The sequence below is a fragment of the Salmo salar genome, chromosome ssa23 (assembly GCF_905237065.1).
Source record: "Salmo salar chromosome ssa23, Ssal_v3.1, whole genome shotgun sequence".
Lineage (NCBI taxonomy): Eukaryota > Metazoa > Chordata > Actinopteri > Salmoniformes > Salmonidae > Salmo > Salmo salar.
The window spans coordinates 42,260,872-42,380,848 of NC_059464.1; the positions used below are offsets into that span (position 1 = coordinate 42,260,872).

Below are 119,977 nucleotides of genomic sequence, written 5' to 3' on the forward strand. Positions count from 1 at the left end.
CGTCATTTAGCAGACGCTCTTATCCAGAGCGACTTACAGTAGTGAATGCATACATTTCATAAAAAAAATTTCTCCATACTGGTCCCCCATGGGAATCGAACCCACAACCCTGGTGTTGCAAACACCATGCTCTACCAACTGAGCCACACGGGACCGTGTGTGTGTGTGTGTGTGTGTGTGTGTGTGTGTGTGTGTGTGTGTGTGTGTGTGTGTGTGTGTGTTGCATAATGTTGCATACCTTAATGTGTACCTTTGCGTGTAACCATGCATATGTACACTGCAAGCACAGCTGACTAGCTATATGGTCCCCCCCCCCCAACCATTTGGATTATCTAACCCATACACATCTAGGATCCCTCTAAATCTTTTTGTTTGTTTCAGTCTTTCCCTTTACATTCGTTCCCTCTCTCCACCCTTCCCCATCTCTACCAGACGCCCTTCTCTCCCTTGCTCCTCTCTCACTACGTTTCTGTTTATTTAGGGAGACTGACTCTGGGCGACTGATATGGAAGCCGGAACCGTGACTAAGAGAGGGGGGGGGGGTTGATGGCTCAGAGAGAGAACGAGGGAGGGGCAGTGAAGTTGACTGGGTAGCGAGACAGAGCTATAAAAGCCATTGCCGGAGCTGTCTGTGTCAGTAGCAGAGCTATAGAGAACCAAGAAGGAAGAACAGAGTGGACAGATATATTGGATCTCCACTCACACGGGCTCTACTAGGATTCAAATACTGGAGAATTGGAAACAGAAGCCAAGGCTTGACACAGCAGCTCTTTGGTACAGACACTGAGTTTCATCATCCACGACTTCGGAAGATTCTATGAGAGTTTGGTGTGTTTGTGAGAGAACTTTGCTTCACTATCAGCGAAAGAGCCTCTGACAGAAGAGGAGGCACCAAATAGAGAGAGAGGAGAACTTTGGGAAGGGAAAAAAACAACTGCTTTTCACACGTGCTTTCACACTCAGTGCTCCACACATGGCTGTTGTTCGTCCGATGCCCATGGAGACCCAGGGCTTCCACCACATGGCTGTTGTTCGTCCGATGCCCATGGAGACCCAGGGCTTCCATCACATGGCTGTTGTCCGTCAGACGCCCTTGGAGAACCAGGGCTTCCACCACGTGCTGCCTGCCCACCTGCTCTCCTCGACCATGGAGGAGTTCCCCCAGCAGCTCCCCGTCCCCAAGGGGCCCGCCCGTGGCAAGAGCCGCCCCCGTCGGCCCCGTGAGGCCCGCTTCAAGACCCAGCCCGTCACCTTCGCCGAGATCGCTGAGGTGGAGGAGGAGGGCGCCTCGCCCCTGGAGGAGGAGAGGGCGCGCCGGTCTTTCCTGCAGTCCCTGGAGAACCTTCGCTGGAGCACGCAGGCGCTCTACTGCCCGACGACCGGCCGCCGCACGGCCACACCCCCACAGCGAAGCCTGGACTCCAGTGACTCTGACACGGCCCAGTGAGGGGCGGAGCCTGAGGAGAAATAGAACGTGTACGCCGCCTTCCTGGCACTGACACATGCCCCCTTTTCCCTCCAATGAACTGAACTCGACTGATCTCCAAGCTGCTCCTGTGTATATAGAGGCCATTCTCCTTGAAAATATATGTTTCTACATACAAATATACTGTATATTAGCATATCGATATACACTGAGTATACAAAACATTAAGATCACCTGCTCTTTCCATGACAGACTGACCAGGTGAATCCAGGTGAAAACTATGATCCCTTATTGATGTCACTTGTTAAATCCACTTCGATCAGTGTAGATGAAGGGGAGGAGACAGGTTAAAGAAGGATTTTTAAGCATTGAGACAATTGAGACATGGATTGTGTATGTGTGCCATTCAGAGGGTAAGACAAAACATTGAAGGGCCATTGAACGGGGTATGGTAGTAGGTGCCAGGCGCACCGGTTTGTGTCAAGAACTGAAACACTGCTGGGATTTTCACGCTCAACAGTTTCCCGTGTGTATCAAGAATGGTCTACCACCCAAAGGACATCCAGCCAACTTGACACAACTGTAGGAAGCATTGGAGTCAACATGGGCCATCCTTTATTTACTAGGCAAGTCAGTAGAGACCATGCCCTGACTAATTGAGGCTGTTCTGAGAGCAAGGAAGGGGGAGGGGGTTCTTAATGTTTTGTACACTCAGTGTATGTGGCTATGGTATGCATTTGAATAATTTTTTGTAAAGAACTCTACCTAGTAATATATATCACTGGCTGGATTATATTGCTAATGCTTCTCAGAGAAGCTAGGGTTAGCACATTAGCTTTGACGCAGTGTTGAATACACCTCTTCAGATAGATTCCTTTTCTACTGCCGAGGACTTCAGGACAGGAGCCTTGTTTTTTTGTTTGTACCTATTATATTCTGCTTCAAGGAGATTGAAGTGTAGTCATGACCACAACAAAAATGCTCATTCAAGATTTGACTGACTAAACTCTGAAAGCATCGACCGACCACTGAAAGTGATTCAATGGTAACTAAAGTTAGGAGATACTTTGCAACGCTTTTGGCACAGCTCGTACTTCTGTGTGAAGCTCCACAGCTAGCAAACGCCTCTCATCCTTCATCTTGAAGATAGGAACAAAAAAAGCTTTTCCAGACGTGAAAATATGTATTCTCTTATTTTGTTTATAACACGCCAAAACTATACATTTTATTTTGTCGTTGCCTCTTTTGACTTCTTAAGTCACTCTTGATTTCTAAGATAAATATCATTTATACATTTGTTTTACATCTATATTTGTTATGTTGTACTTTAATAAATATTTGCAAATATATCCAGTTGTTTTCTCTTTTGGTCACATGCAAACACTATAGAACTTTAGTTGCTAATACTTTACATAACATTTTGGCCTGAACGTTAGCTGAATGGTTCATATTATGATATGATATTAATCAATCTATTATATCATTATAGGATAGGATATGCAATGAGTTCTGGGACAATATTTCTGTCACTTAGGCCTCCCTTCCAGCATTGGGGAACATCCCTCTCTTTTTTTTTTAGGGGAGGGGGCACCTCCTCAGCTGTCCCTTGGAGACCTCCAGAAGTCTCTCAGTTGCTGAATGACAAGTGACAAATGATAGGCCAAGCAGGTTCATCAGTGGCCATTTCACCAGTACATTACTGAGCACACAATGCTAAACTGTATTAGTCATGCACCTGCTTGATGGTTGGCGCATATATACAAAAAGTAGGCCTCCTGTTTCAAATGTAACTACAGAAAGAGAAATAGTTAGATGACTTTGTTGATGTGTGTAGTACAGGTGCAGCGACGAAAGGAAATGACAATAGAGCAACATTTTGGGATAATACTGTGTTTGTGTGTGTGTGTGTGTGTGTGTGTGTGTGTGTGTGTGTGTGTGTGTGTGTGTGTGTGTGTGTGTGTGTGTGTGTGTGTGTGTGTGTGTGTGTGTGTGTGTGTGTGTTTGTGCACTTGATTCATGTGTGTGTGTGATTATGTGTGCAGACACGTCTATACACATGCATGTTATTTTCCAATCCATACCAACGTTGTGTGAATTGGTTGTGACGCTGCTTGGTGACCCTGCTAGTGTCACGACGTCAACAGATCCAGCAGTCCAAACACAAACCACTTCCTGTCCTCCAGCCATCTCTGAGTGATGACAGCTGCATGCACATAAAATGGCCAATGTCATTCACTAAAAAAAAAAAAAAAAAAAAAAACACACACTAGTCACTGTGTTTACCATGCACTTCACTAGTTGTCATATCTCAAATAGGTTATTATTATTTTACAAGCTGATTCAAGTCTACAAACATTTGCGTCACAGATCAGAGGACAGGACTGGAGGGAGGGAGCAGGGGAGAGAGAGGAGAGAAGGAAAGAGAGATGTGTTTCTCATTTCTCGTGTCGTGGTGACAGATTGGCCACTCTAGTTCATCTCTCCATTTCTCGCCCTCCGTCTCTCACAACCTATTTTTTATACTGTTGCCGTGGAGATGGGAGAGAGAGTGATGAAAATGTGATGTACGAAAAAACGTCAGCAATATGAACTGCATCTTTCATTTTCATTCCCCCACACTTGGCTGTTGGCAACACCTCCCTCCCAGTCTGGGTACACAACACCTCCCTCCCAGTCTGGGTACACAACACCTCCCTCCCAGTCTGGGTACACAACACAGCTTCAATGACCCTGATGCTAACTGCCTCTGACATTTTGGCCAGGAGGAACCATTCCGGCACAACAACATGTTCACTTCCCTCTTTGTTAATGTTTCACAGATGGTGGCCCTCACTGTGCTGATGCATTTTGGCCGCTCGGATATTGAAATACACGAGTATAATTAACATTTTCTCTCACCCCAGGTCGTCTCCATGAACAGTTAGGTCTACTGTTTATTTGATGTGTTTGTGTTCCAATTAATAAAAAAAAAAAATAAACATTTTTGTTCCGTGCAGCATTGTGGAATCATCGGTTGTTCTGATATTTGCTTATGTAACAGTCTGTTCTCTTACATAAAGAGGTCAGTTCCAGATCGAGATCAGATGGAGTCTCAGGGAGAGAGGGTGGTGGGGACAGGAGTCGTGCCAAGAAGGCAGTAAACGACAAGGCTCTCGCAGAACTCCTGCTTGTGTCATGATTATTTTGGATGGTCCGAAGGTGAGTCTCATTGAGATAGGAATCTCTAGCCCCGTTTATACCTTGTGCTAGCATGTGTCCTTTGTCCTGATGGTGCCCACATCCTGATTGTGCCCATGTTTGTAGATGTGTAGACGATCGAAATACACATTGTGAACTGATTGCGATCTGATGTTCCTGTTCAGATTTTCAATTCTTGAATTGATTTTTCTTTCTCTGAATTGACTGAATTAAAATGGAATTAACCTGAACATTGCTGTTAGAAAAACAGTTGGTAGCCTAAATACTGTAATAATTTATATTTTTGCCTAAATACTAAAATATCAATGTACATGCAAAAACACAGACGTTAAATGGCAACCCGTCATTCAGGGCAGGTGGGGAGCCCCACATGTTTAGCTGTTGCCTGTTTTGCATGTTATTTGGGCATTAAACTGTGAACTCTCCTTCCAGACTCATATTAAACATCTCCAATCCAAAATTAAATCTAGAATCGGCTTTCTATTTCGCAACAAAGCCTCCTTCACTCATGCCGCCAAACATACCCTTGTAAAACTGACTATCCTACCGATCCTCGACTTCGGCGATGTCATTTACAAAATAGCCTCCAACACTCTACTCAGCAAACTGGATGTAGTCTATCACAGTGCCATCCGTTTTGTCACCAAAGCCCCATATACCACCGACCACTGCGACCTGTATGCTCTAATCGGCTGGCCCTCGCTACATATTCGTCGCCAGACCCACTGGCTCCAAGTCATCTATAAGTCTATGCTAGGTAAAGCTCCGCCTTATCTCAGCTCACTGGTCACGATAACAACACCCACCCGTAGCACGCGCTCCAGCAGGTATCTCACAGGTCATCCCCAGAGCCAACACCTCCTTTGGCCGCCTCTCCTTCCAGTTCTCTGCTGCCAGTGACTGGAACGAATTGCAAAAATCGCTGAAGCTGGAGACTTATATTTACCTCACTAACTTTAAACATCAAGCTATCCGAGCAGCTAACCGATCGCTGCAGCTGTACATAGCCCATCGGTAAATAGCCCATCCAATCTACCTACCTCATCCCCATATTGCTCTTTTGCACACCAGTGTTTCTACTTGCACATCATCATCTACACATCTATCACTCCAGTGTTAATTTGCTAAATTGTAATTTCTTGCTACCATGGCCTATTTATTGCCTTACCTCCTCATTCCATTTGCACACACAGTATATAGACTTTCTTTTTTCTATTGTGTTATTGACTGTAGGCTTGTTTATTTCATGTGTAACTCTGTGCTGTTGTTTGTGTCGCACTGCTTTGCGTTATCTTGGCCAGGTCAGAGTTGTAAATGAGAACTTGTTCTCAACTGGCCTACCTGGTTAAATAAAGGTGAAATTAAATAAAATAAAAATCAACTAGCCAACCTGGTTAAATGAAGGTGAAATAAAATAAATAAATAAATAAAAAATGAATACGTGCCACATACTGTACTGTTTGCAAACAATGTTAAAAAAAATAATTGAGCTAATAAAGTTAATACAAACATGGTCTCTTTTGTGTTTTTTTTAGTAAGGGAGCTCCAAAATGCAGGTGTTTCAGCCCAGCTCAGTGCTTTCTGTGGTGGTGGGGCAGCCAGCGGAAGATACAGGTGTTTCAGCCCAGCTCAGTGCTTTCTGTGGTGGTGGGGCAGCCAGCGGAAGATACAGGTGTTTCAGCCCAGCTCAGTGCTTTCTGTGGTGGTGGGGCAGCCAGCGGAAGATACAGGTGTTTCAGATCAGCTCAGTGCTTTCTGTGGTGGTGGGGCAGCCAGCGGAAGATACGGAGCGTAGGGGTTGGTAATATTCTCTAGTTGCACCATGATTGGCTCAGTGTTCTGTCACTCATGGGGACACTATGTCACTGCAAAATCTACGAGGAGAGATCGAAAGTTCAAGCCCCTTGGGTGCTGCCATAGAGTTGCATTAGAAATGCCCATCCGAGAAGGCTCAATGTCATTGGCGACAGATAAAATGACGTCAAATCACGTTATATCTACCGTAGCTTTGATTGGACTGATAATGTCCACATCATACTTTCAAAATCGTAGCGAGCAAGCTAGACAAGCAGTCATCATCATGAATCAAGTCAACAATCTACTTTTCAATCCGTGTCATATGAAAAGACAATGTAGATAAATCGTATCGGCCATTGGACATAAACATTACACAACAAGTTGAAATCGCAAATTCAACAATGAGTGATTTGGAAGGAATGAGTGGCTAACTGCAAGCGTTGCATAACAATCACTAGCCTGCTATTCAGTGGAGTGGGTGTGTGGTCCAAGTCTGGGTTTAAGGGTCTCTTTTTTAAGAGGGAACTCAGGCCTCTTTCTAGAGCTCCGACCTGAAGATCACTGACGTCCTGATTCAACTTTGTTTTTTTCAGAGTTCCCAGTAGTCTTAAAAGCACCATAAATCCAGAGAATGCCAGACTTTGATGACAAAGTTTGATGACAAAATTTGCCCACAAGGACCACCACGCCACCTTCCTGTTCAAGTAAGCACATCACAATAAGGTGAGTCCAAACATGTATTGTATGATGCTGCATAAATGATGTAAAATGCCAGGGAGATATGTATACTGTAGCTAAGAAAGTAATACTAAGTGTATGTTGTGTAGTAAGCTATTAGTAGCCCATGTGCCTGACCCTAATAAGTCAGTCCCTTTCCCCCTCATCACTTAGCCTACTGTTCTGACTTGGTGGTGCACATGTAGCCTATAGCCTGTTTTAGAGAAATGTAATCATCTAATATTGTAAAAGCTTTCACTGTCTGCTTATATGCCCCCTTAATTTATCCTACGGTTCTGATTTGGTGTACAGGGAGAATACTGTAAGAACAGCCCATGTTCTGAATTCTGTCGCTGTACATTTCAAACGGGCTGAACAAATAGTTATATTAACTACGTCCGTCTTAGCTCGCACATTAATGTATTCATCGTCCCATTATGCCATAGTTTGTAAATCTCAATTGTAATTAGAAACCACATTTGTTTAAGCAAGTCAGCCATATCAGCTATGTTTTTTTTTAAAGGTAGTAAATGAGGCTGAATTAACTGTTTCGCTGCCAGACAAGGCTCTGCTGATAGCCAGGTGTAGCGGTGGTAAGGATTCACGCCACGGTGCTGTCCGGACAGCTTTATGTAGGCCCTAACAATTTGTGGGCATCGATTGTTACCTATATAGTGCAATTAATGTGTTGTTTAGTGTTGTGTTGTGTAGTGGCTTTGCTGGCATGCATAAATATATATATATATATATATATATATGACTTACCCCACCAAGATTTACATGCTAAAATCACCACTGAAAATCAAACTGCAGTAGAGCATGCTGGTAAATATGATAATGCTAATGGTATAAATCTGCCTGTATAGTGTATCACCACAGTGACAAAGCCATTAGTTCATTTTAAGTGCCAAAATAATTCATAATTGTAACTTAGGGTGACAATGTTAAAGAAAATACATTTGTACCGTGGAAAACAGAAATGTACCTTCACCGTAGTGTGATGACTGCACCTTTCATATTGAAAAATATCAGGCATAAAATCTACCATTATAGAAGATTATCCGCACATGTACCCCTAAAAAGGTACAGAACATACTGACTCAAATCTCCAGCCACTTTAACATCTGCTAACCATGTGTATGTGACTCCCCAAAAAAATATTTGATTTGAACAGTACCGTGTGATATCATTTGTGTACCTCTGAAGGCATGGTGCCTTTTTTCACGCTCAACAGTTTCCCTGTGCGTATCAAGAATGGTCCACCAGCCAAAGGACATCCAGGGAACAATTTGTACCCAGTTGTATGCAAGGCTCTGTCTCGGGCATCACACATTTGGGTCAGTGAGATGTTTGATGATGGCACATGACGCATATCTGGTCCAATTACCTGAACAAACTCTGTCTGCATCCCAAATGGCCTTTTTAGTGCACTGCTTTTGACTACAATCCCCTCTGTATGTACACGGACAGCAAAGCTACCATTTTAAATTTGGCTCTATGCTCGACCATTTTGGATTTGAGATCAAATGTTTCATTTGAATTTCACCTTTTTCTTTTAGGGTATTTTCATACATTTCTCTTTGATCTTTTAGAAATTAAAGTACTTTATATGTCTAGTCCCCCCCAAATGAACTAATAGTGTATTAAAGCAGTCAAAAATCTAGTGTTTGGTCCCACATTCCTTGCACGCAATGACAACATCCAACTTGCTATACACTCGTTGGATGCATTTGCAGCTTGTTTTGGTTGTGTTTGGGATTATATTTTGCCTAATAGGAAGAGAATGGTAAATAATAATTGGAGTCATGTTTTATTTCTAAGTGAGTAGATAAAATGTTTCTGAAGACTTCTAAATTAAACCTGATGATGCCATGATTAAGGAAAATCGAATCATGAATAATGATTACAGAGGCTACAACAAAACATGCAAACTATGACCAATAACAGGGGCGAATAGTTTTTTTTGGGGGGGGGGGGAGGGGTGATATGATCTTTATCCGTCTAACTTTCTCCCTTTTTATCATTCAGAATTAATACATGATTATCCATAATATGGTAGCTTCTGTTCATACTTACAATAAAAGTGACTCCAAAATGGCATTAAAACAAATCTGCGTTTTAAACCATTTCACCGGTGTTTTATATTGGAAGTCAAGTGTGATCAGGGGCGTGCAAATAAAGTTTATCTTCACAGAAAATACATTAGCGCAACGTATTCGGGAGAAAATCACCAGACAACTGGAAAAGTAGGTACACGTCAGTCAGAGCTGTCAGCATGCCGGTTTGTAAATCCTTAGGGGCTTGCCGAGTAGTCGAACAAAACGAGTATCTAACGGATATGTGCTATTTTCAGGATACGATTATGATCCAAGTATTTATTTGTAATTATCTGTGATCAGAATAAAAATAAAATGTTCAGGAGCCATCAAGTATCTTTCTCACGTCAGTCAGTCATGTGCAAGGTTCTACGTGGTCTAAATAACTCAACTGGCTAGTTTGCCTGTCTGTAAAGAGAAGGGCGGGCTGTACGTAGATCCTGCTGCTCTGATTGGATAGAGCGAAACAGTATTTCTGTCCACTCGCTTCATAATTTCACCCGATAACTTTTCCTCGCATGTTTTAGGTCTGATCACTTAGATCACAGCTGCCTGTCCATACGATAAATCACATGGCGATGACGTTTGCTGTCAATGTGCATAGTATCTAACAAGCGGGGCAAGGGTAGGGGAAAAATATAAAACGGACGGGCATTCTGACTGAGTGACAGTAACGTGGCTCGTGGCTGCCCGCTGCAAATTGAGGACGCACGGGCACAGAGATGGCACACGCACAACCCTCCGCTTGCTGGTCTAAATCTGCTGATTTTTTTGCAATGAGAAAGTGCAGGGAGGTATTTTGCCAACATCTATATTAAAACACTTCAGTTTTTTTCCCGATCATGAGTAGCCTGAAGCCTATCATCCGATCCTACTATCAACTGTCAATTGACATAAATTATTACAAATTCCAGTAGCGCTAAATGAGTCTGATGCTGAAAAAATTACAATAACAACCATTTCAGATCTGCGTTTACAACATGCAGCAAGATATTTCATATGCGTTGTATCCTTTTTTCTCTGTGAAAAACGTTAAAACGACCTCTGAATTCATTCAAAGTAATCTGAAACGCAACCAAAACAAGCTGTTATATATATATCCCAAAAGGCTTGTAAAGTCACAAGCTTGATCTTCAAATGGGGGGACTAGATAAATGAAGGGCTTTCATTTCTAAACAGTAAAACAGAAATGTATGAAAATACACTCAAATAAAAGGTGACATTCTGTACTGTCACCTCATTTGTTTATTTAACTAGGCAAGTCAATTAAGAACAAATTCGTATTTACAATGACAGCCTACCCCAGCTAAACCCTTACGGGACTCCCAATCACAGCCAGATGTGATGGAGCCTTCATTTGAACCAGGTACTGAAGTCACACCTCTTGCAACTGAGACATCATGTCTTAGACCGCTGCGCCACTTGGGAACCCGAAGGAAAGCTGAGATCTCAGTTGTCTATAAGGAACAGCGTCAGGGGCGAAAATCTGATATCAACTTTGGAGGGGACAATTACATGAAATGTTCTCAAGAGCAATTCCTGAGGGGGACACCAAAAGTAGTGCTGTAACACATAGTCTACATTGTAATATGGTAAATGTATATTGAGGAACCAAAGAAATAAGGTGTTTGCCGTACTCCTAACTACCGGTACCCAAAACGACACAAATAATCACAACAGCAATACCATTGCCTTTAACAAATCTTAGTTCAGTCACCAGTTTAAGTTGAGAGTGGGGGTATCCATGACATTTTCCAATTATGTTCCTATTTTACAAGTCCAAAAAATTGAGAACCTTTCATAATGTTGCCAAACAAAGACTCAACAAACTTACCTGAGACTCCCTGTCTCTGCCAGTCTGTCGCTGCATATCTGTCCCCAACTCTGCTGTCTGTGTGCCATCTGTTGCCTGCTCTGCCTAATGACATCATTGTGAAACATTTCCATTAGAATTTCATTTCTTTCTTATGAACATTTTATCAACTAGTCTTTGAGATATTAGGCTACTAGGGTTCTTACTTTGCGTTTTGGTGTACTGAAAAATACTCTGATGTCCGTCTTTTATTTTTCTGCCATTTTTCTACCTGGCTGGCTGGCTACACACACACACACACACAGTGTGTAGGTTATTTACAGTAGGAGATGGGCTTCTATCATCTTATCTTTTATCATTCTATTTGGGCTTTGATCTAAAAGGTAGCTAGCAAATGTGAAACGGATTAAAATGACAAGAGTTGACAGCTGTATGAGTTCACCATTTACACAACATATGCTGCAACCTTTTGTAATTTTAATAGTTTGTTTCATATTGGCTGGCTTCCAACAATAGCTGAATTTGCAAAGCTAGCGAGCACCAATTCCGTTTCAGTGGTGTTTGCTATAATCTTTGCTACCCGGGTTAAATAAAGGTGAAATAAAATAAATAAATAAAAGTTCCCTTGCGACAATTTAGCTTTTGTACCGAGACCAGTTTGGACTTCAGTTTATCGCTAACCTTATCACAGGGACTTTGAAGCACTAATTTACATCATCTGCATGCTGATCTTGGAATAAATTGACGATAGCAAAGATTCCATCTTTGACGAGGCCACATAAATGGAATAGGTACTAGCTAGCTTAATAGTTAATATTTGCGCGCTAGCTCTGCATATTCAGCTAGTGTGTGTGCGCGATTGACTGGATTAACCTCACATCAGTTACGTTCATTGAGTGCCTTTCAGACAGTGGATACCACCCCTCTGTTACCTTGCCAACTAAGGAACTGGCAGTGGATCAAACCATTGTGAGGCAAAGGGTGGGGGGGTCGCAATCTTTTGAAACTTAACGCGCTATTAAGTGTCTATAATCAGCACAATTGCTTTCTTTGCGTATTATTTAAATTATTTAAATTACATAGTTATGTTTCAGTGATATATTGGGGGGGACAAATCATATTTTTCTCATGATGGGGGGTTGTGTCCCCCCCGTCCCCCCCGGGATTTCCGCCCCTGAACAGCGTACCATTTGGGACATATTCTACAACTAGCACTGATGCCAATCAGATGTTTTGATGAGCCCCTCATGTAGACTAGGTCATTACATTGATGGATATTTTCCATCTCATTATTTGCTTTGGGGTCGTTCCATTTTATTTTAATTGATTTTTTATATGTTTTTTTCCCATAACAATTATAAAGACAAAAAAATTGTACAAATTAAATAATATAACATTTACATACATTATATAGAATTTTAAACAAATTAAAATACCAAATAGCAGCAGGTACAATTATCAGTAGCAAATGCACTTAATGTACAGTTAGCATCATAATGTACAGTTAGCGTCATAATGTACAGTTAGCATCATAATGTACAGTTAGCGTCATAATGCGCACTTAGCATTATACTATACAGTTAGCATCATAATGTACAGTTAGCATCATAATGTACAGTTGGCATTATACTGTACAGTTAGCATCCTAATGTACAGTTAGCATTATACTGTACAGTTAGCGTCATAATGTACAGTTAGCATTATACTGTACAGTTAGCATCATAATGTACAGTTAACATAGAAGAGAAGAGGAGACAGAGGACAGCCTTGCCGGGTTCCTCTACTCAGGGGAAATTATTGTGAACTTAAACCATTGGTGGAGACCATAGCTCTGGGACTGGTAATAAATTGCTTTGACCCGTTTGTTGAAATTAGCACCCATATTACATTTTTGCAAAACAGAGAATAGGAAACTCCATTCCACTCTGTCGAACGCCTTCTCAGCATCAGCATCAACAGTATAAAAGCAGTCTTGTGCTCCTTTAAATGGTTGATAACATCAAATGGTCGTCTGACATTTTCCGATGAGAACCTGTTTTTTAGAAATCCCGTTTGATCGGGTTTAATCAGTGGTGTAAAGTACTTAAGTTGTTTTTGGGGGTATCTGTTCTTCAATTTACTATTTATATTTTTGACAACTTTTACTTTACTGCATTCCTAAAAACAAATATTGCACTTTTTACTCCAAACATTTTCCCTGCCAACCAAAAGTACTTGTTACATTTTGAATGTTTAGCAGGACAGGAAAATGATCAAATTCACACACTTATCAAGAGAACTCTGGACTGGCGGACTCACTAAACACAAATGCATCTTTTGTAAATAATGTCTGAATGTTGGAGTGTACCCCTGGCTATCCTTACATTCTAAAAACAATAAAATGGTGCTGTCTTTTAAATGATTTATACTTTTACTTTTAATACTTATGTATATTTCAGCAATTACATTAGGTTTCCTATTGAAGATTGATAGTATAATTTAAAACAACTGATATTCCCATTCAAGTCAACATTCTCTGATGTGTGGACCTCCAACCATCTTTGTGCTACCATTTGAAATGTGAAATGTCCATTTTATTCCCATTTTAATACATTTATCAGCCAAAACATGACACCCACCCTGTATTCAAGAGCACGCTGTGTCTCAACCAATGGAGGGCACAACATTAACACCTCAGATTATGTAAAATAGGATCAAAGCTACAACATATGCAAAATGGAGAAAAAAAATCTGATTCCACACGTTTTTAGATAATATACCTTAAATTAAAGGTTCAAAAACGACATACTTTTTATGAAAACTGTTGGGCTTTTTTCAAGAAATTATCAAATAGTTTGACAACCCTTTTTGTAAACTTTTTTTAATTATATCAAACTCAACCGTTTTAATTTTTCCAGTGATGAAGACATGGATGTTTCATGATAGGGTGGAGTATGCAAAATGAGTAAACTTTGAGCACCTCTATCTCCTAAATATTTGGACATTCAGGTCCAAAAAGTTACTTTCTGACCACTTCTAACATGGGCAAATTTGTAAAGAAAGTTTTGTTCAACAACACCTTTGGAGCAATTGTCTTTTACTGTAAAAATACAACTTTGTAACGTATCACACTTGGGGCTCCTTCTGCGCCCCCTGCTGGCGGCAACAGGCATAAACAATTCCCAATGGAAATCCTTCGAGGACTCCCAAACATGTTCTATACATAAAATCTGATACCATAAATTTATCGGCGTCACACAAACCTAAACAGACATTGGAACATCAGTTTGCATTCAAATATTTGAAAATAAGACATTTCCCAGCTAGCACATAATGTTCTGAGAATATATGTTTCTTGGAGCTTGGTGAGAGCGTGGTTGTCATATGGTTATTTTGCATACAACCTTTCCACAACTTCCTGAGAATGGTGCAGGATAGTTGCTTGGCGCTGGAACATTCTCAGCGTATTTAAGAAACTTTAATTACTTTAACAGAACGTTTTCCTAAAAGTTCAAACATGGTTACATTTCATTTCAATTTAGTTAATTTTCCAGGAACATTGCCCTACTGGTTTGATATTGGGAATGTTCTCAAGTAGTTCAGAGAACATTAAGAAACAACGTTCTGTGTAATTTTAGTGCTTCAGCATAACGTTTCCTACAGGTTTCTACTTAAAGGCTTCTACTTAAAGTCATGTTCTCAAATTGTTCCAAGAATGTTAAGAAACAACATTGTTCTGAGGGAATTCCCATACTTCAGCATAACATTTCCTCGTGGTTCTATTTAAAGTTATGTTTTCATTTTCCCCCGATAACGTTAAGATAACTTTAGTTTTAAGAATATTATTTAAAAACACACATCAATTACGTGGTCAGTATCAACAAAACTTTCTCTATCCTCTGTCTTGTTACGTGTTTTCAGGTGTTGGTCACGCTCACTAATTGGCCATATCTGATCTTAATGAGTGGTTGTTTCCTCTGAAATGGGGTATGTTTGAATAGACAAAAATAAACAGCTTTATATGCGTAAAAAAAAACATGAAACACTAACTCCATCCTGGTGGCACAGTGGACTAATTCCATGGATAGAGAACAAAATATTATACACTATACATAGACAAGTATGTGGGCAGCCCTTCAAATTAGTGTTGTTTCGGTTATTTCAGCCACACTCGTTGCTGACAGGTGTATAGAATCAAGCACACAGCCATGCAATCAGCGACAGGTAGCCTAGTGGACAAGAGCGTTGAGCCAGTAACCGAAAGGTGCAAGGCTGGAGAGATGAGAGTTGCAGGCTCATGGCTATCAGAGCAGAGAGAGGGCGAGAGATCATTGAAAGTGAATCTCATTCTGGTTCTGTGTGAAAGCAGGCGCGCCGGGCCGACTCAACCCGAATCAACTTTTAGAATATCAGGCCCGGGGGGACAATTAACGAAGAGGCCACTATAATTAAATTTAATCGCTTTAATTATAATCTTTACGTTGCAAAAAGTGCAAATTATTTTTCATGCCACGAGAGGTATCGGATCCGGCCAAATAGGTTCCGGAACGAAGCATTCCAATACGGCTCAAATGAAGCACTGGTGATGGGTGTATGGTAGAGATAACTGTTGAACATGTTTATTATAATGTGAACTGTATGATTTAGGGAGGGAGGGTTTGTTTGATAAGGTCAGACAGGTTGGATGGGGTTTGGGGTAAGGGGATGAGGTTACTGAGGTTTGTAGGGATTTATACAGGTTTAGGTAACAGAATATAGTTGTGTAGGTAGACCGTGAGCGGCCTCACACTCCAGTACAGTAAGCGGCGGTATGTGCAACTTTCCACTTTGTTGCGATCCGCCAAACAAATGCAAAGAAGAACAACGTAATTTCCTGTTTCTCAAACCCGTAGTTATAGTGACACTTGAATAGCAAATAACTATACTTTCTCCCACTTATCCCTTTCCTCCCTAAAATGTCTAAACTTCAGCAGCTCAATGTGTTTCTTAACGAACAATTAAAAGCAGTTCCTTTGGAGATATCTGTTGTAGTTAAAAAAACGATCGCAGAGTACCAGGAAGAAATATCCCGTTTGGAACAGGCGAATGCACGTCTACGAAGACTGCTGGATTTGGTTTTCAAACCAGAGATAAAGTTGCATAGATTAGCAGGTTTGTGACTACGTCTCTCTTATTTGACAATCATTTTACATTGTAGCCTAATTTGTGTCATTTGATTTGAGAGGCTTTGAGTAATACGTAATTTAGTCACATAGTTATCTAGCTACTGACTAAAAGTAATCCGAGATCCTTGGGACGTCCAACTGACATCACCCTATTGAGTTGACGTTTAAAATGGTTAAAGGTCCAGTGCAATCAAAAACGTGATTCAACTGTATTTTCAGGGGTGAAAGTAAGTTTTATTTATTCCCGGTATGGGAACTCCTGTGTGTTTTTCTCAGCTAATAGTCGGCAGAACAGAACATATTATTAGCCCAATTCATAGGCCTATGCTACAAATTAAACACAATGTTTAACACATCTGCCTAGTAGGCTATATAATCTGTTCAATGTCAGTAACATATCCTAATGTATTCAATCTGACTACACTCATACAATCACCAAGGTCTCTATTAAATATTTTTTTTATATATATATATTTCTTTGTTTTTCTTAAACAGTTTTTGCTTTGACTTTATGGGGTATTGTGTGTAGATTGAAGGGGATTTTTATTTATTTTTTAATCCATTTTAGAATAATGTTGTAATTTTAACAAAATGTGGGAAAAAGGGAAGGGGTCTGAATACTTTACGAATGTACTGTAAGTAGTTGAAAAGTAGCTAAAATCTTATGTTGTCTGTGATGAGATTCAAACTCACAATCTTTGAGTTGCGAGACGTTCGCGTTATACGCCCACAGATCCACCCCGACCAAACACCTTTTTTGTTTTTGTCTTAAGTAACCATACCTCATGTTGCGTTTGTAGCCTAGTGGTTAGAGTGTAGAGATGGCAGGTAGCCTAGTGGTTAGAGTGTAGAGGTGGCAGGTAGGTTAGTGGTTAGAGCGTTGGACTAGCAACCGAAGGGTTGCAAGTTCAAATCCCCGAGCTGACAAGGTACAAATCTGTCGTTCTGCCCCTGAACAGGCAGTTAACCCACTGTTCCTAGGCCGTCATCAAAAATAAGAATTTGTACACTTGCTTAGTTAAATAAAGGTAAAATAAATACAGAATAATATGAAATGTTTTTAGACCAGGTTGGTCAATTTTGTTAGTATTGTGAAGTAACTACAATGTTGATCCATCCTCTGTTTTCTCTTATCACAGCCAATAAACTCTGTAACTGTTTTAAAGTCACAATTGGTCTCATGGAGAAATCCCTGAGCGGTTTCCTTTCTCTCTGGCAACTGAGTTAGGAAGGACGCCTGTATCTTTTCCAGTGAAGAAGACATGGATGTCTCATGGTATGGTGGGGTATGCAAAATGGGTGAACTTTGAGCACCTTGATCTTCTGAATGTTTTGACAATGTTTTGCCACTTTTTCCGTGGACAAACATGAATGGGAGGTTTTTGTTGTTTAAATCAAAAGGTACACTGTCAAAAAGCGATTGAATTCATATGGATTTACCCAGTCATTAGTTTCAGACTGTATATCAAGAATTTGTTTAAAAGTCTGATATATTGGGTAAGGTAGGCGATGTGAAGTTGATAATACCTGGGCTATTTACTGGGACGCATCATGCGTGTTCAGTCCAATAATGAATAAAAAATTCACAAACAAAAGCTAACTGTTGGATTACCACCGTACTCAGTTAGCCTCAGTACTCAGCCTTTGTTAGCCTTAGCCTATAGCTGGTTTTCAAATACATTTGTTTATGTAACTTCACTTACATCTGACACAACAAGACAGGAAATAGAGGTAGAGCCCTATTTCTTGTCTCTTTTCAGCATTTTAAGTTTTCATCAAATTTCATCCTTTCTCCTTTCCTCCAGACCTCCAGCGGCTCACTGTCTCTGAAGAGAAGGTTAATTCGGGGCAGCAGGAGTGGAGCTCCGATCTGGGGCCAGTGGAGTCTGATACCGAAGAGTCTACATGGAACTCTTTCAACATCGTAACGGTAGAGAACCAAAGAGAATCTGATGGCGACGGCAACAGAGAATCTGATGGCAACAGAGAGTCACTGGTTGATTCTGATTATCAGCCCCCCTCTGAAGTAAAACCAGAAAGTGACAATGATGAAAGTAATAGCGGAAAAGCGGATGGAGTGGAGAAGAGAATACCTCTGTCGGGGTCAAAGAGACGAAGAGGACGGCCAAGAAAAGAAGCCAGTGAGTTGACGGATCTGAAGTGTGATGTGTGCGTAAAATACTTTGCGACAGCAAGTGGTCTGAAAAGGCACCTGCAGTTGCGGCACAGTGAAGACAGACCGTACATGTGCGATACATGTGGCCAGTGTTTCGCCTTAAACCGATACCTGACCCGACACATGAAGATTCACACAGTGGAGAGACCACATCGCTGCACCGTATGTGGCAAACGTTTCTTTCACAAGGAAAGCCTGAAAAATCATATGGTTAATCTTCATACAGGGCTGATTTTTAAATGTGATTTGTGTGGGAAATGCTTGTCGACAAAAGGTCGTCTGAAACTGCATAGGCAAAATCACACTGGGGAAAAATCGCATCCGTGCAAAGAATGTGACAAGGCTTTCTACTGCGAGTCAGACCTGACGAAGCATACGAGGACTCACACTGGGGAGAAACCGTTTCAGTGCAAAGAATGTGGCAAGTGCTTCGGCGAGAAGGGAAGCCTGACGAAGCATATGATGACTCACACACAGGAGAAACCACATCGCTGCAACGAATGTGGCAGACGCTTCAATCTCAAGGGAAACCTGACAGTGCATATGAGGACTCATACGGGGGAAGGAGTTCAATGTCATTTGTGTGGAATTTACTTGAAGTTAGCAGCAAGTCTGAAGAGACACCTGCGAACTCACAGAATAAATATTCCCAATGACTGAGAACACATAACAATGCACGTTGTGTAAAATGTATTGTTGGATGGTAGAGACTATATCAAGAGGACACCCCTCAGGTCACGGCTCTTGGTACAGTCTGAAATCTGGGAATCTGTTCAATGGCCATTTTTACAGCACGTTATCAAATTCAAATCAACTGTATTTATTACGCCCTTTTTACAAACGTTACTCTCTCAAGTCCAAGTTAGTTAGACATTTTCAGAACTGAAGAAGTCTGTGAAGATAAATCACATCCCACAACATTTGTTGTGTAGATTTAGTTATATGCCTTCACCCCCAAATGAATGGAAAAGATAAGAAACCAAATCGAACCAGGAAATTTGATGGTTCTCAGCAGGTAGCCTAGTGGTTAGGGTGTTGGGCCAGTAACCAAACGGTTGCTGGATCAAATCCCTGAGCTGACAAGGTAAAAATCTGTCGTTCTGCCCCTGAACAAGGCAGTTAACCCACTGTTCCCCGCTAGGCCATCATTGTAAGTAAGAATTTGTTCTTAAAACTGACTTGCCTAGTTAAATAAAGGTTACATTTAAACATTTCCATTCATTTGGGATTCAAATCTAATTTCATTTGTCACATGCTTCGTAAACAACAGGTGTAGACTAACAGTGAAATTCTTACTTACAGGACCTTCCCAACAATATAGAGAAATAATAATACACAAACAATAACAATAACATGGCTATATACACGGGTTACCAGTACCGAGTCGATGTGCAGGGGTTGGATTTACACAACAGATTGCCTGAGATGTTGTCATAGCTCAACATCATTCTTCTTTTAAAGTCTGAAAACCTATGACAAACTTTAATTTTCAGTGAAATCTCCTCTTTTTAATTTCTAAGAAATTGAATTTGTTATGATTTTTTTCTGACACATGACAGCTACTGTCATATGTCTGTTAACAAAGTTCTAATGGTGTGTGATGTGGTGAAACTTTATAGCAGGTTTGAAACATGTTGTAGTTTGTTGTACATGGTTACTTTATGGGAATAAAATGGACAGAGCACAGACGAAGGACGTTTTTTCAAAAGATATTGTTTGTACCAGGGAGAGATCTTTTTATTTATTTTTTATTTTATTTTTATATTTAACCTTTATTTAACTAGGCAAGTCGGTTAAGAACACATTCTTATTTACAATGACGGTCTACCCTGGCCAAACCCGGACGACGCTGTGCCAATTGTGCACCGCCGATCTAGGCCTACATAATCAGTAATTATAGTTTATTTAATTTTTTTATTTTTCAACAGAAAACATTTTCAAGGTCTCTATTTTAACAAACTAAACACAATTGTGAATCTTGAGCTGCCATTGTTGATAAAAGTTGTTCTTTATAATTTTGAAATAAACGTGTACAATTAACTGGTTGAAGAGAGAACCAATTCGCACCGACTGCATAAAAACTGATCCACTGGAACAAGCCCACGCCTTCTAATGCCTCAACTGCACAGGACAGACAACAAGGTATGAGGTAAGAGTGTAACAGTGGACATTGTTTTTAAAGTATTGCGTGATAGTGGACTTCTTAAGTTGCCCGCTCTATGAGATTTTTGTGGTATGTGTACAACTAAGAGATGCAAAGAATTCGGATTGAAAAACGTCTTTTAGTTATAAGCTTTAAGGCTGAAAGTATAGGCTTCAGGTATAGGATGATCAGGGACAATCAATTATTCATCAGGAGCAGATTACTCCATACAAAATTAAGCAAGATCATGAATGAGCGGCTTTAGGAGAAAATGTATGAGTAATGCTCTTAAGTAATAGAAAAATATATTTTCTGGAAAGTATACATTTGATTCAATGTGTCAATAACAGCAGTCTGGCCACTAACTCATCACCCTGAGATGCATTTCAAAACAGATTACCAGAAATTGTTTCTAATAAAGTCATCTTTGTGAAGACTTCCACAGACTTTAACAGTAGACCTGTGACCGCAGCCTGGTCTCAGACAAGACATAACATAGTAAATGTAATATTACACTGAACAAAAATATAAACGCAACATGTAAAGTGTTGGTCTCATGTTTCATGAGCTGAAATAAAAGATCCCAGAAATGTACCATATGCACAAAAAGCTTATTTCTCTCAATTTTGTTCACAAATGTGTTTACATCCCTGTTAGTGAGCATTTCTTCTTTGCCAAGATAATCCATCCACCTGACAGGTGTGGCATATCAAGAAGCTGACTAATCAGCATGATCATTACACAGGTGCACCTTGTGCTGGGGACAATAAAAGGCAACTCTAAAATGTGCAGTTTTGTCACACAACACAATGCCACAGATGTCTCAAGTTTTGATGGAGTGTGCAATTGGCATGCTGACTGCAGGAATGCCCACAAGAGCTGTTGCCAGATAATTTAATGTTAATTTTTCTACCATAGAAAAGTATGTCCAACAGGCTTCACAACTGCAGACCATGTGCAACCACGCCAGCTCAGGACCTCCACATCTGGCTTCTTCACCTGTGGGATTGTCTGAGACCAGCCACTCAGACAGCTGATGGAAATGTGTGTTTGCAGAGCCGAAGAATTTCTGCACAAACTGTCAGAAACCGTCTTTGGGAAGCTCATCTGTCTGCCCCTCGTTCTCAACAGGGTCTTGCCTGACTGCAGTTCAGCGTCGTAACTGACTTTAGTGGGCAAATGCTCTCCTTCGATGACCACTGGCATGCTGGAGAACTCTGGGTTTCACGGATGAATCCCGGGTTCAACTGTACTGGGCAGATTGCAGACAGCGTGTATGGCGTCATGTGGGCGGACAGTTTGCTGATGTCAACATTGTGAACAGAGTGCCCCATGGTGGCGGTGGGTTTATGGTATGGGCAGGCATAAGCTTTGTACAACGAAAACAATTGCATTTTATTGATGGGAATTCAATGCACAGAGATACCATGACGAGATCTTTAGGCCCATTGTCGTGCCATTCATCCGCCACCATCACCTCATGTTTCAGCATGATAATGCACAGCCCCATGTCGCAAGGATCTGTACACAATTCCTGGAAGCTAAAAATGTCCAAGTTCTTCCATGGCCTGCATCCTTACCAGACATGCCACCCATTGAGCATGTTTGGGATGCTCTGGATCGATGTGTACGACAGCGTGTTCCAATTCCCGCCAATATCCAGCAACTTCACACAGCCATTGAAGAGGAATAGGACAACATTCCATAGGCCACAATCAACAGCTCCCCTAAGCGAAGGAGATGTCGCTTTGCATGAGGCAAATGGTGGTCACACCAGATACTGACTGGTTTTCTGATCCACGCCCCCCCCCTTTTTTTTCAAGGTATCTAAATCCATAGATTAGGGCCTAATGAATTTATTTCAATTGACGGATTTCCTTAAAATCTTTGAAATTGTTGCATGTTGCGTTTTTTAATTTTTGTTCAGTGTAGTAACTAGTAGCACGTGTTTGTATCCATTCTCTCATTGTCTGTTCCTACTGTTGTTTTGGGGTCTGTTCAAGAGGGTACAACGTTATAGCTTCCGATAGAAATGCATTGTAGATCAAGTTTAGCGTAATGTCACGTAGAGCTGTGAGCCGTGTCGGCTCCAAACATTTCTACCTGCAACGTTGCGAATATCTTCACTCACCATATACTTACTGGTTTTCTGATCCACGTCCTTCCCTTCAGTGGCGATTTTAGCATGTAAATCTTGTTTTGGCAAACTTAACTTTTTCATTTTTTTATGCATGCCTGCAAAGCCACAGCACAACACTAAACAATGCATTAATTGCCCTATAACGATGACAAACGGTGCCCACAAACTGTTATGGCCTACATAAAGCTGTCCCAACTGCAGAGCTTTCCTTTCAGCACCATGGAGTGAATCCTTACCACCGCTACACATGCCACACATCAATGGAGCCTTGTCTGGCAGCAAAACAGTTCCTTCAGCCTCATTTAATGCCTTTTTAAAAACCATAGCTGATTATAGCTAATAGCTAATCTTTTCTTCGCATATCTTTTATATATTTTTTCTAAAAACTCTACTTTAAAACACTCTCCTGCAACCCGCCTCACCAATTTGTGGTGCGAATCTGTTTAAAAAAAAAAGTATTATTCACCTCAAATCTGAAATCCACAATCCACAACAGAAGCTAGCCAGAAGTATTCAGCTAACCACGGTTGGCGGACATCAGCTATCCTTTAGCTCGAAAAGCTATCGCCAGTTTTGTACAACGCGACTCAGACCAGAGCATACCAGACCTATTTTCTCTCCATATCCCTGGATTTCTACCGCAAGCTCCGGACATTTACACCTGGATCTTGCAGCTAGCTAGCTGCTATCCGATTGACTATTGGCTAACGTCGGTCCCGGAGCAAACACCAATTATTCCGGAGCTAGCCAGCTGAAGAGTTCCATCAGCCACTCCTGGGCTACAATCACCTATCCGGACCCGTTTTACTGCCGATCCGGAGCCCCGCCGGGCGTTCACGACTGGACTACCGACGTTATCTGCCCGTGGGAGTTATTCAACCAGCCCCTCCGTCGCGACGTAACCTGAACGCCCATCTGCTAACTGCGGCCTGCTAATCGTTAGCTGTCTTGAGCATATCGGCTGCTATCTGAATAGGTCTATCGGACAATTTTCTTGGGCCACTATAACTATTTTGCCAATTGGATTGGTCCCCTCTACCACATGGAACCCCACTAATCTACCGACAGAAATGTACGAGGTGGCTAATAACAGACCTCCATCTTCTGCCAGCTTGCTACCCATGGCCCGGCTAGCTGTCTGAATCGCTGTGACCCCAACCAACCTCACTACTCACTGGACCCTTATGATCACTCGGCTAAGCATGCCTCTCCTTAATGTCAATATGCCTTGTCCATTGCTGTTCTGGTTAGTGTTTATTGGCTTATTTCACTGTAGAGCCTCAAGCCCTGCTCATTATACCTTATCCAACCTTTCAGTTCCACCACCCACACATGCGATGACATCACCTGGTTTCAATGTTTCTAGAGACAATATCTCTTTCATCATCACTCAATGCCTAGGTTTACCTCCACTCTATTCACATCCTACCATACCTTTGTCTGTACATTATACCTTGAAGCTATTTTATCGCCCCCAGAAACCTGCTCCTTTTACTCTCTGTTCCGGACGTCCTAGACAACCAATTCTCATAGCTTTTAGTCGTACCCTTATCCTACTCCTCCTCTGTTCCTCTGGCGATGTTGAGGTGAATCCAGGCCCTGCAGTGCCTAGCTCCACTCCTATTCCCCAGGCGCTCTCTTTTGATGACTTCTGTAACCGTAATAGCCTTGGTTTCATGCATGTTAACATTAGAAGCCTCCTCCCTAAGTTTGTTTTATTCACTGCTTTAGCACACTCTGCCAACCTGGATGTCCTAGCCGTGTCTGAATCCTGGCTTAGGAAGACCACCAAAAACTGAATTCTCCATCCCTAACTACAACATTTTCAGACAAGATAGAACGGCCAAAGGGGGTGGTGTTGCAATCTACTGCAGAGATTGCCTCCAGAGTTCTGTCCTACTATCCAGGTCTGTACCCAAACAATTTGAACTTCTACTTTTAAAAATCCACATCTCTAAAAACAAGTCTCTCACCGTTGCCGCTTGCTATAGACCACCCTCTGCCCCCAGCTGTGCTCTGGACACCATATGTGAACTGATTGCCCCCCATCTATCTTCAGAGCTCGTGCTACTAGGTGACCTAAACTGGGACATGCTTAACACCCCGGCGATCACTGCCTCATTGCCTGCATCCGTAATGGGTCAGCGGTCAAACGACCTCCACTCATCACTGTCAAATGCTCCCTGAAACACTTCAGCGGGCAGGCCTTTCTAATCGACCTGGCCCGGGTATCCTGGAAGGATATTGACCTCATCCCGTCAGTAGAGGATGCCTGGTTATTTTTTTTAAATGCCTTCCTCACCATCTTAAATAAGCATGCCCCATTCAAGAAATTTCGAACCAGGAACAGATATAGCCCTTGGTTCTCTCCAGACCTGACTGCCCTTAACCAACACAAACACATCCTGTGGCATTCTGCATTAGCATCGAACAGCCCCCGTGATATGCAACTTTTCAGGGAAGTTAGAAACCAAATATACACAGGCAGTTAGAAAAGCCAAGGCTAGCTTTTTCAAGCAGAAATTTGCTTCCTGCAACACAAACTCAAAAAGGTTCTGGGACACTGTAAAGTCCATGGAGAATAAGAGCACCTCCTCCCAGCTGCCCATTGCACTGAGGATAGGAAACTCTGTCACCACCGATAAATCCACTATAATTGAGAATTTCAATAAGCATTTTTCTTCGGCTGGCCATGCTTTCCACCTGGCTACCCCAACCCCGGTCAACAGCTCTGCACCCCCCACAGCAACTCACCCAAGCCTTCCCCATTTCTCCTTTTCCCAAATCCAGTCAGCTGATGTTCTGAAAGGGCTGCAAAATCTGGACCCCTACAAATCAGCCGGGCTAGACAATCTAGACCCTTTATTTCTAAAATGATCTGCCGAAATTGTTGCAACCCCGATTACTAGCCTGTTCAACCTCTCTTTCGTGTCGTCTGAGATTCCCAAAGATTGGAAAGCAGCTGCGGTCATCCCCCTCTTCAAAGGGGGGGACACTCTTGACCCAAACTGCTACAGACCTATATCTATCCTACCCTGCCTTTCTAAGGTCTTCGAAAGCCAAGTTAACAAATAGATTACCGACCATATCGAATCCCACTGTACCTTCTCCGCTATGCAATCTGGTTTCAGAGCTGGTCATGGGTGCACCTCAGCCACGCTCAAGATCCTAAACGATATCTTAACCGCCATCGATAAGAAACAATACTGTGCAGTGTATTCCTTGACCTGGCCAAGGCTTTCGACTCTGTCAATCACCACGTCCTCATCGGCAGACTCAACAGTCTTGGTTTCTCAAATGATTGCCTCGCCTGGTTCACCAACTACTTCTCTGATAGAGTTCAGTGTGTCAAATCGGAGGGCCTGTTGTCCGGACCTCTGGCAGTCTCTATGGGGGTGCCACAGGGTTCAAATCTTGGGCCGACTCTCTTCTCTGTATACATCAATGATGTCGCTCTTGCTGCTGGTGAGTCTCTCCACCTCTACGCAGATGACACCATTCTGTATACTTCTGGCCCTTCTTTGGACACTGTGTTAACAACCCTCCAAACGAGCTTAGATACCATACAACTCTCCTTCCGTGGCCTCCAACTGCTCTTAAATACAAGTAAAACTTCAACCGATCGCTGCCCGCACCTGCCCGCCCGTCCAGCATCACTACTCTGGACGGTTCTAACTTAGAATATGTGGACAACTACAAATACCTAGGTGTCTGGTTAGACTGTAAACTCTCCTTCCAGACTCACATCAAACATCTCCAATCCAAAGTTAAATCTAGAATTGGCTTCCTATTTCGCAACAAAGCATCCTTCACTCATGCTGCCAAACATACCCTCGTAAAACTGACCATCCTACCGATCCTCGACTTCGGGGATGTCATTTACAAAATAGCCTCCAATACCCTACTCAATAAATTGGATGCAGTCTATCACAGTGCCATCCGTTTTGTCACCAAAGCCCCATATACTACCCACCACTGCGACCTGTACGCTCTCGTTGGCTGGCCCTCGCCTCATACTCGTTGCCAAACCCACTGGCTCCAGGTCATCTACAAGACCCTGCTAGGTAAAGTCCCCCCTTATCTCAGCTCGCTGGTCACCATAGCAGCACCCACCCATAGCACGCGCTCCAGCAGGTAAATCTCACTGGTCACCCCCAAAGCCAATTCCTTCTTTGGCTGCGTCTCCTTCCAGTTCTCTGCTGCCAATGACTGGAACGAATTACAAAAATCTCTGAAACTGGAAACACTTATCTCCCTCACTAGCTTTAAGCACCAGCTGTCAGAGCAGCTCACAGACTACTGCACCTTTACATAGCCCATCTATAAATAGGCCAAACAACTACCTCTTCCCCTACTGTATTTTATTTATTTATTTATTTATTTTGCTCCTTTGCACCCCAGTATTTCTACTTTGCACATTCATCTACTGCGAATCTACCATTCCAGTGTTTTACTTGCTATGTTGTATTTACTTCGCCACCATGGCCTATTTATTGCCTTTACCTCCCTTATCTCACTTAATTTGCTCACATTGTATATAGACTTATTTTTCTACTGTATTATTGGCTGTATGTTTTGTTTATTCCATGTGTAACTCTGTGTTGTATGTGTTGAACTGCTTTGCTTTATCTTGGCCAGGTCGCAGTTGTAAATGAGAACTTGTTCTCAACTTGCCTACCTGGTTAAATAAAGGTGAAATAAAAATAAATAAATAAAATGGCTGACTTGCTTAAACAAATGTGGTTTCTACTGATTCCTTGTGGATTTGTGCAAGTTGAGAAGAACCGCATTCTCCTTCAATAATAATGAATGTCGACATGAGTTTTGACCTTTGAACAATACACAAACATTATTACATTTATGTTCAGCAAATGCATAATGTTTGTTCTAATATAAGTAACACTTAGCTCTTAAGTATAAGCAAATCCAAGCAACCGAGCTGCGATGAGGTAGGCCTATTTGTTCAACACTTACATAACGGACACCGACAGAAATTCAGATAGATTCAGCAAGATGTTGTGGCCTTTACTTTAGTCTTCTTTAAGTCACCACACAGAGGGAGATAGAGAGACCCAGAGTCAGCGGTTAGCTTACCATTTGAAGTATTTTATTAGGCCCATGTGGTCTAAAAAGGAAGGAAGATCCACTTTTATAGACAATATACACACATTGCATTGCGTAAACAAAACAACCCTCGCAATATCAACTGGAATCACATGTCTATTACAAATATTTGAATGGGAAGAGACCTTTCTCTAAGGTTACAGACCCAACAACATTATATACTATCCCTTCCTCGTCAAGAAAAGAACATGAGGTTAATATAATACACAAAGTAAGCAAAATAATTAAATAATTCCAACATTTCCTAAAATGATGAATAAGATTAATGAAATAGACGTATATGAGTAATAGGCTTATAACAATTGAGATGTACAAACTATGGCATAAGGGAACGATGAGCGGATAAGAGGCAATCCGTAATTTAGATTAATACATTCATGAGCGAGCTAAGACGGACGTAGTCAATATAACTATTTTTTGTCAGCACTTTTGAAATGTACAGTGACAGAATTCAGAAGATGGGCCATTCTTACAGTATTCTCCCTGTACACCAAGTCAGAACCATAGGAGAAATAAAGGGGGCATATAAGCAGACTCTTACAATATTTGATGATGACGTTTCTCTAAAACAGGGCTATAGACTACAGTACATCTGCACCACCAAGTCAGAACAGTAGGCTAAGTGATGAGGGGGAATGGGACCGACTTATTAGGGTCAGGCATGTGGGCTACTAATAGCTTACTACACAACATACACTTAGTATTACTTTCTTAGCTACAGTAATGTACATATCTCCCTGGCACATTATATCATTTATGCAGCAGCATACGGTGGTGCTATTATGGACAATATACCACAGCAAAGAGCTTTATCCAGGCACTCCGTGTTGTGGTTAAGAACAGCCCTTAGCCATGGTATATTGTCCGTATACAACACCCACTCAGCAGCCTTATGAGAGAATATTTTACAGCATTATTTACATTTTAGTCATTTAGCAGACGCTCTTATCCAGAGCGACTTACAGTAGTGAATACATACATTTCATTTCATGCATTTTTTTTTCGTTGTACTGGCTCGAACCCACACACCATGCTGGCGTTGCAAACACCGTGCTCTACCAACTGAGCCACAGCAGACACCACAACTAAATAATGTATTCTCTCTGTGAGTCTGTCAAATCGAAAACCTTCATTAAATGCATTGGGTGAAGGTAAATTAATCCACGAATACGAATATCATTTAAAATATATCTCACATGACATTTTCACGAATTCATTTTCACGAATTCATTTTCATGAACTTGATATTAGCGTGAAGCCCATTCAAAAACACTACGGAACTTTGATAGGGTATTTAGATTTTACAGAGATGACTGATGTTATAGTTATCCAATCGGAGATTACTGTGACATTGGTGGCAAATCATCGACAAGTATTCTACTCACATTGGGCGAATGAGAACCGATCGAGTTCAACGTTACCAAACAGCAAAGAGGGAGGGGCTTCGAGTCGGGGCGCGAAGAGTTTGAGGAGAGAAGGAGCTGTAAAATGGCGAATCTTTAAAACTATAATGGTAGATACGTTTTAATATGATAAAAAAAAATCTAACGTGTAACAATTTTGCGTCTAAATAATTAGCTATTCAACACGTCGCAACTATATTGGCGCGGGCGTCTGCTCATTCCTAAACCGGTTTATGGTAAACAAACAAAAAATAGTAAACAAAGCTTGTTTAGCTAGTTTGAGCCAAGTAGCTAGCTAACGTTAGCAACTGTTGTATCTGAAGTTAGCATTAGCCAGTTCATGTTCAACCAGATGAGAAATTTGCTAACTTCGTGACAGCTATCTACTTAGTGTACATGGAGCAAGTGTCCCGTTCCAGCTATGGCTTTGCATAACTTAGTTTTTGTCATTGATGTGGATTATCGGCCATCAGGACACGTCAATGTGAAAAACCATCCACTGAAGCAGGGCATTCTCCGAATTCTGCTTCATTTCGGATATAAGTATGGATTCGAGAAGGTGCGATGGGGTTACAAATTCTGTCAATCAAGAACTGGACGCAATGGTAACCTGATATCCAGGGGCTCTGATTTTAAAGAACTACGAGACAAAACTTTTGAAGACTTCGAGGTGGAGTTTCAATTAAAGTTTGATGCAAGTGAGAAGACAATCTCGGCTCAGCCAAGGAATCAACCCACCAGCCCTGCTGCTTCCATACAGAATGCATTGAAAGAAGCTCTGTTGGACTTCCAATGGGACAGACCAGATATCACCTCTCCCACCAAATTGACATTGAGGCCCAGGAGAGGTCGAGCTGGTAAAGGAGGCCCTCCTCCACCAGAGGATGAATTGTCAAGCCTGGGGAGAAATGTGTTATTCCTCTTGTCAAGCTGTCCTCACTCCAGGGCAGATTTAGGAGAATATGTGTCCCTCGCTGGAATCCCTGCAGGTGTCAGTCACACAGATGTGTCCGACCGTATCCTGCCCAAGGGACTCCATGAAATGTTGGTCCAACGTCAAGTTGTCCTTCACTGGGTGGACAGCACTTCATACGTCCAGGTAACTAGTAACAGTTACTTTCAAATAACTAGACAAATGTCATTGGGAATCTGTTAAAAGACTTGCTGACCTGTCTTTCTCATTCCAGGTTATGAGAAGTGAGGAGCACTGGGTCTCAGATAGGCTTTCTGAGGTGTTGAGGGGGATGGGTGGTAGAGTGGTCCCCATGGACGCCCTGCTAAACCTGTGCTGTCCTCACAAGCCCTCCAGTGTTCAGTCCCCCGTAGAATCCCCTTCAGATGCCATTTTGGGGAGAGAGACCTTTCCACTCGACTCTAGCATGGGATACCTGTTGTCGTCAGAACGACTGTACCGCCTAGCGTTTCCTGTCCTGGGGGGAGTCCTGAGATGGGGGCAAGGTTTGTGACGCATGGAAGTGAACTGTCATTTGGAAAATCACCCTCTGTCACTCTCATGACATAACAAAGCTATTATGCCTACACATGTTAACCAAATCACAATAAAAGGCCACACTTGTAAATCTTGTAGTAGTGAATAGTATCATCATTGATATAAGAGTACAACCATCTGGTTTCACATCAACATGCTGTATTTCCCCTGTGTGCTGTCTGTCATGTACTCAGGTGATGCTCCACAGAGCTGCAGTGTGACGTTGGAGCCGGTTGCCCTCAGACAGAGGCTTCTCCCAGCCCCCGTGGAGGTCTGTCTGAAAGGGGTCCTTCAGGGCTGGGACGCCCACTCCCTCACAGAGGCGTCCTCCTCGGAGTCCTGGGTGCTGCAGTGTTCCAACAACAACCACACAGACCAGGGCCAAGCTGTCTTCCAACAGCTACTAAGGGAGCTCTCTGCCCAGGCTCTTCACATGGTAAAGCTGCACTGTAGTGCCAATGTTGCCAGATTCTGTTGACACTTTCCAAATGGGAATAAAACCACCCAATATGGCAACAATGTGTAGGACATGGAAGTACTGTTGTCTTCCTAGTTGAGTTGTCAGTGTGTTGTGTTCAATTGGAAACGAGATGGTTTCATCTAAACTGAAACAAACATCTGTCTGTTGTCCACTACGCTATGTTCACAATGGTCCTGATGCTCCCAACAGATCAGACTAATAAGTATCAAAATTCAAAATTATTATTTTACTGTAATGTCAAAATGATCAATGTTTTTGGGGCTAATAACTAGTTTGTTGTCTCCACAGTTTGCAGAGGTGAGTGACGGAGGAGACTTGCCATGCTCGGCCTTCCTGTCTCCCCTCTCAGCCCTCACGGCTTTGCTCACTGTCTTTCGGCCCAGCGTCGCTTCCGGCTACCACACCCTGACCTTGGATGCCATCGCCCCAGCAGCGGCGGACACCTCCTCAGACCTGCCCGAGGTGGTCAGCAGTGTCCTGGGAGGGTTCTATGACATCATGGAGGGAGATGGAGGTTATGATTGGCTCGGTTTCCTCTGTCTTTATTATCCACCTTGACATATCTGAGATGACTAGTAACTAGTAGTTACAGTAGGGTCTGAGATGACTAGCGACTCGTAGTTACAGTAGGGTCTGAGATGACTAGCGACTCGTAGTTACAGTAGGGTCTGAGATGACTAGCGGCTAGTAGTTACAGTAGGGTCTGAGATGACCAGTAACTAGTAGTTACAGTAGGGTCTGAGATGACTAGCGACTAGTAGTTACAGTAGGGTCTGAGATGACTAGCGACGTAGTTACTGTAGGGTCTGAGATGACTAGCGACTCGTAGTTACTGTAGGGTCTGAGATGACTAGCGGCTAGTAGTTACAGTAGGGTCTGAGATGACTAGTAGTTACAGTAGGGTCTGAGATGACTAGCGACTCGTAGTTACTGTAGGGTCTGAGATGACTAGTAGTTACAGTAGGGTCTGAGATGACTAGCGACTAGTAGTTACAGTGGGGTCTGAGATGACTAGTGACTAGTAGTTACTGTAGGGTCTGAGATGACTAGCGACTAGTAGTTACAGTAGGGTCTGAGATGACTAGCGACTCGTAGTTACTGTAGGGTCTGAGATGACTAGCTACTCGTAGTTACTGTAGGGTCTGAGATGACTAGCGACTCGTAGTTACTGTAGGGTCTGAGATGACTAGCGACTCGTAGTTACTGTAGGGTCTGAGATGACTAGCGACTCGTAGTTACTGTAGGGTCTGAGATGACTAGCGACTCGTAGTTACTGTAGGGTCTGAGATGACTAGCGACTCGTAGTTACTGTAGGGTCTGAGATGACTAGCGACTCGTAGTTACTGTAGGGTCTGAGATGACTAGCGACTCGTAGTTACTGTAGGGTCTGAGATGACTAGCGACTAGTAGTTACTGTAGGGTCTGAGATGACTAGCGACTAGTAGTTACAGTAGGGTCTGAGATGACTAGCGACTCGTAGTTACTGTAGGGTCTGAGATGACTAGCGACTCGTAGTTACAGTAGGGTCTGAGATGACTAGCGACTCGTAGTTACTGTAGGGTCTGAGATGACTAGCGACTCGTAGTTACTGTAGGGTCTGAGATGACTAGCGACTCGTAGTTACTGTAGGGTCTGAGATGACTAGCGACTCGTAGTTACTGTAGGGTCTGAGATGACTAGCGACTCGTAGTTACTGTAGGGTCTGAGATGACTAGCGACTCGTAGTTACTGTAGGGTCTGAGATGACTAGCGACTCGTAGTTACTGTAGGGTCCGAGATGACTAGCGACTAGTAGTTACAGTGGGGTCTGGGTCTGAGATGACTAGCGACTCGTAGTTACTGTAGGGTCTGAGATGACTAGCGACTCGTAGTTACAGTGGGGTCTGGGTCTGCGATGACTAGCGACTCGTAGTTACAGTGGGGTCTGGGTCTGAGATGACTAGCGACTCGTAGTTACTGTAGGGTCTGAGATGACTAGCGACTCGTAGTTACAATGGGGTCTGAGTCTGAGATGACTAGCGACTCGTAGTTACAGTGGGGTCTGGGTCTGAGATGACTAGCTACTCGTAGTTACTGTAGGGTCTGAGATGACTAGCTACTCGTAGTTACTGTAGTGTCTGAGATGACTAGCTACTCGTAGTTACTGTAGGGTCTGAGATGACTAGCGACTCGTAGTTACAGTAGGGTCTGGGTCTGAGATGACTAGCGACTCGTAGTTACTGTAGGGTCTGAGATGACTAGCGACTCGTAGTTACTGTAGGGTCTGAGATGACTAGCGACTCGTAGTTACTGTAGGGTCCGAGATGACTAGCGACTCGTAGTTACTGTAGGGTCTGAGATGACTAGCGACTCGTAGTTACTGTAGGGTCTGAGATGACTAGCGACTAGTAGTTACTGTAGGGTCTGAGATGACTAGCGACTCGTAGTTACTGTAGGGTCTGAGATGACTAGCGACTCGTAGTTACTGTAGGGTCTGAGATGACTAGCGACTCGTAGTTACTGTAGGGTCCGAGATGACTAGCGACTAGTAGTTACAGTGGGGTCTGGGTCTGAGATGACTAGCGACTCATAGTTACTGTAGGGTCTGAGATGACTAGCGACTCGTAGTTACAGTGGGGTCTGGGTCTGAGATGACTAGCGACTCGTAGTTACAGTAGGGTCTGAGATGACTAGCGACTAGTAGTTACAGTGGGGTCTGTGTCTGAGATGACTAGCGACTCGTAGTTACAGTGGGGTCTGGGTCTGAGATGACTAGCTACTCGTAGTTTTGTAGTGTCTGAGATGACTAGCGACTCGTAGTTACAGTGGGGTCTGGGTCTGAGATGACTAGCGACTCGTAGTTACTGTAGGGTCTGAGATGACTAGCTACTCGTAGTTACTGTAGGGTCTGAGATGACTTGCTACTCGTAGGTACTGTAGGGTCTGGGTCTGAGATGACTAGCGACTCGTAGTGAGTGGGGTCTGGGTCTGAGATGACTAGCAACTCGTAGTTACTGTAGGGTCTGAGATGACTAGCGACTCGTAGTTACTGTAGGGTCTGAGATGACTTGCTACTCGTAGTTACTGTAGGGTCTGAGATGACTAGCGACTCGTAGTTACTGTAGGGTCTGAGATGACTAGCGACTCGTAGTTACTGTAGGGTCTGAGATGACTAGCTACTCGTAGTTACTGTAGGGTCTGAGATGACTAGCGACTCGTAGTTACAGTGGGGTCTGAGATGACTACCTACTCGTAGTTACTGTAGGGTCTGAGATGACTAGCGACTCGTAGTTACTGTATGGTCTGAGATGACTGGCGACTCGTAGTTACTGTAGGGTCTGAGATGACTAGCGACTCGTAGTTACTGTAGGGTCTGAGATGACTAGCGACTCGTAGTTACTGTAGGGTCTGAGATGACTGGCGACTCGTAGTTACTGTAGGGTCTGAGATGACTAGCGACTCGTAGTTACTGTAGGGTCTGAGATGACTAGCTACTCGTAGTTACTGTAGGGTCTGAGATGACTAGCGACTAGTAGTTACAGTAGGGTCTGAGATGACTTGCTACTCGTAGTTACTGTAGGGTCTGAGATGACTAGCGACTCGTAGTTACTGTAGGGTCTGAGATGACTAGCGACTCGTAGTTACTGTAGGGTCTGAGATGACTTGCTACTCGTAGTTACTGTAGGGTCTGAGATGACTAGCGACTCGTAGTTACTGTAGGGTCTGAGATGACTAGCGACTAGTAGTTACAGTGGGGTCTGTGTCTGAGATGACTAGCGACTCGTAGTTACAGTGGGTTCTGGGTCTGAGATGACTAGCTACTCGTAGTTTTGTAGTGTCTGAGATGACTAGCGACTCGTAGTTACAGTGGGGTCTGGGTCTGAGATGACTAGCGACTCGTAGTTACTGTAGGGTCTGAGATGACTAGCTACTCGTAGTTACTGTAGGGTCTGAGATGACTTGCTACTCGTAGGTACTGTAGGGTCTGGGTCTGAGATGACTAGCGACTCGTAGTGAGTGGGGTCTGGGTCTGAGATGACTAGCAACTCGTAGTTACTGTAGGGTCTGAGATGACTAGCGACTCGTAGTTACTGTAGGGTCTGAGATGACTTGCTACTCGTAGTTACTGTAGGGTCTGAGATGACTAGCGACTCGTAGTTACTGTAGGGTCTGAGATGACTAGCGACTTGTAGTTACTGTAGGGTCTGAGATGACTAGCTACTCGTAGTTACTGTAGGGTCTGAGATGACTAGCGACTCGTAGTTACAGTGGGGTCTGAGATGACTACCTACTCGTAGTTACTGTAGGGTCTGAGATGACTAGCGACTCGTAGTTACTGTATGGTCTGAGATGACTGGCGACTCGTAGTTACTGTAGGGTCTGAGATGACTAGCGACTCGTAGTTACTGTAGGGTCTGAGATGACTAGCGACTCGTAGTTACTGTAGGGTCTGAGATGACTGGCGACTCGTAGTTACTGTAGGGTCTGAGATGACTAGCGACTCGTAGTTACTGTAGGGTCTGAGATGACTAGCTACTCGTAGTTACTGTAGGGTCTGAGATGACTAGCGACTAGTAGTTACAGTAGGGTCTGAGATGACTTGCTACTCGTAGTTACTGTAGGGTCTGAGATGACTAGCGACTCGTAGTTACTGTAGGGTCTGAGATGACTTGCTACTCGTAGTTACTGTAGGGTCTGAGATGACTAGCGACTCGTAGTTACTGTAGGGTCTGAGATGACTAGCGACTCGTAGTTACAGTGGGGTCTGGGTCTGAGATGACTTGCTACTCGTAGTTACTGTAGGGTCTGAGATGACTAGCGACTCGTAGTTACTGTAGGGTCTGAGATGACTAGCGACTCGTAGTTACTGTGGGGTCTGTGTCTGAGATGACTAGCGACTCGTAGTTACAGTGGGGTCTTGGTCTGAGATGACTTGCTACTCGTAGTTACTGTAGGGTCTGAGATGACTAGCGACTCGTAGTTACAGTGGGGTCTGGGTCTGAGATGACTAGCTACTCGTAGTTACTGTAGGGTCTGAGATGACTAGCGACTAGTAGTTACAGTAGGGTCTGAGATGACTAGCGACTCATAGTTACTGTAGGGTCTGAGATGACTAGCGACTCGTAGTTACTGTAGGGTCTGAGATGACTAGCGACTCGTAGTTACAGTGGGGTCTGAGATGACTAGCGACTAGTAGTTATTGGGGTCTGGGTCTGAGTTGACTAGCGACTCGTATTTACAGTATGGTCTGAGATGACTAGCGACTCATAGTTACAGTAGGGTCTCAGAAGACTAGCGACTCGTAGTTACAGTAGGGTCTCAGATGACTAGCGACTCGTAGTTACAGTAGGGTCTCAGATGACTAGCGACTCGTAGTTACAGTAGGGTCTGAGCTGACTAGTAACTAGTAGTTACAGTAGGGTCAGTGTCTGAGATCACTAGGGACTCGTCGTCACAGTACGGTCTGGGTCTGAGATGACTAGCGACTAGTAGTTACGGTAGGGTCTGAGACCACTCGCGGTGACGGTAGGGTCTGAGCGATAGCTCCACCTTGCTTCTGTGGCATTGCTGTCACCTTAATTGTCTGACCTTTTCTTACCTTTTATATCAAATTGAGTTTTCTATTCAATTACAGATCTCCAGAAAATGATTCACTCAATTAGTTTATTGGTGCAGTGTTATCGTAAGAGACTGTGTACTGTCCTTCCTCCACAGCTCCTCGAGTTGAGCCCCAGGTTCCTGACTGGGCACAGCAGGAGCTCAGCCATTGGTCCAGCCCACTGACCGCTGGGTTGGTGGAGGGCTGGTTCCCGCATGCTGACCAATCAGGAGTCAGCTCCCACTTAATGGAGTCAATGAGGTATGATTTGCCCTTTTTAACGTTATGTCTGTAATTATGTGTAGTTGAAATGTCACAATTTCTTAATATTAAATATAATGTCATTAGAACACTGTCGCCCAGTTTTTAAATACATAGATATCTAGGGCCCAATAACAATTTCCCGGTGGTTAGTGTCTTTCTTGCACATATATAAAAGTTGCAGCTGAACTGCTTTATCATGACCTTTAAACTATTATTGACTATGTCAATGTGTCCAGGCTGCTCCATGCGGTGCCAGAGGGTGAAACCGAGGGTCAGGAAGAGGAGCTGTCGGGCCTGGCAGAACTCTACCAGAGAATGACCTCCCAGTCCCACAGCGACAAGACGGGGAAGAAACGTAAGGAAACGCCACAGACCCTACTGGCTGTATATCCCCCTCCCCCCTCCCTCATATCTCTCAAGACCCCCCCCCCCAAGTGCCAGTGACTTCTGTTTGTATTTTAGAAATGTCTCAATATATTTTTATACTCATCAGCAAGCGTCTCGTGTTTGAACAGATGGCTTTAGATTCTTCTGTGATACGGCAGCGGTGTAGCAGCTCATAACCTACAATGACGAGACACTTGTTATCGTGTTGTTCTTCCCCTGCTGAGTGTCTGTCAACATCTCTCCTGCCGCCAGCAGGGGGCGCCCAGCGCACGCCGGTGAGGCAGAAGATGAAGACTATGAGCCGCTCACTGCAGATGCTGAACGTGGCCCGTCTGAATGTCAAGGCCCAGAAAAGCCAGGCTGGAGAGACTGAGGTGGGGGCGCCGGGGGCCGAGGGCTGCAGGGGACAGGAGAGGCTTGGGAAAAGACGCTCAGGAAACAGGGCCAAGACTGGACCCCAAGCCCAACGTAAGTGTCTTGTCTGTCTGGCCCGACGTAAGTGTCTTGTCTGTCTGGCCCGACGTAAGTGTCTCTGTCTGTCTGGCCCGACGTAAGTGTCTCTGTCTGTCTGGCCCGACGTAAGTGTCTTGTCTGTCTGGCCCGACGTAAGTGTCTTGTCTGTCTGGCCCGACGTAAGTGTCTTGTCTGTCTGGCCCGACGTAAGTGTCTTGTCTGTCTGGCCCGACGTAAGTGTCTTGTCTGTCTGGCCCGACGTAAGTGTCTTGTCTGTCTGGCCCGACGTAAGTGTCTTGTCTGTCTGGCCCGCGAAGTGTCTGTGTCTGTCTGGCCCGACGTAAGTGTCTTGTCTGTCTGGCCCGACGTAAGTGTCTTGTCTGTCTGGCCCGACGTAAGTGTCTTGTCTGTCTGGCCCGGCGTAAGTGTCTTGTCTGTCTGGCCCGACGTAAGTGTCTTGTCTGTCTGGCCCGACGTAAGTGTCTTGTCTTGTCTGTCTGGCCCGACGTAAGTGTCTTGTCTTGTCTGTCTGGCCCGACGTAAGTGTCTTGTCTGTCTGTCTGGCCCGACGTAAGTGTCTTGTCTGTCTGTCTGGCCCGACGTAAGTGTCTTGTCTGTCTGTCTGGCCCGACGTAAGTGTCTTGTCTGTCTGTCTGGCCCGACGTAAGTGTCTTGTCTGTCTGTCTGGCCCGACGTAAGTGTCTTGTCTGTCTGAAGTGTCTTGTCTGTCTGTCTGGCCCGACGTAAGTGTCTTGTCTGTCTGTCTGGCCCGACGTAAGTGTCTTGTCTGTCTGTCTGGCCCGACGTAAGTGTCTTGTCTGTCTGTCTGGCCCGACGTAAGTGTCTTGTCTGTCTGTTTGACCCCCACCAGAACAACAGGGATATATATCTTAAGTGTTCTGCTCCACAAAGGGCTCACCCATAGTCTCAGCATGGTTCAGATTCAGCTTTTAATGGTCAAATGATTGATAAGAGGCCTATTCTCATAATTGTTAGACAACGGAATGAAGATGGGTGTATTCAAGAGTGATTACAGAGCATTTAAATAAAACATTTTACTTTTATAGAATAGAGTTGGTTCTTTGTGTTCTACGCAGCATAGGGAATCATGCCAGCTCTGTACTTTCTGTTTATCTTCAATGAATGTTCTGAACATCCCACCAATTAATAACTGTCACAAACTTCCATTTCTACTCTCCTGTCAGACTTCAAGAGCGAGGCCGAGCTGCTGTCCCACCTGAAGGCCGGCTATGAGAAGACGGTGTCTGAGAGAGACTCCTCCCTCCTCACTGAGGCCCAGCACCACCTCTCTGCTGTCAAGATGTTCCTGGGGCCCAACCCAGACCTGGGGGTAAGACATTCCAGGGGCCCAACCCAGACCTGGGGGTAAGACAGACCTGGGGGTAAGACATTCCAGGGGCCCAACCCAGACCTGGGGGTAAGACAGACCTGGGGGTAAGACAGACCTGGGGGTAAGACAGACCTGGGGGTAAGACAGACCTGGGGGTAAGACGTTCCTGGGGCCCAACCCAGACCTGGGGGTAAGACAGACCTGGGGGTAAGATGTTCCTGGAGCCCAACCCAGACCTGGGGGTAAGACAGACCTGGGGGTAAGACATTCCAGGGGCCCAACCCAGACCTGGGGGTAAGACAGACCTGGGGGTAAGACAGACCTGGGGGTAAGAAAGACGTAGAGAAGAAAATACCTAGTGGACAGGTTCTGTTTGAAAATCCTGAAGGTCACTATCTCTTCTCCCCTTGATGTAAAAAAGCTAATGTGATGTAATACCTGACTTGACGTGACGGGATAAACGGCTAATGTGATGTAATACCTGACTTGACGGGATAAACGGCTAATGTGATGTAATACCTGACTTGACGGGATAAACGGCTAATGTGATGTAATACCTGACTTGACGGGATAAACGGCTAATGTGATGTAATACCTGACTTGACGGGATAAACGGCTAATGTGATGTAATACCTGACTTGACGGGATAAACGGCTAATGTGATGTAATACCTGACTTGACGGGATAAACGGCTAATGTGATGTAATACCTGACTTGACGTGACGGGTTAAACGGCTAATGTGATGTAATACCTGACTTGACTTGACGGGATAAACGGCTAATGTGATGTAATACCTGACTTGACGGGATAAACGGCTAATGTGATGTAATACCTGACTTGACGGGATAAACGGCTAATGTGATGTAATACCTGACTTGACGGGATAAACGGCTAATGTGATGTAATACCTGACTTGACGGGATAAACGGCTAATGTGATGTAATACCTGACTTGACGGGATAAACGGCTAATGTGATGTAATTCCTGACTTGACGGGATAAACGGCTAATGTGATGTAATACCTGACTTGACGGGATAAACGGCTAATGTGAATGCAAGGTAGGTTTGGGCGAATATTAGGATACCGAGTGGAGTAGCGGTCTAAGGCACTGCATCTCGGTGCAAGAGGCGTCACTACAGTCCCTGGTTCGAATCCAGGCTGTATCACATCCGGGCCGTGATTGGGAGTCCCATAGGGCGGTGCACAATTGGCCCTGCGTCACCGGGGTAGGCCGTCGTCGTAAATAAGAATTTGTTCTTAACTTAATTGCCTAGTTAAATAAAGGTTACACATACACTAAAACTGATTTATCGCGATATTTAACAAGTTTGATGATATGTAAATTCAGATATTGGCCAACCCTAATGCAAGAGTTCCTCTTCCTTACTGACTTCACTCTTTCTCTCTGCCCGGCAGGTGCAGGTCTGGCTCTTCGTCCAACAGAACCTGCTTAAGTCCAGCAAGTCTATCCGCCAGCTTTACAGCAACGCTCCTGACGCCGACAGCAAACTCAGAGAGTAAGTAGTGACTGTTAAACATAGTAGTCTCTGGCTTCAAAATATAATTAATATTAAATTGAACAGCAGCTTATGGTCTTCACCGATAAGTGTGATTTAAATGGAGGATTGTTTTCATCAAGCGCCGAACCGACTGAAACAGACTACCTGGGCTGGTCCAATAAGAAACGCTTGTTTTTGGTTTCATAATGTTTTACTACGGTTTTCCCTACTGAACACAACCAATTACTAAGACTGATATGTCTCTCTAAGGTGCCAGCTGCAGGCGGTTCTCAGGTTGGAGATGTGTCGACTCCTCCCCTCTGAGCAGCAGGCCGACACACCGGATGTGGAGCAGACAGTGGAGGAGGTAGGAAATGACTCATTGTAGCCACCTCCACAACCCCACATATTACTTCCTCCTACCTGAATCCAAACAAAACAGAGTCATTTGACAGGCTTTAATTTCTCCTTCCCTCTACCCAGGTGGCTGACATGTTGAGGATCATCTCTCTAACCAAAGACCCGGTGTACCTGGCCAAGTTCCTGCAAGATGAGGTCCTCCCTGTGTGAGTTTCTTCTCTGTGAAATCGGACTCAACTTTAGGGGTTGAATCCAGATTAAGGAGATGAGGAAAATACATCTACATAAAGTTACAATAAAAATAGTGCTATAATTAAGCAATAATGCCCGAGGGGGTGTGGTATATGGCCAATTTACCACGGCTAAGGGCTGTTCTTAAGCACGACACATCGCGGAGTGCCTGGATACAGCCCTTAGCCGTAGTATATTGGCCATATACCATAAACCCCCGAGGTGCCTTATTTCTATTATAAACTGGTTATCAATGTAATTAGAGCAGTAAAAATAAGTTTTGTCATACCCGTGGTATATGGTCTCGTATACCCTGGCTGTCAGCCTATCAGCATTCAGGGCTCGAACCACCCAGTTTATAAAAAGTTAGAGTAAATTGTGTTATGGGCTGTCAGGTTCCTGACGGCCATCCCTAGGGTCCTAGCAGACGTATACCACAGCCTGGGAACCCAGCTACCCGCCGCCCTCTCAGCCGTGCTGCCCTCTGACTTCTTCAGCGACGAGTCCGTGACCAAGGACAGCGTCTCTTCCTCCTCCTCCTCTCCTCCCCTCTCCACGGCCCTCAGCATGGCCTCCGACTGCAGGGAGCGGCTACAGGAGCTCCGCGACCGCTCCGCCAGCAAGAGGAGGTGAGTTACCTGGGGCCAGAGGCTTTATCTGCTGTGGTGCAGCTGTGTGGATGTGATACAATGACCGTTCCAAGTTGTCTGTTGTTAGTACACTTTCATATAGCCCTCTTTAACTCACCCATTAGTACACTTTCATATAGCCCTCTTTAACTCACCCATTAGTACACTTTCATATAGCCCTCTTTAACTCACCCATTAGTACACTTTCATATAGTCCTCTTTAACTCACCCATTAGTACACTTTCATATAGCCCTCTTTAACTCACCCATTAGTACACTTTCATATAGCCCTCTTTAACTCACCCATTAGTACACTTTCATATAGCCCTCTTTAACTCAACCGTTAGTACACTTTCATATAGCCCTCTTTAACTCACTTAAGTCTTTAACTCACGTTAGTACATATATAGCCCTCTTTAACTCACTAGTACACTTTCATATAGCCCTCTTTAACTCACCCGTTAGTACACTTTCATATAGCCCTCTTTAACTCACCTCTGTGTTTGAGGAGTGGGAGGCTGACTCGCCATCGCAGCATGACTGAAGCATCCCAGAGTCTACAGATAGAGGTGCCCAGGAAGTCCACCAGAGCGGTGAGCTAAGACGGGATACATTTATTTTATTCTACCACAGCTGTAAAGTCCAGTTAAATAGGGCCTCGATCACTGGGTCTTTGTAATATTGATCTTTTGTTACTCTTGTCTGAATGGATGTACAGTATGAACTTAGTAATTACCCAAATCTTGATCTCTCTCTCTGTGTTGTATGAACAGGCCAAGACAAAGCTCTGTGTTGCTGTGGAGAAACCAGCCGCTGAACCACCCCCAAAGCAGGCTGCACAAGGTAATTTCCTCCAACTCTGTTAGATCAATAAACTCCTTGTCTCATACACTCAGATTCAGAGTTGCATGTACATGGTTGCAGGTGTAATTGCAGGGTACAGTGAAAATCTTAGAATGTCCATAGGGGAAGCAGCAGGTAAGGTAAGTGACTGTTGAGGGTGTGGGGGAGAGAGAGAGAATGTCCATAGGGGAAGCAGCGGTTAAGGTAAGTGACTGTTGAGGGTGTGGGGAGGAGAGAGAATGTCCATAGGGGAAGCAGCGGGTAAGGTAAGTGACTGTTGAGGGTGTGGGGGGAGAGAGAGAATGTCCATAGGGGAAGCAGCGGGTAAGGTAAGTGACTGTTGAGGGTGTAGGGGGAGAGAGAGAGAATGTCCATAGGGGAAGCAGCAGGTAAGGTAAGTGACTGTTGAAGGTGTGGGGGAGAGAGAATGTCCATAGGGGAAGCAGCAGGTAAGGTAAGTGACTGTTGAGGGTGTGGGGGAGAGAGAGAATGCCCATAGGGGAAGCAGCAGGTAAGGTAAGTGACTGTTGAGGGTGTGGGGAGAGAGAGAATGTCCATAGGGGAAGCAGCAGGTAAGGTAAGTGACTGTTGAGGGTGTGGGGGAGAGAGAGAGAATGTCCATAGGGGAAGCAGCAGGTAAGGTAAGTGACTGTTGAGGGTGTGGGGAGAGAGAGAATGTCCATAGGGGAAGCAGCGGGTAAGGTAAGTGACTGTTGAGGGTGTGGGGGAGAGAGAGAGAATGTCCATAGGGGAAGCAGCAGGTAAGGTAAGTGACTGTTGAGGGTGTGGGGGGGAGAGAATGTCCATAGGGGAAGCAGCAGGTAAGGTAAGTGACTGTTGAGGGTGTGGGGGGAGAGAGAATGTCCATAGGGGGAAGTTGCAGGAGGGTGGAACAGGTAGCTGACTAGTGGTGGCTATTCAGCAGCCTGATGGTCTGAGGGTAGAAGCTATTGGCCAGTCTGACAGTTCTTGTCATGATGCTCCTGTACTGCGGGTGATTGAAGCGGGGAAAACAGGGCATAGCTCAGGTGGCTGGAGTCCCTGATGATCTTCTTGGGCCTGCCCTAGGTGTCCTGTAGGGCAGGCAGCCATCTTGTGCTGTGATTGTCCAATTTTAATACCACCTTTATTTGGTCCACAGAGATCACAAAGGTCCGGAGGAACTTGTTCAACCAGGAGACTATGTCCCCTTCCAAGAAGGCCAAGATGCCCAGGAGTCGGTCTGTCTCGGCCGTGGAGGGACTGAAGCGTAAAGGTCCCCAGGCGACAGAAGGTGGTGGTAACAACACTGTGTTCCATGATAGTTCAACATTCCAAGAGCTCAGTAACACAACTTAAAAGGTTTTGTTAGCAGCTGGGACTTACAGAGGAAATCTGCCCTTTCAGATCGACATTCCCTCCTGACCAAAAAGGTGACGGAGACGCCCCTTCATAAGCAGGTGTCCAACCGTCTGCTGCACAGGCAACAGATGGGCAGGTGAGTCCAACATGTTTTTTTTAAATCCTGATTCTAAAAGATATATATATAGTTGTGTCTATATATATATATATGACAGAACTAAAATAAATATATATATATATATATATATATATATATATATATATATATACATATACATACTGCTCAAAAAAATAAAGGGAACACTTAAACAACACAATGTAACTCCAAGTCAATCACACTTTTGTGAAATCAAACTGTCCACTTAGGAAGCAACACTGATTGACAATAAATGTCACATGTTGTTGTGCAAATGGAATAGACAACAGGTGGAAATTATAGGCAATTAGCAAGACACCCCCAATAAAGGAGTGGTTCTGCAGGTGGGGACCCCAGACCACTTCTCAGTTCCTATGCTTCCTGGCTGATGTTTTGGTCACTTTTGAATGCTGGCGGTGCTTTCACTCTAGTGGTAGCATGAGACGGAGTCTACAACCCACACAAGTGGCTCAGGTAGTGCAGCTCATCCAGGATGGCACATCAATGCGAGCTGTGGCAAGAAGGTTTGCTGTGTCTGTCAGCGTAGTGTCCAGAGCATGGAGGCGCTACCAGGAGACAGGCCAGTACATCAGGAGAAGTGGAGAAGGTCGTAGGAGGGCAACAACCCAGCAGCAGGACCGCTACCTCCGCCTTTGTGCAAGGAGGAGCAGGAGGAGCACTGCCAGAGCCCTGCAAAATGACCTGCAGCAGGCCACAAATGTGCATGTGTCTGCACAAACGGTCAGAAACAGACTCCATGAGGGTGGTATGAGGGCCCGACGTCCACAGGTGGGAGTTGTGCTTACAGCCCAACACCGTGCAGGACGTTTGGCATTTGCCAGAGAACACCAAGATTGGCAAATTCGCCACTGGCGCCATGTGCTCTTCACAGATGAAAGCAGGTTCACACTGAGCACGTGACAGACGTGACAGAGTCTGGAGACGCTGTGGAGAACGTTCTGCTGCCTGCAACATCCTCCAGCATGACCGGTTTGGCGGTGTGTCAGTCATGGTGTGGGGTGGCATTTCTTTGGGGGGCCGCACAGCCCTCCATGTGCTCGCCAGAGGTAGCCTGACTGCCATTAGGTACCGAGATGAGATCCTCAGACCCCTTGTGAGACCATATGCTGGTGCGGTTGGCCCTGGGTTCCTCCTAATGCAAGTCAATGCTGGACCTCATGTGGCTGGAGTGTGTCAGCAGTTCCTGCAAGAAGAAGGCATTGATGCTATGGACAGGCCCGCCCGTTCCCCAGACCTGAATCCAATTGAGCACATCTGGGACATCATGTCTCGCTCCATCCAATCAACGCCACGTTGCACCACAGACTGTCCAGGAGTTGGCGGATGCTTTAGTCCAGGTCTGGGAGGAGATCCCTCAGGAGACCATCTGCCACCTCATCAGGAGCATGCCCAGGCGTTGTAGGGAGGTTATACAGGCACGTGGAGGCCACACACACTACTGAGCCTCATTTTGACTTGTTTTAAGGACATTACATCAAAGTTGGATCAGCCTGTAGTGTGGTTTTCCACTTTAATTTTGAGTGTGACTCCAAATCCAGACCTTCATGGGTTGATAAATTGGATTTCCATTGATTATTTTTGTGTGATTTTGTTGTCAGCACATTCAACTATGTAAAGAAAAAAGTATTTAATAGGATTATTTTTTTCATTCAGATCTAGGATGTGTTGTTTAAGTGTTCCCTTTATTTTTTTGAGCAGTATATATATATGTAAAGTGTTGGTCCTATGTTTCATGAGCTGAAATAGAAGAGCCCAGAAATGTTCCATACATGTTGTGCACAAATTTGTTTAGATCCCTGTTAGTATTTCTCCTTTGCCAAGATAATCCATCCACCTGACAGGTGTGCCATATCAAGAAGCTGACTAAACAGCATGATCATTACACAGGTGCACCTTGTGCTGGGGGCAATAAAAGGCCACTAACACAATGCCACAGATGTCTAAAGTTTTGAGGAAGCGTGCAATTGGCATGTTGACTGCAGGAATGTCCACCAGAGCTGATGCCAGAGACTTAAAGGTTAATTTCTCTACCATCTACCGTAACCACGCCAGCTCAGGACCTCCACAACCGGCTTCTTCACCTGTGGCATCGTCTGAGACTAGCCACCTGGACAGCTGATGAAACTGGGTTTGAACAACCAATTTCTGCACAAACTGTCCGGAATGGTTTCAGGGAAGCTCATCTGTGTGCTCATCGTCCTCACCAGGGTCTTGACCTGACTGCAGTTCGGCATCGTAACCGACTTCAGTGGGCAAATTCTCACCTTCTATGGCCACTGGCACCCTGGAGAAGTGTGCTCTTCACTGATGAATCCCGGTTTCAACTGTACAGGACAGACAGAGTGTATGGCATCGTGTGGGTGAGCGGTTTGCTGATGTCAACGTTGTGAACAGAGTGCTCCATGGTAGAGGTGGGGTTATGGTGTGGGCAAGCATAAGCTACGGACAATAACACAATTGCATTTTATCAATGCCAATTTGAATCCACAGAGATACTGTGACGAGATCCTGAGGCCCATGGTCATCATCCACCCGCCATCACATCATGTTTCAGCATGATGATGCACAGCCCCATGTCGCAAGGATCACAGGTACACAATTCCTGGAAGCTGAAAATGTCCCAGTTCTTCCATGGCCTGCATCCTTACCAGGCATGTCACCCATTTGAGCATATTTAGGATGCTCTGGATCGAAGTGTACGACAGCGTGTTCTGGTTCCCAACACTATCCAGCAACTTCTTACAGCCATTTGAAGAGGAGTTGGACAACGTTCCTTAAGCCACAATCAACATCTTGATCAACTCTATATGAAAGATGTCACGCTGCATGAGGCAAATGAGGCTCACACCACATATTGACTTGGTATCTGAAACCAATAGATGCATTTCTGTATTGCCCCTGTCATGTGAAATCCATAGATTAGGGCCTAATGAATTTATTTCAAAAGAACTGATTTCCTTATATGACCTTTAACTCTGTAAATATTTTGAAATTGTTGCAGGTTGTGTTTTATATTTTTGTGTATATTTCCACAGAATGAGGTTGGAATAATTATTTGAAATTGTAAAAATGAGAATGCCTTTTTAGTGTAAGCTGTTTGAAAAGACTACCTGAAATGACTGCCTGTTTTGTTGGGATGGTGTTTTGGCCTGCCTGGGTCCATAGACCAGGCGGTAAATTAGTTAATAGACCAATAAGAAAGAGTTTCAAACCTCTGCCGATAACAGCTAGTTTTCCCCTCTCCACTCAGACCACTTCTAGTAAAATTATGTTTTGAGAAATTGCTAAGAAGCAATTTTTGTTTCTTTTTGACCATTTAAATTGAAAACAATCACAGTAAACTAATTATTTGTTACACAGAAATTATTTGATATTGAGATTACAAGAGGGGAAAAAACTGCTTTTAATATTGAGTAGTATGAATTAACTAGTATACTAGTGTTGATTAACTAGTGTTCATTGACACATTAATATTAGTTAATATGAGTTATTAATTTACTCTGATTCATATATGAAAAAATGGAGTCTTGCATCGTTGGCAGTGCAAATGGCTCATAATTTGCCTGTGGAGAGCCTTGTTGTATTAGTTTTAACATTTTTATTTGTTTAGGAGAAGTTATTACTGTAACTGAATTGGTAGCAGTACATCGTGGGGACGATAGTGGATATGTGAAATGTCCTTTCTGTTTGATTTGTCAGGAGGTCTGTCACGACAGGCGAGTGCATCGTTGAGGAGTCGCCAGTGAAGCCTCTAGAAGGTCAGTGACTGGTGCTAAGAGTCTACATGAAACAGTCAATGTCCTGTGCACATTTCTGAGATGCTCATTAACGTTTTTAATATCAACCACATCAACAATGTAATTGTATAGGTTGATAAATAGTCAGGGGTTTTAATAGTTTTTAAAATGACAATATTAAAGACATGAAAAATTATATTTATAACAGACTTGAGGAGGAGTCCAAGATTGGAGAAGTTTGCCAGGAGACATTCCAGCTTCTACTCAAGCTCCCAGTCTCGTTCCTGCAACCTGGACAAAGCTCTCTCCTCTCAGCTCCCGCTCAGTGACAGCAAAATAGGTAGGTGGACTAAACACCATTATTTCAGGTGTATCTGTATAGTTACCACCGTTCAATATTCTGTGTAGTCTTTCAGCTGACACATATTGACATCATTGTTCATTCAATTTCTGTAGGTGCGGTAAACCTGCGGTCAGTACGGTCTCCGGTTCGTCTTCTGTTTGAAGCCACACAGTCCAGGTCCAGCTGGAGGCACTTGTCTAACTCTGATGTCTTCCAGGTAACTACTTCATCTCGTTGAACCTCTTCAGTTGTCATGCAGTGCATTCTGAAAGTATTCAGACCCCTTTTTCACTTTTTCCATATTTTGTTACGTCACAGCCTTATTCTAAAATGGATAAAAACATTTTTAATCCTCATCAATCTACACACAATTCCCCCCCTTCATAAATTAGACATTTTTGCACCTTTTTATAAAAAGAAAACATAAATACCTTATTTACATAAGTATTCAGACCCTTTGCTATGTACTTTGTTTTTATTATGGATCCCCATTAGCTGCTGCCAAGGCAGCAACTACTGTTCCTGAGGTCTGGCAAAATTAAGGCAGTTATACAATTTTAAAAACATAAGGAGACTCAAAATTGAGCTCAGGTGTATCCTGTTTCCATTGGTCATCCTTGAGATGCTTCTATGATTTGGAAAGTCACACACCTGTCTATATAAGGTCCCACAGTTGACACTGCATGTCAGAGCAAAAACCAAGCCATGAGGTCGAAGGAGTTGTCCATAGAGCTCCGAGACAGGATTGTGTTGAGGCACAGATCTGGTGGAAGGGTACCTAAACATTAAGACCCCAAGAACACAGTGGCCTCCATCAAATGGAATAAGTTTGGAACCACCAGAACTCTTCCTAGAGCTGGCCGTGCAGCCAAACTGAGCAATCGTAGGAGAAGGGCCTTGGTCAGAGAGCTCTGACAGAGCTCTAGAGTTCCTCTGTGGAGATGGGGAAAAACTTACAGAAGGACAACCATCTCTGCAGCACTCTACCAATCAGGCCTTTGTGGTAGAGTAGCCAGACAGAAGCCACTCCTCAGTAAAAGGCACATGACAGCCCGCTTGGAGTTTGCCAAGCGGCACCTAAAGGACTCTGACCGTGAGAAATAAGATTCTCTGGTCTGATGAAACCAATATTGAACTATTTGGCCTGAATGCCAATGCCTGGCACCGCTCATCACCTGGCCAATACCATACCTACGGTGAAGCATGGTGGTGGCAGCATCATGCTGTGGGGATGTTTTTCAGCTGCAGGGACTGGGAGACTAGTCAGTATTGAGGGGAAAGATGAACGGAGCGAAGAACAGAGAGATCCTTGGTGATAACCTGCTCAGGACCTCAGACTGGGGCGAAGGTTCACCTTCCAACAGGACAACAACCCAAAGCACACAGCCAAGACAACTAAGGAGTGGCTTTGGGACAAGTCTCTGAATGTCCTTGCGTGGCCCAGCCATAGCCCGGACTTGAACCCGATTTTGAAAATCTCTGGAGAGACCTGAAAATAGCTGTGCAGTGATGCTCCCCATCCAACCTGACAGAGCTTGAGAGGATCTGCAGAGAAGAATGGGAGAAACTCCCCAAATACAAGTGTGCCAAGCTTGTAGCGTCATACCCAAGAAGGGTCTTAATACTTATGTAAAATGTCTGATTTTTTATACATTTATCAAAACAGTTTTTGCTTTGTCATTGTGGTATTATGTGTAGATTTCTTTTTTAAATATATTTTTTTTAATCCATTTTAGAATAAGTCTGTAATGTGAAAAAGTGAAGGGGTCTGAATAATTGCCGAATGCACTGTATTCCACAATTTTCTTCTCCCAAGCAAAGAATAGCAATACTGATCTTAATTTGCTATACTTATTGGAAATACTTGATTGGTTTTCCTTTTCAGAGTCCAAAGAATACTCCTACAAAGTCGCCTGGTAGACACTGTAGGTCTGCTAGAGGGAGCAAGACACCAAGAAGCCCTCAGACCCCCAGAACACCTAAGAACTTCAGGTCCTCCAGGCTCCAGAGTTACTCGGACACAGACCGCCAGATGGCAGGGCCCTCTCACGGGCAGGGCGGCATGGCCCTGAGATCCCCAGCCAGGAGGAGCCTGGTGCTGGAGATGCCCCAAAAGGAGAGCCCTCTGAAGGGCATCCTGAGGACTCCGGTCAAGACATTACTGGAGCGTCTGTCTCCCATCGGCCCTCGCCTGCTCCAGAGCCCACCCTGTTCCAGAACGCCCAGGAAGCACGTCACCTGGTCCCCGTCTCCACAGAAACTTAGAGTCGCGGAGACTGACACACCCTTCAAGGTGCCTGAATCGCCTCACCTTTTCACACAACGCTCTCCAAGGCTGTTGATGAACACACCCGACAAGTTCTGCAGTCCGCTCAAGAGTCCCAGCAGCAAACGGCCGATATCTAAAACTCCAGAAAAAGTAGTACAGAGATCGCACAGAATTTCCCCCCAAGCATCTCTGTCCAGGATTCCGGAAAATTCTTCTGCAGGTGGCGTTGAGGTGACGCCAGAGAAAAGTGGACGTCAGAGGTCTTCCAAACGGCTTATGGGAAAGTTCAACACACCTGTTAAGGATGAGCAGGACCTCCCTGATGGTACTCAGAAACGCCACTCTTCTGGTTCCACACCACCTCCTGACCACCCACCCACTCCCACAACCCCCAGGAAATCTCTGAGCCCAGCCCACGGCATGCTCACACCCTCTGGAGGAACCCCTGTTGAACAATCTCTCTCCATGCCTCCGCACCAAGGCATGCTCACACCGACGAAAAGGACCTCAGGATTGTCAAGGTCCGTAACGTCACCAAAGACTCTTGTCAAAACCCAACTGAATAAAACGACTGTTGTCACCACCTCTTCAGCGAAACGTTTGACCAGGACTAGCTCTGGCCAGGGTGTGCAAGCTAAAACCAGGGAGAACCTGATATCCCTGTCCAATGAGAGTTTAACTGTAGTAAAAGCCAGCACGGATCTTACGAGTAAGGAAACCAGTGACACCGTGTCCAGTGGAAATGTGCCGCTGGACTTCCACGAGAGGGAGCCGTCTTCCCAGGCCTTGTGGGGAGAGATGGGGGCCAGCTCGCAGCAACTTGACTCTTCCCAGTTCAGCACCACCTCCGAGGACGAGAGCATCGACATCTCCGAGGCCAAAGTGGTCATGACCCAAATCACTGACGGCCTCAAGATGAACATATCCTTCTCCAGGAAACCCTCAAAGACCGACGACCAAGTCTTCCAGTTCACCGGAGCCTCTACCAAACAGCCAATACCCGCAGAAACCAGTAAACCTGGGAGAAGCTACGGTTTCCGCCAGACCCCTGACCGCCAGCAGAGGGAGGCGGCAGTCCGTTGGGGGTACTCCACTGAACCATCTCGGTTCTCCACCCCCAGGACTTCAGGAATAAGTCGCAAGAAGGAGCTCGTCACCCCGAACCCCCTAACATACAAAGTGGAGCTGGAGATGCAAGCGTCGGGGCTGCCCAAGCTTAAGTTAAAGCGCATGGACTCTTTCAATGGGGATGGGGCTGCAGGGTCTCCGACTCCCACTGGCAGTATGAACCTCCCCCACACGGACAGCCCTCTCGCGCTCTGCTCCAAACACAGAGACCCCGGTCACGTTTCGCCATCGCTATGCACTCCCGCCAAGGGCACTCCAGGGAAAGGGGGCTTCCAGACGTACATCTGCCAGTCCTACACCCCCACGCGCCACCCCGCAGGGACCATGTCCCCCCTGGGCACAGCTGAGCTCATCCCCCTGACCCCGTCCCCCCAGAGCATGGGGAGGTCCACCCCAGAGAGCCTCAACAGCTGGCCCCGCAAGAAGAGGGCTCGGCCTGGGGTGGTGGGGGGCAAGCAGCGGGGACTGAAGGAGGAGACCCTACTAGAGGGGCTGGGGATGTTGGACGAGGCAGAGCTGGAGGGAATCTACAGACTGAAGGAGACTGACGCACTACTAATGGCTCCCACGTCCAGCCAGGTTACCAGGTCCTCCCCTGGTAAGAGAGAAGGCTCTCCCCTGGACCAGCTGGAGGACATGGACTGGATAGAGAACCAGGTTCAGCAGGCTGAAGGTGCCGAGCCTCTGATAGATGAAGAATCCGTCTTGGCCACTGGAACTGTTCACTGTGAGTTTTTATTAATTGAATTTATTCATATGATTCCTCTAATGGTGAACTTTTCATCTGTTTATTGATTAGCAATAGTTGATTTTTGTTTGATTGATTTGATTATCTTCAGCAGTGGTAACACCCCCGAGCTCTAAGGTGAGGAAGCCAGTGTCTGCCAGTGGGATTCTAGCCCTCACTCAGTCGCCCATGTTATTCAAGGGGAAGGCAGGTTCTGCCACCAAGAGATCTCATCATTTTATAGGTGAGATTATGCTCAGACTTATTTTGCTTGTATGTATGTTTATTATTCTACAACCACTGTTTAGTTTTGTTTGTAATATCTCAGCTAGGAATTTTAAAATATGCCATTTTAGTTCAGAAAAGGCTAAATGATGTGTGAAGAAATGTACATCTGATTGTCTTTTAGATGAAGCCCATTCTCAGAAGAAGATTGAGTTTGAGTTGGAGCGCTCTCCCTTCAGCCAGGCCCCCAGGCGGCCAACTACAAGAAACACCTACAGTAGGAAGAGACTGCTGGACTGACCTGGCCTGGCCTGACCTGTCCTGGCCTGGAATAGCCTGGACTGACCCAGCAAGTCACCCTGTCAGACTTCTTTCAACCCAGCAACAGTTTTGTAAGATATTCTTTAAACAGGGGGCCCTGTTGATTATTTGATATGAAGCCTCAGAAAAAAGTTCTGCCACAACCTGTCCCAAGAGAAAATCTTTGAACACTTGGATTTTTCTCCAACCCTGGGTTGATGGCTGGTTCCTTTGGTTTGGGATGTGTATGACAGAAGTACTTTCTTGCGATATTTGTGACTCCATAAGGTCAAATACAAACACGTTTTTTTTTTCTCTCTCTTTGGATCAAAAGCGTTAGTTGAACTATATTACAATCAAGTCACATCATGAACGTTTAAGAGATTTATGGTTCTTAATGTCTATTTATTGGATAGTTTGTTGGTTTATTTTTTTATTTTTTGTCACCAATACTACTTTTTCGTAAAAGGGAAGATATGTACATATGTTTATATATTGAAATTATTTTGTAAATAAAAGCTTAACTCTTAAATAAAGCAATTAACATTCCTAATTTGACTGTTTTTAAAACAAATGATTTGTACTGTATTATTTGTATACCAAGATTAGTAAAGTTACCCATAACTGGGCTGAAATGGACACCTGTTCGTCGAACATCTCATTCCAAAATCAAGGGCATTAATATGGAGTTGGTCCCCCCCTTTGCTGCTATAACAGCCTCCACTCTTCTGGGATGGATTTTCACTAGATGTTGGAAAATTGCTGCGGGGACTTGCTTCCAATTCAGCCATGAGCATTAGTGAGGTCGGGCACTGCTATTGGGCAATTAGGCCTGGCTCGCAGTCTGTGTTTCAAGTTCTTCCACACCAATCTCGACAAACCATTTCTGTATGGACCTCGCTTTGTGAATGGGGATATTGTCATGCTGAAACAGGAAAGGGCCTTCCCCAAACTGTTGCCACAAAGTTGGAAACACAGAATTGTCTTGAATGTCATTGTATGCTGTAGCGTTAAGATTTCCCTTCACTGGAACTAAGGGTCTAGCCCGAACCACGAAAATCAGACAGACCATTATTCCTCCTCCACCAGACTTTACAGTTGGCACTATGCATTGGGACAGGTAGCATTCTTCTGGCATCTGTCAAACCAAGATTTGTCCATTGGACTGCCGGATGGCGAAGCGTGATTCATCACTCCAGAGTCCAATGGCGGCGAGCTTTACACCACTCCAGCATTGCACATGGTGATCTTATGCATGGAAAGCAATTTCATGAAGCTCCCGACGAACAGTCCTTGTGCTGACGTTGCTTCTAGAGGCAGTTTGGATCTTGGTACTGAGTGTTGCAACCGAGGACAGGCAATTTTTACCTACTAAGCGCTTCAGCACTCGGCGGTCCCGTTCTGTGAGCTTGTGTGGCCTACCACTTCTCGGGTTGAGCCGTTGTTGCTCCTAGATGTTTCCACTTCACAATAACAGCACTTAAAGTTGACCGGAGAAGCTCGAGCAGGACAGAAATTTAACGAAGGGTAGGTGCCTATGACGGTGCCATGTTGAAAGTCACTGAGCTCTTCAGTACGGGCCATTCTACTGCCAATGTTTGTGTATGGAAATTGCATGGCTTTGTGCTCAATTTTATACACCTGTCAGAATTAGGTATGGCTGAAATAGCCAAATCCACTCATTTGAAGTGGTGTCCACATACTTTTGGCCATAGTGTAATCTTTTTATCTTTAAATATCAATATTTCTAGATTGTTTGTGGTAGATTTTATATTTTAAAGTATTTTAAATTCCTTTTCACAAAACAATATAAAATAGTTAACCATATATAAGATATTAAAGTTATTTGAATTAAATAAAATGAAAAACTAATACCACAATTATTAGTGTTTATTAAAAATATATAAGTAACGTTCTTTATCGTTAGAATCCCCCCCAATGTTCAATGTTCACTGAATGTTCAGTATGTGACTGACAAGGTATCAAGTCTGGGTTGTTTACACTATTCGAGATGGTGCTAGCCTAGTTGGCTGAAGGTAAGGCCACACTGAGATGCATGAACTTGGATGAAATCAAAAATTACATGGGGATAGACCTACATCATTATCTACTTTTTTTCCCCCAGATTAATTGCATACTTAACAAAGGCGGACATATTGTGTGTTTTTGCATAAACAATCATGTTAGTTGTTATTCATCCAGCAACCGATGACTTCCATTGAAAAAACTATTGGCTCAATACAGATTCAAAATACATACAAAATTGGCTCAATACAGACACAAAATCTCACTGTTGTGGCCATAATCAAAAACGTAGGCGTTAGCTCTGGGAACTAAAATTAGTCATTCGTTTTCTGGCACGAGTACTCATGCAAGTCATCGTGCAAACTAGATTGGTTATAGTTGAAATCGGAAGTTTACATACACCTTAGTCAAATACATTTAAACTCAGTTTTTCACAATTCCTGACATTTAATCCTAGTAAAAATTCCCTGTCTTAGGTTAGTTAGGATCACCACTTTATTTTAAGAATGTGAAATGTCAGAATAATAGTAGAGAGAATTATTTATTTCAGCTTTTATTTCTTTCATCACATTCCCAGTGGGTCAGAAGTTTACCTACACTCAATTAGTATTTGGTAGCATTGTCTTTAAATTGTTTAACTTGGGTCAAACGTGCACTTTTCGCACCAAAGTACGTTCATCTCTAGGAGACAGAACGCATCTCCGTCCTGAGAGGTACGACGACTGCGTGGTCCCATGGTGTTTATACACTGCTCAAAAAAATAAAGGGAACACTAAAATAACACATCCTAGATCTGAATGAATGGAATAATCTTATTAAATACTTTTTTCTTTACATAGTTGAATGTGCTGACAACAAAATCACACAAAAATAATCAATGGAAATCCAATTTATCAACCCATGGAGGTCTGGATTTGGAGTCACTCAAAATTAAAGTGGAAAACCACACTACAGGCTGATCCAACTTTGATGTAATGTCCTTAAAACAAGTCAAAATGAGGCTCAGTAGTGTGTGTGGCCTCCACGTGCCTGTATGACCTCCCTACAACGCCTGGGCATGCTCCTGATGAGGTGGCGGATGGTCTCCTGAGGGATCTCCTCCCAGACCTGGACTAAAGCATCCGCCAACTCCTGGACAGTCTGTGGTGCAATGTGGCGTTGGTGGATGGAGCGAGACATGATGTCCCAGATGTGCTCAATTGGATTCAGGTCTGGGGAACGGGCGGGCCTGTCCATAGCATCAATGCCTTCCTCTTGCAGGAACTGCTGACACACTCCAGCCACATGAGGTCTAGCATTGTCTTGCATTAGGAGGAACCCAGGGCCAACCGCACCAGCATATGGTCTCACAAGGGGTCTGAGGATCTCATCTCGGTACCTAATGGTAGTCAGGCTACCTCTGGTGAGCACATGGAGGGCTGTGCGGCCCCCCAAAGAAATGCCACCCCACACCATGACTGACACACCGCCAAACCGGTCATGCTGGAGGATGTTGCAGGCAGCAGAACGTTCTCCACGTGCTCAGTGTGAACCTGCTTTCATCTGTGAAGAGCACAGGGCGCCAGTGGCGAATTTGCCAATCTTGGTGTTCTCTGGCAAATGCCAAACGTCCTGCACGGTGTTGGGCTGTAAGCACAACCCCCACCTGTGGACGTCGGGCCCTCATACCACCCTCATGGAGTCTGTTTCTGACCGTTTGAGCAGACACATGCACATTTGTGGCCTGCTGGAGGTCATTTTGCAGGGCTCTGGTAGTGCTCCTCCTGCTCCTCCTTCCACAAAGGCAGAGGTAGCGGTCCTGCTGCTGGGTTGTTGCCCTCCTACGGCCTCCTCCACGACTCCTGATGTACTGGCCTGTCTCCTGGTAGCGCCTCCATGCTCTGGACACTACGCTGACAGACACAGCAAACCTTCTTGCCACAGCTCGCATTGATGTGCCATCCTGGATGAGCTGCACTACCTGAGCCACTTGTGTGGGGTGTAGACTCCATCTCATGCTACCACTAGAGTGAAAGCACCGCCAGCATTCAAAAGTGACCAAAACATCAGCCAGGAAGCATAGGAGCTGAGAAGTGGTCTGTGGTCCCCACCTGCAGAACCACTCCTTTATTGGGGGTGTCTTGCTAATTGCCTGTAATTTCCACCTGTTGTCTATTCCATTTGCACAAGAGCATGTGAAATGTATTGTCAATCAGTGTTGCTTCCTAAGTGGACAGTTTGATTTCACAGAAGTGTGATTGACTTGGAGTTACATTGTGTTGTTTAAGTGTTCCCTTTATTTTTTTGAGCAGTGTACTTGCATACTATTGTTTGTACAGATGAAATTGCTTCCAAGGATGAACCCGACATGTGGAGGTCTACGATTATTTTTCTGAGGTCTTGGCTGATTTCTTTTGATTTTCCCATGATGTCAAGCAAAGAGGCACTGAGTTTGAAGGTCGGCCTTGAAATACATCCACAGGTACACCTCCAATTGACTCAAATTATGTCAATTAGCCTATCAGAAGCTTCTAAAGCCATGACATCATTTTCTGGAATTTTCCAAGCTGTTTAAAGACACAGTCAACTTAGTGTATGTAAACTTCTGACCCACTGGAATTGTGATACAGTGAATTATAAGTGAAATAATCTGTCTGTAAACAATTGTTGGAAAAATGACTTGTGTCATGCACAAAGTAGATGTCCTAACTGACTTGCCAAAACTATAGTTTGTTAACAAGAAATTTGTGGAGTGGTTGAAAAACGAGTTTCAATGACTCCAACCTAAGTGTATGTAAACTTCCGACTTCAACTGTATGTTCTGAACCACTTTTTGTCATTCCCAGTTTTAATTTCTGTACCTGTAACAATTTTTCAAACGATACAAGTCAGGCCTATTATTATTTTTTTTTTTTAATTAGTTCAAAGTCTCCATCACTGGACCCAGTGGATGGGCAGTAAATCGGTCAGGGTGTTTTTTTTGTCCTTACCTTATCAGCAGGTATATTTGACAAAAGGCACCTGATAGTCTAACTCTGAAGTCACCCTTTCCTGTTCAAAGGTCAGAGCTATAAAGTACATCTCCCTTTATCTTCCAACTCTAGTGAGCGGACCTTGGTCGGCTCTGTTTTCGTAGACTGTATAGACCCCATTAGTCATGTGTGTGTGTGTGTGTGTCTCAGGTGAACTGGTAGGCGTTAGTCATGTGTGTAGGCACAATCAACTCTAAGGGCGATAAGGACCCACCACGCCTCACAGGTCTGCCAGGGCTGCCAAAGGCATCAATGGGCTGTACCGTCCAGTAACTGAAACAAAGTGAGTACTCCAACAAGGTGAGACAATCCTACATATATTTCACATCTGTAGTGTGTCACAAAAAACTTACAATGTATAAATGCTTTACACATTTTAATCATTGGTTTGCCATGAATGTTAACTCAATTACCATACCACATTATGATATTTTTTAACAATTTATTATTTATTGCAGTTTTGTCATTCAGTAGTAGACTGCTGTTTTACAGAATTATTCCACATGATAATAGACTGCTAATTGCTAAATTGTAATGCAAATACATATTTTTTGCAATTATTCCTTCTGCAATGGAAATGCCTTTATAAAGAAACTTCTCTTGCATCATTTCCTCCTGTGAACTTTGATCAGATAACGTATAAGCTTGCTATTTCCTCATTTCATGTCTTGATCACTGCATTATCCCCTGCTAAATAGTCCTACCTAAAAGTCTCCCTCAGAATACAGTATTGCAATAATCTTGCCTTGACCTTTCAGTTGAATTAGGCATATGGCTGAAGAGGGACGTGTGCATCTTTTAAATGTTTTGTATCTCCAAAGCAATATATTTAGCCACTATAGTTGTCCTTGGTGCCTACAAAAAGTCAGGGCGCCTTTCTAAACTCTTGGATCCTGCGATGCATGCTGACTGGTCCAACTAGACTACTGTGTAATTGCGCAAACGCCAGTAGCATACTGTAGGTTTTGTTGGTTTGGGTTAATAAAGCATAATGTTTGTCATATTCCAACCTATTGATAAAATAATTTGATAAACCAATTAAGAAAATGCCAAGAGTATCATCGAGTTGTTCTAAGTTGTCTTTTAAGGATTAAACCGTTAGCGTTACTACACCCACCCATAACCCGTTACATTGTTACTTGGGTGTCTAGTTATGGGACGTTTGTCCGTGAGCAATGTTACCTCTAAAACGTTAAAGCGCAAACTTCCAGGGCCCGTTTACTGTGAACGCTGAGGCTGTACTCGCTTTAAGTTAGTTCTACCAGTGGCCAAGTAGGATACTATGCCTATTTTATCATAATGTAGGCAAACAGAGTAGAATACCATCAAAAACAATGGAAAAAATACATCCCCTAACATTTTAATATGGAAATAGCTGTTCTATCATTCAGCCAACACTAGAAGTCAATGTGTGGTGTTCAATGAGACTACATTCCATGAGACTTTTGGGGGGAAAAAACGTGCAGGACTGGACATTATTAACCTGTTCATCCACTGGTCCTTCAGACCAGGTGACAAAACATGTTGTTGTGTTTGATGCAAGAATCCACTTTACAAAATAAAATGCATTATTATTCCCATACCATTATTACAGAGAATCAGACACGTGATGCTACCCTCTGCCTATTGGCTGCTTAGCTTATTCAACCCTTGTCTTAAAATACAACACTGCCCCTTCAATTATTTTTTCGGGTCTCTTTACCTGACTCACTTTTCCAACATGTCTAGAAATGTGCACGTTTTGTGCTCTGTAGGAAGCAATCACTCCCCTATTGCTGACTACAAATGATTTATAACTGGGCTAATAACTCACTAGATGGATATAATATGGCCAATATACTACAGCTGAGTGCTGTATCCAGGCACTCTGCATTGCGTCTTGCGTACGAACAGACCTTAGCCGTGGTATATTGGCCATATACCACACCTCTTTGGGCCTTATTGCTTAAATAGTCCTACTGCAGCTCTGATTGGCTATGCTGTGTAGAGTACGGGCAGCAATAGAAACCTACTCCTATGCTTCTGCCTACAGTACAACACAATGTCTTGCATAGTTAGTTTTGTTTCAGTATGTTGCATTGAAAGTGGCCAATATTGCATTGATTTGATCACAATTGCCACAGTAGAGGGAAACATTGTGCTTCTCTCAGTGGGCTGATATGTCTTCTGCGCTCTGTACAACAGTCCTGGGGGAGCTGCTCGGGGCTAGTGCGCGGCTGTCTCGGGGCTAGTGCGCGGCAGTCTCGGGGCTAGTGCCGGCGGTCTCGGGGCTAGTGCCGGCGGTCTCGGGGCTAGTGCGCGGCGGTCTCGGAGCTAGTGCGCAGCTTAGAGGGAACATATAGGGTGGTAGCCTACTTGTTCTAATTGAGTTTGACAAGATATATTGTTTAATCTGACATTTCTAATTTAATATTTCTCAATTCAATAGTGTTTCATTAACACAATTAAATTATGTCGATCTGTAATAGCAATGTAATAAAAAAAATAAAAAACTATTTCCAGTAGGACTAACTACTGTCCAACACTGAATTAAGTAGGCTGGCGTGTATGGGAATTGAGAGCGTTTTGAAAGGAGGGGTGAAATACACACGGACCTATAGCCTAGTCCAGCCGCTTCGTCTGTTGCTGCATTCACTTGGATCCCTCAGCAGTCACACCACGCGCCGGTCTCTTCCAGTCTCACTCATCTTATCCTCTCTGATTTCCCTCCTTTCCTTTTAGACTCGTAGCATCACCAAGGCTCACATTCCATTCATCCATCCCTACCTCTCAAAAACTCTGGAAATAAAACAATGGCGAACAACTTTGCCAGAATTTTGTCCGGCAAACGGAATGTGGGTATTATGTCATTAGTTGGAGCCGGGTCTTTGACAGCGGCCTTTCTGCTCAACCGTGAACATGTCACCGCCGGAGCGCAAGTACGGAGAGTGTACCCTGCCAGGTAACCCACGACGCCCGCTATTGCGCTATATGGACATTCAGTCCAGCCATTTGTCATTCTGTAGACCTGTTGTTTTTGATGCAATAATACAAATGTAAAAGTCTACGCTGACCTACACTGAATTCTCTGACTGTCAAAACTGGAGACTAGATGCCATTATTTTAGCAGCAGCATTGTATGAATGTGCTATTTCGAGTCGGTTCTTTCTTACTTAGCTTTTTGTGGAAATGATAAATGACCTAGGCCTGTTTTATTCATGAAATGTTCAATCTATATTCCGCCTCATGTTCTTTATGCCTAATGATGAAAGATAAATATAAAACAATTAAAATCTATAAGAGTGCTCTGAATGCATGGACTACTGATGGAATGTTTCGCCAACAATATGTAGACTACAATGATACGCTCTAATTCATTATTTGGTGAGATAGACAGGTGTGTTTTTTTTCTTCCAGAACCATGTTGGAAAGGTCTAGAATGAATCTAGAATCTCCTTATATGACTTGCGTGGGGGCTGGGCTAAAACTCAGATTTATGGTTTTATAATGATAGGCAGAATCTACCGCAAAACCGATTAGAGAAGATGCTGGAGGCAAAATGCAAAACTGGACAAACCGATTGCATAACGCGTAGGCCTATTAAGAAATATAGGATATTCCGTTTCCAAAGCATAGTCGAAGAATGCTCGACCTCTGCTGCGATCAGATTGTAGCATGTATGGTTGCACTGTTGTGTCTGTAATGACCGCGCACTGTGCCATGTGTAGGCTAAACATACCGCGCACTGTGCCATGTGTAGGCTAAACATACCGCGCACTGTGCCATGTGTAGGCTAAACATACCGCGCACTGTGCCATGTGTAGGCTAAACATACCGCGGATGCGCTGGTATGTCTTAAGAAAAGCACAGGTAGATTAGAACAGAGTGATAGATGGAAATCACTGTAGCTGTTGGCTATTGAGTAGCCTAGGCTACATTGCAGCGAGTCTTAAGGCTGTAATTATCATAATGGTGTCATCAATCACCTATTTCCTATATATATATATATATATATATATATATATATATTTTGTAGTTAGTCCTACAAAAATTGCTAAATCATTGTCTTTGAGAACCACAAGGATAATACAATATATATATTTATTTATTTTATATATATTTTATTTTTATAATTTTTTTATTATCCTTGTGGTTCTCAAAGACAATGATTTAGCAATTTTTGTCTGTATGACTGAATGTATCCCGACAGTGCGGAGTACCCGGACCTGCGCAAGCACAACAACTGCATGGCCAGCCACCTGACACCTGCCATCTATGCCAAGCTGGTGGACAAGGCCACGCCCAACGGCTACACTCTGGACCAGGCCATCCAGACTGGCGTGGACAACCCCGGGCACCCCTTCATCAAGACCGTGGGCATGGTGGCAGGGGACGAGGAGTCCTATGAGGTCAGAGCAGGCAGCCGTTAGACGTCATGAATGCAGATGACAGATGTATAGTTTTCATCAGGGTGAAGCCATAGGCTGTCTACTTTCTCAGTTCCTCCGCTCTGACAAAGCACATTGGAGGAGAGGATCCAATGTCCCCTCTGGATCTCATCCTCAAAATTAGCTTTACATTTAAAAAAAATAATAAGTAAAACTGTTTTTGCTTTGTAATTATGGGGTATTGTGTGTAGATTGATGAGGGGAAAATAACAATTTAATTCATTTTAGAAGAAGGCTGTATCGTAACAAAATGTGGAAAATGTCAAGGGGACTGAATACTTTCCGAATGCACTGCATATATTCAATATCTGCTTTTTTAATAGGTGTCCTTCTTTGTTTGACGTTTCTTAAAGCCATAAAAAGCCCATTTAGTCGATAGGCTACATTTATGTCAGCTACATTAAGAATGAATGAGTACTCTGTCTTTTGATATTTTCTGACATGAGGAGGAACAAGAGCAGTGGTCTATTGACCACATTTGATATTACAATCCCAGCCACTTAATCTGACAATGGAGAACAGGCACACCCAATCCCCCTGTCCCATTTCAGACTGAGACCATCTACCACTGCACCAGAGGGGTGTTGGTTTTAGGATAGAGGAGACTTTTTCATTTGGGATCACATCATTTGGTCATCAGTTTTATTGCTTGCTATGAGACTACACCTACTCAGAGACATTGCTATAATAGTATAGTATAAATCATACTAGAGTACAATACTATACTGTAAGCCTGTCTAATAGTTTGTAAAGTGACAGTGATTCTCTTAATGTAGTCTACAAGGAGGCAGCATGTAGCCTGGTAGTTAGAGCGTTGGGCCAGAAACCGAAAGGTTGCTGGATCGAATCCCCGAGCTGACAAGGTAAAAATCTGTCGTTCTGTCCCTGAGCAAGGCAGTTAACCCACTGTTCCCCGGGCGCCGATGTCGATTTAAGGCATCCCCCCCCCCCACCTCTCTGATTCAGAGGGGTTGGGTTAAAGGCGGAAGACACATTTCAGTTGAATGCATTCAGCTATACAACTGACTAGGTATCCCCCTTTCCTTTCCCATAACTCCTAACCAAATGAGAGACTGTATAATGATGACATTTTTGATGTGGGGGGGGGGTTTCAGGTGTTTGCAGACCTCCTTGACCCGGTCATCAAGGAGAGGCACAATGGCTACGACCCTCAGACTATGACCCATCCCACCGACTTGGACTCCAGCAAGGTACAGAGATACAACTTCACTGAAAACAACAGTATGGGCTGTGTCTGGTCAAAAGTAGTGCACTATATAGAGAATAGGGTGCCAGTGTGCCCTCATCAGTGAGATTTCTAGAACTGGCTGAATGGTGGAGCTGTCCTTAAGCTAAGTTTGCCCTGACCGTCACTATCTCTACCTGGTCACACCACACACAGACCATGTTAGGTGTCGCATATTTAACATTAGAAAGAGGACAGATTCACTCACTGGACACTATACTAATCAGTGATACCAGCTAATATTATATCGTTAGGCAGTAAATCGATTGTGCATACTGGAACGTTAATCATACATTATGTTGTATTACATGAATGTCGTTTCTGTCTGATGAAAACCTCTTGTCTCCAAAACAGAAACCTTTCAGGAAATTGAAAACAAATGACCATATTTTCTCTTTAACGAACATATAATTCTGAAACTAGAAGCTTAAATTAAATGTTCAGAGTACATTGAGGGAAGTTACTGCTTTAAATAAAAACATTTTTAAATGTCACAAGGTTTTCATCAGACAGCGATGATATGTTATATGCTACAAAGAATGTCAATTACTGTATATGGCATACAAATCACATATCAAAGGAACCTAATGTAGGATCAATAATCATGTCATGACTTCCTTAAATCATTTTGCTTTTTGGGGAGCATAGGTCATTCACAAATTTCCTTCATGTCGGTTTCATGATACTAGGCCTAACTGTCATACTATTTACTACTATAGCTAGGCCATTCGTTATTTTTTCTGTTTGCCTCCGTCTGTCAGCTCAAGTCGGGCAAATTCGACGAGCGCTACGTGCTGTCGTCGCGGGTCAGGACGGGCCGTAGCATCAGGGGACTGAGCCTGCCCCCGGCGTGTACCCGGGCAGAGCGCCGGGAGGTAGAGAAGGTGGTGGTGGACGCCCTGGCTGGCCTGAAGGGGGACCTGGCGGGGACATATTACAGCCTCACCCACATGACAGACCAGGAGCAGCAGCAGCTCATTGACGTGAGTCAGGATGCCAATCCATTTGAAGACCTAAAGGACCGGAGAGAAACAATAGCAGATATGTTTTGTTAGGCATTGAAGTTGTTCCCCTTTCATTAAGACAGCATTTCCTGTCTCTACTGTGTTGACACAGGACCACTTCCTGTTCGATAAACCCGTGTCCCCTCTGCTGACCTGTTCGGGGATGGCCCGCGATTGGCCAGATGCACGTGGTATCTGGTAAGCTGTTGGTTGTAGATACAGAACCTTAGTGGTCATAACGGTGAAAGGTGATTTTGATTATTGTCTCTTAGTTATTATTTGCATACAGTCGGTGCTACACATCACCATGACCCTTCTTTATGGAGGTTTTCCATCTAGCAAACTGACAATGTCCCCTAGCTTGTATCTCCTGTAGACTGAGCCGTAGACTCTCCTGTAGACTGAGCCGTAGACTCTCCTGTAGACTGAGCCGTAGACTCTCCTGTAGACTGAGCCTTAGATGTACATTAGTGATGCAGACAATGCCCTCTCCGCATTGAGTTTCAGTTGGTGCCCAGAAATAGCCTGATGCCAACCGCTACTCTGCCAGGACCTGCTCCAGCCTTTCTCTACCCATCTACAGCATGCCAACCTCTCCTCTATAATTCATCCTCAGGGCTCTAAATTAAAAATGTTCTGACAGCTCTCTCCCCCTTTCATGCTTCTATCTGCTCTCCTGGCTTCAGACCTATCTATTACTTCATTCAATTCTCTAATTGTTTTCAGGAGGCCATTGGGGCAAATATGCCATTGTCTATAATGCAATGCATTGCAAGAACATTTTTGCTTATATGGAAATACTGTATCCATTACAATGCAATTTGATTATTGCGTATGTGGCAATACTGTACACCGCCACCATCACCTCAATGAAGTTATAACGTATGGGAAATGGAACCTGGACATTAACTCTAGCTGGTACAATAAAGGATGGAGAAATGATCTCTCTGTCATGTATAAATGGTTTAACTCAATCCAATTTGAGGGATGCTCTGAGCTCCTTTTTAGACCACCCGGATCAAACCTGATTACCGACAGAAAGGAGAAGCAGAACCTTCTATTTTGTAAATAAAGGCCTCTGAGGAAAAGCATTTATTATCAACGATCGTGATCAGCTCCTCTGAAATAGTCTACGTACACTGGTGGGAGCGCTGGCATCCCATGACATTAGGAAGCACTACACAAGTATTGATTTAAGAGTGTGTTTTGTGTAGTTTTTATTTTATTTTAAATTAGTATTGATACGTTTTGTGTTTTCAACACTCGCTACTCCTTTGTACCAAACCCAGGCATAACAACACGAAGACCTTCCTGATCTGGATCAATGAAGAGGATCACACCAGAGTCATCTCTATGGAGAAGGGAGGCAACATGAAGAGAGTGTTTGACCGCTTCTGCACAGGCCTGAAAGAGGTGCGTGCGCGCGCAAACACACACACACACACACACACACACACACACACACACACACACACACACCATTATGTGGCTGCCGGTGTATGTATGCAAGACAAAAATACATCTCAGGGCAAATAAAGTTGTAATTGAATGTTTTTCATCTAGTCTAAAGTGAAAGGTTTGTTCAGGTGGAGAGGCTGATCCAGGAGAAAGGCTGGGAGTTCATGTGGAATGAGAGACTGGGCTACATCCTCACGTGCCCCTCCAACCTGGGCACTGGGCTCCGTGCTGGAGTACACGTCAACCTGCCCAAGCTCAGCAAGGTAACATCTAATCAAGAGCACCAACAAGCATTTTACATTGACATGGGTTAACTAATTAGGGTCAAGTGCGTCGCTCAAGGGTACATCAACAGATGTTTCACCTCGTCGGCTTGGAGATTCGAACCAGTGACCTTTCGGTTACCAGCTCTTAACCGCTAGGCTACCTGCCACCCACGTCATTCCCAACCCACAGGCTATCTTTCCCAACCCACAGGCTATCCCCCCCACCCCCCTTCTTCCCCTGTAATCAGGGACGGATGTAGATATGGGACATCAGGTAGAACCGTAAAACCAGCAGTCCTCCAGACCTCCATGGTAGGACTTGAATGAAACCTATACCCTTACACCAGGGACCAATACGATCCCCACTAGTCAGTCATCCACCACCCATCGTCTTCTGAATGTTTCTCTTTGTTAAGGCACAGCGAAACAGAAAAAAACATTAAAACGGGAAAACGAGCGTTGAGATGCTATCTCTCCATTTTCCAACCGTTTTTCTGTTTGGGCGTCTACTAAAAGTGACTCCTGTCTGGTAAACCTACAGGACCCCCGCTTCACTAAGATCCTGGACAACCTGCGTCTGCAGAAGAGAGGAACCGGGGGAGTGGACACTGCAGCCGTGGGAAGCACCTTCGACATCTCCAACCTGGACAGACTGGGCCAGTCAGAGGTAATGGGGGAATAGATTGTGTTAGATTTAGACACTGATCTTGGGTTGGTTTAACAGTGTTTTTCCCACTACTAATGGGTTCAGTTGGGTTTAGGAGGAGGGGAAGCTGTTCCTAGATCTGTACCTAGGAGAAATGTCATCCCACACAGCTACTGGGTGCATCTCAATAGTTTAAAATGGCGTACTCTCCATTACCGGCGGCTACATTACAAGGCCATGCAAAATAAATTCACTTGGTCATTACAACTGGTACAACCGGGCAAATTTTTCCCAGAAGGGATCGAGATGGAGGACATTCCTCAGTAGCCTACGCTCCTTGTAGGAGGAGCCAAAGGCTTAATTCAAGTCAAAGTTATTACCCATTACAGATGGTAGGGGGAGTGTAGCAAATCCATTCGCTTTACCCATCAGTCAAGTGAATGAAAGGATATGAGAGGGGAATCCATTTTAGACTATAGAGATGCGGCCATGGGTTGCACTGGAAGGCTTGAGAAATGTCTTGAGGAGAGAGACTGTCATGCCTGTGTTTAAACCTAACTCTCTCCTGTGTCTGCATGGGAGACATAAGTCAAGTACACATCAGTATTCTGTACGGTGTGAATCCTGTACACATCAGTATTCTCTACGGTGTGACTCCTCATCAGTATTGTCATGCCTGGGTTGTATGATGGGATTATTAACATGGGTTGTATGATGGGATTATTAACATGGGTTGTATGGTGGGATTATTAACATGGGTTGTATGATGGGTGAATGCATGGTCAGAAGGTGGGGTAGATCCTCTCATAACACTGTGCATTGACACATACACACATGATTCAGCTAATCAAGATGTGGTTGATCAGTTGAATCAGGAACGAGGTATTACAGCCCTGGGAATGAAAGCCATGCATACACTGCAGCTCTCCAGGACCAATCAGTGAGGAATGGAAGGGCAAGTTTGAAAGAGTGGAAGAATGATAGAGACTGAGAGAACGAAAACCGTAGTGGGCGAAAAAAAAACAGAGAGAGTGAGAGTGAGAGAGAGAGAGAGAGAGAGAGAACTTTCAACCATCCACAATCTCTCAGTCCACAGGATTGAGGGGATCGGTTTGAGCACGGTTTAGAATTCTGATCGCTAAACTTGATCACATAATGACTAGTTATTTGGGATGTAAGATAATTCGTAGATCAGTGATTTGGCCACTGTCTGGCCGCAATGCAGTCGATCTCAAACACGCGCACACTTTGGTTGTGTGCCACATCCACGACTGTGCCAACGGGCATCAGATTGCTAGGCCTATATCATATGATAGATGTTGAGAGATCTGTCATGCGTCTGCAATGCAGTCGCTCGCTAACACGCCCACTGTCTCTCTCTGTGATCAGGTCCAGCTAGTGCAGACAGTGGTGGACGGCGTCAACTACCTGATCGAATGTGAGAAGAAGCTGGAGAAGGGTCAGGACATCAAGATCCCTCCGCCGGTCAGGAAGTAGACTAACCCCCCCCCCCCACCTCTTCCCACCAACCTCTGTCTCATCCCCATCAGAGCCATAGGTAATGTGTACACATCCAACTGTCAGATTTAAATGGCACCAAACGTTCCAAGAACATTATTCTGGAAGTCATTGGGATGTTTGGAGCCAAAATGCCTGACAAGTTGGCTAAACTCTGCATACCTATAGCTCTAATCCCTATAAAATTATACGTAATGGACTCCTGCTTAACACCTAAACCAGGTCTCTTTTGAGAAATAGACTAACCTGGTTAAATAATATAGGTTAAATAAATCAAATAAACCTCCTAACCCTAAACTACAGCATGTCCTATACTCAATGTGTCTGCTACCATTTCTCCTCTCCTGTGTATTATTGGGTGGATTCCTATATTCTATATACCATGGTATTGTTGAATGCTTGTTTCTGATTGGCTTGAAGGGCATTCTAGAGCGTTCATTATTTCTCTATAACGCACAGTATATCAGCACGGAAGAATTCAAAGGCTATAGTTAATTCTTACATGTTTTGAGCTGCTTTTGAAAGCAAAAGTCGAATGGAAAACTTTATTAGCATTGCTGAATTAGATTTTCATAATGGCAAGCTAGTAACTAACTGATGGTTTGGTTAGCTAAACTAGCAAGTCTGTTTGTTTAGTTACTATGGAAACTACTGTAGCTATCTAGTAAGCTTTCTAGCAACTTCAGTGGATGTTAAACACATTTCTACTGGAAAATCAACACACATCTAGCGGAACATTTGACATTTTAGCCATGGTATGAAAGGGATAACCAACACGGTGCTCTATGCGTTCTCTGGAAAATAAAGTAACTCCGTGGAAGGTCAATCCCGCTCTTTGTAGCGCGTCGTGAAACACACCTTCCACGTCGTTAATTGTTTTCCATAGAGCGCATAGCTCCTCGGTGACGATCCCTTACATAATCCATCCATTTGTCGTAGTCTACATTCAGTGTAACCATGTAGTGATTGTTGACAACTTGAATGTAGCACAACAGCCATGTTGGACTGATAATAACTTGTACAGGGTTTGTCTGTATGCTGGGGTTATTAATAAGACACGGGTTGAACTAAGTCCTACTAATAACTCATGCTAAACTACTCTGCTCAGTGCTTGATGACGTACTGTACGTATCAAGCAGCAATATCATTTCAACCCACCATTGAATGTCATTCTCAAACATATTTTATTAAAGAAACCATCTATTTAATATCTTTCTCATTCGTCATTAATATTTTAAACCTGTTGCATGCCTGTTGCAGACCTTAGTAACCTTTTAACTGTTCAAGGCTGGTGTATATGCGTGTTTGTGCCTGCATGAAAGCAAAGCTTTGACTGACTTACAGTAGGTGGGCGGCATGGTAATGAAGCGCTCAGACACTGATATTCTAAACAACACTGCACTGTGCTAACTACTTTTACTGTACCCACATTTAAGGTCAAAAAGTGAGTTTGCATTGATTTCTTTTCTGTTTGTATGGTAAGTGATAAGTAATGTTACCCATGACAATGTACGATATGTCAGAACTGCATATCTGCCTAGCTTTCACAATATGAACAATTAATACAATTGTAATCCTAAATCATTGTTAATAAAACCTGTTCTGATATTAGAAGTTGTAACCGGAGCTCCGCCCCTCAGATCTGCCAGCCAGGCTAACATTGGACATTGTAACATATTCAGGCGGTGGATTGGCTCTCCGTATTCAACCAGTGAATGTCTGTCTGTCTGTTTGAAAAGCCTTGCAGAGGCATGTTGTTACTGAAATCTGGGTTGTGTTTTTTAGAGGACAGCGTAGACACATTTTTTGCATTCGAAAACGAAAATGAGCAGTTCTTATTGGACCAAGTATTTCCTTCCCGTTTTAACCTGGTGCCAACGTGTGTCCTGATCTTGTCCACATTCTGATTGTGCCCACATTTTTAGAGTGGTGTAGACGATTAAAATAAGTGATTGTGATGATCTACCTCCGGATGTAGTCGGGGACATGTTGTACCTGGGTCATCCTGACCAGAGCACCAAAATCACATTAATTCAAATGTAACCAGGGCTATAAATAGACTTTAGAAACAATTGTTTTTGTGCTGGGTAAGGTTGAAAATCAAAATCCACAGTGGGTTTCGAACGGTCAAACTTTGGTGTCGTAACCTGTGTTTAACGCCGTCCAACCTACCTCCCTGACGGTCCAACCAGCTCCCAGACCCTCTATCCACTTCCCGGACCGTCGATCCAGCTCCCTGACCCTCCACCCACCTCCATCCTCCTCCCTAACCCTCCAACCAGCTCCCTGACCCTCCACCCACCTCCATCCACCTCCATGACCCTCCATCCTCCCTGATCCTCCCTGACCCTCCAACCTACTCTCTCCCTTAGTATTCATCCAACCAATCAATCTGCCCCAGACTACCTCCGAAGACAGTCAAGCAGGTCTGATCACAAGTTATTTTAATTGTCTACACCTGAAAATGTGGACAAGATCAGGCCACATGTTAGCAGCAGGTATAAACGGGGCCCTTAATAGCATGTGTAGACGCGGCCTACCTTGAACAGATTGTGATTGGATTGCCACATCTGGCCACATCTGCAGTCCTCATGCGTCCTTGCAGCATGCCTAAGGCACGTTCACGCAGATGAGCAGGGACCCTGGGCATCTTTCTTTTGGTGTTTTTCAGAGTCAATAGAAAGGCCTCTTTAGTGTCCTAAGTTTTCATAACTGTGACCTTAATTGCCTACCGTCTGTAAGCTGTTAGTGTCTTAACGACCGTTCCACTGGTGCATGTACATTAATTGTTTATGGTTAATTGAACAAGCATGGGAAACAGTGTTTAAACCCTTTACGGTGCAGATCTGTGAAGTTATTTGGATTTTTACGAATTATCTTTGAAAGACATGGGAAAAGGGACGTTGCTTTTTTTGCTGAGTTTACAATAAAGCATGCCATATACACTCAGTGGTAATTTTATTAGGTACACCCATCAAGTACTGGGTTGGACACCCCTTTGCCTCCAGAACAGCCTGAATTCTTCTGAGCATGGAAACATTGCTCAATTGGTATCAAGAGACCTAACGTGTGCCAGGAAAACACTCCCCACACCATTACACCACCCACACCAGCCTGTACCGTTGACACCAGGCAGGATGGGGCCATGGACTCATGCTGTTCACTCCAAATCCTGACTCAGCATGACACAACAGGAATCGGGATTCGTCAGACCAGGCAATGTTTTACCACTCCTCAACTGTCCAGTGTTGGTGATGGCGTGCCCACTGGAGCCACTTCTTCTTGTTTTTCGCTGATAGGAGTGGGACCCGGTGTGGTCGTCTGTTGCCCTATACGGTGACTTCAGAAAGTATTCAGACCCCTTGACCTTTTCCACATTTTGTTACGTTACTGCCTTATTCTAAAATTGATTGAAACTGTAGCCCAGTGTTTAATGTAACTGTGTAGCCCAGTGTTTAATGTAACTGTAGCCCAGTGTTTAATGTAACTGTGTAGCCCAGTGTTTAATGTAACTGTGTAGCCCAGTGTTTAATGTAACTGTAGCCCAGTGTTTAATGTAACTCTAGTCCAGTATTTAATGTAACTCTAGTCCAATATTTAATGTAACTGTAGCCCAGTGTTTAATGTAACTCTAGTCCAGTGTTTAATGTAACTGTAGTCCAGTATTTAATGTAACTGTAGCCCAGTGTTTAATGTAACTCTAGTCCAGTGTTTAATGTAACTGTAGCCCAGTGTTTAATGTAACTGTGTAGCCCAGTGTTTAATGTAACTGTGTTGCCAGTGTTTAATGTAACTGTAGCCCAGTGTTTAATGTAACTGTAGCCCAGTGTTTAATGTAACTGTAGCCCAGTGTTTAATGTAACTGTAGCCCAGTGTTTAATGTAACTGTAGCCCAGTGTTTTAATGTGTATGAATGGTGGTAGATGTACTCTTACTTTAGAAACAACCATTTTATTATAGCACATTATAAGGACAGGTTGCTGTTGTTTTTTTACCCATGAGGCTTTTGAAATACTAAGACAACCAGTACCATATTATCCGGTGGCACAAAACCAGCGCAGTGCACTACTACGGATGTAAACGGCTGCCAGTACACAGTATTACAGCACTGGAGACAGTCCAACATGACGATGTAACTCCTACAGACAGGTCTGCAGTGGTCTTTATTATTCTGCAGTAATCTGATTCCAATTACAGAGGGTCTGTTTATCTAGCTGCATTAAATAGATGAACAAAGGGTCATCTGCCAGTTTTAAAACGTCTTGCAATTTTGTTCCTAATGAACACGACCCAGAGCTGAAAAGAGACGCCTGAACACTACAAGGTAGCCACAGAGTCAGAGATAGCACTCTATAAGTAGGTCAAGAAGTTATTCCTGTAATGTGCCCTTGTGTGAGGACGGGATTTGATTAAATAAATGGAACAGTGAACAGTGATGTGAAACAGAGTGATATTCAGGTTGGTTTGACATTGTGTACATCTTAAAGACTGCAGCAATCTTACAAAACTCATCAGTCTTTTGACATCTGTGTGACTACACTGGGAAATAAAAAAAATGTAAGCATAAAATATAGCGGCTGCCATCAATGGTATTGCTACAGTACTCCGTAAAGCATTGTCCAGCTGGAGTGGAGTGTTTTCTACATTCAAACTTTCTTCTAAAGCTGATTGAACTTCTGGTCAGGTGCTGATTGGTGGGTTGTCCTGCAACCAGACAATGTTATCAACCAAGTCTGACCTGCCGGCGTGCGACTGATGATGTCATTGTTGTGGGTCCTGCTTGCCTGAAGGCCCTCCGGATGGCCCTTGGCCATTTTGCATCAAACTTCTGTGTGTACAAGACTGATGTTCATCTTTGCAGGGCAATTTGTATTCTTGGTGACCTCTTGGTTTGGCGTTACACTGAACAAAACTATAAACGCAACATGCAACAATTTCTAAGATTCTACCGAGTTCCTGTTCATTCAAAGACCTAATCTATGGATGTCACATGACCAGGAATACAGATATGCATCTGTTGGTCATCGAATCCCCGAGCTGACGAGGTACAAATCTGTCGTTCTGCCCCTGATTGTCAATAAGAATTTGTTCTTAACTGAGTTGCCTAGTTAAATAAAGGTTAAATAAATAAATAAATGATCAATGGAAGCAGGATGCACCTGAGCTCAATTTCAAGTCTCATAGCAAAGGGTCTGAATACTTACATAAAAAATAAGGTATTCCTGTTTTTTAATTGTAATACATTTGCAAAAATGTATAAATAACTGTTTTTGCTTTGTCATTATTGGGTATTGTGTGTAGATTGATCTTTTTTTTATTTAATCAATTTTAGAATAAAGCTGTAACGTAACAAAATGTGTGTAAAGTCAAGAGGTCTGAATACTTTCTGAATGCACTATAAATGTGGACATGATAAAACGTGAAAAATATCAGGCATATTGACTTCCCACAAATGCCAAATTTATAGCATTTGGAGACAGTGGCCAGGTAAACAAAACCAAATAACAGAGTTCTACCAGGCTGTATTCAGGAAATAACAGAGTTCTACCAGGCTGTATTTAGGAAATAACAGAGTTCTACCAGGCTGTATTCAGGAAATAACAGAGTTCTACCAGGCTGTATTCAGGAAATAACAGAGTTCTACCAGGCTGTATTAAGGAAATAACAGAGTTCTACCAGGCTGTATTCAGGAAATAACAGAGTTCTACCAGGCTGTATTCAGGAAATAACAGAGTTCTACCAGGCTGTATTAAGGAAATAACAGAGTTCTACCAGGCTGTATTAAGGAAATAACAGAGTTCTACCAGGCTGTATTCAGGAAATAACAGAGTTCTACCAGGCTGTATTCAGGAAATAACAGAGTTCTACCAGGCTGTATTCAGGAAATAACAGAGTTCTACCAGGCTGTATTCAGGAAATAACAGGGTTCTACCAGGCTGTATTAAGGAAATAACAGAGTTCTACCAGGCTGTATTAAGGAAATAAGAGTTCTACCAGGCTGTATTCAGGAAATAACAGAGTTCTACCAGGCTGTATTCAGGAAATAACAGGGTTCTACCAGGCTGTATTAAGGAAATAACAGAGTTCTACCAGGCTGTATTAAGGAAATAACAAAGTTCTACCAGGCTGTATTAAGGAAATAACAGAGTTCTACCAGGCTGTATTAAGGAAATAAGAGTTCTACCAGGCTGTATTAAGGAAATAACAGAGTTCTACCAGGCTGTATTAAGGAAATAACAGAGTTCTACCAGGCTGTATTCAGGAAATAACAGGGTTCTACCAGGCTGTATTAAGGAAATAACAGAGTTCTACCAGGCTGTATTAAGGAAATAACAGAGTTCTACCAGGCTGTATTAAGGAAATAACAGAGTTCTACCAGGCTGTATTCAGGAAATAACAAAGTTCTACCAGGCGGTTGAAAAGCCAAAAGAAGGTCGACACCAGCAATGCTATATTATAATTTCAACAAAATTACAAAAATAACTTTAGGTCTGCTTCAGTGGCTTTTATAGGTAGGTAAAGCGTTGTTAAATAAGGACTGATGTCAAATTATGGTAATTCTATTACTTTTATTTTATTACTATTATAAGCATTATTTTATAGGAGACCAACTATTGATTATTAATTGACCCCATGGATCATAAAATGTGTTTTAACCAATGTATGTTGCCTAATATAGTGTGTTGTCAACAGTTAAATCATTTTCACCAAAATAATTGTATTATTTTTATGTACCCTACACTTAGTCCACCATACTTTAATGAGATATCAACCCCTAGTTGAGCACATTTTTACAAAATGATTGCTTTTTAGCTTTTTTTGCATGTTAACTATTTATTTTCCTATTCCTATTATTCAAGATCTCTACTAACAGAAAGGGTGCAATACTAATCCCTTACCAATGGAATTCCTGCCTTTTAACCTATATCTTTGGTGACTGATCTTGACATTTCTTACATCCCTCTGAGTGGGGAAAAGTTAAAGTGCCACAACACTGAACTGCAGCAACCCAAAAGGATACAAATACTGTAAATTGATGCAGGAGGACTGAGGGAGCTGATCAATGAAGTTCAAGAGAAGAATGATTTTGATCCACTTCTAAATCCATTGTCAAAACAAGCTCTACCAACCTATTAAATGTATTCGGGAACATCTTTCCATTGTAAATGAACAAAAATGGCATCTTAAGAACTTTTTAAATGTTTGTAACCATTATGATAACATTGTGCCACCAGAAGGAGTAGTAACACCAATGATGGTAACACCAATGAAACATTTTAGGTAATTTAAGATTTTCTTAATGGAGGACACAGATGCTCAAATCTAAAGCAATCAACCCTGTCTAAAGTGATATGTGATCTGATTAGCTAATCATTTTCTAAAGTGATATGTGCAATGACATCATAAAAGGGTCTGATTAGCTAATCATTTTCTTTAATATAGACCCCTCTGATAAGTTTACCGCTGGAGGGAATGCTCAAGGTCGTAGTATATCTTTGTAATGACAGATTTTTAAGGCGGTAACACCAATGACATAAAACTTAGGGACATATATTTGTTAAAAAATATATTTTAATATCCTTTTTGGTTTTTATTGATATTTACAATATATGAAATATTTTTGTTTACTTTCTAGCTTTCAAAATAATAGATATCTTTAAATCCCCAAAACATGTCACTACAACTCTACTCATCTCTACAGGGAAAAGCCAATTTGCTAGCACTTTAAACAATGCATAAACATTTTGCAATATAAAGGACTTGCATTATGTTTTATCATTGGTAAATATTTAAATATGTATGATGTGTAACTATTTGTCAAGTGTTTTTCATGGTTGCAAAGGGATGCAAATACCAACCCGTTGCAAGAATGACCCGGACATTAAATATCCATATTCCTACATTTTAGGGGCAGAAACTGGGTAATCATTGGAAACTGTTCAATGAGAAAGTAAAAATATGACTCACCCTGACAACAACTGTTGTATTTACCAGATAGGCATATCCAAACCCTGTAATATGAGGATTTGATTCCAGGGAATAATCCCAAGGAGAACTGGTGGATATTGTACATGGCCTACCAGGGGGAAAACTGAAAACTGTGTAAGAGCGCCCCCTATTGAAAGTCTCGTGGAACCGTGAGGCCATTCAAGTTTACTATCAGTACGAATAAATATATTTGACCTCATTGGCCCATCTCGTCTTTCATTATCACTGATCAAGTGCAGATGAAGGAAAGGAGACAAGGAAACAAACGAAGCGGCTGCAAAACCACCTGGACGAGGAGAGGAAGAGGCTGCAAAACCACCTGGACGAGGAGAGGAAGAGGCTGCAGAACCACCTGGACGAGGAGAGGAAGAGGCTAGAGGCTTATGACTATTGAGATGCAGCCCTAACCTGACCCCAGTCTCTTCCCCGTCTAAATCCAGTCTGGTCTACTACTATACGTGTGATTCCTTACCTGCCACGTTCTGCAGCCGCTTCCTCTCCTCGTCCAGGTGGTTCTGCAGCCGCTTCCTCTCCTCGTCCAGGTGGTTCTGCAGCCGCTTCCTCTCCTCGTCCATGTGGTTCTGCAGCCTCTTCCTCTCCTCGTCCAGGTGGTTCTGCAGCCGCTTCCTCTCCTCGTCCAGGTGGTTCTGCAGCCGCTTCCTCTTCTCATCCAGGTGGTACTGCAGCCTCTTCCTCTCCTCGTCCAGGTGGTTCTGCAGCCTCTTCCTCTCCTCGTCCATGTTGTTCTGCAGCCTCTTCCTCTCCTCGTCCATGTTGTTCTGCAGCCTCTTCCTCTCCTCGTCCAGGTGGTTCTGCAGCCTCTTCCTCTCCTCGTCCAGGTGGTTCTGCAGCCGCTTCCTCACCTCGTCCAGGTGGTTCTGCAGCCGCTTCCTCTCCTCGTCCAGGTGGTTCTGCAGCCGCTTCCTCTCCTCGTCCATGTTGTTCTGCAGCCTCTTCCTCTCCTCGTCCAGGTGGTTCTGCAGCCGCTTCCTCTCCTCGTCCAGGTGGTTCTGCAGCCGCTTCCTCTCCTCGTCCAGGTGGTTCTGCAGCCGCTTCCTCTCCTCGTCCATGTTGTTCTGCAACCTCTTCCTCTCCTCGTCCAGGTGGTTCTGCAGCCGCTTCCTCTTCTCGTCCAGGTGGTACTGCAGCCTCTTCCTCTCCTCGTCCAGGTGGTTCTGCAGCCTCTTCCTCTCCTCGTCCATGTTGTTCTGCAACCTCTTCCTCTCCTCGTCCAGGTGGTTCTGCAGCCTCTTCCTCTCCTCATCCAGGTGGTTCTGCAGCCTCTTCCTCTCCTCGTCCAGGTGGTTCTGCAGCCTCTTCCTCTCCTCGTCCAGGTGGTTCTGCAGCCTCTTCCTCTCCTCGTCCATGTTGTTCTGCATCCTCTTCCTCTCCTCGTCCAGGTGGTTCTGCAGCTCAAAGTACCTGAAGAGAGAGTCCCGGGGCCAGGTGACTTTCTCGTCCTCCTCTTGCTCCTGCATCACCATCAGGTTGTCCTCCACGTACGCCTCCCAGTCTAACAGAGGAAACCAGGGGCCCATTCAAGAGGGCATGAAATAGAAAATGGTTTAAAATGTTTTGCAACGGAAGTCCAGTCTGTTTTATGTTTGCAGCCAGAAGACGATGTACAGGCCACAGGTGTCTTGGTCCAGTTCTGGAACTTTGTGGGTGTTGACAATCAGAGCATATTACTGATCCGTGATGATGAGGATGAAGAGAGTGATGAAGGAGTTGTAGATATCTCTGGGAGACAAGTTGAAAGTTTGTGAAAATGTGTCAAAAAACCTTTTGAAGATGTAACATGAATTTGTCAAATCTGTAAGTTTTGTTCCCTAACAGAAATTGATTCTGACTTGTGGGACTCCAACTTTATCTGTAATGTAATATCACACTGGTTGAATCAACATTGTTTCTACATCAATTCAATGAAATTATTTTGAACCAACGTTTATTAAACGTTGAATTGACGTCTGTGCCCAGTGGGAAGAGATTGCATGCTACTCTTTAAGGCCTTTCAAAATGTAGGAGATTTATGAAAAATGTCATTTTGCACGATAAGCTCAATATCAACTGTTTTAAGCACATTTAAATCCTATTATTTTATCATCACTGAGAATGAGAGAAATACTACTGTTCAATACATCCCAAAAAATCTTTCATAGTAAGAGCAAATATCACACACTTAAAGTTCATATCGTAGACTAGACCCTCGACATTGGAGCGAGTGTAACTCTGGATGACTCCGACCACAGCAAAGATATAAGCAAACACCCGCAGCAGTAACAATATGAAGGTCATGGCCTGTAAACACATCCTTAAAGGAAAAAAACTCCACTCAAAAACGATTTGTTTCATTAGTCCATTGTTGATATAGTCCCAAAATGTTTTTGCATGTCAGCGATCAAGTTTTCAAGATATACTGAACAAAAATATAAACACAACATGCAACAATTTCAAAGATTTTACTGAGTTACAGTTCATATAAGGAAACCAGTCAATTGAAATAAATTCATTAGGCCCTAATCTATGGATTTGACACTACTGGTAATATAGCTATGCATCTGTTAGTCACAGACACCTTCAAGAAACGGGTGTGGATCAGAAAACCAGTCAGTATCTGGTGTGACTGCCATGTGCCTTATGCAGCTTATGCCTGCCCATACCATAACCCCACCGCCACCATGGGGCACTCTGTTCAATTAGTTGACGTCAGCAAACAGCTCGCCCACACGACGCCATACACTCTGTCTCTGGCATCAGCTCTGGTGGACATTCCTGCAGTCAACATGCCAATCGCACGCTTCCTCAAAACTTAAGACATCTGTGGCATTGTGTTTGTGTGACAAAACTGAACATTTTAGAGTGGCCTTTTATTGTCCTCAGCACAAGGTGCACCTGTGTAATGATCATGCTGTTTAATCAGCTTCTTGATATGCCACACCTGTCAGGTGGATGGATTATCTTGGCAAAGGATACATGCTCACTAACAGGGGTGTAAACTCATTTGAGAAAAATAAGCTTTTTGTGCATATGGCAAATTTCTGGGATCTTTTATTTCAGCTCATGAAACATGGGACCAACACTTTACATGTTGCCTTTATATTTTTGTTCAGTGTGTATAACTTTCAAAATACAGAAATACGAAATACAGAAATACAACCCATTTCATTTTTCTAGTCCCAAAATGTTTTGCATGTCAGCAATCAAGTTTTCAATATCGGCAGTATTTCTGTATTTTGACAGTTATATATCTTGAAAACTTGATTGCTGACATGAAAAACATATTGAGACTATAAAAAACAATGGACTAATGAAACAAATACCAAAATATACTTTTTGGGTGGAATTTTCCTTTAAGTAGAATAGAATTGAATAGTCAGAGTTAACTTGAATACTGTAACTGTGATTTGGGCCTGCTAATCTGTATTGGCCAATACCTATCATCTCTGGGTTTTTCAACATTTCTATAATTTCTACCAACTATTTTGTGTCTATCTGTACAGGGGGCTCCCGAGTTGTGTAGCGGTCTAAGGCACTGCATCTCAGTGCTAGAGGCATCATTAGAGACCCTGGTTCCATTCCAGGCTGTACCACAACCAGCTGTGATTGGAAGTCCCATAGAGCTATGCACAACTGGCCCAGCGTCATCCGGGTTAGGGTTTGGCCAGGGTAGGCCATCATTGTAAATAAGAATTTGTTCTTAACTGACTTGCCCTAGTTAAATACATTATTATTTTTAAATACACTGAGTATAACAAAACATTAAGTAAAATCCACTTCAATCAGTGTAGATGAAGGGGAGGAGACAGGTTAAAGAAGAACTTTTAAGCCTTGAGACAATTGAGACGTGTTGTGTATGTGTGCCATTCAGAGGGTGAATGGGCAAGACTAAAGATTTAAGGGCCTTTGAACGGGGTGCCAGGCGCACCGGTTTGTGTCAAGAACTGCAATGCTGTTGGGTTTTTCATGCTCAACAGTTTCCTGTGTGTATCAAGAATGGTCCACCACCAAAAGGACATCCAGCCAACATGACACAACTGTGGGAAGCATTGGAGTCAACATGGGCCAGCATCCCTGTGGAACACTTTCAACACCTTGTAGAGTCCATGTCCTGATGAATTGAGGCTGTTCTGAGGGCAAAAGCCAGAGCAACTCAATATTAGTGATATGTTCCTAATGTTTGGTATACGTACTGTATAGATGTATATATAATAGACACAATATATAAACTCAGCAAAAAAAGAAACATCCTCTCACTGTCAACTGCGTTTATTTCAGAAAACTTAACATGTGTAAATATTTGTATGAACATAACAATATTCAACAAATGAGACATTAACTGAACAAGTTCCACAGACATGTGACTAACAGAAATGGAATAATGTGTCCCTGAACAAAGGGGGGGTCAAAATCAAAAGTAACAGTCAGTATCTGGTGTGGCCATCAGCTGCATTAAGTACTGCAGTGCATCTCCTCCTCATGGACTGCACCAGATTTGCCAGTTCTTGCTGTGAGATGTTACCCCACTCTTCCACCAAGGCACCTGCAAGTTCCCGGACATTTCTGGAGGGAAGGGCCCTAGCCCTCACCCTCCAATCCAACAGGTCCCAGACGTGCTCAATGGGATTGAGATCCGGGCTCTTCGCTGGCCATGGCAGAACACTGACATTCCTGTCTTGCAGGAAATCACGCACAGAACGAGCAGTATGGCTGGTGGCATTGTCATGCTGGAGGGTCATGTCAGGATGAGTCTGCAGGAAGGGTACCACATGAGGGAGGAGGATGTCTTCCCTGTAACGCACATCGTTGAGATTGCCTGCAATGACAACAAGCTCAGTCCGATGATGCAGTGACACAACGCCCCAGACCATGATGAACCCTCCACCTCCAAATCGATCCCGCTCCAGAGTACAGGCCTTGCGAATCTGACCATCATCCCTGGTGAGACAAAACCGCGACTCGTCAGTGTCTAGTCCAGCGACGGTGGGTATATGCCCATAGGCGATGTTGTTGCCGGTGATGTCTGGTGAGGACCTGCCTTACAACAGGCCTACGAGCCCTCGGTCCAGCCTCTCTCAGCCTATTGCTGACAGTCTGAGCACTGATGGAGGGATTGTGCGTTCCTGGTGTAACTCGGGCAGTTGTTGTTGCCATCCTGTGATGTCCGGATATACCGGACCTTTGCAGGTGTTGTTACACATGGTCTGCCACTGCGAGGACGATCAGCTGTCCGTCCTGTCTCCCTGTAGCGCTGTCTTAGGCGTCTCACAGTACGGACATTGCAATTTATTGCCCTGGCCACATCTACAGTCCTCATGCCTCCTTGCAGCATGCCTAAGGCACGTTCACGCAGATGAGCAGGGACACTGGGCATCTTTCTTTTGGTATTTTTCAGAGTCAGTAGAAAGGCCTCTTTAGTGTCCTAAATTTTCATAATTGTTACCTTAATTGCCTACCGTCTGTAAGCTGTTAGTGTCTTAACGACCGTTCCACAGGTGCATGTTCATTAATTGTTTATGGTTCATTGAACAAGCATGGGAAACAGTGTTTAAACCCTTTACAATGAAGATCTGTGAAGTTATTTGGATTTTTACGAATGATCTTTGAACGACAGGGTCCTGAAAAAGTTTGTGGTTTGTATGTATTTATTTATCTGTATCAAGTGGTGTAAAATACTTAAGTACTTGAAAGTACTACTTAAGTTGTTTTTTGGGGTATCTTTACTTTACTATTTATATATTTGACAACCTTTACTTCACTATAGTCCTAAAGAAAATAATGTACTTTTTACTCCATCAATTTTCCCTGACACCCAAAAGTACTCATTACATTTTGAATGCTTAGGACAAGAAAATGGTCCAGTTGACACACTTATCAAGAGAAAATCCCTGGCCACTACTGCCTCTGATCTGGTGGACTCATTAAACACACATGCTTCGTTTGTAAATGGTGGTGGAGTGTGCCCCTGGCTATCCATAAATTTAAAAAACAAGAAAATGATGCTGTCTATTTAGCTTAATATATGGAATTTGAAATGATTTATACTTTCACTTTGATACTTAACTATATTTTAGGAATTACATTTACTTTTGATACTTAAGTATATTTAAAACCAACTACTTTTAGACTTATTAACTAACTTTACTTTATCTCAAGTATGACAATTGGGTACTTTTTCCACCGCTGTGTGTATCTACTGTATCTATTTACCTCACATGCGGTTTACAGTACATTCACAGATAACTCGTTATTTAATTATTTCTTGGTTTGACTCTCAGTAAAAATCAAAGATATTCCAAGTGCTTTTCCAGAAGTATCAGATGTTGTCTACCCACTTCAGGAAGATTTCTACTAAGAGTGCCAGGATGATCCAGTCCAACATGTCCAGAACCAGCTTCTGGATCTCCAGCTTGGGGTCCATGTTGTCAAACACCTCTGGGGTATTAAGAATAGTCGGGTTGCCAGATCTACTTCTAGTCCAGAGAACAACACCCAAGCTAAAGCGAAGACATATCATCTGCAGACCTGGCAAACAGGCTACTGAAAGTTGTGACAAAATACACTGCTCAAAAAAATAAAGGGAACACTTAAACAACACAATGTAACTCTAAGTCAATCACACTTCTGTGAAATCAAACTGTCCACTTAGGAAGCAACACTGATTGACAATACATTTCACATGCTGTTGTGCAAATGGAATAGACAACAGGTTGAAATTATAGGCAATTAGTAAGACACCCCCAATAAAGGAGTGGTTCTGCAGGTGGGGACCACAGACCACTTCTCAGTTCCTATGCTTCCTGGCTGATGTTTTGGTCACTTTTGAATGCTGGCGGTGCTTTCACTCTAGTGGTAGCATGAGACGGAGTCTACAACCCACACAAGTGGCTCAGGTAGTGCAGCTCATCCAGGATGGCACATCAATGCGAGCTGTGGCAAGAAGGTTTGCTGTGTCTGTCAGCGTAGTGTCCAGAGCATGGAGGCGCTACCAGGAGACAAGCCAGTACATCAGGAGACGTAGAGGAGGCCGTAGGAGGGCAACAACCCAGCAGCAGGACCGCAACCTCCGCCTTTGTGCAAGGAGGAGCAGGAGAAGCACTGCCAGAGCCCTGCAAAATGACCTCCAGCAGGCCACGAATGTGCATGTGTCTGCTCAAACGGTCAGAAACAGACTCCATGAGGGTGGTATGAGGGCCCGACGTCCACAGGTGGGGGTTGTGCTTACAGCCCAACACCGTGCAGGACGTTTGGCATTTGCCAGAGAACACCAAGATTGGCAAATTCGCCACTGGCACCCTGTGCTCTTCACAGATGAAAGCAGGTTCACACTGAGCATGTGACAGACGTGACAGTCTGGAGACGCCGTGGAGAACGTTCTGCTGCCTGCAACATCCTTCAGCATGACCGGTTTGGCGGTGGGTCAGTCATGGTGTGGGGTGGCATTTCTTTGGGGGGCCGCACAGCCCTCCATGTGCTCGCCAGAGGTAGCCTGACTGCCATTAGGTACCGACATGAGATCCTCAGACCCCTTGTGAGACCATATGCTGGTGCGGTTGGCCCTGGGTTCCTCCTAATGCAAGACAATGCTAGACCTCATGTGGCTGGAGTGTGTCAGCAGTTCCTGCAAGAGGAAGGCATTGATGCTATGGACTTGCCCGCCCGTTCCCCAGACCTGAATCCAATTGAGCACATCTGGGACATCATGTCTCACTCCATCCACCAACGCCACGTTGCACCACAGACTGTCCAGGAGTTGGCGGATGCTTTAGTCCAGGTCTGGGAGGAGATCCCTCAGGAGACCATCCGCCACCTCATCAGGAGCATGCCCAGGCGTTGTAGGGAGGTCATACAGGCACGTGGAGGCCACACACACTACTGAGCCTCATTTTGACTTGTTTTAAGGACATTACATCAAAGTTGGATCAGCCTGTAGTGTGGTTTTCCACTTTAATTTTGAGTGTGACTCCAAATCCAGACCTCCATGGGTTGATAAATTGGATTTCCATTGATTATTTTTGTGTGATTTTGTTGTCAGCACATTCAACTATGTAAAGAAAAAAGTATTTAATAAGATTATTTCTTTCATTCAGATCTAGGATGTGTTGTTTAAGTGTTCCCTTTATTTTTTTGAGCAGTATATGTTGTAAAAATGAAACTGATTTAGAGAGTGAGATAAATACAGTAAGAATTTTGAAATGCAGGTAGGCATTCAAGCTAGGTCCCGTGTAGCTCAGTTGGTAGAGCATGCCACTTGCAACACCAGGGCTGTGGGTTCGATTCCTACAGGGTACCAGCACCATGCACTCACTACTGTAAGTCGCTCTGGACAAGTGTGTCTACTAAATGTAGTGCAAAAATCTTATGTCGTTGAAAATTCCAGTCAATGTTCATCTGTTTGTTTTTACAAGAACTGCAGATAGACTCGATTTTGGTAATATGCATTACAAAATGTTAACGATTAATTGACATTGAATTGATATGAGGTGAGAGACTTTGATATGTTTTACCTGCTTGTATCTCCAATACAATGGTATTCAGAATGATGAGGATGACAATGATATTCATAAAAATGTTACCTGAAGAATTATGTCAAGGATACCTATGTGTTCAACCTGTGTGTGTGTGCGTGCGTGCGTGTGTGCATGCACGTTGGCACGTTTCCTGTAATTCTATTGGCTACCATAGTATATGTGTATTTAATATAGTGGGCATGCACCCGATGATTGTCAGTTAGTAAATTGATCTCTTGATGGCTTAATGACACAGCACTGCTCGTTTTGTGCCAAAGCTGAAGCGTCCTAACTAACTCATACTAACTAGCTGCTAGGTACTTGTTCACACTGTGCTGTGAGTTATCTGTTACTTATGTAATAAACGGCATCAACAAGTATTCTTTTTTGTGGCATTAATCATGGTGAACCCACACATCAGACAGAAGATTAGCCCCACAATAATATTATACAATATACAGTAAACAGTACAATAGAAAGGAATGTGTGCAAAGCTGAACTACATCTGAAATATTGCTATAAATTATAATGAAAAAAACATTCAACTTGAGTCTCAAGTACATCGCCATTGTAGAATCCCCCCATGACATTTCCAGGTACAACTAAACCCCAAGGCTTTAGTTTTCCAGTCAAGACCGTGGAGAGTTAGTCTTTAGAATCCACTCGTCCCTGGCGATGGCGGTCCATGGTAATACCCCACTGGGGGAGATCTCAAAGCACAGCAGCTGGTGTGTTTCCTTCCCCATTAGATTGGTGTACTTCTTCTCGTCTGTCTGTCTGTCTGTCTGTCTGTCTGTCTGTCTGTCTGTCTGTCTGTCTGTCTGTCTGTCTGTCTGTCTGTCTGTCTGTCTGTCTGTCTGTCTGTCTGTCTGTCTGTCTGTCTGTCTGTCTGTCTGTCTGTCTGTCTGTCTCTCTCTCTCTCTCTCACACACACACACATCCTTGTTATTTAGCATGCAGCTTATAACAGAAGGTTTGAGCTGTTGAGCCTATCAGGTGTAGTGTTTAATCACCTCTAGTATAATAAAAAGCATTGAGCTGGCACACACCTAGAGAAAGTTATTTAGTGTAGAGGTGCTGACTAACAGCGAATAAACTGTAAGCTATTAAAATAAATAAAGAGAGTTGCGCACTCTAGTAAAACACCAAACGTTGGTGTTTTACCCAATAAATTACTGGGATTTTATACATACAGTGTGCAACTCTCTTTAATCACCTCAAGTTAAGATGGCGCCGAAGAGGACGGCTGACATTTTACATGCCCGTAACCAATTGTGCTATTTTGTTCGTTTTTTTTGCGTTGTTTGTAACTTATTTTTTAACTTATTTTGTACATAATTTTGCTGCTACCGTTTTTTATGACCGAAAATAACTTCTGGACATCAGAACTGGGATTACTCAACACGGACTAGAATATGTTTTTTCCTTTAACGAGTCCGACGAGAAAGATATACTGCTCTCCCGGGAACAGGCCCAGATCCACGTCATTTGCGTGAAGAAAAGACGAAGGAAAAAAGGACGCAGATCGGCCTGCCTTTTGAGAATCCATAGGCGAGCGTGTAAACTCCCACTGCCATCAATTCTACTTGCTAACATGCAATCATTGGAAAATAAAATTGATGACCTACGATTACAATTATCATAACAACGGGACATTAAGAACTGTAATATCTTATGTTTCACCGAGTCGTGGCTGAACGACGACACAGATAATATAGAGCTGAAGGGATTTTCAATGCACCGGCAGAACAGATACGCTACGTCTGGTAAGACGAGGGGTGGGGGTGTGTGTCTATTTGTCAATAACAGCAGGTGCGCGATGTCTAATATTAAAGAAGTCTCGAGGTATTGCTCGCCTGAGGTAGAATACCTTATGATAAGCTGTAGACCACACTATCTACCAAGAGAGTTCTCATCTTTATTATTCGTAGCCGTCTATTTACCACCACAGACCGATGCTGGCACTAAGACTGCACTCAACCAACTCTATAAGGCCATAAGCAAACAAGAAAATGCTCACCCAGAAGCGACGCTCCTAGTGGCCGGGGACTTTAATGCGGGCAAACTTAAATCAGTTTTACCACATTTTTACCAGCGTGTCACATGTGCAACCAGAAGGAAAAAAACTCTAGACCACCTTTACTCCACACACAGAGATGCATACAAAGCTCTCCCCCGCCCTCCATTTGGCAAATTTGAACATAATTATTTCCTCCTGATTCCTGCTAACAAGCAAAAACTAAAGCAGGAAGTACCAGTGACTCGCTCAATACAATAGTGGTCAGATGTCGCGGATGCTACGCTACAGGACTGTTTTGCTACTACAGACTGGAATATGTTCCGAGATTCATCCAATTGCATTGAAGAGTATACCACCTCAGTCATCGGCTTCACCAATAAGTGCATCGACGACGTCGTCCCCACAGTGACCGATGTACATATCCCAACCAGAAGCCATGGATTACTGGCAACATCCGCATCAAGCTAAAGGCTAGAGCTGCCACTTTCAACTAATCCGGACGCCTATAAGAAATCCCACTATGCCCTCAGACAAACCATCAAACAAGCAAAGAGTCAATACAGGATTAAGATTGAATCCTACTACACTGGCTCTGACGCTCGTCGGATGTGGCAGGGCTTGAAAACTATTACGGAATACAACGGGAAACCCAGACGCGAGCTGCCCAGTGACGGAAGCCTACCAGACGAGCTAAATGCCTTTTATGCTCGCTTCGAGGCAAGCAACACTGAAGCATGCACGAGAGCACCAGCTGTTCTGGATGACTGTGTGATAACTCTCTCGGTAGCCGATGTGAGCAAGACCTTTAAACAGGTCAACATTCACAAAGCCGCGGGGCCAGATGGATTACCAGGACGTGTACTCAAAGCATGCGCGAACCAACTGGCAAGTGTCTTCACTTGCTCTTTCAACCTCTCCCTGACTGAGTCTGTAATACCTACATGTTTCAAGCAGACCACCATAGTCCCTGTGCCCAAGGAATCGAAGGTAACCTGACTAAATGATTACCGCCCCGTAGCACTCACGTCGGTAGCCATGAAGTGCTTTGAAAGGCTGGTAATGGCTCACATCAACAGCATCCTCTCCGATACCCTAGACCCACTCCAATTCACATACCGCCCCAACAGATCCACAGATGACGCAATCTTAATCGCACTCCACACTGTCCTTTCTCACCTGGACAAAAATAACACCTATGTGAGAATGCTGTTCATTGACTACAGCTCAGCGTTCAACACCACAGTGCCCACAAAGCTCAACACTAAGCTAAGGGCCCTGGGACTAAACACCTCCCTCTGCAACTGGATCCTGGACATCCTGACGGGCCGCACCCAGTTGGTAAGGTTAGACAACAACACGTCTGCCACGCGAATCCTAAACATTGGGGCCCCTCAGGAGTGTGTTCTTAGTCCCCTCCTGTACTCCCTGTTCACCCACGACTGCGTGGCCAAACACGACTCCGACACCATCATTAAATTTGCTGACGACACAACAGCGGTAAGCCTGATCACCGACAATGATGAGACAGCCTACAGGGAGGAGGTCAGAGAACTGTCAGTGTGGTGCCAGGACAACAACCTCTCCCTCAATGTGAGCAAGACAAAGGAGCTGATCGTGGACTACAAGAAAAGGCGGGCTGAACAGGCCCCCATTAACATCAATGGGGCTGTAGTGGAGCGGGTCGAGAGTTTCAAGTTTCTTGGTGTCCACATCACCAACGATCTATCATGGTCCAAACACACCAAGACAGTCGTGAAAAGGGCACGACAAAACCTTTCCCCCTCAAGAGACTGAAAAGATTTGGCATGGGTCCTCAGATCCTCAAAAAGTTCTACAGCTGCACCATCGAGAGCATCCTGACCAGTTGCATCACCGTCTGGTATGGCAACTGCTCAGCATCTGACCGGAAGGCGCTACAGAGGGTAGTGCGTACGGCCCAGTACATCACTGGGGCCGAGCTTCCTGCAATCCAGGACCTATATAGTAGGCGGTGTCAGAGGAAAGACCATAAAATTGTCAGACTCCAGTCACCCAAGTCATAGACTGTTTTCTCTGCTACCGCACAGCAAGAGGTACCGGAGGACCAAGTCTAGAACCAAAAGGCTCCTTAACAGCTTCTATCCTCTGAAGCCATAAGACTGCTGAACAATTAATCAAATGGCCACCGGACTATTACATTGACCCCCCCCATTTGTTTTGTACACTGCTGCTACTTGCGGTTTATAGGGGTGAAGTGCATAGTCACTTCACCCCTACCTACTTGTAGAAATTACCTCTAACCTGTACCCCCGCACACTGACTCTGTACCGGAACCCCTTGTATATAGCCTCGTTATTGTTATGTTATTGTGTTACTTTTTATTATTTTTTACTTTAGTTTATTTGGTAAATATTTTCTTAATACTTCTTGAACTGCACTGTTGGTTAAGGGCTTGTAAGTAAGCATTTCACAGAAAAGTCTACACTTGTTGTATTCGGCGCATGTGACAAATAAAGTTTCAAAGTATCTCAAAACACCTGAGGCCAGGCTCATTCAGACCAGGAAGCTGCCTAAAATATCCTTGGTGCTGTTTTGGGGATTCCTCTCTGCTTCTCCTGTAACTGGTTGAGCAGATAGAAGCTGTGGATGAGTTTGGACCTGACCATCTCTGCTCTGGGAAGGAACTTCTCATCTGTTGACTTGCGCCTCTCATTGTGGCTGTTGTTGGAAGGGGGATTATTGCTTACCTGCATCCCCATTTTGTCTGTATGTATTTAGTTCAGCTAATCAAACCAAAGCAGTTTGACATGACTAAACTGGTCCTTTTTAACAGAACACAAAATTGTCATACATCGACATGTTCTTCTACTATGTGTGACGTCACAACAGTATAGCCGTTCTAGAACGTCATCTCTCACATGTTATGCAACTATTACATTTTTTCATTTCACCTTTATTTAACCAGGTAGGCTAGTTGAGAACACGTTCTCATTTACAACTGCGACCTGGCCAAGATAAAGCAAAGCAGTTCGACACAAACAACAACACAGAGTTACACATGGAATAAACAAACATACAGTCAATAATACAATAGAAAAAGTCTATAGTGTGTGCAAATGAGGTAAGATTAGGGAGGTAAGGCAATAAATAGGCCATGGTGGCGAAATAATTACAATATAGCAATTAAACACTGGAATGGTAGATGTGCAGAAGATGAATGTGCAAGTAGAGATACTGGGGTGCAAAGGAGCAAAATAAATAAATAACAGTATGGGGATGAGGTAGTTGGATGGGCTATTTACAGATGGGCTCTGTACAGGTGCAGTGATCTGTGAGCTGCTCTGACAGTTGGTGCTTAAAGTTAGTGAGGGAGATATGAGTCTCCAGCTTCAGTGATTTTTGCAATTCGTTCCAGTCATTGGCAGCAGAGAACTGGAAGGAAAGGCGGCCAAAGGAGGAATTGGCTTTGGGGGTGACCAGTGAAATATACCTGCTGGAGCGAGTGCTACGGGTGGGTGCTGCTATGGTGACCAGTGAGCTGAGATAAGGCGGGGCTTTACCTAGCAAAGACTTATAGATGACCTGGAGCCAGTGGGTTTGGCGACGAATACGAAGCGAGGGCCAGCCAACGAGAGCATACAGGTCGCAGTGGTGGGTAGTATACGGGGCTTTGGTGACAAAACGGATGGCACTGTGATAGACTGCATGCAATTTGCTGAGTAGAGTGTTAGAGGCTATTTTGTAAATGACATCGCCGAAGTCAGGGATCAAAAGGATAGTCAGTTTTACGAGGGTATGTTTGGCAGCATGTGTGAAGGATGCTTTGTTGCGAAATAGGAAGCCGATTCTAGATTTAACTTTGGATTGGAGAGATGCTTAATGTGAGTCTGGAAGGAGAGTTTACAGTCTAACCAGACACATAGGTATTTGCAAATGTCCACATATTCTAAGTCAGAACTGTCCAGAGTAGTGATGCTGGACGGGCGGGCAGGTGCGGGCAGCGATCGGTTGAAGAGCATGCATTTAGTTTTACCTGCATTTCAGAGCAGTTGGAGGCCACGGAAGGACAGTTGTATGGCATTGAAGCTCGTCTGGAGGTTAGTTAACACAATGTCCAAAGAAGGGCCAGAAGTATACAGAATGGTGTCGTCTGCGTAGAGGTGGATCAGAGAATCACCAGCAGCAAGAGCGACATCATTGATGTATACAGAGAAAAGAGTCGGCCCGAGAATTGAACCCTGTGGTACCCCCATAGAGACTGCCAGAGGTCCGGACAACAGGCCCTCCGATTTGACACACTGAACTCTATCAGAGAGGTAGTTGGTGAACCAGGCGAGGCAGTCATTTGAGAAACCAAGGCTGTTGAGTCTGCCGATAAGAATTTGGTGACTGACAGAGTCGAAAGCCTTAACCAGGTCGATGAATACAGCTGCACAGTATTGTCTCTTATCGATGGTGGTTATGATATCGTTTAGGTTGATTTATTAAACTATTTATTAAAACGTGTTTGGTGGTGTCTGTACTTCATAAATCAATCAACCTTTCTTGAACTGCACTGTTGGTTAAGGGCTTGTAAGTAAGCATTTCTCGGTAAGGTCTACACATGTATTCGGCGCATGTGACAAATAATGTTTGATTTGCTTTGTCAGGCTCTCAGTTTAAAATACTGCAGTGATTTTCTTTTAAGCCAGTATTGTCTCATCTGATACAGGCAAAGTTTTTGGGAGAAAAAACACAAATTATGAACAGATATGAATAGGCAATGAACATAAAAATAAAGACTATTTTAATATCTGTGATTGTATGTTATTTTTCAAACAAATAACGTTTGTTTTACTGTATTTTGATGAATTGAGCTAAGTGATCAATATCAGTATGATTTTTTTTTTCTCTTCAATATAATTAATGACGATAAAGCCAAGGAGATGAATGGAGATTGGTCGTGAACAAAGAAATAATGTGTGCCGGACTCTTATTGGCTGATTAAGACAGTATGACGCTGTTCAAAACTCCAATGGTAAGATGCCACACTTGGGTTACTTTGAGAAGCCCCGGTAATACACATCCTCTCCACTGACCCTTTCTCTTTCGAACAGTGCCTCCCACATTGGGCCTAGCGAGAAAGCCTTTGTACATTAGGAGGTTTTCCCATTAAAAACAAGCTTTACATTTCAAATTGCTCCAATTTTTTGTTGTTGTTGTTGCAGGATTGAAGACGTTGGCGCGTTTTACAATGTTGAAATTGTTTTTCTTTGTTGTTCTCGCCGGGGCTGCCCTGGCGAGTGATGTGATTGAATTCACGGATGACGATTTTGACAGTAAAATTGGAGACCACGGGATGATTCTCGTGGAATTTTTCGCTCCGTGGTAAGTTATACAGAAACGCATAGCTAGCTACAGGCTAGGTTAGCTACATACTGAAGCTAAATGGTTACAATTTTTATCTCCAGTGAACAGACGCAGTTAGCTAGTTGACTATCGTTACTTTGTTTGTACTGTTCAGTTACTCACACAAGAGGAATAACATTGGCTTGTCCAAAAGGTTAATGCTCCTTTTGAGGATGTGTGTGTATATAAACGTGTATTAACGTTAGCAAATTGTTTCCCCCAACTGTGCATCTAGTTAGCTAGGTACTGCTACCTAGCTGATAATGGTTAGCCATGCACTTCCTAACTTGTTATGAGCTATCTAATTTGCCACAGCCTAGCCCCGTGACTCTTTTCTGCTCCCATTTGTTAAATGCACTTTGCTACGCGTTATTACATGTGTTCGCTAACTAGTTAAGTTAGGTGTCTGGACATTGCTGGTTTGTTGGCTAACTAGATGGCTAACTAGTTGAGCCTGGCTATCCAGAACGTTTCATGTTTAATAATAAATGGCCTAATTCGTAGTTTATTTGATCATTAGTTTACTAAGTTATCTTGTCTACCACTCAGACTTGGCCTTAAGGCTAAATTACTAGCTATTACTATTGGAAATTACCGTACAAATGAAGTTAACAATAAGGACGTCGGGCGCTTGGCCTGCCACTGTTGTAACCCTCTATTTTGGGTTGTCACTAGTTAACGCAGCCACAAAGTAAAAATTGGCCATCTTAAAAATGGATGAAATCAAAACACGTAGGGTTAGGTTTATGATCAGATTTTAAAAAGATAAATTATAGAAATGGGCGGGGTTTAGCCATAATTATGACTGTGGCTGTAATGACGAGTGACGATCCACCCTTAGCAGAGTTGCCACACTTCTGATGCATCCGGATTTCAAGGATACAACTAAACTAAATGTGGCTTCTGCTCAGGCGTTTCTTTTTTTACGCCTGCTACGTGGTCATTGCTAGAAGGATCCAGCGTTTGTCAAAATATATATTTTTTTGCATTTTATTTAAAGCTAGTCCTAACCTTAACCTAATTCTCCTAACCTGCTGCATAAGCTTTTCTAACCTGTCAAATCTGTTAATTTGGCAAATGCTGGATCTCTTCTGGCTATGACCCTGCTAGGTTCTATACCTCATTGACAATATTTGTTTAGTTGTAACCTTATGATTGGCCAGTGAAGCTTGGGTGGCTACTCCCGATTGGTCCCCAAAACCTTTACATAGTTCAACAATGCTGTCAAACTTGAGCAGGGCTTCCTCAGATAATCAGAGCAATCTATCCTTTTCAAGATGGTTGATCAGATTTGATATCTTCATTCAGGTTTGTATTTTTCAAGCAATATGTGGATTTCCTTTTTCCATTTACACATCAATTTGATCTGTCACAGTGGTGTCAAATTCCACCTGCTTTTAACTCCCACTCCTCTAGATTTCAAGCTAAGCTCCTGAAGGCTTCACTGCCTGGGAAGGCAACATAAGGGCCAAGATTTTATTGTTTTACAGATATCAGTTTACCACACTTGTTTGTCCTGTAGGTGTGGCCACTGTAAAAAACTAGCTCCGGAGTATGAGGTGGCAGCCACACGTCTGAAAGGCATCGTCGGATTGGCCAAGGTACTTCAGTCACTTAATGCACCTTACATTTTGACCTTTTGGTCTGAAAAGGTTGTGTGTGTAATACACTCATTTACACTCATGTAAAGACAGCCACGTCCATAAGGTTTCTATAAACTGAGCTAGTTGCACAGTTTGTGCCCTTGGTCACACTAAGTAATGGCCACCTGACATCTTGCTTTAGGTCGACTGCACGGTCCACAACAATGTATGCCAGAAATACGGAGTCAGCGGTTACCCAACACTGAAGATCTTCAGAGACGGAGAGGATGCTGGTCCCTACGATGGACCCAGAACTGCAGGTATTTAGCCTTAACATTCAATGTCTTCTTGTCCTGATGGGCTGAGTCACTGCCTGGCATCCACCTATTGCATGTTTTTGACCCTGTATTTCAATGGTTTCTCTGTCAGATGGAATTGTCAGCCATCTTAAAAAGCAGGCCGGCCCAGCTTCCGTGGAGCTCAAGACCGAGGCAGATTTCACAAAGTATGTCGGAGACCGTGACGCAAGTGTTGTGGGTAGGTTTTGCCTTAAAGTTGAGTTCTGCATGAATAAAGAATACCAAATGACTAAAATGTCTACGTTTTGCCTTTGTCGTCTGATATGTGACTGTATGCTGTGTTTCCTGTGTCTGTCGTGTCCAGGTTTCTTTGCCGACGATGGAAGCCCAGCCAAAGCAGAGTTCCTGAAGTCGGCCAGTGCCCTCCGAGAGTCCTTCCGCTTTGCACACACCAACTCAGAGGAGCTTCTCCAGAAACACAGCGTAGAGGGAGAGTGAGTGTTCTCTGATTACTGGCTTCTTCATCCCTGTAAAGGGATGGTTCACTCAAAATACAAACATGATTTCTTCACTGTAGGTGTAAGGTAAGTGGAAAATCACATTAACTTGTATTTTAAGTGAACTGTCACTTTAATCAGGGACACAAACTAGTCACCTGTTGGTGAAATTTGCTGTTTTGAATCCAAAATAGGTGACGTATGTGAATCGTGTAAATCTGATGAGAAGTTTAGGGGGGGGGGGGCTTTTGGCTCACTCTTGGCTGTAAGCGAACGAGTGATGCACATTTGGAGCAATACTTGCTGTATCCAAGGCTCAGCCAATCGTTCACATAACAGAATGCAGCATGCAACTGAAGAGACAACCAATTTGCTAGTTACAGAATCAGCGCGCGCTCTGGAAAGACAACAGTAGGGTGCAAAGGCAGTTTGCCAGTTAATTTACAGCAGCGCATCCTCTGAACGATAACGAAGAGGTAGGTGAGAAGCCTGACCACGGAGACTGGGGTGAATGAAGGTGATGAAACTTTCTTCATGCGCTGTAACTGAAAAACAACTGGCATTTGGAAAGTTTGAGATGAGGGAGAAAGAGTGGTGGAACAAGTATTAGCATTAAGTATCTTGTTAGCTGGATCGAATTCTCCATAAGCTAGCCAGATAAATGTTGAGCAACATTAGCTAACTTAGCTGATCAAATAATTGAGTCTATTGTTTGAAAATTAGCTGGCTAATGAAGTCAGACAGCTAGCTAGCTAACGTTACAACATCAGATGAGCTAACGTTAGTAACCTAACCAATTCGCTATAGTATTAACTGGTATACGACTCCTTGCCGTTCCTCAAGTTATAACGCGCTAGCTGCTTACTGGACCCTGGTAATCTGTGTGAAATGTTAACTACTATCTGTGATCTAATGTTTTCCCCCTACAGTATGTGGCTAATTTTCATAATGAGAGAATTAGGTGAAAATGAGGTGTTGCTTGTTAAACAAGTGGATTCAGGGATCAAGTGTAGCTGGAGCTGGGCCTGGCTTATGCTGGATGTCAATAGAGGTGAAAGGAACACCACACTTTCCCTCTTTCAATACAGTGAATAAAGAGGTATGCCAGGTGTACTCTCTGCCTGAAATAGATCAATTATGCCAACAAAGGGTATCATGCTCTGCTGGCACATTGTAGAACAGATGCCCACAGGCAGACAGTGTACAGTGTAATAACGTGCAGTGTAGCACACAGGTATTACTTTTGTGTGTGTGTGAGGGGGTGGTTATTTCATTTTATACTCTGAACTTTAATTTTGCACACATGTAGCCTTGTGCACTTGATAGATGTCTACTATAGTGGCCACTATAATAGCAATTCTATTTCTACTTTAAGATTTAAAAAAATTCACAAGTGCAATATTTAGGTGTGTGTGTGGTCACAAGCGTTCTATTATAAAGGCTGTCATGGTAACTGCAATATTAGTGTATTGTTTTTTTTCTCAAGCCTTGAGTGTCATTTGCAGTAAAGTCTAGGCAACAAATACTATTGGATTTTTTTTAGCTTTGAGTTCAGTTCACATGAACCACTTTTTATTTTACACACAGAGACTGATCATGTAGATTATAATCTTTTGTTGTTTAATTAGTTAAAACCTGCATTTATTTTGCATGTTTCAGTGCAAAAATGAAGTGTCATCTTTTTGGACCCTCACCAGTTTGCGTCCCTGTTTAATAATGCTCATTATGTTTGCGTTTTCTTGTTTGATGTGTTATCTGACGCCAGTATCTTGTGTTGTGTTTTATTGCAGGGGAATCATTCTGTTCCGTCCATCACGCCTCAACAACAAATTTGAAGAGGGCAGTGTCAAGTTCAGCGAGGACACATTCACCAACGCCAAGATCAAGCAGTTCATCCAGGACAACATGTGAGTTTTACCTCAATATTTTCTCCCTTTTGGCACTGATGAACCATTTAGGCAGATTTGAAGGGATTCTTATTGAATTAATTCTTGGGAGACACATGGACCAGTTAAGACCAGTTTCTCTGTCAAGAGCAGGCTTTTTCCCTCTCTTTTCAATCCCACGGTCTAGAATCAGGGGGTGGTGTTTTTTTCTTGACAAGTTGTACCTCTACGTCTACTGCGTTTTGCATGCTGACATTTATGAAACAAGTTGTACCTCTTACACTGTTTTTCTCTTTCCCCGTCAGCTTTGGAATGTGCCCCCACATGACTGACGACAACAAGGACCAAATGAAGGGCAAGGATCTGCTGGTAGCCTACTATGATGTGGACTACGAGAAGAACCCCAAGGGCTCCAACTACTGGAGGAACCGGTAGGGTCCCTAATAAATAACACTTATTCCCAGGAGGGAACCCTTTTGTCTCGTGTGCTATGTTTTGTTAAAGTGGAATCTCTCCAGCTGTCAGTCCCAAGACTCAACTTCTACCTCATTTTGTGTACTCTGAAGGCTGGTTTCCTAGACGCAGATGGTAAAGCATGTTCAATGGAGATTTGGAACAGATTTGCGTTTCAGTGGCCTATTTGGGATGCATGATAAATGTTCCAACTCGTTGTTATATACATGAACCCAACTCACTCTCACTGTCTATAGGGTAATGAAGGTGGCCAAGGGTTTCCTGGATCAGGGGAACAAGCTGAACTTTGCCGTGGCCAGCAAGAACAGCTTTAGCCAAGACATCGCTGAGATGGGCCTGGATGCCAGCTCCGGGGAGCTGCCTGTGGTCGGTATCCGCACCGCCAAGGGAGACAAATACGTCATGACCGAGGAGTTCTCGTAAGTGTCACTCATCACCACGTAACTCCAAATGGCACTTGGGACATGGTATCCCTTAGGATAGGGTGATGGACATTGGTTGATAATTTACTGGTTAACAGTTTATTGATCATACAAGTGCTTCCTGTTATTTAACTAGGGCATTTTTTTTTCTTTTTCAGGCAAGTCAGTTAAGAACAAATTCTTATTTTCAATGACAGCCTAGGAACAGTGGGTTAACTGCCTTGTTCAGGGACAGAACGACAGATGTTTACCTTGTCAGCTCAGGGATTCGATCTTGCAACCTTTCGGTTACAAGTCCAACGCTCTAACCACTAGGCTACCTGCCGCCCCAATTTACTTACTGTTGTGCGTGTGCTCTCACTCAGTCTAATCTGCCATAGAACTCAAGTAAGACTTTCAAGCATCCCTTGAAAAATGTTAAACCTGGGGCTTTGTCGCCAAGTTTGACATTTTATCCTTTGTTGCAGAGTTTATCAGCCAAGACCACAGTTTAGAAGCAGACAAAAATTGATACACATGTAATGTCTTAGTACCAGCAAGTTAAATGTACACTTTCCACTGAATATAGCAGCTCTAACGGGTCATGGTACCCTCCTAGAGGTAGAAACTTCCTGTGTCTGGTTTTTATTTCTCTACTGATTCAGTACAATGTCTTGGGTTTTTACACAGGCGTGACGGCAAGGCCCTGGAGCGTTTCCTGCAGGACTACTTCGACGGCAAGCTGAAGCGTTACCTCAAGTCTGAGCCCATCCCTGAGAACAACGACGGCCCAGTCAAGGTGAGTCGGCGCATGAGACGGGCGTTGCAAGCTTTTGTGTCCTCTCAAATCGGACAAAATGTGTAATCGAAGCAGCAACTCCATGGTTTCCAATTGGAGCAGTGTGTTGGGGGAGGATCTATGTTTGTGTTGCGCTGTCTGACAGATGTCCCTGTTTTACTCCATGAAGAGGCATGGGTTCTTTCAAGGTTTATGTGTAAACAATTCTCTCCAAGGTCAACCCTTTCCATCCTTTGTTGTCCTCCAGACTGTGGTGGCTGAGAACTTTGACGCCATTGTGAACGAGGAGGACAAGGACGTGCTGATTGAGTTCTACGCCCCCTGGTGTGGCCACTGCAAGAGCCTGGAGCCCAAGTGGAAAGAGCTGGGAGAGAAGGTAAGGGCTACTGACTTGAAATGATGTGATTATGGCCGTTCTACATTGGCATGTGAAACTAACCCCCCCCTTCTACCTCGCAGCTGTCCAGTGATCCCAACATTGTTATCGCAAAGATGGACGCTACAGCCAATGACGTACCATCCCAATACGAAGTCAGAGGGTGAGTGATACATCTCCAACAGTCCTAACTATTTAGGAAGTGTTTGACGTGCAGGCGCTGTACATGTCATGTCTGTTGCACCCTAATCATCATCATGCTTTTAATTTCCCTGTTTCAGATTCCCCACCATCTTCTTCGCTCCAGCTGGACAGAAAATGAGCCCGAAGAAATACGAGGTTTGTCCCGAGTATACACACAACCCCAGATAGAACAATGACCCAGATATTTCACAGGATGTATAAATGTGAACCATCCGCTTGGTGACGTAAGGAAGCCCATTGGTTGCCGGTGGGAGAAGATGGAACCAGATGGATCTTGGTTGACGCTCTGCTCATTTTCTCATCGGTGAAACAACGTTGGATCTCAATACTGTTTTTTTCTGTTCCCAAAACTAGAATCTGCTATAAACAGGGTGGACTAAGTTTTTATTTAATATTTTTTGTAGACTTCACTCTTTGCCAAAGTAAAGAAACAAAACAAAAAAATGTAATTGTTTAGGAGTGAAAAGGCAAATTGAGTTATTGCACACATGCTCTTCACAGAGTAGGCGTTCCCTAACAGAAATATGCAAATGTAGAGTAGAATACGCAAATAGGATCTCGCTAGCTGCTGCTTGTTCTCCCAACTACAACTCATTTGTTCCCATTTGAAACAACTGCTTTGGTCTAGCTTGGTTTAGTTGTAAAAAAAATTATTTATAAATGCATGTGTTATAATTTTCTTGCTCATAGAAGATTCCAAGGATACTCTCACTCACATGTAGGACTTATTGTGTCACATTGATGCTGCAGCTAACCTGGCTTGTCGATGTTTTTTTTTTTTTTTCAGGGAGGTCGCGAGGTCAGTGACTTCATCTCCTACCTGAAGAAGGAGGCCACCAACCCCCTGGTGGCTCAGGAAGAGGAGACGTCCAAGAAGAAGAAGAAGAACGAGCTATAAAAGCTCAACTGGAGCCAACATTCCGAGGAGGGAAAACACTGACAACTAAATTATATTCCAATCTTTAGTGAACTACAGAATGCTCTGAGCCCAGTTGAGATGAGGGTCCTGCCGCTCTGCGAACACTGTGGAAAGTGGCGGTGGTGTCCAGGGCCTGCCTGAATTTTTTTTTAATTTTTTTTGTCTCAATGAAATTGAGATTATTTCCCCTGGTCTGTCTGTACCTCTGATGCACTTTGGTACAATACCAATTTCCAGTCATCTATTCGTTTATTATTTCTGGAAGAGGGGAGTTATGGTGAATTCCTTTTATTTTGTACCACGTCTTTGTTTTTGTACATTTGAAAGGATTGTGAAATAAAAAGGCCCACAAAACCAATATGTTTTGTTTGAATTTATGAATTGCGGCTCGTTTCTGAATTCCTTGAGGATTGTTGAGGGGGAGGGGTTGTGATCTAAAGAAACCATATTCTTCATGATTGGTGCATCGGTCTAAGGCACTGCATCTCTGCTAGAGGCGACACTAAAGGCCCTGGTTCGATTCCAGGCTGTATCACAACCGGCAGTAATTGGGAGTCGCATAGGGCGGCACACAATTGTCCCGGCGTCGTTAGGGTTTGGCCGGGGTAGGCTGTCATTGTAAATACGAATTTAACTGACTTGCCTAATTAAAGGATAAATTAAGTAACACAGGACCCATTCTATAAATGTAGTGTGTTGCACTTTTAACGGGACAGTTTCCTGGACACAGTGAGCTTACTCCTGGACTGAAATGCATGCTCAACAGAGCTACCGAAAGGATGTTTTTGTCCTGCTATAGGCTTGTTTCCAGGAAACTGGCATTGATTGTAAAGAGGCCACTTCCAGACGCCAATGTGCTCTGTCTTTGTACTAAAGTAAAGTCATGGTGTATTTTCCTCTTGTGAATACTGCCTTGCAGCTCAAAGCAAGTGAATAGTTTACACTTTGTAGATGTTGCTGTATAATTTCATTGATCCCAGAGCAGAGGTGTGAAATTCTGCTGTGACCACTGACAATCCCTAATGAAGTGAATGGTGGTGCAGGGAAGAGACACTGGCAAGACAGACAAAACACCCTAAATTTCACAACTGATTTTCTGGAAGTCAAAATGGAATTGATCCAGCCATGATTACCTGACCCTGGGTTTTCCCACCTAGGAAAAAGTTGTTGAAAAGATGACTATGCCCGACATCTACATTTGGTTCTGATTTAAAAGGTGAAATGACTTAAATGTAATGTCAACATTTTATTTAACCTTTATTCAACTAGGCAAGTCATTTAAGAACACATTCTTATTTACCATGACGGCCTACACCAGCCAAACCCTAACCTGGACGACGTGCGCTGCCCTATGGGACTGGGATCGATACAACCTGGAATTGAACCAGGGTCTGTAGTGATACCTCAAGCACTGAGATGCAGTGCCTTAGACCGATGCGCCACTTGGGAGCTCAAACGTGCTTGCATACTCATGGACACAGTATCAAAAATTGGTCTATGAACAATTTTATTAACCATCATACATCCCTCCAGTATTTAGAAACAATTTTTTTTTTTACAACATTCAAGAGCTAATTGTATTTATTTCACTACTGAAGAAGCATGACTCAAATCACCTACTGCTATTTCAAACATCTAAAATACATTTATTATTCCATGCCTCGTTAAGTGAATTAATGCCAATACTTATTAACAAAGGGGTTTTCATTCGGTTTTGCTATTTCATATTTACATTTCATGTAACATTTAATCATTATTTATGCAACCAACAATTTATTTGTACAATTATATTGTTTACAAACAATGGAGTAAAACAAGTTTATATTTTTACTCTTAATCAAAGGCATCAACATATTAATAAACCAATGAACAAATATGTGAAAAACAGTATAAATTCAGTATATATCTTCCACCTTGTCAAAATTTGCATGATATACACTTAGTGTACAAGACATAAACACCTGCTGTTTCCATGACAGACTGACCTGGTGAATCCAGGTGAAAACTATGATCCCTTATTGATGTCACTTGTTAAATCCACTTTAATCAGTGTAGATGAAGGTGAGGAGACAGGTTAAAGAAGGATTTTTAAGCCTTGAGACGTGTGTCAGAGGGTGAATGGGCAAGACAAAATATTTCAGTGCCTATGAACGGGGTAGTAGGTGCACTCAATATTAGGAAGGTGTTCTTAATATTTTGTACACTCAGTAAATTTAGTATCACTTTTCAACAAATCCAGTGCATTTTTGTTAAATTAAAAATGGAGAAATCAACAATACGTCAAAGGATTTAACTAAACAACATAACCTTCACTCCAAATCAAAACTCCAAACCTACAACCTGATTTTGGACGATATTACCTGGAATGCTTCTTACACCCAAGGATTATTCCCAAACTATACAGCAAATGTTCTGGGAAACAAACAGAAACCTGAAAACACCATCCAACCTGGAACTGAGTGAGTAATGCTTAGTCTGAAGCTATTTTTTACTTTCAAATGCCAAGAAGAAAAATACATTACAATGATATATTTTACTTTATAAGGACTGAAAGCTACCAATCTTGCTTGGGCAAAGAGATACAACTTCAATTAGCACTGATGTGAAGCGAGAGGTGTCGAAGCCTTTGAGCCCAACAAACAGCAGTCTACCCCACCCAAACCCAGCGGCCTTGAAGCTCCCTCCTGCTGTTCAGAGACTGGCATTTTCTACAAGAAATCTGCCTCCAGAAATAAAAGCTTCTCCCAAGTGGGTGACACCTACTCCCGTTGCCTGCTGCACTGCTGCTTGGATTCCACCTGGCGATCCGTTTACCGTCTGCACTGGTTGTCTCCCCATGTCTGGTACATATCAAATCTGCAGGCTAAAGTTAAATCGAGAGTTGGTTTCCTCTACCGTGATCGCTCCTCTTTCACCCCAGCTGCCAAACTAACCCTGATTCAGATAACCATCCTACCCATGCTAGATTACGGAGACATCATTTATAGATCGGCAGGTAAGGGCGCTCTCGAGCGGCTAGACATTCTTTACCATAGCCTGCAGAGTTCTGTCTTACTATCCAGGTCTGTGCCCAAACAATTTGAGCTTCTACTTTAAAAATCCACCTTTCCAGAAACAAGTCTCTCACCATTGACGCTTGCTGTAGACCACCTTCTGCCCCCAGCTGTGCCCTGGACACTATATGTGAATTGATTGCCCCCCATCTATCTTCAGAGCTGTGCTGTTAGGTGACCTAAACTGGGACATGCTTAACACCCCGGCCATCCTACAATCTAAGCTTGATGCCCTCATTCTCACACAAATTATCAATAATGAACCTACCAGGTACAACCCCCATGCAACTTTTCAGGGAAGTTAGGAACCAATATACACATCAGTTAGGAAAGCAAAGGCTAGCTTTTTCAATCAGAAATTTGCATCCTGCAGCACAAACTCCAAAAAGTTCTGGGACACTAAAGTCCATGGAGAATAAGAGCAGCTGCCCACTGCACTGAGGCTAGGAAACACTGTCCCCACTGATAAATCCACGATAATTGAGAATTTCAATAAGCATTTTTCTACGGCTAGCCATGCTTTCCACCTGGCCACCCCTACCCTGGTCAACAGCCCTGCACCCCCCATAGCAACTTTCCCAAGCCTTCCCCATTTCTCCTTCACCCAAATCCATACAGCTGATGTGCTGAAAGAGCTGCAAAATCTGGACCCCTACAAATCAGCAGGCCTAGACAATCTGGACACTCTCTTTCTAAAATGATCTGCCGAAATTGATGCAACCCCTATTACTAGCCTGTTCAACCTCTCTTTTGTATCGTCTGAGATCCCCAAAGATTGGAAAGCTGCCGCGGTCATCCCCCTCTTCAAAGAGGGAGACACTCTAAACCCAAACTGTTACAGACCTATATCTATCCTACCCTGCCTTTCTAAGGTCTTCGAAAACCAATTTAACAAACAGATTACCGACCACTTCGAATCCCACCGTACATTCTCCGCTATGCAATCTGGTTTCCGAGCTGGTCATGGGTGCCCCTCAGCCACGCTCAAGGTCCTAAACGATATTATAACCGCCATCGATAAGAGACAATACTGTGCAGCTGTATTCATAGAGCTGGCTAAGACTTTCGACTCTGTCAGTGGCCACATTCTGCTGGTGATTCTCTGATCCACCTCTACGCAGACGACACCATTCTGTATACTTCTGGCCCTTCTTTGGACACTGTGTTAACTACCCTCCAGACGAGCTTCAACGCCATACAACTCTCCTTCCGTGGCCTCCAACTGCTCTTAAATGCAAGTAAAACTAAATGCATGCTCTTCAACCGATCGCTACCAGCACCTGCCCGCCAGTCCAGCATCACTACTCTGGACGGTTCTGACTTAGAATATGTGGACATTTACAAATGCCTATGTGTCTGGTTAGACTGTAAACTCTCCTTCCAGACTCACATTAAGCATCTCCAATCCAAAATTAAATCTAGAATTGGCTTCCTATTTCGCAACAAAGCATCCTTCACTCATGCTGCCAAACATACCCTTGTAAAACTGACTATCCTACCGATCCTTGACTTCGGCGACGTCATTCACAAAATAGCCTCCAACGCTCTACTCAGCAAATTGGATGCAGTCTATCACAGTGCCATCCATTTTGTCACCAAAGCCCCGTATACTACCCACCACTGCGACCTGTATGTTCTCGTTGGCTGGCCCTCGCTTCGTATTCGTCGACAAACCCACTGGCTCCAGGTCATCTATAAGTCTTTGCTAGGTAAAGCCCCGCGTTATCTCAGCTCACTGGTCACCATAGCAGCACCCAGCCGTAGCACTCGCTCCAGCAGGTATATTTCACTGGTCACCCCCAAAGCCAATTCCTCCTTTGGCCGCCTTTCCTTCCAGTTCTAGGCTGCCAATGACTGGAACGAATTGCAAAAATCACTGAAGCTGGACTCATATTTCCCTCACTAACTTCAAGCACCAGCTGTCAGAGCAGTTCACAGATCACTGCACCTGTAAATAGCCCATCTGTAAACAGGCCTTCATTGTAAATAAGAATTTGTTCTTAACTGACCTGGTCAGTAGGGGGTGAGCGACTCATCACTGGTTCATACAAACACAGGACAGGGGCAAAAATGTAGTTTTTGTTTCACCAGCCACTGTGGCAGGCCACTCAGATTACGTTCCCCCAAAAAACAAAAAACAGATGTACATTCTTTGTAATGTTTCTAAAACAAGAAATGACCAGTGTTTTATGACCAGTGTCTTTTAACAAAAATATTAGATGAGACAAAATGTTCAGCTGCCCCTTTAAGGGCGGGAGGTTACCGTGGTAACGGGGCCACTCCAGTCGTGTGAGGTGTGTCTGTGAGATTTGGGATCTGACTGCTAGGGCATCTCTTCACTATCAGTTGCAGCAGCAGACTCAAACTAACGTTGAAAAACAATCGAGCTTGTCGACAAAACAATATAAAGAGCCAAGAAACACGCAAACAAAGTCTCACATTGTACACTTTAGAGTAAATAAGACCAACTTTTATGTCTGTGCACAGCACCTCCAAAACATGAATCTATCAGCACTTCACTCAGAGCATATAGCTCTCCTGCCAGGCAGTGTTGTCACAGATAGAACAATGAGAGGATGTTGCTGCCTGAGGTGGGATATAGGATTCGTATTTATTTGTGCAATTAGCAGCAATGAAGCAACACAGCAGAAATACTTTGAAAACAGCTACTGCAGCATTTTTCTACAATAAATCACAACTCGCACATGGGCTCATTTTTGGCTGTTGACCATTTTTATTCGCAAATGTGATGCTCGCACTATAGAGCCCTGCAAGTTGACCACCCACCAACCTGGCTGGTAAATTAGACATTCTTACCCGCCAATAATTAAATATGCCCGCATTTGGCTGGTGTTAATTTGATGCCCTGGACATAGAGCCTACTACTATAGAGATAAATAGAAATTGCATCTTTTATAGGCACTATCCCCGCCATGGTTCGTAGGACAAAGCCTACATGGAAACGAAGGGCGTTTTTTCTTAAAGGTTTTTGGATAAACGCGGAAAATAAGGTCTGTGGTAAACACAGGCTTAGGATATCTTATATGTTTTGTTCTATGAGATACTCTTCATCAGCCAACGTCACTTTTTGTGGTACTGCCTGGGATGGTACTGCCTGACATGGTACAGCCTGAGATGGTACTTCCTGGTGCCTGAGATGGTACTGCCTGGGATGGTACAGCCTGAGATGATACTGCCTGGAATGGTACAGCCTGACATGGTATTTCCTGGTGCCTGAGATGGTACTTCCTGGTGCCTGGGATGGTACTTCCTGGTGCCTGGGATGGCACATCCTGGGATGGTACTGTAGCTGTGGTAGAAATTTGATTAGCGATGTTCTGCATTTATCAGAGTGCCATCAGGTAGCCTGATTTCAGATGTGTCCATTTAAACAGGATGGTTTAAGGAAATAGTTTTTCTTTTTATTTATTTGTATTGAACATTTATTTAAGGTTAAGGTAATTGCAACGCATGTAAACGTTTTAATCAAACTATTATATTAATCTGACTATCCACAATATTCACATTATTGTGTGCATGTAACCGTACTCAGTGTTTCAATCGGTTTGAATCAGATTTGAATGGTGGAGGATTATTGATAAAGTAACTAACTGTTCTTCCTCTCCAGTAGAGGGCAACATTGTTGCGGTTTTTCAATACATTTTGTTGGCGTGGATGTTTTTCCGTAAAATGACTGACAGCGGGTCAGGAGTTGGTATTCTTCTTTGATTGGTAGAAATACACGAAATGTATATTATATAATCCAATCAGAGTTGAGCGCGAACCCAAAGGCGGGATTTACCAGCGTACGAGCCAATCAGTGCCAAGTTATTAACATTTGTTGAGTTTTCCGGACGGGTGCACATGTCAGTAGAGGTAATGGTGTGCTACCAATGTTTTAGGATATTATTTGTTTGCAAAGCGTTTGTTAGTCAATGTCTTTATCAAGTTAGCTAAGCATGTATCGTATGGTTATGGTTTGACGGCATTTTGATTGTTCATGTGATTTTTGCCACGTTGAATACACGTCGTCAGAGCACGCACGTTAGCTTAGCCTATGATGACAGATACGATGTTGCTAGTGTTCGGGTCATGGTAAAACACACGTGTATCTTTGGCATGTCTACTCTTAAAGGAAAATACCACTCAAACTATCTTTTTAATATTTGTTTCATTCGTTCACTGATACAGTCCCAAAATCTTTTGCTTATCAGCGTTCAAGTTTTCAAGATGTAGAACTTTCCAAATACAGTGAAGTGTAAACATTTTGGGACTGTTATCATCAGTGGACTAATGAAACAAATACTCCAGCTTTGTTGTGGTGTTTTCCTTTTAAGTAACGATGTGAGGTACAAGTTGCTGATTCTCTACTTGCATATCTATTTAGCGTTTTTTTAATTATATTTTATTAGTGAGTTAGCAACATTTTCTTTGTTGCAGATATGATACTACATGGCAAGAACAATGTTTGAAGCAGGGACTTCAATTGGAAGTAAAACCCATCGCAATTATTGGGGACTGATCTACAAGTATAGATATTTATCCCGGAAAGCCACGCTCCTCCATACTGTAGAGAACGCCAAAACACGGAAGAAGCATAAAAAAAATAATAAAATCAACAATCCAAGGAAAGGGACAGAGGAAAACATTGAAACGCTGGACAAATTACCTGAGAGGCACACCTGTCTAGAAGTTGGTAGCACCCTAAAACCCACAGACTCATGGACTAGTTTAGCTAAATGTGGAGTAACCCCTATTGTACAGGGTTCTCTGATAGCTGCTTCTGGGGGCAACAGGGTTGCCAACCTGCAGACTTCAGTAGGCAAAAAGCTGGTTGCGGCTGCTTTGAGTGAACGATGGGAGGTGGACAGTGGGTTCTTGTCTGAGGCCAGCCCACCAGCTAGTGGACACCGTTCTTCCTGCCACAACATGTGCCCGACCAATGTGGTGGCTATAGACTGTGAGATGGTTGGCACTGGGCTAGGTGGGCGCACTAGTGAATTGGCACGCTGTAGCTTGGTGGATTACCATGGCAACGTCCTGTACGATAAGTACATCTGTCCGTGCCAGCCTGTGACCGACTACAGGACCCGTTGGAGTGGCATCCAGAGGCACCACTTCCAGAACGCTCTGCCCTTCCCAGAGGCTAGGACCGAGGTGAGCAATGACACCATAACCACCTGGCTTTGGCATTAACTCTTCTTTTGAGTCCTTTACTTTGTGGGAAAAGAGCAGAGCAGTCTGTATGCTAGAAAGCCCAACTGGACAAAGGTTTCAACTGTTGGTTTCAAAGGAAAGGATGTGTGCAAAGGCAGCCATTTATGATTTAGCTGAATAATTTTGGTTATTTTGTGTGCATACTCTCGTTGGTAATTATTTAAATTGAACCGTTATTAAAATAGGCAAGTCAGTTAAGAACATTCTTATTTACAATGACAGCCTATGAAGAGTGGGTTAACTGCCTTGTTCAGGGGCAGAATTACAGATTTCTACCTTGTCAGCTCGGGGATTCGATCTAGCAACCTTTCAGTTACTGGCCCAACACTCTGACCACTAGGCTACCTGTCACCTCTACACTCTAACCACTAGGCTACCTGCCGCCTCTACACTCTAACCACTAGACTACCTGTCGCCCCTACACTCTAACCACTAGACTACCTGTCACCTCTACACTCTAACCACTAGACTACCTGCCACCTCTACACTCTAACCACTAGGCTACCTGTCACCTCTACACTCTAACCACTAGGCTACCTGTCACCTCAACACTCTAACCACTAGACTACCTGTCACCTCTACACTCTAACCACTAGGCTACCTGCCACCTCTACACTCTAACCACTAGACTACCTGTCACCTCTACACTCTAACCACTAGGCTACCTGTCACCTCTACACTCTAACCACTAGGCTACCTGCCACCTCTACACTCTAACCACTAGACTACCTGTCACCTCTACACTCTAACCACTAGGCTACCTGTCACCTCAACACTCTAACCACTAGGCTACCTGTCACCTCTACACTCTAACCACGCGGCTACCTGTCACCTCTACACTCTAACCACTAGGCTACCTGTCACCTCTACACTCTAACCACTAGGCTACCTGTCACCTCTACACTCTAACCACTAGACTACCTGTCACCTCTACACTCTAACCACTAGACTACCTGTCACCTCAACACTCTAACCACTAGTCTACCTGTCACCTCTACACTCTAACCACTAGACTACCTGTCATCTCTACACTCTAACCACTAGACTACCTGTCACCTCTACACTCTAACCACTAGTCTACCTGTCACCTCTACACTCTAACCACTAGTCTACCTGTCACCTCTACACTCTAACCACTAGACTACCTGTCACCTCTACACTCTAACCACGCGGCTACCTGTCACCTCTACACTCTGACCACTAGGCTACCTGTCACCTCTACACTCTAACCACTAGGCTACCTGCCGCCTCTACAATCTAATCGCTAGGCTACCTGTCACCTCTACACTCTAACCACTAGGCTACCTGCCACCTCTACACTCTAACCACTAGACTACCTGTCACCTCTACACTCTAACCACTAGGCTACCTGTCACCTCTACACTCTAACCACTAGACTACCTGCCACCTCTACACTCTAACCACTAGACTACCTGTCAGCTCTACACTCTAACCACGCGGCTACCTGTCACCTCTACACTCTAACCACTAGGCTACCTGTCACCTCTACACTCTAACCACTAGGCTACCTGTCACCTCTACACTCTAACCACTAGACTACCTGTCACCTCTACACTCTAACCACTAGACTACCTGTCACCTCTACACTCTAACCACTAGACTACCTGTCACCTCTACACTCTAACCACTAGACTACCTGTCACCTCTACACTCTAACCACTAGGCTACCTGTCACCTCTACACTCTAACCACTAGACTACCTGTCACCTCTACACTCTAACCACTAGGCTACCTGCCACCTCTACACTCTAACCACTAGACTACCTGTCACCTCTACACTCTAACCACTAGACTACCTGTCACCTCTACACTCTAACCACTAGGCTACCTGCCACCTCTACACTCTAACCACTAGACTACCTGCCACCTCTACACTCTAACCACTAGGCTACCTGTCACCTCTACACTCTAACCACTAGACTACCTGCCACCTCTACACTCTAACCACTAGACTACCTGCCACCTCTACACTCTAACCACTAGACTACCTGTCACCTCTACACTCTAACCACTAGGCTACCTGCCACCTCTACACTCTAACCACTAGACTACCTGCCACCTCTACACTAACCACTAGGCTACCTGTCACCTCTACACTCTAACCACTAGGCTACCTGTCACCTCTACACTCTAACCACTAGACTACCTGTCACCTCTACACTCTAACCACTAGGCTACCTGCCACCTCTACACTCTAACCACTAGACTACCTGCCACCTCTACACTAACCACTAGGCTACCTGTCACCTCTACACTCTAACCACTAGTCTACCTGTCACCTCTACACTCTAACCACTAGACTACCTGCCGCCTCTACACTCTAACCACTAGACTACCTGCCGCCTCTACACTCTAACCACTAGTCTACCTGTCACCTCTACACTCTAACCACTAGACTACCTGTCACCTCTACACTCTAACCACTAGACTACCTGTCACCTCTACACTCTAACCACTAGACTACCTGTCACCTCTACACTCTAACCACTAGACTACCTGTCACCTCTACACTCTAACCACTAGACTACCTGCCACCTCTACACTAACCACTAGGCTACCTGTCACCTCTACACTCTAACCACTAGACTACCTGTCACCTCTACACTCTAACCACTAGACTACCTGTCACCTCTACACTCTAACCACTAGACTACCTGTCACCTCTACACTCTAACCACTAGACTACCTGCCACCTCTACACTATAACCACTAGGCTACCTGTCACCTCTACACTCTAACCACTAGATTACCTGCCACCTCTACACTCTAACCACTAGGCTACCTGCCACCTCTACACTCTAACCACTAGACTACCTGTCACCTCTACACTCTAACCACTAGTCTACCTGCCACCTCTACACTCTAACCACTAGACTACCTGTCACCTCTACACTCTAACCACTAGACTACCTGTCACCTCTACACTCTAACCACTAGACTACCTGTCACCTCTACACTCTAACCACTAGACTACCTGTCACCTCTACACTCTAACCACTAGACTACCTGTCACCTCTACACTCTAACCACTAGACTACCTGTCATCTCTACACTCTAACCACTAGTCTACCTGCCACCTCTACACTCTAACCACTAGTCTACCTGCCACCTCTACACTCTAACCACTAGACTACCTGTCACCTCTACACTCTAACCACTAGACTACCTGTCACCTCTACACTCTAACCACTAGACTACCTGCCACCTCTACACTCTAACCACTAGACTACCTGTCACCTCTACACTCTAACCACTAGACTACCTGCCGCCCCAATAGTAATGGACACCAATACTAACCAGTCTGCTTTCCTTGTCCAGATACTACGAATACTGGAGGGGAAAGTAGTGATCGGCCACGCTCTGTATAACGACTTCCAGGTCTTAGACTTGACACACCCAGGTCACATGATCAGGGACACCAGTGGCACGCGTCTGCTCAGACAACTGGCTGGCTTCCCCACAAAGCGCTGCGTCTCACTCAAGATCCTGACAAACGGCCTCCTAAACAGGAAAATCCAGGTGAGTGCTCCCTGCCGTCTCGGTGTTTTTTGGTGACCATTTTTAAAAGCATCTTCAGGTTAGAGATCTGAATAGATGGATAGATCATAACAGCCTTGACAGTGTTTGGGTTGGTCAGGTGGTGTCAAACTTTGTCGTTTGACTCTATGATGACCAATGATCTTTCTCTTTCCTAACAGGTTGGAAGAAAGGGCCACAGTTCAGTGGAGGATGCTCTGGCTTCTTTGGACTTGTATAAACTAGTGGAGAGGGAGTGGGAACAGGACATGCGAGAGAGAATGAGGGACTGGGACATTGGCACTCTCCCAGACCCCACTACCTCAAACCACTACATGCAGGACCAATACTGGCCAGAGGACTTGACTGAGGACAGTCGGTGAGAAGGCTGGAGGACAGTCGGTGAGAAGGCTGGAGGACAGTCGGTGAGAAGGCTGGAGGACAGTCGGTGAGAAGGCTGGAGGACAGTCGGTGAGAAGGCTGGAGGTGATAAGTCAAATGATTCAAGTTGCCAAGCCTGGCAGTATGGTTTAGTCAGTAACAGTGTTTTTCTGACTATGGTTATTAATTCCAAATCATCCAAGCTGGGAGGGGTTGTCTCTTCATCCATTTGGTGTAGCCTGCAGTGTTCAGCCCGGCAGATGCTTTTATCCAAAGCGACTTAGTCAAGTGCGCACATTTTTGTTTATGAGTGGCCCTGGGAATCGAACCCACAATCCTGGCATTGCAAGCACCATGCTGTACCAAACCATACAGAACCAGTGGGTCATTGCAACAAAGGTCTGGGGTACAGTCAAGTGGTTCAACGTCAAGAATGGGTACGGTTCCATTGATTTTCAAAATGAGTGGCCTAACAATGCTCTACCTACACAGCCCCAGTCAAACTTGCAGCTGAATGAATTTTGGCGTGGGAATTTAAATGGACGGGCACACGTCGACTTTTATGCCCACAAAGGCACAACAACTCCTCCCAGTTTGAATGTGGGCAACGGACATGCAGGTGCTTGCACACCTTTTGCTAAAATGGATGTTATTGATGGTTTTTGCACTTGAAACTGAAATATGTTGGTAAAATGTAAGCTATGCATCTTATCCTTTCACGAGGTTGTCTATAGTAAATACATATATTAGGAAATTGGCTTTGAGGAATTGTTAATCTCCTGGTGATTTGAACTGGGAAAGTAGGGGGAAGGAATTAAGAAGTTGGCATGATGATAATTGGGATACAGCCTGTGTGTGTCGAAGTTGACTTGCAGATACTAGTGCTAATCGGATATGAAACGTAACTTATTTTTAAACGTGGTTTGGAAGTATCAAACAGAATATTGTGTTGTGAAAATATTTGCATGGAGTTTGAAGTTGTGATTTGAATAATCATGATGTTGCGGACACGATTGTGTTCATTTTGTGGAAAGAAATGTTGAATTTGAGTAAAAATGCTGCTGTTAAAGGCATTTAACTTTAAATCCACATGCAATGTTCTGGACTTAGGTTTTATGCAAGGTGAAATCATAGTTTTGTCTGGACGTACACTCAGTCCAAAACAATGGAGGCTGTTGAGGGGAGGACAGCTCATATTAATGGCTGGAATGGAGCCTTTGGAATGGCATCAAAACCATGGAAACCATGTGTTTGATGTGTATTTGATACCATTCCACTCCAGCCATTACCACGAGCCCATCCTCCCCAATTAAGGTGCCACCAACCTCCTTGAAGAGGGTGTTAAGCAGAATGTTACCTCTTGTACTTTTAGAGTAAATGCTGTATATTGAACTTATTAAAGTTGTTTGACTTCAATCACCAAATAGTGAACTATACTGCCACCTTGATGTTTTCTGCTGCTACTCCAGGAAGGTCCTGCTGTGCCCTAATTGAATATCAATATATTCAAATAAAAATAATCTACTAAATGTATTGTGCACTGTCTGAACTGGACTTAAACTTAAATTAATTGTTTTTTTTATTTCTTTCATTTTCTCTTTTGGAATCTTGACCGACGAACACGTCTTCTGAATTTAGAATTGTAAATGTTCCACATCTGAACACATACTTTGTCCCCAGTCTCAAGCCTTTGTTTCCTATTTAATACTGACTTCCTGACTCCCACTTGTTTTTTGTTTTTACCCTCAAATATAAGCAGCTATGTGGGAGTGCAAGCCGTAAAAAATGGTTTCAATCTTTTTGTTTCAAAACCCTTGGTGACATGTCAAATGTATGTCTTCTTGTCTTCCATATAATCAGCTTTCCTCTAGAAGCCCTATAGGTTGTTCAGGTGAAAGGCAAGACTGCAGATGCAGTCACTATGGGAAATCAAATATCCACTGATGTTAAACGGACGAGCAGACTGGTCTTGGGCAGGTGCTGCAGTGCCCATTCTTGCTGTATGCTGCAGCATGATTCGTCAGACCTACAGTACCTGTCACAAGTTTGGACACCTACTCATTCAAGGGTTTTTCTGAATTTTGTACTATTTTCTACATTGTAGATTAATAGTGAAGACATCAAAACTATGAAACAACACATATGGAATCATGTAGTAACCAAAAAAGTGTTAAACAAATCAAAATATATTTGAGATTCTTCAAGTAGCCACCCTTTGCCTTGATAACAGCTTGGCACACTTGGCATTCTCTCAAACAGCTTAATGAGGAATGCTTTTCTAATGCTTCTCTTCAAGTTCCCACATATGCTGAGCACTTGTTGGCTGCTTTTCCTTCACTCTGCGGTCCAACTCATCCCAAACCATCTCAATTGGGTTGAGGTCAGGTGATTGTGGAGGCCAGGTCATCTGATGCAGCACTCCATCACTCTCCTCGGTCAAATTGCCCTTACACAGCCTGGAGGTGTGTTCTGGTTCATAGTCCTGTTGAAAAACAAATGATAGTCCCACTAATCACAAACCAGATGAGATGCCGTATCGCTGCAGAATGCTGTAGTAGCCATGCTGATTAAGTCCTTGAATTTTAAATAAATCACTGCCAGTGTCACCAGCAAAGCACCATCACACCTCCGCCTCCATGCTTCACGGTGGGAACCATACATGCAGAGATTATCCGTTCACCTACTCTGCGTCTCACAAAGACACGGCGGTTGGAACCCAGAGTCTCAAATTTGGACTCATCAGACCAAAGGACAGATTTCCAAAAGTCTAATGTCCATTGCTCGTGTTTCTTGGCCCAAACGAGTCTATTCTTATTGGTGTCCTTTAGTAGTGTTTTTTATTTTTTACAGCAATTTGACCATGAAGGCCTGATTCACGCAGTCGTTGCATTATATAGGTGCATTATATACAGTAGGTGTATTATATAGTTGCATTATATACAGTAGGTGTATTATATAGGTGCATTATATACTTCTCTGATAGACTTCAGTGTGTCAAATCAGAGGGCCTGTTGTTCGGACCTCTGGCAGTCTCTATGGGGGTGCCACAGGGTTCAATTCTCAAGACGACTCTTTTCTCTGTATACCTCAATGATGTCACTCTTGCTGCTGGTGAGTCTCTGATCCACCTCTACGCAGATGACACCATTCTGTATACTTCTGGCCCTTCTTTGGACACTGTTAACTACCCTCCAGACGAGCTTCAATGCCATACAACTCTCCTTCCGTGGCCTCCAACTGCTCTTAAATACAAGTAAAACTAAATGCATGCTCTTCAACCGATTGCTGCCTGCACCAGCCTGCCCGTCCAGCATCACTACTCTGGACAGTTCTGACTTAGAATATGTGGACAACTACAAATACCTAGGTGTCTGGTTAGACTGTAAACTCTCCTTCCAGACTCGCATCAAACATCTCCAATCCAAAGTTTAATCTAGAATTGGCTTCCTATTTTGCAACAAAGCATCTTTCCCTCATGCTGCCAAACATACCCTCGTAAAACTGACCATCCTACCAATCCTCGACTTCGGCAATGTCATTTACAAAATAGCCTCCAATACCCTACTCAATAAATTGGATGCAGTCTATCACACCACTGCGACCTGTACGCTCTCCTTGGCTGGCCCTCGCTTCATACTCGTCGCCAAACCCACTGGCTCCAGGTCATCTACAAGACCCTGCTAGGTAAAGTTCCCCCTTATCTCAGCTCGCTGGTCACCATAGCAGCACCCACCTGTAGCACACGCTCCAGCAGGTATATCTCTCTGGTCACCCCCAAAGCCTCTCCTTCCAGTTCTCTGCTGCCAATGACTGGAACTAACTACAAAAATCTCAAACTGGAAACACTTATCTCCCTCACTAGCTTTAAGCACCAGCTGTCAGAGCAGCTCACAGATCACTGCACCTGTACATAGCCCATCTATAATTTAGCCCGAACAACTACCTCTTCCCCTACTGTATTTTGCTCCTTTGCACCCCATTATTTCTATTTTGCACCATCTTCCACTGCAAATCTACCATTCCAGTGTTTTACTTGCTATATTGTATTTACTTTGCCACCATGGCCTTTTTTTGCCTTTACCTCCCTTATCTCACCTCATTTGCTCACTTTGTATATAGACTTATTTTTCTACTATATTATTGACTATGTTTTGTTTTACTCCATGTGTAACTCTGTGTTGTTGTATGTGTCAAACTGCTTGCTTTATCTTGGCCAGGTTGCAATTGTAAATGAGAACTTGTTCTCAACTTGCCTACCTGGTTAAATAAAGGTGAAATAAAAAAAAAAGAAATTATATAGTTGTATTATATAGGTGTATTATATACAGTAGGTGTATTATATACAGTAGGTGTATTATATAGGTTTATGTACAGTAGGTGTATTATTATATAGGTGCATTATATACAGTAGGTGTATTATATAGGTGTATTATATACAGTAGGTGTATTATATAGGTGTATTATATACTCAGAATATGTCCAGTCATGATGCTGGATGTCTTTCTTCGATCGTTTACTCATTTTACTGTACAAAATACTTTGAGACCTTTGACTATATATGGTGCCACTATCTGTGGCGCTGCCTGTTTGCACGCACGCACGCACACACACACCAGTCCTGAGTATGGGAATACGGAGCCTGGCATTGTGCTGCCATCCGGGTTGATTTCGTCACACAAACTCCCCCATTGAGCGGATCAGACCTGGTTTAAGAGATTACTCCTGCTCCACCATTGCATCAGTGACATTTTGGAGGTGAAGGGGCTCACTACCAAATATCCTTCATCTGCTTTATACTGTAACACACATGCTTCGACCTGTAGCTCTCTCCTTTACTTCCTAAGTCATTAATTTCCCCACCCACTGACTCACTCACTAATTGCATTGTCCCTCGATGTTTCCCATGCTAAGAACCAAAGACCACAACTAATACCTAGATTTGTATTTAACTCTGTAGATTGCTGAATCACTCAATTCATTTAACTTCTTAGTTCAATCACCCTTTCACTTTTTCTAACCCTCGTTCTTATCATGGTTAAAATAGGGGACTATGTAACAAACTCTACATTATATAAACGCAACCCTATTCTACAGGCTTTGCATTGTGTCACCATAGAGCACGTGTGCAGCGTTTTGATCCTATAGAACATAAGAATGTTATATTCCTTATGGAAAAACCATGTCCATTTTTCACATGTGAAATCATGTGTTTTCGTAACACTTCACATGTCGAAGTTTTTCACATCGATTTCCACATGTGGTCGCTTAACCTTACACATGTGGATTCACATTTTCACATGAGATTTTACAGGTGATGCCCCCTCTATCATACACACAGTCCTTCTAACATAGCGTTTCCAAATGAACATATTTTACCCACTTTGACAAATATGACTACACTGTGTGTATATTTTATATAGTAATTATTATTACAACATGTCCTTATCTGGGATTTGAACTCACAACCTCTTGGGTCACTGCATTCCAATCTTCCTACTACACCACCATGTCTGTGTCAATAGCTACATTATATTACACTATATTCCTACACTTTGGACTTCAAAGCGAATAATTATTAGCTTTAGAAAACAATTATATTTATCATGGTGGGAGTAACATTAAAACAGATGAATTGAACACACCAACATTAGACAACTACACAGAAAACACTCAAATTGCTGAAATAATTAAATGAATCAATGATGAGGGTATAGCCAGAATAACTGATAACTAAAATAGCAGTAAAGATGGGTCACTCTTTTGCTAAATACTAAAAGAGTATATGTAATTAATATGATTGGGAACACTACAGACTTTATGGCGCAGCAGAAAGGTCAGTGTACTTCAAATCAAAAAGTTGTGAGTTAAAATATGACCCAACCTGGGATTTAAACTAAACGTGATCACATGTGAAGTTTCAAAAACACATATTTTCACGTTAAATGTTCCAAAAAAACATTTTCACATGTGAAATGTCACATGTAAAGTGTTCCAAAAACACGTTTTCAAATGTGAAATGTCATGTGAAGTGTTCCAAAAACACGTTTTCACATGATTTTCCATGTGAAATGCCACATTTTAAGTATAAAAAAACATGGTTTTACAGTGATCATAGATGCATTTCCCACTAGTAATTACCAGTTGGAGGGTTGTTCAAGTGGATTGTTTTCCAGTTGTATGTGGTAAATTCCCACTTCCCACTTGGCTACAAATGCAGGATTCATTACAATCATTACTGCACTTTGAATGTAGTCGGGGGGCAATGCTAACAATTTAACAATGCTACAGAACTGACAGTATACAAGCTTAATGTTTATGAACAGAATACAACATGGCACATTAACTGGGATAACATTCCCTCTCATGGGAGACTAAAAAAGCCACGCCTCAAATAAGCCACTCCTGCAATCCTCTGATAGGCTGACGCTGCTACAGTAGTTTCCACTTTAAAAAAATGACAAATTCACAGAAACTTCTGTCAATAAGTTCAATTAAGGTTCTAGAAAATGCACAATATCCTCTTCACAGTGCAGCTCATTACTGACCCATTCTCTTGCAAGATTTGCAGAAACAGTGTCAAAGGAGTTGCTCAACTTGCATTGGCATAAACATCAAACATTTAAACTGCTCCAACACTTCCACTGATGGTTGGCACAAATACACATATGGTTAAAAACACCCCCAAATATGCTAATAAGCCCTAACCAGTACATTGCCCCAGCAATATTTTAAAGCACAGTGTTGATCGTACCTTATATTCTAAATATTAGATAGAAAAATCTTCTATACCTACAAGGTACTGAACTGTACCCTGTGAGTTTATATGTGTAGCTGTGAAGTGTACCTTTGACCTTTGAAAAACAGGTTTTGTCTATACATGAAGACACTTCCTTCTAGGCTTGCGACTTTAGCAAGTCCTCTCACTGCAAGTTCCCTTTCATTGTCAGTGATACACTATTGTCAACTCAAACTGGTTGAGAATGATTGATTTCTAATGCTCTACTATGAAGTCATTTAATTAAAAGAATTTATGAGAACTGAAAATATGCTGTTGCTTTATATTGGGATGGCAGGGTAGCCTAGTGGTTAGAGTGTTGGACTAGTAATTGAAAGGTTGCAAGATTGAATCCCCGAGCTGACAAGGTACAAATCTGTCGTTCTGCCCCTGAACAAGGAGGTTAACCCAGTGTTCCTAGGCCGTCATTGAAAATAAGAATTTGTTCTTAACTCAAATCAAATGTATTTATATAGCCCTTCGTACATCAGCTGATATCTCAAAGTGCTGTACAGAAACCCTGCCTAGTAAAATATCAGGGTTCCCCAACTAGCAGGCTGCGGGCCGAATATGGCCCTCGAGTGGTTTTATTTGGCCTCCCAAGTTTTCTGAGCCCCCCCCAAAAAAATAGATTTGTAATTTTTATTGTTGGACATAATAGTGCAATCAACTACCGCTCACCTTCTAAATGCCTTCCCTTTTTCAACTCTCCTAAAACCACCGCTTATGTAAAAGTGTATCCTCTCAATTACGTCTCATTTCACCTCACCCCCTACCTTCACCCACATGTCACTATAGTCCACCCTAACCCCTACCTTCACCCACATGTCACTATAGTCCACCCTAACCCCTACCTTCACCCACATGTCACTATAGTCCACCCTAACCCCTACCTTCACCCACATGTCACTATAGTCCACCCTAACCCCTACCTTCACCCACATGTCACTATAGTCCACCCTAACCCCTACCTTCACCCACATGTCACTATAGTCCACCCTAACCCCTACCTTCACCCACGTCACTATAGTCCACCCTAACCCCTACCTTCACCCACATGTCACTATAGTCCACCCTAACCCCTACCTTCACCCACATGTCACTATAGTCCACCCTAACCC

At 43.6% G+C, this 119,977-nt stretch overlaps 6 protein-coding genes across 12 annotated transcripts; all 6 read left to right on the forward strand.

Annotated features, from left to right (window-relative positions):
- Window positions 1–620: 620 nt before the first annotated feature.
- On the forward strand, window positions 621–2,775 carry LOC106584658 (uncharacterized protein C11orf96 homolog). Its single transcript, XM_014170158.2, has one exon. The coding sequence runs from the start codon at window positions 974–976 to the stop codon at window positions 1,445–1,447; it is 474 nt and encodes a 157-aa protein (XP_014025633.1). The 5' UTR covers window positions 621–973; the 3' UTR covers window positions 1,448–2,775.
- A 13,085-nt stretch (window positions 2,776–15,860) lies between these two features.
- LOC106584657 (zinc finger protein OZF) lies at window positions 15,861–20,407 on the forward strand. The gene is made up of 2 exons (XM_014170157.2): window positions 15,861–16,177; window positions 17,997–20,407. The coding sequence occupies exons 1-2, from the start codon at window positions 15,982–15,984 to the stop codon at window positions 19,025–19,027; spliced, it is 1,227 nt and encodes a 408-aa protein (XP_014025632.1). The 5' UTR covers window positions 15,861–15,981; the 3' UTR covers window positions 19,028–20,407.
- An 8,803-nt stretch (window positions 20,408–29,210) lies between these two features.
- On the forward strand, window positions 29,211–53,545 carry LOC106584655 (TopBP1-interacting, checkpoint, and replication regulator). 4 transcript variants are annotated; one of them, XM_014170153.2, is made up of 22 exons: window positions 29,211–30,276; window positions 30,365–30,635; window positions 30,861–31,102; window positions 31,436–31,661; window positions 36,842–36,986; window positions 37,226–37,344; window positions 37,629–37,844; window positions 39,035–39,180; window positions 40,599–40,699; window positions 40,952–41,048; window positions 41,165–41,247; window positions 41,668–41,901; window positions 42,410–42,494; window positions 42,675–42,744; window positions 43,886–44,017; window positions 44,131–44,221; window positions 47,942–48,000; window positions 48,188–48,319; window positions 48,436–48,539; window positions 50,208–52,446; window positions 52,559–52,690; window positions 52,856–53,545. In XM_014170153.2, exons 1-22 carry the CDS (start codon window positions 29,599–29,601, stop codon window positions 52,969–52,971), a joined length of 5,718 nt encoding a protein of 1,905 aa, XP_014025628.2. In that variant the 5' UTR covers window positions 29,211–29,598; the 3' UTR covers window positions 52,972–53,545. The 4 variants fall into 4 exon arrangements, with proteins under 4 accessions (XP_014025628.2, XP_014025630.2, XP_014025631.2 ...); XM_014170155.2 differs by having other exon boundaries at window positions 52,562–52,690; XM_014170156.2 differs by having other exon boundaries at window positions 42,413–42,494.
- Window positions 53,546–58,080: 4,535 nt separating this feature from the next.
- On the forward strand, window positions 58,081–69,780 carry LOC106584654 (creatine kinase S-type, mitochondrial). Of its 3 annotated transcripts, none has more exons than XM_014170150.2 (10): window positions 58,081–58,307; window positions 60,729–60,948; window positions 62,197–62,395; window positions 63,550–63,645; window positions 64,442–64,663; window positions 64,797–64,882; window positions 65,974–66,097; window positions 66,271–66,405; window positions 66,950–67,075; window positions 68,444–69,780. In XM_014170150.2, exons 2-10 carry the CDS (start codon window positions 60,800–60,802, stop codon window positions 68,549–68,551), a joined length of 1,245 nt encoding a protein of 414 aa, XP_014025625.1. In that variant the 5' UTR covers window positions 58,081–58,307; window positions 60,729–60,799; the 3' UTR covers window positions 68,552–69,780. The 3 variants fall into 3 exon arrangements, with proteins under 3 accessions (XP_014025625.1, XP_014025626.1, XP_014025627.1); XM_014170151.2 differs by having other exon boundaries at window positions 58,094–58,290; XM_014170152.2 differs by lacking the exon at window positions 60,729–60,948 and having other exon boundaries at window positions 58,190–58,307.
- Window positions 69,781–92,122: 22,342 nt separating this feature from the next.
- Window positions 92,123–100,251, forward strand: LOC106584651 (protein disulfide-isomerase A3). The gene is made up of 13 exons (XM_014170146.2): window positions 92,123–92,434; window positions 93,978–94,056; window positions 94,241–94,358; window positions 94,468–94,575; window positions 94,702–94,831; window positions 96,625–96,741; window positions 97,026–97,151; window positions 97,431–97,613; window positions 98,286–98,394; window positions 98,642–98,770; window positions 98,854–98,933; window positions 99,052–99,109; window positions 99,762–100,251. Exons 1-13 carry the CDS (start codon window positions 92,301–92,303, stop codon window positions 99,870–99,872), a joined length of 1,482 nt encoding a protein of 493 aa, XP_014025621.1. The 5' UTR covers window positions 92,123–92,300; the 3' UTR covers window positions 99,873–100,251.
- Window positions 100,252–102,143: 1,892 nt separating this feature from the next.
- LOC106584653 (apoptosis-enhancing nuclease) lies at window positions 102,144–113,610 on the forward strand. Of its 2 annotated transcripts, none has more exons than XM_014170148.2 (4): window positions 102,144–102,352; window positions 107,387–108,103; window positions 111,503–111,703; window positions 111,883–113,610. In XM_014170148.2, the coding sequence occupies exons 2-4, from the start codon at window positions 107,399–107,401 to the stop codon at window positions 112,081–112,083; spliced, it is 1,107 nt and encodes a 368-aa protein (XP_014025623.2). In that variant the 5' UTR covers window positions 102,144–102,352; window positions 107,387–107,398; the 3' UTR covers window positions 112,084–113,610. The 2 variants fall into 2 exon arrangements, with proteins under 2 accessions (XP_014025623.2, XP_014025622.2); XM_014170147.2 differs by lacking the exon at window positions 102,144–102,352 and adding an exon at window positions 106,742–106,822.
- The last annotated feature ends 6,367 nt before the right edge of the window (window positions 113,611–119,977 follow it).

What these genes read in the sequence shown, in the direction of transcription:
- LOC106584658 (XM_014170158.2), top strand. Translation starts at nt 974, where the DNA reads ATGGCTGTTGTTCGTCCGATGCCCATGGAGACCCAGGGCTTCCACCAC.
- LOC106584653 (XM_014170148.2), top strand. Translation starts at nt 107,399, where the DNA reads ATGGCAAGAACAATGTTTGAAGCAGGGACTTCAATTGGAAGTAAAACC. An exon ending in TCCCAGAGGCTAGGACCGAG is followed by an intron (nt 108,104 to 111,502) that starts GTGAGCAATGAC and finishes TTCCTTGTCCAG; the next exon opens with ATACTACGAATACTGGAGGG. An exon ending in TCCTAAACAGGAAAATCCAG is followed by an intron (nt 111,704 to 111,882) that starts GTGAGTGCTCCC and finishes CTTTCCTAACAG; the next exon opens with GTTGGAAGAAAGGGCCACAG.
- LOC106584657 (XM_014170157.2), top strand. Translation starts at nt 15,982, where the DNA reads ATGTCTAAACTTCAGCAGCTCAATGTGTTTCTTAACGAACAATTAAAA. An exon ending in AAAGTTGCATAGATTAGCAG is followed by an intron (nt 16,178 to 17,996) that starts GTTTGTGACTAC and finishes CCTTTCCTCCAG; the next exon opens with ACCTCCAGCGGCTCACTGTC.
- LOC106584651 (XM_014170146.2), top strand. Translation starts at nt 92,301, where the DNA reads ATGTTGAAATTGTTTTTCTTTGTTGTTCTCGCCGGGGCTGCCCTGGCG. An exon ending in CAGTTCATCCAGGACAACAT is followed by an intron (nt 96,742 to 97,025) that starts GTGAGTTTTACC and finishes TTTCCCCGTCAG; the next exon opens with CTTTGGAATGTGCCCCCACA. An exon ending in ACAACGACGGCCCAGTCAAG is followed by an intron (nt 98,395 to 98,641) that starts GTGAGTCGGCGC and finishes GTTGTCCTCCAG; the next exon opens with ACTGTGGTGGCTGAGAACTT.
- LOC106584654 (XM_014170150.2), top strand. Translation starts at nt 60,800, where the DNA reads ATGGCGAACAACTTTGCCAGAATTTTGTCCGGCAAACGGAATGTGGGT. An exon ending in CGGAGAGTGTACCCTGCCAG is followed by an intron (nt 60,949 to 62,196) that starts GTAACCCACGAC and finishes GTATCCCGACAG; the next exon opens with TGCGGAGTACCCGGACCTGC. An exon ending in CCGACTTGGACTCCAGCAAG is followed by an intron (nt 63,646 to 64,441) that starts GTACAGAGATAC and finishes TCCGTCTGTCAG; the next exon opens with CTCAAGTCGGGCAAATTCGA.
- LOC106584655 (XM_014170153.2), top strand. Translation starts at nt 29,599, where the DNA reads ATGGCTTTGCATAACTTAGTTTTTGTCATTGATGTGGATTATCGGCCA. An exon ending in AGTCCTGAGATGGGGGCAAG is followed by an intron (nt 30,636 to 30,860) that starts GTTTGTGACGCA and finishes TCATGTACTCAG; the next exon opens with GTGATGCTCCACAGAGCTGC. An exon ending in CGCTCCGCCAGCAAGAGGAG is followed by an intron (nt 41,902 to 42,409) that starts GTGAGTTACCTG and finishes TCTGTGTTTGAG; the next exon opens with GAGTGGGAGGCTGACTCGCC.